Source organism: Scyliorhinus torazame, chromosome 10, assembly GCF_047496885.1.
Source record: "Scyliorhinus torazame isolate Kashiwa2021f chromosome 10, sScyTor2.1, whole genome shotgun sequence".
NCBI lineage: Eukaryota > Metazoa > Chordata > Chondrichthyes > Carcharhiniformes > Scyliorhinidae > Scyliorhinus > Scyliorhinus torazame.
The window spans coordinates 16,937,568-17,059,463 of record NC_092716.1 but is presented as its reverse complement, the minus strand read 5'-3'; the positions used below and the strand labels follow the sequence as shown (position 1 = coordinate 17,059,463).

The 121,896-nt window shown below is 48.2% G+C and overlaps 1 protein-coding gene across 2 annotated transcripts; it reads right to left on the bottom strand.

The window, feature by feature from the left end:
* Positions 1-1,423: 1,423 nt before the first annotated feature.
* hprt1l (hypoxanthine phosphoribosyltransferase 1, like) lies at positions 1,424-71,712 on the bottom strand. 2 transcript variants are annotated; one of them, XM_072517825.1, is made up of 9 exons: positions 71,525-71,712; positions 53,629-53,735; positions 43,427-43,610; positions 38,571-38,636; positions 28,860-28,877; positions 28,198-28,280; positions 16,495-16,541; positions 6,243-6,319; positions 1,424-3,353 (listed from the first exon to the last, which is right to left on the bottom strand). In XM_072517825.1, the coding sequence occupies exons 1-9, from the start codon at positions 71,540-71,542 to the stop codon at positions 3,306-3,308; spliced, it is 648 nt and encodes a 215-aa protein (XP_072373926.1). In that variant the 5' UTR covers positions 71,543-71,712; the 3' UTR covers positions 1,424-3,305. The 2 variants fall into 2 exon arrangements, with proteins under 2 accessions (XP_072373926.1, XP_072373927.1); XM_072517826.1 differs by having other exon boundaries at positions 43,427-43,605; positions 71,525-71,711.
* Positions 71,713-121,896: the final 50,184 nt, after the last annotated feature.

Sequence of the window (121,896 nt, the reverse complement as noted above, 5' to 3'; positions counted from 1 at the left end):
CATGAGTCGCAAAAAGTTGGTTTACAGGTGCAACAGGTGATTAAGAAGGCAAATGGAGTTTTGGCCTTCACTGCTAGAGGGATGGAGTTTAAGACTAGGGAGGTTATGCTGCAACTGTATAAGGTGTTAGTGCAGCCACACCTGGAGTAGTATGTTCAATTTTGGTCTCCTTACCCGAGAAAGGACGTACTGACACTGGAGGGTGTGCAGAGGAGATTCACTAGGTTAATCCCAGAGTTGAGGGGGTTGGATTACGAGGAGAGGTTGAGTAGACTGGGACTGTACTCGTTGGAATTTAGAAGGAAGCGGGGGGATCTTATCGATACATGTAAAATTATGAAGGGAATAGATAGGGTAGATGCGGGCAGATTGCTTCCACTGGTGAAAGCAGAACTAGGGGGTATAGCCTCAAAATAAGGGGAAGTAAATTGAGGACTGAGTTGAGGAGGAAGTTCTTCACCCAAAGGGTTGTGAATCTATGGAATTCCTTTCCCAATGAAGCAGTTGAGGCTCCTTCGTTAATTTTTTTCAAGATAAAGATAGATAGTTTTTTGAAGAATAAAGGAGTAAAGGGTTATGGTGTTCGGGCCGGAAAGTGGAGCTGAGTCCATAAAAGATCAGCCATGATCTCATTGAATGGAGGAGCAGGCTCGAGGGGCCAGAAGGCCTACTCCAGCTCCTAGCTCTTATACAACTGTTTTAACTATTATCTATTTCCTAATCCTCCCCCCTTTAACTCCCCCCCACCCGCTACTTACAACCACACAAACAAGACAGATAAACAAACACAGAGGGGAAAAGAGGGGTGCAAAAATAATTATGAAGGTAAAAAGGATAAGAGTCTTTCTTTGTTTCAGATAATTGTCTTCTTTTAGTTTAAGGTTTCAGCTCGAGGCTTCTGCTTTCAGCCTGTAATGGTTTTCACTGTAGATTGGTCCAGGTTCTCTGTCTGTTCAGAAATACAGCAGCTGTGAAGCTTTTCTGGATGAGTGAGACTGGCAGCTTCTTCTCAGGGCATCCTGGGCCTGACTGTCCTTTCCTTTGTTCTCTGAAAACCATCCCACTTGGGTGGGACCCAATCACTGCCTGTTACTGGGCAGAAGATGGCCTTTTGGGCAATTCATTGGCCATCAGCCAACCAATCGAACCGAGTCCCTCCGATCTCTCCAGAGCTAAAACGTCCCGAGTCCTGCTGTTCGGGAGCTAGCACGGTATACTATTTTGTAACTTGTGAGTTCCTCAGTGCCTCTGCTCGACTTCACGGTCTATGTCCATTAAACATCCATGGATCAAAAATGATAACGGCAAAATAAAAGAAATGGAAAATAAGAGAATCAACAGGAAAAGCCCTTGGTAGTGTTGGTCAATGTCTTGTTGAGAGTACCACGCATCAAATACTCAAAGACCCTTGTAGCCAGGAAGGTTAAATGCTCAGGAGAATTTATTCTGCCATGTTGTTTTACAGCAGATGCATATACATAACTGTACAGTCAAATAAATTTAAAGGATACCTTAATAACCAGTGAAATCTAGGCTGATGCTGAAAAGGCAAATGCACTGTCAAAAATAAATCCCACACCATGTACTCAGCCCTATTGCACTTCTGCTTGCAATGTTCATAAGTCAAAGCTCAACACAAACAGCTCATCCACTCGTGTTACCTCAACTAAAACTTGTGTGGGAATCCAACCTGGTGACGATACACAGAAATCATGCTAACGCAGCTTACAAGCTCATCAAACAGTAGCCACAGTAAAGCCACATAGAATTATTGAGAAAAAACATTCAAGACAGATGGGTAAAAAGGAACGGGTCGAATTTCTGCCACAGGAGGTTTGGTTTCTCTTGATTTGCCATGAGTCTGCCCCTCCATGGCTCCTATTTTCTGTCAAATGACAGCAAAAGTGCTGGAAAACTGCAAAGATTCCACCTCAATCTCTTGTACTGGAAGTTCTGCTCCCAGTTGTATTCACCTTGTCCCCAACTATTTTTTTAAAAATTTAGAGTACCCAATTTATTTTTTCCAATTATGGGGCAACTTAGTGTGGCCAATCCACCTAGCCTGCACACCTTTGTGTTGTGGGGGCGAAGCCCACGCAAACATGGGGAGAACATGCAAACTCCACACGGACAGTGACCCAGAGCCGGGATCGAACCTGGGACCTCAGCGCCGTGCGGCAGCAATGCTAACCACTGCGCCACCGTGCTGCCCGTGCCCAACTATTTAATCTGCACATTGTCGCCCTTTCACTACTGGGGGTCCCCAAGAGGGGCAGGCAACGGTATACATTAAGCTTGAATTGGTTGTTAGCAATACCTGTAGCCACAGCACAGGCGCTGGGGTCAGGATGAGAACCTTTGCATGGGGAACGGGTGATGAAGGAGCCAATGGGACGGCCACCTTACAGACTTCGAACTGGACAATCCCAAGTTTCTTTACAAAATAGACTGACCAGAGATGTATGGACTGGATATCATAACTGCTCAGTAGAGCAAAGTATAACCTCACAGCCAATCAGTGGCCGGTTGTACACTTGGCTCCGACTTATTCTCTTCTCAACTGATCGAAAGATATTCGCTATGAGCCCATTTCACCTCGCAGTCAATGATCTATTATACTCCTGAAAATACTAATCTTTGAACCCTTCCTGTGTTATGGAAGCATTAACTGTTGTTCTCAATTAAGCAATAGGCTAAACCAAGCCATTTGGGGTTTAGCAAGGAGGTGGTAACACTGAACGAGAAGTGACTCGTCCAAGGTAACACCCAACCCCCACCACCAATCTCATCCCCTCAAGCCTTGGAACAGATAGGACTGGCGGCTTGGCAATGGAAACTACCTCAAGGACACAGCAGCGCCTCCCTGCTGGGGGGACTGGGGCTGCCCTGTCAAAAGCCAATCATAGGAGATTAAACTGTTGCCTCTCCCTCGTGTTCACCAGTGCCCAGTGTGAACACAAGATTCAGACGCTGCCGAGTTGCACTCATTCTCACTTATTAACAAAACATCTGAATACAAAAATATTTTCTTTGCTCTCAAATGTTTCCAGGAGGGCAAATTAAAATTTTACAGCACATTTCAAATATAAAAATTTAAGCCATTTCCATCGGACATGATACAAAAATAGTAAATAATCTGACGTATTTGCAGCTATGTACATTTCAAGATGGAGCCTTTTACACACATTCCATTGCACATTGAGTATTTAAATAGGTTAATCGAGAGGACATGGAAGTTTCGGAATCTACAATGATCTGGTCCTAGCCAGAATCTTCAAGTTATTGCAAGAGAGTCCTTTGGGTCTTCATACTTTGTACTTCTGTCTGCCTTTCTCGCTGATCACACAAATATGCTTTGAAATAAAAGAGAAAAAAGGTTCAATGACAACAGCACAGTTTTGTTAGTTTAGCATGTTAAAACTAACTTTTAAGAAGTTTGGTTAACTCAATGTTTCCAATATTGGTGAACAATTGTAACTGTAAAAAGAGATGCATTTATATAGCGCCTTTCATGACCTCTGCCCAAAGTGCTTTACACACAATTCAGTACTTTATGATGTGCAATTGTTTTTGTAATGAACGCAGCCGTCAATCTGTGCGCAGGAAGATCCCACAAACAGCAACGTGACGAGTTTCAATGATCGAAGAACTCCTACAGTGCAGGAGGCCATTTGGCCCATCGGGTCTGCACAGGCCCCCGAAAGAGCACCCCACCTAGGCCCACTCCTCCGCCCTAGCGCTGCAACCCCACCTAACCTTCACATCCTTTGATACCAAGAGACAATTCAGCACAGTCAATCCAGTACCTTATAGGAGGATAGTGACCTTGAGAGAGTGAGAGGTGTAGGGAGGCTATTCCAGAGCTCTAGGGTTGAGGCAACTGAAAACATGGTCACACGTGTGGAATTGTGATTCTCAAGGAGGCCCAAGGGGAACGGAGATCTCAGCGGGGTTGGGGGCGATTACAGAGATAGGGAGGGATTGGAAAGCAAAAATGAGAACTTCAAAATCAAAAATGTGCTCGGTGTGGTGTTCTCTGTGTTGCTTATACTCAGGATAGATTTGTAGTGTACACAAAGACCACAAAAAGCTAAGTCAAATAAACAAAACTTCCCAGCGATGACTTGTGGGTTGAGAATTGGCCTGTTCAGCCACATGAGGAGCAGTGGCAGAAACCCAGCACCCCGAGTCGGTGTGATCCTTGAACCAAGGGACAGCCAATGACTCCCTCAGAACTGTAATGCAATATCAACCGAGATTCTGGCCCGTAAGCCGAGAGTAGGACTTAAACCCACAATCTTCTGCCTCTGAGGCATAAGTGCGAGCAACTGAGCAACAGAAAGTGAGGTGACAATTTTTTAAAAATTACTTCATGGGATGTGGGCATTTATTGTCCATCCCTAATTGCTCCACTGAGTAGCTTGCTCAGCCATCGCAGAGGGCAGCTATGAATCAGCAACATTACTGTGGGTCTGGAGTCACATGTGTAGCCATCTGGGGTGGCCACTTACAATAAGGAACATGGACGGTCGCAAAGCAGAACGGGAAAAATGGACAATGTCAGGTTCAGGCAGGCTCAGAGCCTGCATGTATATTTCTGAGCGAAGAATCCAAACAGCATCAAAACCCCCAACCGATTAGCATTTTGATGGCCCATCTCCGTAAGACAAAAGACTGATACTTGAGCAACCTTCGAACAAAGGCCACTGTTCCTCTGACCTAACCGGGTGCCTGAAGTCAAGTACAGGTTGTCATAGTTGATAGGTGTAGTTTAACTTGTAGTGTTTATGTTGTGTAATTGTGTGTGTAAATAAAGTACCCTTGATCTTGAACTAACTAACTGGTGTTTGGCTCTTTGATTGATATCCGGTTGAACCTTGTGGTGGTATCATTCGATACCTGGCGATTCTGAGCAATATAATATCGATATCTAAAGAAAGGGCAACCTTATTGATTGCCATATTTACAGCAGGTAAGAAAAGGCAACACATGCAAACCAGACCAGAAAGATAAGGGAGGCAGATTTCCTTCCCTAAAAAGCACACTAGTGACCCAGCGATCAAAGATAATTTCATGGTCGACTAGCTTTATAATTCCAGATTTATTGATCAACTTTAAATTCCACCAGCTGCTGTGGTGGGATTTGAACCCTTGCTTCTCAGCATTAGGCTAGGCCAACTGGATTACTAATCCACTGATTTTACCATTACGCCACCAGAAGCTGATCTTGAGCATTCACCTGGGGCTCTGGGTTCCTTGTCTAGTGACATTAGCATTCCACCGCCATCTCCTTTGGTTCATTCACTGGAAGGAGAATGAAAATGTGTTGAAGGATGGTGACTCATCATCCTACTGCAGGAACCAGATTCCATCAACCTCAGCCACACACCATGTGCCATTGAGGACTGCTGGCTATCGGTGATGCCCATTCCCCACCTCTACCCTTCAGCTTATACCCTTCTCATCTGGGACTCTCCGAATACTTGCTGCCCCACGGAGAGGCAGATTCAGGGAGAGTTAGATTAGAATACGCTCGGTCGCACCGAGCCAGAGTCAGTAGCAGGCAGCAGCAGACGTGTCTTCGGAGGGCGACTGCTGAATTGCAATGGTGGCCTTGCCCTGGGAGCTGCCTCAAACACATTTGCAACTTCCAGCCAGTTCCTTGAGGAGTGGTGGTGTGAGGTGGGGGGTGGTTTGCCCCCTTCCTTCCGGCCAACTGAATAGAGACCATTTATACTGGAACAGCCAACGACGAAAATAAAAATAGAAAGGTGAATTCTTTGCTCGGATGCAACAGAAGCCAGGTGCAGCTGTGTCAAACTCAACTTTAAAAGGAGCTTAGATTATAACAGCACCGAAAGCTTACATCCCTAAAATTCTTCCAGTGTAATAAAATGCTGCAAGATGCTTCAAGCCGTGTCCTGACGATCAAGGATGAACTTCATTGAGCATCTTGTGGCCCAAAGACATCACAAAGAACGACATAGCAAACCTCTGAACAGCAACTTACAGCAATGCGATAAACATCTCAATTATAATTTTTTGCGCGTGTGCGTAATAATACTGGGAACTTGACCCTTCTCGAAAAACATGGGATCTATAACTTCCGCATAAGGGGGCAGACGAGGCCTGAATAAAACACCAGGAGCAGAGTGGCAATCTGATTACCGCTCCGAAGAAGCTCAGGCCCCAACAATTCCCATTTTGCAAATAGAAGTTGTAGCATAGCATTGCATACTTACATTCAAGTCCCGGAAATACTCATTGTAATCCAGGGCATATCCCACCACAAACTTATCTGGGATTTCAAATCCTACAACTGCAAAAACAAGTAGATAAGTGTTAGCACCATCACCATTGTTATGTTTCACATCACAAGTGAGACTTTCTTCAACAGTACCGAGTCCATTTAATCTCATCTTTTCAGAATGTTTACTGAAACATTTCCCCATTACAGTACTCAATTGGTTGATAAAGCGAACTAATGTCTTAGCCTGAGCTGCTCTCTACAGAATCATGTAGGAAAAGGAGCCTATCCAACTCTTGATACCTTGCATTAGTCCATTGAGAGAGCCATCCAGTAAGTCCCACTTCCACATCCCTGCTCTTCCCTCATAGCCCAGCTTTAGTACATATATTTTTATCACTAGGCCAGCATTTATTGCCCATCCCCAATTGCGTGAGGAGGTGGTTATGAGCTGCCTTCTTGAACCACCTGTTGCAGGCACGGTGGCACAGTGGTTAGCACTGTTGCTTCACGGCGCCAGGGTCCCAGGTTCGATACCCGGCTTGGGTTACTGTCTGCGGAGTCTGCACATTCTCCCCGTGCCAGCATGAGTTTCCTCTGGGTGCTCCGGTTTCCTTCCACAGTCCAAGGATGTGCAGGTTAGGTGGATTGGCCATGCTAAATTGCCTTTTAGGTGTCCAAAACGGTTAGGTGGGGTTACTGGGATAGGGTGGAGGTGTGGGCTTAAGTAGGGAGCTCTTTCCAAGGGCAGATGCAGACTCGTTGGGCCGAATGGCCTCCTTCTGCACTGTAAATTCTATGATATGGTGTAGGTACACACGGTGCTGTTAGGAAGGCAGTTTCAGGATTTTGAACCAGCGACAGTGACGGAACGGTGATGTGTTTCCAAGTTAGGATTGCGAAAGACTCTCAGGTGGTGGTGTTTTCATGCCCTCGTCCTGCTGGGTGACAGAGGTCGCAGACTTGGGAGGTGCTGTCGAAGGAGCTTTGGTGAGTTGTTGCGGTGCATTTTGTAGATTGCACACACTGCTGCGACTATGCATCTGCCCTGCCAGTGTGACAGGGCATGCCCAGGGACAGTGATGGTGGTGTCTGGGTGGAAAGGAAAGGCGAGGAGAAAGTATTTTAAACAAGTTATGATCTGGAATGCACTGCCTGAAAGAATGTTGGAAGCTGATGCAATATTAACATTCAAAACAAAAATGATATAATGTCCCTAGGAAATCTGCCACCTTTGCCTGGTCTGGCCTACATGCGACTCCAGACCCACAACAATGTGGTTGACACTTAAATGCCCTCTGAAAAGATCTGAGCAAGGCTCTATCAATCTGCGACAAGGTTTAAAAGGAATGAAACTGGACAGACCACTTGGCATCGACTGAGGCACCTGAAACGACAAAGGCACAGCCATACCTGTTGACCCTGCAAAGTCCCACTTACTAGCATCTGGGGGTTTGTTACCACCCCATCAATCGACTGTCAATCAAAAAAAAAGTGATGGGAAGTGCCATCGGCGGCGTGGACAAGTGCCACCTACTCAGCAGTAACCTGGTCATTGACACTCAGTTTGGGTTCCACCAAGGTCATTCAGTCCTGACCTCATTGCAACCTGAGTTCAAACATGGAAAAAAAAAAGAGCTCACACAAAGGGCCAGGCGAGAGTGATTTCCCTTGACATCACGGCAACGTTTGTTTGAGTGTGGCATCAAAGAGCCTGAGCAAAACTGGAGTCAATGGGAATCAGGTGACTGAAATGATACCGGACTCAAAGGAAGATGGTTGTGGTGGTTGGAGGTCAATCATCTCAGTCCCGAGATATCACATCAGAAATTTCTCAGGGTAGTGCCCTCGGCCCAACCATCTTCAGCTGCTTCATCAATTACCTTCCCTCCATCATAAGGTCAGAAGTGGGGATGGTTGCCGATGTCGGCAAAATGTTCGGCACCATTCACGACTCCCCAGATACTGAAGCAGTCAGCGTCCATATGCAGCAAGACCTGGACAATATCCAGACTTGGGCTGATAAGTGGCAAGTTACATTCAAACCACAAGTGCCAGGCAATGGCCATCTCCAACAAAAGAAATCCAACCATTGCTCCTCGACATTACCATTGCTGAATCCCCCACTATCAACATCCTGAGGATTGCCATTGACCAGAAACTGAACTGGACTAGCCATTTAAATACTGTGGCTACAATAGCAGATCAGCGGCTGGGAATTCTATGGAGAGTAACTTCCTGACTGCGCAAAACCTGTCCACCATCTAAAACGCACAAGTCAGAGTGTGATACCCTCCACTTGCCTAGAGGAGTGCAGCTCCAGCAACACTTAAGAAGCTCGACAGCATCCAGGACAAATCAGCTCGCTTGATTGGGACCTCATCCACAAATGTGTACTCCTTTCACCACGACGCACAGTGGCAGCCGTGTGTACCATCTACAAGATACGCTGCAGCAACTCAACACGGCTCCTTCAATAGCACCTTCTAAACCTGCAACCTCTACCACCTAGAAGGTGCCAGGGCAGCAGATGCATGGGAACACCACCTGCTGCAAGTTCCCTTCCAAGTCACATGCCATCTTGAAATGGAACATCATTCTTCCTTCACTGTTAAAATCCTGGAACTCCCTCCCCAACAGCACGGTGGGTGTACCTACACCACAGGGACTGCAGCGGTTCAATAAGGCAGCTCACCACCACCTTCTGAAGGGCAACAAATGCTAGCCTAGCCAGTGACCCCCACATCACATGAACAAATAAATAATTTTTAAAAACAAACTCAGAATTCTGGAGGATTCTTCCAAATTCCTGATCACAGGACAAACCTTCCCCACGGATCATCTCCAGTTCAGAAAAACATTCTTCACCTCCCCTACTTCCATAGTTCAATTCTCAAAGTGAAATAAAATCATCTTGCATTCATATAGCACCTTTAAGGAAGCACACCTCCCCAAAGTGCTTCACTGCAGTTTTATCAAACAATTATCGACATCCAGCCAGAGAAGAAGACATCAGGATAGCTGAGAAAATTCTTGATCAAATAGATAGGTTTTAAAAAAACCTTGAAGTGACAGGAAGTGACAAGAGTCAAAGAGGTTTAAGGCGGGAACTCAAGGCTCAGGACCCAGATTACTAAAGGCACAGTTGCCAACGTCAAGCATCAAGGGTTTGCTACTGGCTTCCCTAATTACTTTCTGTACCTGCATACTAATCTTTTGTGATTTGTGCGCCGGAACACCCAGACCCTCCGAGCTCTGCAATCTCTCACCATTTATTATTTTTTATTCTTCCCGCCAAAATGAACAATTTCATATATCCGCACATTATATTCCATTTGCCAGATCTTTGCCCACTCAATTAACCTGTCGATATCCTTTTGTAGCCCCATTATGTCCTCTTCACAACTTACTTTATTACCTCCCTTTGTGTCATCAACAAACTTAGTAATCATACCTTTGGACTTTTCATCCAATTCATTTACATAAATTGTAAAAAGTTGAGGCCCCAGTCCCGATCCCTGTGGCACACCAATCATTACATTTCACCCACCATAAAAAGGCCCATTTCTGCCAATTCACTTATTCCTGTTAACGAGCCAATTACCAATCCTTGCCAATGTTATCCCCTCCACCATGAGCTTTTACTTTCCACAATAGCGTTTGATGTGACACCTTGGGCGGTATTCTCCCCCCACCCCCCCGCCGGGTGGGAGAATCGCCAGGGCGCCGCGCGAATCGCGCCACGCCACCCCGACCCCCGCACACGATTCTCCCACTCTCCCCCGCCCCCCCGAAACCAGCGGCGCGTGAATCGCACCGGGCTGCTCGGAGAATCGCCGCAATGGGCCGCGCGTAAACGGCCTAGTCCTGCCGGCGCCGTCCACACCTGGTCGCTGCCGGTGGGTACTCGTCGCAAAGGCTTGGGGGGGTGGCTTGTGGTGGGGGGGGGGGCTCCATTCCTGGGGGGGGGGGGCTTCCGGAGTGGCCCGGAATGCGATCGAGACCAACCGATCGGCGGGCCGGCCTCTGTCGGCGGGCCTCCTTTCCTCCGCCGGCGAGCTTGGAGCCATCCGCCATGTTTGTGCGGGGCGGCCTGGTGGAGGACGGCCACCGCGTATGCGCTAGTTGGCGCCAGCCCAACTGCGCATGCGCGGGACCCAAGGAGCCGCGTCTCTGACGCTGCGCCGCGTCTCTGACGCTGCGCCGCGTCTCTGACGCTGCGCCGAGGCCCCGCCCTCGTAAATCGCGCAACGGCCCTTCTAGCCCCATGGAGGGGGGGGGAATAGGGGTCTGGAAAAGGGCGCCGACGCTGCAGTAAAACACTCGCGTTTTTACTCCGGCGTCGGCACTTAGACTCCCGTTGGGAGAATCCCTCCCCTTATTTCTGTAAATCCACATACAGCAAGTACATCCCCTTTATCCACAGGGTAAATTACTTCTTAATTAAGCATTTTTTCCATCTCAGAAATGTTGACTGTGCCAAAACATATTTCATAATGGCTTCTAACATTTTCCTATGATAGACATTCGGCCAAATGGCCTGTAGTTTCCTGCTTTCTGTCTCCCTCCCTTTTTGCAATCCAGTCGAACAGGGCCACAGTTTAACACCTCACTCAAAAGTGTTTCAGATTAAGTTGGTTCAGTTTAAGGATTACTGAAAATGCAGTGCTGGTTTAATACTGCATATCAGGAGACTGATTTAAAGATAAGACAGCCAATTAGCACAAGAATTTCAGACAAAATGCAGATGTTTCTGCAAAATGCTAACCCAAATTCCAGCTTTCCAAAATCCCTTCCCCCACCCCATTCACCACAAAGTGACCCATTGATTGTTTGTACGTCTTGCTGGGACAGCCAAGGCATCAAACCCGACTGCACAATTAAATCCTTTAGAGTCCAGACGTTCTGTCCATTTGCCTCCATATCATGGAACATGAGGTGCAGAGAAGCAGACCTGTGAGGGAGTCTCTGGAGCAATTGCATCACAGCCAGCAGGTAAGTGATTGGCTTGTAACTGGTAAGTGATTTCTCTCTCTTTGACTTTCTCTTAGCTGTGTAGTGTAGTTCAAATTTAACTTCAGGTTTAAGTCATGGCAGGAGAGCTCAGACCCGTGTCATGCTCCTCTTGTGAGATGTGGCAAGTCAGGGACCCTTCTGGTGTCCCTGACTCCTTCATCTGCAAGAAGTGTGTCCAACTGCAGCTCCTGTTAGACCGCTTGACGGCTCTGGAGCTGCGGATGGACTCACTTTGGAGCATCCGCGATGCTGAGGAAGTTGTGGATAGCACATTCAGTGAGTTGGTCACACCGCAGATTAAAATTACTGAGGCAGATAGGGAAAGGGTGACCAACAGACAGAGGAAGAGTAGGAAGGCAGTGCAGGGATCCCCTGCGGTCATCTCCCTCCAAAACAGATTTACCGTTTTGGAAACTGTTGGGGGAGATGGCTCACCAGGGGAAGGTGGCAGCAGCCAGGTTCATGGCACCGTGGCTGGCTCTGCTGCACAGAAGGGCGGGAAAAAGAGTGGCAGAGCTATAGTGATAGGGGATTCAATTGTAAGGGGAATAGACAGGCGTTTCTGCGGACGCAAACGAGAATCCAGGTTGGTATGTTGCCTCCCTGGTGCAAGGGTCAAGGATGTCTCGGAGCGGCTGCAGGGCATTCTGGAGGGGGAGGGTGAACAGCCAGCTGTCGTGGTGCATATAGGCACCAACGATATAGGTAAAAAACGGGATGAGGTCCTACAAGCTGAATTTAGGGAGTTAGGAGTTAAACTAAAAAGTAGGACCTCAAAGGTAGTAATCTCAGGATTGCTACCAGTGCCACGTGATAGTCAGAGTAGGAATGACAGGATAGCTAGGATGAATACGTGGCTTGAGAGATGGTGCAAGAGGGAGGGTTTCAAATTCCTGGGACATTGGGACCGATTCTGGGGGAGGTGGGACCTGTACAAATCGGACGGTCTGCATCTGGGTGGGACCGGAACCAATGTTCTCGGGGGGGTGTTTGCTAGTGCAGTTGGGGAGGGTTTAAACGAATGTGCCAGGGGGATGGGAACCGATGTAGGAAGTCAGTGGGGACAGAAACAAAAGGCAGGAAGGGAGAGTGTGTAAAGCAGGGCAGAGAGCAAGGAAGGTCTACATTAAACTGCATTTATTTCAATGCAAGGGGCCTGACGGGCAAAGCGGATGAACTCAGGGCATGGACGGGCACATGGGACTGGGATATTATAGCTATGACTGAAACATGGCTAAGGGAGGGGCAGGACTGGCAGCTCAATGTTCCGGGGTACAGATGCTATAGAAAGGATAGAACAGGAGGTAAGAGAGGAGGGGGAGTGGCGTTTTTGATTAGGGAGAACATCACAGCAGTACTTAGAGGGGATATATCCGAGGGTTCGCCCACTGAGTCTATATGGGTGGAACTGAAAAATAAGAAGGGAGAGATCACCTTGGTAGGACTGTACTACAGGCCCCCAAATAGTCAGCGGGAAATTGAGGAGCAAATATGTAAGGAGATTACAGATAGCTGCAAGAATAATAGGGTGGTAGTAGTAGGGGACTTTAACTTTCCCAACATTGACTGGGACAGCCATAGCATTAGGGGTTTGGATGGAGGGAAATTTGTTGAGTGTATTCAGGAGGAATTTCTCATTCAGTATGTGGATGGACCGACTAGAGAGGGGGCAAAACTTGACCTCGTCTTGGGAAATAAGGAAGGGCAAGTGATAGAAGTGCTAGTGAGGGATCACTTTGGGACAAGTGACCATAATTCCATTAGTTTTAAGATAGCTATGGAGAATGATAGGTCTGGCCCAAGAGTTAAAATTCTTAATTGGGGCAAGGCCAATTTTGATGGTATCAGACAGGAACTTGCAGAGGTAGATTGGGGGAGACTATTGGCAGACAAAGGGACGGCTGGTAAATGGGAGGCTTTTAAAAATGTGTTAACCAGGGTGCAGGGTAAGCACATTCCCTTTAGAGTGAAGGGCAAGGCTGGTAGAAGTAGGGAACCCTGGATGACTCGAGATATTGAGACTCTGGTCAAAAAGAAGAAGGAGGCATATGACGTACATAAGCAACTGGGATCAAGTAGATCCCTTGAAGAGTATAGAGATTGTCGAAATAGAGTTAAGAGGGAAATCAGGAGGGCAAAAAGGGGACATGAAATTGCTTTGGCAAATAATGCAAGGGAGAATCCAAAGAGATTCTACAGATACATAAAGGGGAAAAGAGTAACTAGGGACAGAGTAGGGCCTCTTAAGGATCAACAAGGGCATCTATGTGCAGAGCCACAAGAGTTGGGTGAGATCCTGAATGAATATTTCTCATCGGTATTCACGGTGGAGAAAGGCATGGATGTTAGGAAACTAAGGGAAATAAATAGTGATGTCTTGAGAAGTGTGCATATTACAGAGGAGGTGGTGCTGGAAGTCTTAAAGCGCATCAAGGTAGATAAATCCCCGGGACCTGATGAAATGTATCCCAGGATGTTGTGGGAGGCTAGGGAGGAAATTGCGGGTCCCCTAACCGAGATATTTGAATCATCGGCAGCCACAGGTGAGGTGCCTGAAGATTGGAGAGTGGTGAATGTTGTGCCCTTGTTTAAGAAGGGCAGCAGGGAAAAGCCTGGGAACTACAGACCGGTGAGCCTAACGTCTGTAGTAGGTAAGTTGCTAGAAGGTATTCTGAGAGACAGGATCTACAAGCATTTAGAGAGGCAAGGACTGATTCGGGGCAGTCAGCATGGCTTTGTGCGTGGAAAATCATGTCTCACAAATTTGATTGAGTTTTTTGAGGGAGTGACCAAGAAGGTAGATGAGGGCAGTGCAGTAGACGTTGTCTACATGGACTTTAGCAAAGCCTTTGACAAGGTACCGCATGGTAGGTTGTTGCAGAAGGTTAAAGCTCACGGGATCCAGGGTGAGGTTGCCAATTGGATTCAAAATTGGCTGGACGACAGAAGGCAGAGGGTGGTTGTAGAGGGTTGTTTTTCAAAACTGGAGGCCTGTGACCAGTGGTGTGCCTCAGGGATCAGTGCTGGGTCCACTGTTATTTGTGATTTATATTAATGATTTGGATGAGAATTTAGGAGGCATGGTTAGTAAGTTTGCAGATGACACCAAGATTGGTGGCACAGTGGATAGTGAAGAAGGTTATCTAGGATTGCAACGGGATCTTGATCAATTAGGCCAGTGGGCCGACGAATGGCAGATGGAGTTTAATTTAGATAAATGTGAGGTGATGCATTTTGGCAGATCGAATCAGGCCAGGACCTACTCAGTTAATGGTATGGCGTTGGGGAGAGTTATAGAACAAAGAGATCTAGGAGTACAGGTTCATAGCTCCTTGAAGGTGGAGTCGCAGGTGGACAGGGTGGTGAAGAAGGCATTCGGCATGCTTGGTTTCATTGGTCAGAACATTGAATATAGGAGTTGGGACGTCTTGTTGAAGTTGTACAAGACATTGGTACGGCCACACTTGGAATACTGTGTGCAGTTCTGGTCACCCTATTATAGAAAGGATATTATTAAACTAGAAAGAGTGCAGAAAAGATTTACTAGGATGTTGCCGGGACTTGATGGTTTGAGTTATAAGGAGAGGCTGGATAGACTGGGACTTTTTTCCCTGGAGCGTAGGAGGCTTAGGGGTGATCTTATAGAGGTCTATAAAATAATGAGGGGCATAGATAAGGTAGATAGTCAACATCTTTTCCCAAAGGTAGGGGAGTCTAAAACTAGAGGGCATAGGTTTAAGGTGAGAGGGGAGAGATTCAGAAGGGCCCAGAGGGGCAATTTCTTCACTCAGAGGGTAGTGAGTGTCTGGAATGGGCTGCCAGAGGTAGTAGTAGAGGCGGGTACAATTGTGTCTTTCAAAAAGCATTTAGATGGTTACATGGGTAAGATGGGTATAGAGGGTTATGGGCCAAGTGCGGGCAACTGGGACTAGCTTAATGGTAAAAACTGGGTGGCATGGACTGGTTGGGCCGAAGGGCCTGTTTCCATGCTGTAAACTTCTATGATTCTATTATTCCTTATTTCCACATATAAAGATTTACAACAGAGGACACTGAATGCAGAAATGACATGTAAAAGCACTACCCCTGTCGCAGCCACGTTGCAGATTTGAATTCCATGTTGTGAATGAATTCACACAAACACATTGAGATCATTCCAATCAAAGCTGAAATGACAGACACTTTAAATCCAACATTGCTGTTCGAATGTCACCTCTCGACTCGACCATTCCGATCACATTTTCCACCCAACATACCCTGAAGCTCAGCTAAAGCTCTGCTATCAATATCCTAACTCGTACTCATCCCTGCTGTTTCTCGCTGACCTCCACTGGGTTCCCAAGCCTGGCAAATAAAAATCCACTTCCCCGTTTTCAAATCCCACCATGGCCTTGTCCATCCCCATCCCTGTGACGGCTTCCAGTTCCTCCTCGACGCTCTGATCTCTCTGCTTTCCTTGGATACTGGCATCTGACTATTTCATTGGTCACCGTGCCTTCAGCTGCTGAGGACCTATCCCCGGATGTTCCCTCCCCAATCTCTCTCTCTTTTTCTTTCTTTAAGATGCTTCTTGAAACCCACCTCACCTTTAATCATCTGCCTCAATATCTTTTTATGGGGTTCAAAGTCAAACTGTGTTTGATAATGCTCCTGTAAAGCATCAGAGCATGTTTTACTACTGTGGTAGTCACCACTGTTGTATTATATTGTATATATTGGTATTAATGTAAGGCCCCTGTACTAAAGGTATGGGGGTAGATACCTGCCTGCTGGCTCCGCCCAGCAGGCGGAGTATAAATGTGTGTGCTGTCCGAACAGCAGCCATTTCGCCAGCTGCTGTAGGAGGCCACACATCAGTGTAATAAAGCCTTGATTATTCTCTACTCTCGTCTCATCATAATTGATTGTGCATCAATTACATTAAACATCACTATAGAAATGCAAATAGTTCTTAGTTTGTTCTTCTCAAGACTGGGTAGAACAGAGAGTGAGAGGCCAGAAGGGTTTTGCAGATCATGGTTTTGAATACCTCCGCTCCAAAACTCATTTGTCCAAAATTGCCTTTCTCTGGTATAGTTATCACAGCAGTTGGCTGGGTTAGATACGGACAAGAGCCTTTACCCACTGGGTGTAACTAAAAACACACAAGTTTCTTTCAAACTTTGAAAAGAAGCACAATTCTAAATGTCCTTTCACGGACATCATTTAAACGATGGGAGTACAGTACTTACAGTCTGGCCGATATCCTGAACTCCTCGGGGTCCTTTTCAACAACAAGCTGTGAATAGAGTTATAAGAAAAACAAAGCCATTTAACTGCAAACCTGTATTGATTGATGAAAGCAGCACAGTTGAACATTGATAACCTACCATTTAGAGAGAAAACATTTTGAGGGGGCGGTGGGGGGAGAGCAGGGGGCGAAGTGCAGAATGTTCAAGGCCACCAATTATAATACAATGGAATGGAACATGCAGGTCTTGCATGATCTCTGGACACCTCAGCGTGTAATACAACTCAAAATCTACCTCATTAGTTCCAACATAAACAAGGCAGCAGCCATTTTTGCTCATGGAAAGCTCCCACAGATGTGACAATGACCAGCTGATCTGATTTTGTGACATTGGGTGAGGGAATAAACATTGACCTTGACACCGGCAGTGTGGTAAACACCACTGGTTACACACTACGTGCATTACGGTACTGCCACTGTACTACAGTTAATACAGTAAACCCCGGCCTGCTGGCTCCACCCAGCAGGCTCTGTATAAAAGTGTGCACTCTGCTGTGCTGCCTCCATTCTGGTTCCAGCTGCAGGAGGCTTAACATTCAGCGCAATAAAGCCTCAATTGTTCGCCATTTCGTCTCGTGGTTATTGATGGTACATCAATTTATTGCGCTAGAATTTTAAAGATGAACGTCTTAATCAAGTCGGATCGCAGCCAACGCCACTTTCGAGCACTGGCTATCCTGCTTCGAAGGATGTCTCGGAGCATCCACAGAAGCCCTCTCAGATCCGCAGAAGCTCCAGATCCTCTACGCACGGGTGAGCCAATAAGTTTTCCTCCTCATTCGGGATGCTCCCACTTACACAGAAGCGATGGCGCTACTAAAAGGACAGTACATCAGGACTGTGAATCAGGTGTTCGCCAGGCACCTCCTGGCCACGGGACGGCAACTCCCGGGGGAGTCTCAGGACGATTTTCTGCGTGCCTTGCGGATACTTGGTAGGAACTGTAATTGCCAGGCAGTATCGGCTGTCCAACACACGGAACTGCTGATCAGAGACGCCTATGTCACGGGCATTCAATCCAATTACGTCCGCCAGCGATCACTGAACGGGGGTAAACTCGACCTTACCGAGGCTGTACAGCTCAAGAACTCCTTAGAAGTGGCCTCCCGCGACTTCCGGTTGCGGCTATGCAGAGCTAAGCCGCACATTCGGCGGCTCCCGCTAAAACGGACTTTTGGGCTCTCGAGAGGAGCCCCAACGGCAATTTTCCGACGACTTCCAGTGTGGGAAGGTGATAGCAAGGTCCACCCCCCATAGTATACGGATTGGACCAGGAGCGGAGCGGTCAAAAAAGCGTTTGTGGAGCAGCGAAAAGTGCGAGGGAGAAAAAACAAGATGGCGGCGGGCGTAGCTCAAGTGGCATGGGGGCAGGAGCAGCAGGAGTTTCTCAGGCGCTGCTTTGAGGAGCTGAAGAAAGAGGTGCTGGCGCCAATGCTGACGGTGATCGAGAGGTGAGTGGAGACCCAGAAGGCCCAAAGGGCGGCGGTCCGGGAGGTGCGGGAAAAAGCCACGGAGAACGAGGATGAGATCTTGGGCCTGGCGGTGAAGATGGAGGCGCACGAGGCGCTGCACAAGAGGTGGGCGGAAAGATTCGAGGACCTGGAGAACAGGTCGAGGAGGAAGAATCTTCGGATTCTGGGGCTCCCTGAAGGGGTGGAGGGGGCCGATGCCGGGGCATATGTGAGCAAGATGCTCAACTCGCTGATGGGTGCGGGGGCCTCTCCGAGTCCCCTGGAGCTAGAAGGGGCACATCGGGTCCTGGCAAGGAGACCCAAGGCCAACGAGCCGCCAAGGGCGGTAGTGGTGAGGTTTCACCGTTTCGTGGATAGAGAGCGTGTCTTGAGATGGACCAAGAAAGAGCGGAGCAGCAGGTGGGAGAATACGGAGATCCGAATCTATCAGGACTGGAGTGCGGAGGTGGCAAAGAAGAGAGCTGGTTTTAATCAGGCCAAGGCGGTGCTCCATCGGAAGGGGGTGAGGTTCGGAATGCTGCAGCCAGCGCGATTGTGGGTCACGTTTCAGGATCGACACCACTACTTCGAAACGCCTGAGGAGGCTTGGACCTTTATACAAACTGAAAAGTTGGACTCAAACTGAGGATTTGTGGTTGTGGGGGGGATGTCGGTTGTATACAGGGTTTTAACTATGCGAAGGGAATGTTCCATGGGTAGGGTGATGGATGGGGATGGGGGAAGAGATCTGATGGGGAGACTGAGAGAGTGTGGGCGCCGGTGCTGGAGGGAGGGGAGGCCCGGGGATGGGGGAATTGGGATAAGGCCGCAACAAGAGCGGCGCCAGAGGGGGCGGGGCCAGCTCAGGAAAGCACGGGCTTCTTCCCGCACACTGATCGCTGGGGAGGGGGATTCCCACACGGGGGTGGGGGGGGGGGGTCAATGGGACGGCGGAGGAGGCCGGGATCAGCAGGAGTCAGCTGACGTACGGGGAGTGTTATGGGGGGAGCAAAAGAGCTAGATACGGATCTAGCGGGGGGCGGGGGAGGGGGAGGGGAAATAGGGTTGCTGCTGCATTGGCCGATGGGGAACTGGAAACAGAAGAGGTGGTCGGGGCGGGGGGCCCCCCGTCTGGGGGACTGGAGAGTGCGGGAGGCGCAGGCACGGGACTGGCCTAGAAAAGGAGATGGCTAGTTGGTGGGGGTGGGGGGGGGGGGGGGGGGGGGGGGGGCGGGGGGGGGGCCCCCAATCCGGCTGATAACCTGGAATGTGAGGGGCCTGAATGGGCCGGTTAAGAGGGCCCAAGTGTTCGCGCACTTAAAGGGACTGAAGGCAGACGTGGTCATGCTTCAGGAGACACATTTGAAGGTGGCAGACCAGGTCAGGTTAAGAAAGGTATGGGTAGGACCGGTATTCCATTCGGGGCTGGATGCGAAGAACAGAGGGGTGGCAATACTGGTAGGGAAGCGGGTATCGTTTGAGGACAAGATTATTGTAGTGGACAATGGAGGTCGATACGTGATGGTGAGCGGTAGGTTGCAGGGGGCGTGGGTGGTATTGGTAAACGTATACGCCCCGAACTGGGATGATGCTAGATTTATGAAGCGCATGTTGGGGCAGATTCCGGATCTTGAGGCAGGAAGCTTGATAATGGGGGGGGTTTTCAACACGGTGTTGGACCCAGCATTAGATCGCTCCAGATCTAGGACGGGGAAGAGGCCGGCTGCGGCCAAGGTGCTTAGGGGGTTTATGGACCAGATGGGGGGATTAGGTCCGTGGAGATTTGCTAGGCCCCTGGCCAGGGAATTTTCTTTTTTTTCTCAAGTACACAGAGCCTACTCCCGGATAGATTTTTTTGTTTTGAGTAGGGCGCTGATCCCGAAAGTGGAGGGAACGGAGTACTCGGCCATAGCTATCTCAGACCACGCCCCGCACTGGGTGGAGCTGGAGTTAGGAAAGGAGAGGGACCAACGCCCGCTGTGGCGTCTGGATGTGGGATTACTGGCGGATGAGGAGGTGTGCGGGAGGGTGCGGAGGTGCATTGAAAGGTATTTGGAGGCCAACGACAATGGGAAGTGCAGGTGGGGGTAGTATGGGAGGCGCTGAAGGTGGTGGTCAGGGGAGAGTTAATCTCCATCAGGGCTCACAGGGAGAAGAGAGAGGGCAGGGAAAGGGAGAGGTTAGTGGGGGAGATCGTAAGGGTAGACAGGAGATATGCAGAGGCCCCCCGAGGAGGGACTACTTAGGGAGCGGCGAAGTCTCCAGATGGAATTCGACCTGTTGACCACAGGGAAGGCAGAGGCACAGTGGAGGAAAGCACAGGGGGCGACGTACGACTCTGGGGAGAAGGCGAGCCGGATGCTGGCACATCAGCTCCGTAAGAGGATGGCAGCGAGGGAGATAGGTGGAGTTAAGGATAGCAGGGGAACTACGGTGCGGAGTGCGGTGAGAGTAAATGAGGCATTTAAGGACTTTTATGAGGAGCTGTACAGATCTCAGCCCCCAGCGGGGGGAAGAGGGGATGCGACGATTTCTAGATCAACTGAGTTTCCCGAGTGTGGAGGAGCAGGAGGTGGCTGGTTTGGGGGCGCCAATTGGGTTGGAGGAGCTGGTTAAAGGACTGGGGAGCATGCAGGCGGGGAAAGCCCCGGGGCCAGATGGATTCCCGGTTGAGTTTTACAGTAAGTATGCGGACCTGTTAGCCCCGTTGTTAGTGAGGACTTTCAATGAGGCAAGGGAGAGGGGGACCCTGCCCCCGACAATGTCCGGGGCGCTGATCTCTCTGATGTTGAAGCGGGACAAGGACCCACTGCAATGTGGGTCGTAGAGACCGATCTCGCTCCTCAATGTGGGTGCTAAGTTGCTGGCAAAAGTGCTGGCTACGAGAATTGAGGATTGTGTCCCGGGGGTGATTCATGAGGACCAGACGGGATTTGTAAAGGGCAGGCAGCTAAACACCAATGTGCGGAGGCTCCTCAATGTGATTATGATGCCCTCGGTGGAGGAAGAGGCAGAGATAGTGGCAGCTATGGACGCGGAGAACGCCTTTGACCGGGTGGAGTGGGAGTATATCTGGGAAGTGTTGCGGAGGTTTGGGTTTGGGGAGGGGTTTATCAGGTGGGTTAAGCTCCTATATAGAGCCCCGGTGGCGAGTGTGGCTACGAATCGGCGGAGGTCGGAGTATTTTCGGCTGTATCGAGGGACGAGGCAGGGGTGCCCCATGTCCCCCCTGTTGTTTGCAATAGCAATTGAGCCTTTGGCCATGGCATTAAGGGAGTCCAGGAAATGGAGGGGGGTGGTCCGAGGGGGAGAGGAGCATCGGATGTCGCTGTATGCGGACGACCTGTTGCTGTATGTGGCAGATCTAGTGGAGGGGATGGTGGAGGTCATGCAGATCCTAAGGGAGTTTGGGGACTTCTCGGGCTATAAGATCAATGTAGGGAAAAGTGAGCTCTTCGTGGTGCATCCAGGGGACCAGGGAAGAGGGATAGACGACCTACCGTTGAGGAGGGCGGAAAGGAGCTTTCGGTACTTGGGGATCCAGGTAGCTAGGAGCTGGAGGGCTCTGCACAAACTTAATTTAACGTGGCTGGTGGAGCAGATGGAGGAGGACTTCAAAAGATTGGATGTGTTGCCACTCTCGCTAGTGGGCAGGGTACAGTCGATTAAAATGATGGTCCTCCCGAGGTTTCTTTTTGTGTTCCAGTGCCTTCCTATTATGATTACCAAGGCCTTTTTTTAAGCGGGTAAGTAGGAACATCATGGGTTTTGTGTGGGCAAACAAGACCCCGAGGGTAAGGAGGGGGTTTCTGGAGCGTAGTAGGGACAGGGGAAGGCTGGCGTTGCCGAATCTGGGTGGCTATTATTGGGCAGCCAACGATGATCAGAAGTGGGTAATAGAGGGAGAGGGGGCGGCGTGGAAGAAGTTGAAGGTGGCGTCCTGCAAAGGAACGAGCCTCAGGACGCTGGTGACGGCACCGCTGCCGCTCTCGCCGACAAGGTACACCACGAGTCCGGTGGCGCTAAAGATCTGGGGGCAGTGGAGACGACATAGGGGTGAGATGGGAGCCTCGGTGTGGTCCCCGATCTGGGAGAACCATCGAAGGATGGACCGGGGGTTTCGGAGCTGGCATCAGGCAGGGATCAGAAGGATGGGGGACCTGTTTATAGACGGGACGTTTGCGAGCCTAGGGGCGCTGGAGGAGAAGTTTGGGTTACCCCGGGAAATGCATTCAGGTATTATGCAAGTGAGGGCGTTTGTGAGGCGGCAGGTGAGGGGATTCCCGTTGCTCCTGGAACAGGGGATTCAGGACAGGGTGATTTTGGGTGTATGGGTCGGAGAAGGCAAGGTTTCGGCGATATATCAGGAGATGAAAGAGGGGGAGGCTTCGGTAGAGGAGCTGAAGGGCAAGTGGGAGGAGGAGTTGGGGGAGGAGATTGAAGAGGGTATGTGGGCTGATGTCCTGAGTAGGGTTAATTCCTCTTCCTCATGTGCCAGGCTCAGCCTGATACAGTTTAAGGTCATTCACCGAGCGCATATGACAGGGGCGAGGCTGAGTAGGTTCTTTGGGATGGAGGACAGATGCGGGAGGTGCTCGGGAAGCCCGGCGAATCACGCCCACATGTTCTGGTTGTGCCCGGCACTGGATGGGTTCTGGAGGGGTTTCGCGAAGACTATGCCCAAGGTGGTGAAAGTCCAGGTCAAGCCAAGTTGGGGGCTGGCATTATTTGGGGTGGCGGACTAGCCGGGAGTGCAGGAGGCGAAAGAGGCCGGTATTCTGGCCTTTGCGTCCCTGGTAGCCCGGCGGAGGATCTTGCTCATGTGGAAGGACGTGAAGCCCCCCAGTGTGGAAGCCTGGATAAATAACATGGCAGGGTTCATTAAGCTGGAGGATAAAGTTTGCCTTCAGAGGGTCTGCGCAGGGGTTCTTCAGGCGGTGGCAACCGTTCCTAGACTATCTCGCGGAGCGTTAGAATGAGGTCGGTCAGCAGCAGCAGCAACCCAGGGAGTGGGGGGGGTCTCTTTCGGGGGGGGGGGGGGGGGTATTTGGGCGGGTGGGGGAGGGGTTTTTCCCTAGGGGTACTTGTAAAAAAGCATATGGGAGGGTTATTATGTGCGGGAGAAACCCATTGTATAAGTTCTGTAGTATGTTTGATTGAACATACGTATGTTTATGTTCTGTTCTGTTCTTTTCTTTTTCTCTTTTCTGTTACGGGGGTGGGGGGGGGTTTAATTGGTTGAACATTTTTGTTGGAAAAACTTTGAATAAACATATTTTTTTTTAAAAGTGGCCTCCCGCAATCTAGAATCCTACACCTCCGACCGCGCGGCACCGTCGTGGGCCCCACCATCGTCCGACCCGGGTACACCGCAAGCCTGCGCCGTGCGGCAGCCAGCTAACTCCGGAGGCCTCAAATGCTATTTTTGTGGCCAGAACAAGCACCCCAGACAACGCTGCCCAGCACGGTGTGCGACCTGCAACGGGTGCGGCAAGAAGGGCCACTTTGTCAGGCCCGATCGGTCGCTGCCGTTTCCAGGCCCAGCATCGCTACACCCCCCACGAGCGATCCAAGGGCGCCGCCATCTTCGCCGCCGCCCGCCACGTGCGGCCAGTGGGCGCCACCGTTTTGGATGTCGTCCGCCTTGTGCGCCCCGCGGGCGCCGCCATCTTAGAACGCATCCCAGGCCCTCTGCTGGCCTGGCTGTTCGCGGGCCACCGATACCTCCGCCACCGCCGATCAGCCCTCCCACCAACTTCCGCAGCTCGCCTCCATCACCCTCGATCAGTCTCGGACCCGTAACCTCGCGACCTCGCTACAACGACTGTACGGATCAACGGGCACGAGACGGCCTGCCTCTTTGACTCCGGGAGCACGGAGAGTTTCATCCTCCCTGCTACGGTAAGGTGCTGTTCCCTCCCGGTCCTCCCCGTCACCCAGAAAATCTCCCTGGCCTCCGGATCCCATTCCGTACAGATCCGGGGGTACTGCTTTGCGACCCTCTCCATACAGGGCGTAGAGTACAGTAACTTCAGACTCTACGGCCTCCCCCATCTCTGCGCTGCCCTGTTACTAGGTCTCGATTTTCAGTGCCACCTCCAGAGCTTTACCCTGAAGTTCGGCGGACCCCTGCCCCCCCCTTACCATATGTGGCCTCACGACCCTTAAGGTCGACATGCCCTCACTCTTTGTGAACCTCACCCCGGACTGTAAGCCCGTCGCCACGAGGAGCAGACGGTACAGTGCACAGGACAGGACCTTTATCAGGTCGGAAGTCCAACGGCTTCTGCGGGAGGGGGTCATTGAGGCCAGTAACAGCCCCTGGAGAGCTCAAGTGGTGGTAGTTAAGACTGGGTAGAAGCACCGGATGGTCATCGACTACAGTCAGACCATCAACCGGTACACGCAGCTCGACGCGTACCCCCTCCCACGCATATCTGACATGGTCAACCAGATTGCGCAGTATCGAGTCTTCTCCACAGTTGACTTGAAGTCTGCATACCACCAGCTCCCCATTCTCCCGGAGGACCACCAATACACTGCATTTGAAGCAGACGGCCACCTCTACCACTTCCTCAGGGTCCCCTTCGGCGTCACCAATGGGGTCTCGGTCTTCCAGCGAGAGATGGACCGAATGGTTGACCCGTACGGGCTGCGGGCCACCTTCCCGTATCTGGATAACGTCACCATCTGCGGCCACGACCAGCAGGACCACGACACCAACCTCCAGAAATTCCTCCACACCGCTAAACTCCTTAACCTTACCGATAATAAGGAGAAATGTGTTTTCCGCACAACCCGCCTAGCCATCCTTGGCTTCGTTGTGGAAAATGGAGTCCTCGGGCCCGACCCCGACCGCATGCGCCCCCTCCTGGAACTCCCTCTCCCCCACTGCCCCAAGGCCCTGAAACGATGCCTGGGGTTCTTCTCATATTACGCCCAGTGGGTCCCTTATTATGCGGACAAGGCCCGCCCACTCATCAAGTCTACAGTTTTCCCCCTGATGGCTGAGGCCCGCCGAGCCTTCAACCACATCAAGGCGGACATCGCCAAAGCCCCGATGCATGCAGTCGACGAGTCCCTCCCCTTTCAGGTGGAGAGCGACGCATTGGACGTGGCTCTGGCTGCTACCCTCAACCAGGCGGGCAAACCCGTCGCTTTCTTCTCCCGCACCCTCCATGCCTCCACAATTCGGCACTCCTCTGTCGAAAAGGAGGCCCAAGCCATTGCGGAAGCTGTGCAACATTGGCGGCATTACCTGGCCGGCAGGAGATTCACTCTCCTCACTGACCAATGGTCGGTTGCCTTCATGTTTAGTAATACACAGAGGGGCAAGATCGAGAACGACAAGATCTTGAGGTGGAGGATCGAACTCTCCACCGATAACTACGAGATCTTGTATCGCCCGGGGAAGCTCAATGAGCCCCCAGATGCCTTATCCCGCGGTACATGTGCCAGCGCACAAGTGGACCGACTTCGTGCTCTCCACAATGACCTCTGTCACCCGGGGGTCACCCTATTTTTTCATTTTGTCAAGGCCCGCAACCTGCCTTATTCCATCGAGGAGGTCAGGGCGGTGACCAGGGACTGCCAAGTCTGCGTGGAGCAAACCGCACTTCTACCGGCCGGACAGGGCGCACCTGGTGAAGGCAGCCCGCCCCTTTAAGAGCCTCAGCATCGACTTCAAAGGGCCCCTCCCCTCCACTGACCGCAATGTGTACTTTCTCAACATCATTGATGAGTACTCCCATTTCCCTTTCGCCATCCCATGCCCTGACATGACTTCTGCCACGGTCATCAAGGCCCTACACAGTATCTTCACCTTGTTCGGTTTCCCTACCTATATCCACAGTGATCGGGGATCCTCCTTCAGGAGTGATGAGCTGCGTCAGTTCCTGCTCAGTAAGGGCAATGCCTCGAGCAGGACGACCAGCTACAACCCCCGGGGAACGGGCAGGTGGAGAGGGAGAACGGGATAGTCTGGAAGGCCGTCCTGCTGGCCCTTCGGTCTAGGAGTCTCCCAGTCTCCCGTTGGCAGGAGAACCTCCCTGATGAGCTCCACTCCATTCGGACGCTCCTGTGTACTGCTACCAATGAGACCCCTCACGAACGTGTTTGCCTTCCTTAGGAAGTCCACCTCCGGGGTCTCGCTCCCAACCTGGCTGACAGTTCCTGGGCCAATCCTCCTCCGGAAGCATGCGAGGAGCCACAAATTGGATCCCCTCGTCAAAAAAGTCCACCTCCTCCATTCTAACCCACAGTACGCCTATGTCGCACACCATGACGGGCAGCAGGACACAGTCTCCCTCCGGGACCTGGCACCCGCTGGTTCCCCATCCACAATCACCACCAACCCTGACCTGGTACTGTCTCCTTCCCCTCCGGTTGCCACCCCCACCCCTGTGCGTTCGCCCCCCCACCAGTGACCCTCACCGAAACCCCCACCCCAGCAGCACCCGTCCCCCTGCCAGATCCACTACTGGGTGAAGAAGACAACACGCTTCCGGAGTCGCAGGTGCCCACATCGGCGTCCAAACCACAACCGGGACTGAAGCGATCGCGGCGGAGGGTCAAAGCCCCCGACAGGCTCGACCTGTAACTTTACTTCACCCCCGCTGGACTCTTTTTTAAAACAAGGGGTGAATGTGGTAAATACCACTGGTTATACACTACGTGTATTGCGGTAATGCCACTGTACTACAGTCAATACAGTAAAACCTGGCCTGCTGGCTCCACCCAGTAGGCTCTGTATAAAAGTGTGCACTCTCCTGTGCTGTCTCCATTCTGGTTCCAGCTGCAGGAGGCTTAACATTCAGCGCAATAAAGCTTCAATTGTTCACCATTTCATCTCGTGGTTATTGATGGTACATCACCAGCCGATCTGATTTTGTGACATTGGGAGAGGGAATAAACATTGACCTTGACACCGGCAGGAACTCCCCTACTCTGAAATAACACCGTGGGATATTTTAAATCCATCTGAGAGGACAGCTGAACCTCTGAGTGAACTATTTGCTCAGTAGTGCACTGGAATGTCAGCCTGGGTTTTAGTGCTTAAATCTTTGGAGTGTAACTTGAACCGAACAACTTCAAATTCAGAGGCAAGAGTGCAACTAACTGAGCGACAGCAGAGACTATGCACATCTCGTGGTTGTCCTCCCGGTGTGCCCTAGCTAATAATCCCCCCCCCCACCCCCCACCACCACCACCCCACCCCGAACCAGTTTAACTGGTTGTTTTCTGACAAGGGTGAATCTGCTGGTCATAGCAGGAGGGCGTCATATAGATAAAACATTTGTGGACTCTCGCCCGACATCCACAGAGACTCGTTATCTCCTCGACTGCAGGGGGCCGCAGGGCGAGAGATTGCATCAACTTCAAAAGGGTGGAGTTGCCACTTCAAAATGTGTGATTTGGGTTGGGAGTGCAGTACTTTGATGAGACTAAGGGAAAATGTGGTCTACTCATCTCAGTGGAAATTTGAAGTTATTAAACAATCAAGCCAGACATAATAGAATAATTGCCAAGTCAGATTCATGTTAGTGAATGTCCCACTGACACAGCGCAATGGGGCCAAACGTTTCCCTCGATATTGTAATTTCCATAACTCTGGGGTAAATCATACAGTTTCAACTATCAGCTGAAGAGCTTCACATGAAGCAGCACGGTAGCATTGTGGATAGCACAATTGCTTCACAGCTCCAGGGTCCTAGGTTCGATTCCGGCTTGGGTCCCTGTCTGTGCGGAGTGTGCTCATCCTCCCCGTGTGTGCGTGGGTTTCCTCCGGGTGCTCCGGTTTCCTCCCACAGTCCAAAGATGTGCAGGTTAGGTGGATTGGCCATGATAAATTGCCCTTAGTGTCCAAAATTGCCCTTAGTGTTGGGTGGGGTTTCTGGTTTATGGGGATAGGGTGGCGGTGTTGACCTTGGTCAGGGTGCTCTTTCCAAGAGCCGGTGCAGACTCGATGGGCCGAATGGCCTCCTTCTGCGCTGTAAATTCTATGATGATGATGAAGGCTGTGCAGATTGGGAAGTCAAGACATCAGTGTACAATTTCCGCCTATTGACTTAAATGGATGACAAACTGTGCTGGGCACAGGTGCACATGAATCTCCAACATTCACGTCCATCACCCAAAAGCTCGGAGTCGGGCAGGCTAAGTTGTAAATACGTCGGGGGTGAACCGTACCCTACCTTGCAACTTTGACCATTTGGGGCTTGTAGTTCTCCAGGAGTGTGAGAAGTTTCTTCATTGTTCTGCCAGTTTCTACAATATCCTGGAGAGGGAAGCCACACAAGGCACTGAATTATTACCAAACTCCCGAATTCAACGAATTGCGGGGGAGGGGAGGGGTGGGGAGCAGGAGGTTGGGGAGGAAATGGAAAACCTACAAAGTAGTTTGTAAAATTACGAGTAATGCATACCAGTACATAAAATGCCCAGATCAATCAAACTTACCATACTCACGGTCTCTCTCCATAATCTTCTGTGGGTGTCAACCGTCGTGGCTTAGTATATCGCACTCCGATATTTCAGGGTCTCAATCTCCTGTTTTACCTTTCCTGCCAACCCCACGCCAATAACAGTTTTTGCCCAAACGGTCCTAATCTATCAATACATAATTCTACCCTGCTCCATCATTACTTTGTATTTACTTGGAAAAAGGATGGATCGTAAAACTTAGCTCAGTCTGGCTGAGCTAAGACTGAGGGGACCAGGTCACGAAGGGATTCAAAAATCAAGGATGAGAACTTAAAAGTCTATTTCCCCAAAAAACTAGCAGTGCTACAGCATGTTAAGAATCTTGAACCATACTCCACGCAACATTTAAAAAATGAGAATATAATTGACTCACCTCAACAATTAGGACATTCTGCGTCGTGTGGCAGCAGGCGGGGGAACAAAATTTAAAAAAATTATTTTCATCAACTTTAGACTAAACAATCAATAACCAGCTGCTTGTGCGTTATTAGAAGATGACTAGATAAATGCACTGGCAAGTATAGCCATCTTTGTGAGGGGTGTGATAGCTTTGGCCTCACATGAGTGGTCTCCACTGTGGCCCATTTTCATCAATGAATCTTCTCAGTCTTACTACCATAGACAAAGGCAGATTGGTGGAATGGGAGGATAGGTGGCAGACAACTGCAGAGAAGGGCGAGGTGATATATTTTGTTAGAAAGGACATGGAGAGACAGCATAAAACGAAGTGTACTCTAAAGGAGAAGCAGGACGACTTGGCCTTTGCTTCCCTGGCAGCTCGGCGATGAATACTGTTGGCATGGGGGGACTCAAAGCCCTTGAAGACCGAAGCATGGCTATTGGACATGGCGAGCTTTCTCGGTCTAGAAAAGGTTAAGTTCGCCTTGAGAGGTTCACTGTCGGGATTTGCCCCGAGGTGGCAGTCATTCTTTGACTTCTTCGCGGAGAATTAATCGTCAGCAGCGGTAGGGGGGGGGTTAGGGAGGAGTGTAGAGTAGGGGTGGTTTAGGCAGGTCCTTGCGAGAACGGAATTGTGGTTTGTACTATGTGTTACCTGCTTTTCCTTTTGTACAGTACTATACAATGTCATTGTTTTATATGACAAAAATACCTCAATAAAATTGTCCTTAAAAAAAAAAGAGATGCAGGAGCAGAGAGGTCAGTTATTAAAGGTGCCAGGGCAGGTTGAGATAGAAGTTAAAATATCCTAGGTTTCATTGTTAGGGGCATCTAGTACAAGAGCAAGGAGGTGATGTTGAGCTTGTACAAGACCTCAGCTGGAGCATTGAGTCCAGTTCGTGTCACTGCATTTTCGGAAGGATATGAAGGGAGGATTAGAAAGGGAGTAGAAGGGGTTCACAAGAATTATTCCAGGGATGAGAAACTTCAGTTATGAAGATAGGTTGGGGAAGTTCGGACTCTTTTTCTTAGAGAAAAGGAGGCCGAGAGGAGATTTGATACAAATATGCAAAATCATGTGGGGCCTCAACAAAGTACATAGGAAGGAACAGTTCCCATTGGTGGAAGGATCAAGAACCAGAGGGTACCGCTTTCAGGTAAGTGGTAAAAGAAGAAAGAAGCAACACGGGAAAAACCTTCCATACAGCGAGTGGCAAGAGTCTGGAATGCATTGCCTGGGAATGTAGTGGAGGCAGGTTCAACTGAAGTGTTTGAGAGGGAATTAGATGATTATTTGAAAAGAAACAAGGTGCCGGGTTACAGGGACATGGCCGGAAAACGGCACGAGGTTAAATGTTCAATCAGAGAGTCAGTGCAGTGAAAATGGATCAAATGGCTTCCCTTCTGCGTTGTAAGAATTCTCTATACCGTTAGTCTGGCCTACAACACAACTTGCTCCATTTTCAAGGCTGCCTCCCTGTCACCCATCAGTGAATCAAACATCTTTCCCCTTCAACAACTTCCAACACTACGTATAGCCTAAGTCCTGAATACACTTCCCATGTCTTCGAGGCTTTGACATCTTTGTCTCACACCTTGGAGTAGGCAACCAATCTCTCTCTCTCCCTCTCACCACAATCTCTCTCACTTTCTTTCCATGCTGCAATCTTCCTTAGTGTTCTTTTAAATTCATATTATGGTTGAGAAAAAATAATGATACTTTGAATGTAGGAAGTCTGGATGATGGAGAATAGAAGAAGGTTTTAATAGATCAGGCTTATAATAATAATCTTTATTGTCACAAGTAGGCTCACATTAACACTGCAGTGAAGTTACTGTGAAAAGCCGCTAGTCGCCACATTTCAGCGCCTGTTCGGGTACACGGAGAATGTACAAATTCTCGGATACAAGAATTCAGAATGTTCAAATTACCTAATAGCACGTCTTTTGGGACTTGTGGGAGGAAACCGGAGCATCCGGAAGAAACCCACGCAGATACAGGGAGAACGTGCAGACTTTGCACAGATAATGGCTCAAGCCGGGAATCAAACCTGGGACCCTGGCGCTGTGAAGCCATAGTGCTAACCACTATGCTACCATGCTGCCCAGACAGGAGGTTGAATCTAACCAGCCTTTGATGATGGATTTGATGGCGGGAAATATTGGCAAAATGACACGGGAAGATGTGGGGGGGGGGGGCAGGTTCGCTTCCCTACATCATTCTGTCACCATGCTATTTGCCAATGGTGGGCAAGTTGGTAGATTGACCGCCCAGTGGGCAATCAAGTGAGTCCCTAAGTGACCAAATGAGGATCATTCACCACCTTCATGAGCATTTTTTTAGGACCACGTCGCTGTGTAGCGAGACTGCCCAGAGAAATCAAGATGACCCCGAATGGACTCCAAGGGTGGGAATCTCCATTAGGGCATTCGATGAAACACGGACGAGTAGGAACAACTCTCTTCCTGCGGCAATGGCACCATATGCACTCAGCACCCTCCCGTTTCCCACCCTTCCCCACCAAGGCCTGCTTGCCAGGCTCTGCCTATCCCCAACCCTACTTACCCCTTCTCAAGCATGACCGGCCATCGAGGTGCCCTCATCTTGCAGTCCCAGTAATGGCCATTGCTAGCCGTGGTGCTGCTGAGCTGCCGGTCTGCTGATCGAATTGCACCCCCAGTGGCAGTCACTGAACAGGCTGCTGTTGGCAAAATGTGGCCCTGGGTTCTGCAAACCGCTAAAAATAACACTGCCTCCCAGCCCCAGGACTTCTGCCATCTCAGAAAAATTCTGGCCACGAATTGGATAATTACTTTGTCAGCCGGCCAATAGCTGTTTAAAAAGTGGGTTTTATAGCAGGAGGTATAGACCGTAAAAGTTGAAAATTAAATCAAAGCGAGGAGCCTAAATGAGGGGATAGATGCCATCCACTGGCAGCAACTGAAAGAGTTGATTAAGGAAACGGGCTTGGGTTGAACTGGTCTTTGCTGTCCTTGGGCTCGGCTAATCCCTTTGTTGCAAGCTTATAAATTCAGGCGTTCTCTGTGAGACCAGCACGGGAGTGCAACTTCGGACAGTGTGCAGGTTTGGTAAGGAGGGGAGGAAGATACTTGTTTGCTTTTTCTAACTTTATTCCACTATGTAGGAATTGCTTTCATCTCTGCTGCAGAGGAGGAAGTGGGCTGCTGGTGAGTATCCAGTAAGTGGTCGAGGTCCATTTTCCAAAAGTTTAAAGTAGGATTGGAGTTTGTGATTAGGTGAGTAATATCTAAATGAAAATCAATAATTGAACAAGATGAATAAGTAGTTAATGAAGGTGTTCCGATCCCAGGTGATGTTGGAACTTGATGGGAAAATCCCAGAATGGAACCCTGGCTTAAAAGACCTTGGGCGGGATTCTCTGTCTCACCTGGTGTGGCGCTCCCCCGGGATTCTCCGTCTCGTCAGCCGGCCAATGGGGTTTCCTATTGTGGACAGCCCTCGCCATAGAATCATAGCATGTACAGTGCAGGAGGCCATTCGGCCCATCGGGTCTGCACAGGCTCTTGGAAAGAGCACCCTACCCAAGGTCAACACCTCTACCCTATCCCCATAATCCAGTAACCCCACCCAACAAAAGGGCAATTTTGGACACTAAGGGCAATTTATTATGGCCAATCCAACTAACCTGCACATCTTTGGACTGTGGGAGGAAACCGGAGCACACGGAGGAAACCCACGCTCAAACGGGGAGGATGTTGAGACTCCGCACAGCCAGTGACCCAAGCCGGAATCGAACCTGGGACCCTGGAGCTGTGAAGCAATTGAGCTATTCACAATGCTACTGTGCTTCCGGCGCAACAGAGAATCCTGACAGGAAAGATTTGCTGACCTTGGAAAGGGTCCAGTGGAGGTTCACAAGAATGATCTCTCGAATGAAGAACTTGTCGTATGAGGAACGGTCGAGGACTCTGGGTCTGTTAGAAGGGTGAGGGGGGATCCTATTGAAACTTACAGCGAGGCCTGGATAGAGTGGACGTGGAGAGGATGTTTCCACTTGTAGGAGAAACTAGAACCAGAGGACACAATCTCAGACTAAAGGGACGACCTTTAAAACAGAGATGAGGAGGAATTTCTTCAGCCAGAGGGTGGTGAATCTGTGGAACTCTTTGCCGCAGAAGGCTGTGGAGGCCAAATCACTAAGTGCCTTTAAGACAGAGATAGATAGGTTCTTCATTAATAAAGGGATCAGCGGTTATGGGGAGAAGGCAGGAGAATAGGGATGAGAAAAATATCAGCCATGACTGAATGGCGGAGCAGATTTGATGGGCCGAATGGCTTAATTCTGCTTCTATGTCTTATGGTCTATGGTCAGCGGAGAATCCAACCCCATTACTTTTACTTTGTTAGAATAAATTTACAGTACCCAATTATTTATTTTTCCAAATTAAGGGGCAATTTAGTGTGACCAATCCACCTATCCTGCACATCTTTGACTTGTGGTGTGAGAACCACGCAGACACAGGGAGAATGTTCGCACTCCGCACGGACAATGACCTGGGCCGGGATCGAACCCAGGTCCTCGGTACCATGAGGCAGCACTGCTAACCACTGTGCCACCCCAAATTTTACTTTTTTTTTATTAAACGTGGAGGAGCAGAGTCACAGGACCGCTAATTAGTTTTAACAACACGAAATAAACTTTATTAAACTTGAACAGTTGGATTATTTTACACTCCTCCTTTACTCACTCCTTATTTTAAAAATTACACAGGTTGTAGGATTAACAAGGATTACAAATTAATTCTTATATCACAATGGGCGCATAGCAAATAAAGTCCCTTTTCAGCAGACAAGATGACTGTGGGCAAATACACTCGAAATACCAAGTGGGTGTTTGTGATTGTCTCCTCAGGATTCCTCTCCAGATGATTGCCATGCGAGAGTTTCCAAACACCGCTCCCAAAAACACACTTTATAATTTTCTCTCATAATAATGCTTTCTTTTAGCGGCTTGCATTCTGAAATCCAGACCAGGTGTTCCAAAAAACACACATAAACAAAACTTCCACTCTATGCCAAACCCCGGCTGGGCCTCACAGCGAACCCCGATCAGGATTTTTGTTTTGATCTCTGTGCAAACTGCTCACGATTGCTTTAACTCTGCATTTCTGCTCACAATTGCTTTAACTCTGTATTTCTGGGCTGTATTAAAATGGCATCAGTTTGTTTTACCTTTGAAGACTATTGTCTTACTATAAATCTGGTTGCTGCAATTGTCTCTTTAACTCAGAACATTGGTTTATTCTTCCTTCAATTATTCTGAACAAATATTTTGGTCTATGTTCAATTAGCTTCAGGCTTTTTGGACACCCCTTCATTTCTCTGGTTTCCTTAACTAAATGCTGTTCAGATCTCTGCAATTACCACTCCTCCATAGTATGGCTTTTCTTCTAGCAAAGCTGAGATGTGCCCTCTCTAGCCTTCTAGGCCAACTGCTTCTAGCAGAGCTGTGCAAACTGCCTTCTCTCTCATTACAAATTTCCAACAAGCAAATTAGCTAACAAAAGCTGAAAAGCTTCTCTACCTTACAAGGCCCCAGCTGCTAAGTGACACCCACCTGCTTGTGCTTTTACTTATTCTTCACCCCGCTGCTCTAATCACAGTGGAAATACAGTTGCAACTTAACCAACCCCCACACATCCAACACCTTTGTACAACATGAATCTTCCAGGCACAGAAACATTAAATGAAACCCACTTAAAACTATACCTTACTTCTAATGTTTACCTATACAAATATAAATCACTTAAAACTACCTGTGTGTTCCAAACACAGGACAGGTTATGGATCAAAGCTGCAGCATGTGGGAGCTCATGGATACCAGTGCTATCCAGGGCAAGCACGTCTGCAGAAGGTATCTGTGGCTTGAGGAGCTTCAGCTCAGAGTAATTGAGCTGTGAACACTGCGATACATCAGGGAGGGTAAGAATTACCTGGACGCTTTGTTTCAGGAGGCAGACATACCTCATAGTATCATAGGATTGCAGATGATACAAAGATTTGTAGAGGGGCAGGTAGTATTGAGGAAGCAGGCGGGCTTCAGAAGGACTTGGACAAGCTAGGAGAGTGGGCAAAGAAGTAGCAGTGTGAGGTTATGCACTTTGGAAGGAGTGTGAGGCATAGACTATTTCCTAAATGGGAAGATGCTCAGGAAATCAGAAGCACAAAGGGACTTGGGAGTCCTTGTTCATGATTCTCTTAAGGTTGACGTAAAGGTTCAGTCGGCAGTTAGGAAGGCAAATGCAATGTTAGCATTCAGGTTGAGAGGGCGAGAATACAAGGCCAGGGATGTACTTCTGAGGCTGTAAAAGGCTCTGGTCAGACCCCATTTGGAGTATTGTGAGCAGTTTTGGGCCCCGTATCCAATTAAGGATGTGCTGGCCTTGGAAACGGTCCAGAGGAGGTTCACAAGAATGATCCCTGGAATGAAGAGCTTGTGGTATGAGGAACGGTTGAGGACTCTGGGTCTGTACTCGTTGGAGTTGAGAAGGATGAGGGGGGATCTTATTGAAACTTACAGGATACTGCGTGGCCTGGATAGAGTGGCCGTGGAGAGAATGTTTCCACTTGTAGGAATCTGTGGAACTCTTTGCCGCAGAGGGCTGTGGAGGCCAAATCACTGAGTGTCTTTCAAACAGAGATAGATAGGTTTTTGATCAATAAGGGGATCAGGGATTATGGAGAGAAGGCAGGAGAATGGGAATGAGAAAAATATCAGCCATGATTGATTGGCGGAGCACTCGATAGGCCGAGTGGCCTAATTCTGCTCCTATGGCTTATAGTCTTATGCCCCTCCGGATAGAATCTTCTGGTTTGGAAAGTGCACACAGATAGGAGGGTGTGACTGCAGCTGAGGCTGGCAAGGGGACTCTGAGGACAGGAGTGTCAGCCTCTTCAATTGTTCAAAAGGTCTGAGGTACTTTCAGCTGGTTTGGATGGGAGTGGGAACTGCATGGTGGATGACATGACTGACCATGGCAACGTGGCATAGGAAGCTATTCAAGTGGGAGGAGCACATAAGAATATAGTGGTAGATGGGGACGGGTATTTCGAGGGGGATTGGCACTGTTCTCTATCCAGGTGCTGTGTTACCTGTCTGGTGCCAGGGTTCAAGACATCTGCTCAGGGCCTCAAAGGGACTTGTATTAAGTTGGGGGCGCCGGGGGGGGGGGGGGAATTGTTGGATCTGCGGGTTGACAAATCCCCTCGTCCAGATGGACTTCACCCCAAGGTCTCGAAAGAAATGGTTAATAAGATAGATGATGCATTAGTTTTCGTTCACCAAGGCTCCATGAGATTGTAAGGTAGCAAATGTAGCTACTTTATGCAAAAAGGGAGGAAGACAGAAAGCAAGACACTATAAGCCAGTTAGCCTAACATCTGTCATAGGGAAGCCTGTAATAAAGATGCTGCACGGCGCTCTTGGAAAAAACATCAAGACGTGGTTCTGTGAAAGGGAAATCATGTTTAACTAATTTATTGGAGTTCTTTAAAGGAATCGCACGCGCTGTGGAAAAAAAGAACCAGCGGATGTACTGTACTTAGATTTCCAGAGACATTTGCTCAGGTGTCACATCAAAGGCTATTGTTGAAAATAAAAGTTCATCTTGTAAAGGGTAACATATTGACATGGATAGATGATTGGCTAGCTAACAGGAAACCGAGATTTGGCATAGATGGGTATTTTTCGGTTTGGCAGGATGTGACAAGTGGAGTGTCACAGGGATCAGCGCTGGGGCCTCTAATTTTTACAATTGATACAAAAGACTTGAGATTATGATGCCTAAGTTTGTTGACAGCGCAAATGTAGGCAGGAGAGTAAACTGTGACGTGGATGCAAGGAGGCTGCAAAAACAAAAAAAAAGGTAGGTTAAGTGAGTGGGCAAAACCTGGCAAATGGAGTAAAATGTGGGCAAATGCGAAATTGTCCAGTTTGACAGGAAGAACAAAAAAAGCTTATTGTCTGAACAGTGAGAGATTGCAGAGCTCTGGGATGTTGAGAGTGTCCGAGTGCATTAATCATAAAATGCTAGCGTACATTGAGTAATTTGGAAAACTAATAGAATGTGATTGTTTATTATGAGAGGTATTGATTATAAAAGTAAGGAGGTTTAGATTTAGTTGTATAGGGCATTGCTGAGGCCACATCTGGAGCATTGGTCTCCATATTTAAGGAAATGTGTAAATGTGTTAGAAGCAGTTCAGAGGATGTTTGCTGGACTAATACCAGGAATGAACGAGTTTGTCTTACAAGGAAAGGTTGTCGAGGTCGGGTTTCTACCTCCTGTTGTTTCAAAGAGTAAGAGGCGACTTGATCAAAACCTTTTGAGATCCTGAAAGGTATTGACAGGGTGGATATGCAGAAGATGTTTCCGCTTGTCGGAGAATCTAGAACTGGTGGTTACTTCTTTAAAATGTGCTGCTCATTTTTTTATTTTTTTTAAAATTTGAGTACCCAATTCATTTTTTCCAATAAAGGGTTAATTTAGCGTGGCCAATTCACCTACCCCGCACATCTTTGGGCTGTGCGGGCGAGACCCACGCAACACGGGGAGAATGTGCAAACTCCACATGGACAGTGACCCAGAGCCAGGATCGAACCTGGGACCTCGACGCTGTGAGGCGGTACTGCTAACCACTGTGCCATTGTGCTGCCCTCTGTATTGCTCATTTAAGACAGAGATGAGGAGAATTTTGTTTTTGCAAAGCATAGAGTCTCTTTTGAATTCTCGTCCTCAAAAAGGTAGGTTACGGCAGAGCTAGACAGATTCTCGATTAACAAAGGGGTGACAGGTTATTGGGGGAGGTGGGAATGTAGGGTTCAGGTTACAATCAGATTGGCATGATCTGATTGAATGTTGGAGCAGGATCGAGGGGCCAAGTGGCCTACTCCTGCTCCTAATTCGTATGTTCGTACATTCCTAATGGAAGTAGAAGCCAAAAATTACTCGTGTCTATTTGGGTTGGACATCTATAAACGTTCTGTGACACTGTGGTTGACCAGGGGGTAGAGTGTGCAGGAGGAGATGCCAGGCTGGAGAATTTAGCAGAAATAAGGCCACGCATAGTAGAATCAGCAGTCTGGAGAAAATAATTTCAATTTAACGTACTGGGAAATCGTGAGGCTGGAGGTAACAGGAGAGCAGGACAAGATGCTTCTAGGGGCTTTCGCAGTACCTTCATTGCAGTGTTAATGTAAGCCTACTTATGATAATAATAGATTATTGTTAATATGATTCTGGGAGTGCATTTGCCAGAATGCCATCAGTGAATTCCCTGCACAAATTGAATGATGTTGCAATGAGGTAGATGTACCTTTAAGGGTGCATTTCTTAACCTGCCGTCAATCACTACCACCTTGGAAGGATGTGCTGTATTATACTTAGCCTCTGAGTTAACATTAGTCTCATCTTCAAATAAGGAACCAATATTATTGTTTCACATGCTTGTCATGTGATTGGTATGTTTATGTTGAAGAGGAGAACGTATCAATCTGATGCATGATACTTGTTTAACTTCTCTGGTGCATTATAGCTACTCCAGGCCTCCCTGAAGTAAATGTAAGGCAGTTCTCTGTATGCGCCCGCGCCCTCAATACACTGGTTAAACCATTATGGGGCCAATGGAGAGTATTGTACCAACCTTTCCAGCCAACGTGCACAGGTCATCCCCTCCAATAACTTTCACCTCCTCCACGGTCTGGTCATTCTGTGTAAAAGACAAAGAAGTAGCGAGAGCCAACTTTGGTGCAATGACGTTGCAACAGAGGGAAGATCATCACAAATTTTTTATTCTTTCATGTGTTGTTGCTCATCCCGAATTGCCCCTCGAACGGAGTCCCTCCCTCAGCTGTTTTAGAGAGCAGTTAAAGTGTCAGCCACATTGCTGTGGGTCTGGAGTCACACGTAGGCCCAATCGGATAAGGATTGAGATTTCCTTCTCGAATGGACATTAGAAAACCAGGTGGGGTTTTACGACACTGGTTCATGGTCATAATTAGACTGTTTAATTACAGATATTTATTGAATTCAAATTCCACCATCACGGTGGGACTTGAGCCCGGTCCCCAGAACATTTCCCTGGGTCTCTGGATAACCATGCCAGTGACATCTAATACAAAAGCATTTGTTGGATATCACCTGGAATTAACACAGCTCTCATTTAAAAGTCATTCCAACTTATCCAGCCCATTGTGGACTTTCTGGTGCCCGCATTGTGATTTTCGCATTTACTGAATTGTTGCACCTGACATTTTTAGATTTCCTAAAGATATTTGCAGCTGGAGTCTGCGAGTTTCTCTGGTTTGTATATTGTGAAGCGAGCTTAGGGTGAAAGAGACAATATTAAATTCAGTGAGCTGAAAGTTGGCCATTATTAATCCTCTGGTATGCATCGTTGCTCGGTGTTTCAGTCCTGTGTCCTTGTGCAATGAAGCAAAACACAGCATGGCCCCGGTTCATTCCCTAGTCTGAATGGAGTAAACTGATCCTGCCGGAGGCAACTAAGAAGTAATACAATAGGCTCAAAGCGGCCCTGGGCGAGGAAAGCGGATGGCAAAAGAAAATCGGACATTGTGGTGGTGATCATTATCTATCGTGACCCCCTGCTGTCAAAAATATCTGAGCACATATGGACGAAGCACAGATACAAGCTCAGCTGTGACAGCTTCAAGGCCGAGCAGCCATCCAAACATTCCTAACCAAGCCTGCAGATGAAGACTGCGCCATCGAATGGGATATGGTTCCAGAGGATTCCTGTCTTCAGGGGATGTCCCGGAGGACTGGAGAATAGCCAATGTTGTTCCTCTGTTTAAGAAGGGTAGCAAGGATAATCCCGGGAACTACAGGCCGGTGAGCCTTACTTCAGTGGTAGGGAAATTACTGGAGAGAATTCTTCGAGACAGGATCTACTCCCATTTGGAAGCAAATGGACGTATTAGTGAGAGGCAGCACGGTTTTGTGAAGGGGAGGTCGTGTCTCACTAACTTGATAGAGTTTTTCGAGGAGGTCACTAAGGTGATTGATGCAGGTAGGGCAGTAGATGTTGTCTATATGGACTTCAGTAAGGCCTTTGACAAGGTCCCTCATGGTAGACTAGTACAAAAGGTGAAGTCACACGGGATCAGGGGTGAGCTGGCAAGGTGGATACAGAACTGGCTAGGCCATAGAAGGCAGAGAGTAGCAATGGAGGGATGCTTTTCTAATTGGAGGGCTGTGACCAGTGGTGTTCCACAGGGATCAGTGCTGGGACCTTTGCTCTTTGTAGTATATATAAATGATTTGGAGGAAAATGTAACTGGTCTGATTAGTAAGTTTGCAGACGACACAAAGGTTGGTGGAATTGCGGATAGCGATGAGGACTGTCGGAGGATACAGCAGGATTTAGATTGTCTGGAGACTTGGGCGGAGAGATGGCAGATGGAGTTTAATCCGGACAAATGTGAGGTAATGCATTTTGGAAGGTCTAATGCAGGTAGGGAATATACAGTGAATGGTAGAACCCTCAAGAGTATTGAAAGTCAAAGAGATCTAGGAGTACAGGTCCACAGGTCATTGAAAGGGGCAACACAGGTGGAGAAGGTAGTCAAGAAGGCATACGGCATGCTTGCCTTCATTGGCCGGGGCATTGAGTATAAGAATTGGCAAGTCATGTTGCAGCTGTATAGAACCTTAGTTAGGCCACACTTGGAGTATAGTGTTCAATTCTGGTCGCCACACTACCAGAAGGATGTGGAGGCTTTAGAGAGGGTGCAGAAGAGATTTACCAGAATGTTGCCTGGTATGGAGGGCATTAGCTATGAGGAGCGATTGAATAAACTCGGTTTGTTCTCACTGGAACGAAGGAGGTTGAGGGGAGACCTGATAGAGGTATATAAAATTATGAGGGGCATAGACAGAGTGGATAGTCAGAGGCTTTTCCCCAGGGTAGAGGGGTCAATTACTAGGGGGCATAGGTTTAAGGTGAGAGGGGCAAGGTTTAGAGTAGATGCACGAGGCAACTTTTTTACGCAGAGGGTAGTGAGTGCCTGGAACTCGCTACCGGATGAGGTAGTGGAAGCAGGGACGATAGGGACATTTAAGGGGCATCTTGACAAATATATGAATAGGATGGGAATAGAAGGATACGGACCCAGGAAGTGTAGAAGATTGTAGTTTAGTCGGGCCGCATGGTCGGCACGGGCTTGGAGGGCCGAAGGGCCTGTTCCTGTGCTGTACATTTCTTTGTTCTTTGTTCTTTGTTATTCCGACTCGAGAGGAATTTAAATGTAGTAATGCTCACAGGTGGCTTTGGGTTGGTTGAGCCCCACCTCCTTCTGGTATTAATGGAGGTGGACACCTAAAACTGATCCCATGGGAACAGTCAAGCATTTTATTCAGGCTATGTACTGCAATGTTACTTCCATTTTAATTTTAACACTGGCCAGTTAGGTTTCCAGGAGACTTGGGGAAACCCAGCTGCTAAAGAGGGGTAAGGACTGCACGGGCAGCACAGTGGTTAGCACTGCTGCCTCAGCGCCTGGGACCCGGGTTCAATTCTGGCCTCGGGTGACTGTCTGTGTGGAGTTTGTACGTTCTCCCCATGTCTACCTGGGTTTCCTCCCATAGTCCAAAGCTATGCAGCTTAGGTGGATTGGCCGTGCTAAATTGCCCCTTAGTGTCCAAAGATGTGCAGGTTAGATGGGGTTACGGGGCTAGGGCGTGGGAGTGGGTCTAGATAGAGTGCTCTTTCAGAGGGTTGATGTTGACACAATTGGCTGGATAGCCTGCTTCTGCACTGTAGGGACTCTACGAATGGAGAAGGCAAGCGCCTTGCCAGCATTGTTGGTGAGCAGGGAGAAAACCCCTGCTCATAAGCTAACCATTTCCCTTCCCATGATCTGAACACATTCTCACCCCCCCAACACCCAGATCAGTCTCCGAATTCCAGGATCACCCACAGTCCTCCAAACAATGCTGTATTCACCCCTACCGCCATCCAATTCCAGGTGGTCACTTGTTTATGGGGGGCAGCAGTCCTCACCCAGCAAGGAGCCGAGCCTGTCCATCACAGACACCCTGTTAAAGAAATTGAGAACGCACAGCATTTTGACATACCCTGTCCTGGCCAGAATTCTCCCCCCACACCCAACCACTCCACAACTTGGAAATCCTCTCCCAGTAGTCATTCATAGCAGACAATCTAGACCCTTGTTCTGGAACCATGATTCATTGTTTGAGCTTCCTTGTGTGCTCCACTTCAGTTTGCTGTGAATGTAGATTATTTGACTCCGCTTACCTATAACATGCAATTTAGAAGCAGGTCATTTGGACAATCTCCTATTTAAGATTGAGTTAGGTAGGCTTAGAATCGACAAGGGAGTCGGGGGTTATGGGAGCAGATAGTGTTAATGTTAAATATAGAAAATGCTGGACAATCTCAGCAGGTCTGACAGCATCTGGGCAGCACGGTAGCACAGTGGTTAGTACTATGGCTTCTCAGTGCGAGGGTCCCAGGTTCGATTCCCAGCTTGCGTCACTGTCACTGTGGAGTCTGCACGTTCTCCCCGTATCTGCATGAGTTTCCTCCGGGTGCTCCGGTTTCCTCCCACAAGTCCCGAAAGATGTTCCTGTTGGTTAATTTGGAAATTCTTAATTCTTCCTCAGTGTACGCAAACAGGCGACGGAGTGTGGTGACTAGGGGCTTGTCACAGTAACATCATTGCAGTGTTAATGTAAGCCTACTTGTGACAATAATAAAGATTATTATTATCTGAGCAGAGAAGGGAGCCAACGTTTTGAGTCTGGATGACTCTGTCAAAACTAGAGTGAACTGGAAATAGGATTAGATTTATACTGTTGTCGGGGCAAGGGGTGGGGCGTGGAGGGGTGGGATTGGACAGAGGGCCAGCGATAGGTGGAGATTGACAAAGATGTCGTGGAGAGAATGACAAAGGGAATGTAAATGGAGGTGATTAAGGCTAAGAAGGGTGCTGATAGTGGCACATAAAGAGATTTGAATGTGTTAATGGCAGAACAAATGGTAAACAATGTGTCAAAGGACAACATGGAACAGGGAACAGATGGCCCTTGGGGAGTTTGGGAGGGGGGGGGGGGGGTAGAAATTAAAATAAATTGATAGAAATAAAAATGTGGTGAAGGTGGAGGAGAGAGCTCACAGTCTGAAGTGTTCATGTTGAAATCGTGCTGCAATAGAATACATGTTTTCAGTTGGTGATTAAACACAGTTATCTCCCAATTGGGGAAGGATTAGGCAATAATTGGAAGCACAGATAAATCAATTCACACTGGGTGAGTCTGTGACTTTACTTTGCTGAATTGGAAGTAAACCGGTTTTCAGGTTCAGGCTCACTTCTTCCTCAACATACCACTATTGGAATTATCAGACATGAGAGTGGAGCTGAAACCACAGCCGTGAATGGCGGAGCAGACTCCGTGAGCCGAATGGCTTACATCTGCTCTTGGGTCCCATGTTCCTATGGTTGAAAAGGAAATACTTACACAGTAGCTCTTCAACCTGATGAAGTCGATGGTCATTGGGAGTGACTCATCCTGGTTCCTATTTAGAGCTTTGATGTAGTCTAAAAGGTCAGCAAAGAATTTGTAACCCCCCTTCAGCACGCAGAGGACGACAATGTGAGCACCTCCCATTTCCTTCGTTATATCTCTGGCCATGCGTTCTGTTCTGGGAAAACAAACATTAGACAATGTATCAACATATAGAACATGGCACTGAATCACAGAATAAGACCATAAGACGCAGGAGCTGAAGACGACCATTTGGCCCATTGACTCTTTTCGGTCATTCAATGAGATCATGGCTGATCTAATATGGTAATCCTGAGGTCCACTTCCCTTATCCCCTTAACCTTCGATTCCCTTACTGATTAAAAATCAGTCTGTACAGAGTCTATACAACAACGATCCAGCATATCCTTTGGAACAACTATCTAGTGAATTCCATTCCTCTACTCTTTCTCCATAACTTTGCCTATCCTCCGAGAAGTATTTGAAAGTTATTACTGAATCTGCTTCTACCACTCAGCAGTGCTCCTCAAACATCAGGTCAGAAGCATTAGATTTGCCCTCGATGTTGCTCCAGTTAATCTCAATTGGGACGTGAAAATTGGCTACAGTTTCCTTGACTGGGGAGTCAACAATCTGCCATTTCTGAAGCCTATTTGGTGATGCCTGCTGTAGAGTTAGAACATGAGAGCGAGAACATGAATTGGGGCAAGGGAGAAACTGACCCAATTGGGTCAATCTGTTAACTCGATCGGAGATTGCAGCGTTTGCAGTTTTGCCCTGTTCCTCTTTTGCTGTTTTTGCAACTTTACCAAAATAAGTTTATACGGTTGAAGAGTGATCTAATCTAAGGGTGGAATTTAATGCTGCCCCCACCGAGATGATTTTGATGGCTGAGGGCATTCAAATCGGGCAGTAGGGTGCTGCCCTCTGCCACAATTAAGTCCAGGGCGGGGAGGCTAGAGGGCAGCATTCCCTCCCTGCATCAATTGAGGCCCTTAGTTCTTTAAATGGGCATTAATTGCTCAGTTAAGGGCCTCATGTCCCACCACTCTTGGGTCATCAAGCAGCAGGTGAGCAGTCACCACGCGGGAAGCTCGAAAAGCAACACCCTTGTCAGAGGGATGAGGGGGCGCTCCTTCCTCAGGCACTCTTTTATCAAGGACCTGGCATCAGGAAGGGGGCATCCTCTCACAGCCAGACCCTCTCTCCCCACCCCACTATTTATTTTAACCTCATCCCATCCAGGCCCTCCCAAGCTATAAAGCTCCCAATGGCACTGCCTGCAATGGAGTACCTGCCAGTCTCTCATTGCCTAGCAAGCTCTTAGGGGGCAAGGGGGGGGGGTCTATGATCCCAGGATAGGCCTGTGACTGGCCACTGAGAGGCAACGAATAGGGAGAGGCTTTCCCCAAAAGTAATAAATGCAGCTCTCTTACCAGCCTGCAGGCGACACACTTGTTGTCTGCATTAAATTCCACCATTAAGTGTTAAAGATGCCAGGAAAAAAAAAGATTTGATGTGGTAAATCCATAGAATCTACTTGCTGTAAAAGGGAGAAAATCTCGAGCAAAATGCTGAAACTATAGAGCCCAAGGACTAAAACAGCAACTACATTTTCCACATGTGTACTGTGAGAAATCTGGTAAACTCTCCCTCAAAATGCTGGGATTTGGCAGCTTTCGAGACTATCATGAAATAATTTTTTAGTTGTGTTCGGGTATCAAAGACAGATAATTGAAGTGGAGTTATAGATTACCCATAATTAGAACTGACTTTTGGGTTTAAATGGCCTCCTCCTATGCTTAATGTTCCCACTGCTATATTTTAGGTCTGATGGACGGAAATAAACCAATTTGTTTTCCCCCTTTACAAATTATGACTAAATTGATGCATATTTCCAGCATTTTGTCTCGACTTCGAAATTCCAGCATTTGAAATTTGTCTCTTTTCTATCTCATATATGCCTATCTGGTTCTCATCTTCCAACCATTGCATTGATCGGCCAAGGAAGAGCTGTAATTTTCCGTCTCTAATATCACTCGTCGCCGTCTTTAATTCTAAAACCTCAGCACCATCTGCTCACCTGTGCACTCTGCCTTTATTTTAAAGAAAGCACAGACGTACAAACGTTTCCACTCCCTATACATGAAAGCAATCATTTTCCTTCTTTGAGAATGCACACGCTCATGCAGGTGGGGGACATCAGTGGTGAGAAATTAAACATCTTCATATTTCAGGAAGTGTCAAGCACCCCCAGCCCAGAAGCAGCACTCCCTGGATACAGAGCCACATTGGTCCTAATTTTAGAGCTGTTGTTATCAGGAGTGTTGTGTTATGCTGCTTCGGATAACACAGGCTGCTACTTGATACAATCTTAACTAAAGGATGCTCCAGACTCTGAAATGAGTTCAACGTGTTTTTGAACTATTAACACAGTTCTCAAATGAGTTCAACTCTCTGCTAATCTAACTGTAGTAACTCAGTCTAACTGTACCAGCTTGCTCTAAGCCACGTGCTGGGGGGTGATGCTGATCGACCCTGTCTAACTCTCTAGATGTCTGTCTGTGGAAAGAGGCAGGGTGTGAGTGCCTCATCCCTTTTATAGTGTTTATGTCATGCCCCCTTGTGGTGATGGCACCTCGGAGTGTCCTGACTGCCCATTGGTTGTGTCCTATTCTGAGTGTTCATTGGTTGCATGTTTGCATATCATGACAAGGAGCTGCACCGACATTCTCCAAATTCATTTTGTACACAGGACCCACAGACCCCGAGCAAAGAGGGTGGACATTCTGGCCATGGATCTGGACTGGATTCATATCCTTGCCTCCGCAAGTTGGCGAACTTCCACTTCTGCTCAGTAAATGGCCCAAAATAAATCAAATGGAATTTTCAAGCACAACCTCAGAGCTAAATAAAAACCAACACACATGCACACACACATGGATGTCGTCCAATTGGCTGTGCTAGAAACCAAGGAATTTGGTTGATCAAAATGGGTTCCCTTTGAGTACTCATTCAGAGATTTGAATGCAGGAGTCTCAATCATAGATCTTAAAGAAGATTCACGATTCAAACTTCACTCTCACCTTCCATTTCCGATTCTCTTCTCTCCCCTGATCTTAATTTGAACATTAAAACCAGAAGCATTCCAGCGGAACGGCAGATTCCATCAAACCAGAGTTATTATATTCTTATTCCCCAAGTACAGATCAGCAATTTTGTTTTTAAAAAAAACACAAGGCCCGAGGGAAGACAGAGTCAGAGCCAATATTGAGGTGATGTCTGATATTTTTCTCATTCAATGTTTTAACTTTCCGCCTATTTTATATATGAAATCACAAAGAGAGAGAATCAGAGGTGCACACGTCAAGTTCGTCTAACATAGTGCAAGGGGTTTATTTATAAGATGCAGTTCAAACAGGGCACAATGGTGAACTCCACGAAAGCCCGCAAAACGCTCCAATGCCGTTATTGCGTAACGGGTGACATGACATCAGCCAACGGTGTTGCTTTGATACATAACACTTTGACTGTTACAATCAGGTTGATTATAGGGGCTGGAGGGGCAATGAAACTCAAAATTCCAGTTCTGGAGAAGGAGGTGGTGAAATGAATAGATCACTTTTGGTCATCCAAAACTCAGGTAATAAATCACAGTCCACACAAAACTCATCACCTCAACATAGATGGGCTCCTTTTATAGCACACTCTACTTGGAATCACAGGGTTCTGGGTTCAAGTCCCACCCCAGGGCTTGAGCACCAAAATCAAAGGAGTGCAGTACTAAAAGAGCACCGTCAGAAGTGCCACCTTTCAGATAAGATGGTAACTGAAGCCCCATCTGCTTTGTTGCGTGTGAGGAAATCATCCCATGACACCATTTTGAAGAAGAACAGGGGAGTTTTCTCCAGGGCCCTGGCCGATTTTTATCCCTCAAATCGCTTCACAAAAAAAGATTCTTTGGTCGCTATCACAATGATGTTTGTGGAGTTTGCGGAGCATAAATTAGCAGCCACAGTTCCTACATTACACCAATGACGGCACTGCCAAAACGACACCAATGACGGCACTGCCAAAACGACACCAATTACGGCACTGCCAACACGACACCAATGACACCACTGCCAAAACGACACCAATGACGGCACTTCCAAAGCGACACCCATGGTGGCACTGCCAAAACGGCACCAATGACGGCACTGCCAAAATGACACCAATGGTGGCACTGCCAAAATGACACCAATGGTGGCACTGCCAAAACGACACCAATCATGGCACTGCCAAAACTACACCAATATGGCACTGCCAGAACTACACCAATGGCGGCACTGCCAAAACTACACCAATGACAGCAATGCCAAAACGGCACCAATCATGGCACTGCCAAAACTACACCAATATGGCACTGCCAAAACTACACCAATGACGGCAATGCCAAAACGGCACCAATGACGGCACTGCCAAAACTACACCAATAACGGCACTGCCAAAACTACACCAATGACGGCACTGCCAAAACTACACCAATGATGGCACTGCCAAAACTACACCAGTATGGAACTACCAAAACTACACCAATGACGGCACTGCCAAAACTACACCATTATGGCACTGCCAAAATGACACCAATGACGGCACTGCCAAAATGACACCAATGACGGCACTGCCAAAACGACAGCAATGACGGCACTGCCAAAACGACACCAATGACTACGCTGCCAGAAATTCAGTTTTCTTTCTTGGTTCTGTCATGGAAACCATAATGATTGAAATATTTTCAGGGCAATGAAAACACCAATATTCCCAACAGAAGCTCATACACTCGGATGAGTCAAACTGTTTCATTTGCCGAGATGAGATGAATTAATGTAATTTGCTACCAAGGACCTTTTATAGCATCGTGGGCAATAATGTACAGACAGATCATTTAACTCAGGTGTTCGGACTGGACTGAAATCATCTCATCAAATTTAATTTCCTTGCACATTCTCACTTTTCAAATATCTTTACAATTCCCATTAAAGTGACATATAGACTCTGCCTTAATTATCACTTGAGGAAAAGGTGTTTCTTTGCTCTAACAACCTTGCATGTGTAAACATGCCTTATAACGTTCTGCGATGGTAACCACAACATTATGCCTTTGTTACAGGTTCGCCAACAAAACATTCAACAATTGTCCTTTTGTCAAGAGATCCAAAACTTATCTCGGAATTGGGCAGAGATCAGGAACTACCGGGCCAAATAGGCCTCAGGAGTCTCCACATGAAGAAGTGGGCTGCACATGTTCAGTCCAACGTTTGAAGAGTTCTTTGGAGCATGGGAATATTTTCCGCGCAGCTGCTTAAATAAAGAAACAGCGCAAAAAGAGCTAGGGGGCTTCAGCCGAAGACATTTTCGGAGGTGGGGGCTAATGCTAACTTTTATTGATTGGTTGGGGGGGGGGGGGGGGGGGCGGGGGGTCATATTGTCCATGGGTGGGTGACTCTCAACCTCACTTTGAGATCGGGGCACTCTTTCAAAAAGGTGCCCTGTACTCGGATCTGGCTCCCCAGTGCGTAAAAACATTCTGAGTGAGGGATTGATCTGTGAGGAGCCCAAATCCCATTTACTAATCTAACCGAATTAGAGCGCTGGGTGTTACCCGATGGCCAATCCGGCGAGGCCGTCATCGGCCGCTACCGTTAATTAGGGCACTTAGATGATGCCCCATTGGCTCTACGCCGCACAGGACAGTCCCGCCAGCCGATCGGCAGTATCACACTCAGCAGCTCCCCGCTAATGAGGGGGAGCAGCACTTAAACCCATCCCACAGAACAAAGCCCAGACAGCAGGCAGCCAGGCCGCCGCACAGATCAGCTCCACAGAGATGCCCACCTGGCCAGGCTGATGGACGCGGTCAAGTCCAGACCGGATACCCTGTTCCCCCGAGGGGGGTCAGAAGGTCAGCCACAGGTCAGCCTGTGCCGCCTGGGAGGCAGTGGCTGCAGCCGTCAGCTCAGGGAGTGGGGACGGTTGGGGTCACGATTGTACACCCTGAATGAAAGTATCATCCGAGACATGTGAAGCCTCTTTCCCATTACTCCGTACTACAGGCTGGCCCTTCACCCTCCCCATGCCCCCCAGTACTATCGGAGCAGTTGAGGCATCGGAACCCCATTTTAAGTAGTCTGATGCACTGCTCAATGACACCCGGGTGGCCTCATGGACCGCGATATATCGGGTCTGCACATCAGTCACCGGCCTTCGCACTAGCATCATTAGCCAGGTCCTAAGCACATACCCCTGATCCCTCAAGAGCCAGCCAGTCACCCTGTGGTGTCCCTCAAAAAGGCCGGGGATTTCCGACTGTCCCAGGATATAGCTGTTGTTCACGTTGCCTGGGAAACGGGCACACACGTGCATAATCCTGAGGTGGTGGTCGCACCCAAGTTGAACGTTCAGGGAGTGGAATCCCTTCCTGTTAATGAAGGGCAATCCCGGACCTCCCGGTGTGAACAAGGCGACATGCGTGCCGTCCTTTACTCCCGGAATCAGGGGCATCCTGGCAATGGCGGAGCATCCTGCTGGCTGGGCATCTTGAGAGGCTTGTCAAGGTCAAAATTTATATAGTCAGCTTCCCAAGCAAACAGGGTGTCCATGGCTTCACAGATGCATTTGTGGGCTGTAGGTTGGGAAATGCCAGACAAGTCCTGGCTTGAGCCCTGGAATGATCCTGAAGTTTAACAGGTCAGGGCTGTGGTGACCTTGATGGCCACTGGGAGCGGGTATCTTCCTTCTCCACGTGGTGCCAAGTCCACAAGGTTAGATCACAGGAGGCCGGTCAATAGGAATGGGATGAAGATTAGTCTTATTTGGTGATTATTGGTTTCTCGCCATGCCACGGCAGGATCCGGACCTCACCAATGGGAGCTGGCCGGTTAGATCGGAAACCGATCGCCGCCCAGTGTGGTTCCTGATTTTGGCCTCCCCTGCGATCTAACCAGCCCGCTCTTGCTCACGCCCGACACAACATGGCCATTAGATCGCACACTGCTCGTTTTCACGCCCACAAGGCCAGTATATCGTGACCCAAGTGTGGGCGAATACCGGTCTGGATCTCACTCAAAAAGCACCCTGCTAAACTCGCCCAAAATCGTTTGGGTGAACTGCGCCCTATATCTGAAACTTTTTGCAGTTGAGGTTAGCTTGCTCTCTCGCTCTCTCTTTCCTTAGTTAGGGTTCTACAGTTATGCCGTTTCTTTCCTTTTGATGTCGTTTACCCTGAGGAGTTGGTTTTTGGCAGGTACGTGTACATTTCCTGAACTCTCCACTTTGAAGTCCCCACTCTATAGCCCCATTGGTTTCTCTAATCACATATGTAAAATACTTGTTTCCCACGGATAGGTGAATTCACACCCCATAATTTCTCCAGATGTCTGCCTCTAATCAACTTTCTGTTTTAGTTGTTTTTTATACATCTTAATATTCCTCAATTCTTAACTTCAATGCACTGTGGCATGACAGGTTTGATGTTAGGCGAGATGATTCCTAATCCAGCCCTTCGCACATCTAAAAGCCAGCTTCAGCTGGCAATCAAGTGGGAGAGCTGCCAATACTTCAAGTGCTATAAATGGCATGAGAAAGCAACAAAGACTCGAGGGAAAAGAGAGAAACAAACAGACACGCACTCGTCTTTCAGACAATTAAATATTCGCACCACACGTTCATGTAATCCAAATACAAGTCACAGGTTCAAAGAATGATACAGCACAGGAGGCCATTCAGCCCACCATGTTGGTGCCAGCTCTTTGAAAGCGTGATCTATTAATGCCATTTCCCACGTGCTTATGATGCCAGAGTCCTACCTGCCAAAGCAAATCATCTTCGCCCAGCTCAAGGAAGGCTCCCCAAACACGAGGAGGACAAAGGAAGTGCTCCAAAGACACCCTGAAGGCTTGCCCCAAGAAATGCAACATAGACGTCAGCACCTGAGAGACCCTTGCTCAGAAGAGACCTACTTGGAGGAACTTCCTGATCGAAGGGACACAATTCTTCCAGGACATCCTTCGGCGAGGAGGAGGACCAGAAAAGGAACCCGAGAAAGGTGTACCAGCAATCCAGAGTCCACAGGCCGATCCCACTTCCTGGAAACACCTGTCAAGTGTGCGGTTGAAGATGCGGCTCTACGATGGGGTGCATCAGCCACACAAGGACCCATAGAATCCATAGCCAGTGACACAAAGTTTCTTAGGTGGACAATCATACTCATTGGAGACTGATCGGCAAAGATGATAAACAAGACATTTTATCCTTTCCAATTATTTATCAAATTTACTTTTGTGATAGAACATTGAATCTGCTTCCAGAACCCGTTCAGGCAGTGGCTCATAACCACGGAGTAAAATTCTCTCTCATTTCACCTCTGGTTCTTTTGCCATTTAACATAACTCCGTGTCCTCTGGTTACCCACCTTTTTGCCACTGGAATCAATTTCTCCTTGCTTACTCTCATTTTCCAATAGTGAACACTTCTATCAAATCACCTCTTAATCTCTGCTGCGCTGCTCAAAGGGGAACAATTCCAGCTTCTGCAGTCACAGAATCGGAGTGGTGACAGCGCAGCCGGAGGTCTTTCAGCCCATGGTAACCATACTGGCTTCTTGTAGGCGCTGCTCTGCTGGTCCCGTCACCTGCCTTTTCCTGCCATTTTCTTTCGGCAAATAAATATCCAATTCTCTTCGAAGGTCACAGTTGAATCTGCCTCCACCAATCCTTCAGGCAGTGCATTCCGGATCCGAACCACTTCTTGCGTATAAATGTTTTTCCTCACGTGGCCTTTGGTTCTTTTGCCAATCAACTTAAATTAGCCGTGTCCTCTGATTCTCGACTCTTACCACCAATGGGAAGTTTTCCCCAATCTATTTTGTTCTAGATCCCTCAGGACTTTGAGCACCACTAGGGCTTCACCTTTTCTCTGCCCTCTTCTTTTCTGCAAGTAGCCCAGCTTCGCCAATCTATCCATGTAATTGAAGTCCTATAACTCCATACGAACAAATCTCTTTGGCACTCTCTCCAATGTTTACACATCCTTGTTGAAGCAGTAATTCTGACCACAATACTCCAGTTCAGCTCAACCCAGTGTTCTAAAATGGTCCACCATAACTTCCTTGCTTTGGAAATCTTTACCTCTATTTATCAAGCCCAGCGCACATTAGGTCTTGTTAACCACTTTCTCAACCTGCCCTGTCACGGTCATTGATTTAGGAACATAGGAAACTGATCAGCCATCGGCCATTCAGCCCCTCAAGCCTGCTTTGCCATTCAACTGGACATTGGCTGATCTTATACCTCAACATTTCCCTGCACTCTCCCCCACATCCCTGCCCCAACATCTCCACATACCTAGAAGATTTGTGCACATATATCCCCAGGTCCTTCTGTGACAATTTAAAAAATTTTTTTTATTTATTTATTTTTTTTAAATCGGCATTCCTCATTCTTCTGACCAAACGTATCGCTTCACACTTCTCTGCATTAAGATTAGTCTGTGATGCTATCGCTATCCTCCAACGTTTTGTGTCATCTGCAAATTTTGATGTTGCACCCAAGCCAAATCTTGAGTACAAGATCAAGAAAAGCAGTGGTTCTAATAATAATAATCTTTTATTGTCACAAGTATGAAGTTACTGTGAAAAGCCCCTAGTCGCCACATTCCGACGCCTGTTCGGGTAAGCTGGTATGGGAATTGAACCTGCGCTGCTGGCCTTGTTCTGCATTAAAAAGCAGCTGTCTAGCCCACTGAGCTAAACCAGCCCCTAATACCAGCCCCCCGCACATTATATGCCTTCCTCCAGTCTGTAAAACAACTGTTCACCATTATTCTATTTCCTGTCCACGCCTAAAGCTTAATTGAAGTCCTTCTCCTCGTGTCATTTTTGTAAATATTCTCTGCATCCTTTCCACAATATGGTGCCCAGAATTGGACCCAATACTTGAGCTGGGGCCAAACCTAGAATGACTTATTTTCATTATTTCCCTCGGTTTGTAGAGCAAAGATCCCATATATTTTGTGAACAACCTTGTTGAAAAGGATGTATTTTACTTCAAACCCCATTTTTGAAATTAAAATAAAAGACATCAGCTCAAAAACAATGGAAGGTATGAACACAAAAACATGGAGGACTCATCGCTTACCGATCCATAATAAGACCATGAGGAATGAAAACCCTTTCCAGATCTTCGACGTAGTGTTTCGGGATACAAAACAACTCTGGGTCGTAACCGCTTTCATTGTCACTGATCTGTGGAAATCAAAATAGTACAATTAATTCCCAAATTATTGCAAAGCAACTTGAATTGTATCTCAGTGATAACCCAAGAAGGGATCTGTAACATTTTGCAGCTTTGTTTCTCTTTGGAGTTATTGCTATGCTTTACAATGTCGCTGCTTCTGGAGATGGAAGCTGGTTAGGCCGAGATCCACATCATAGGGAAGGTGAGGCAATCTCAAGACATTCATCAAAGAAAGCGGGAACATTTACATAGAGCCTTTCTTGATCCCAGGAGATCCCAGAATGCTTTACTGCCACTGGAAGTACTTTTGGGTGGGGAAGTTGATGCAATGTCAGAAATACAGCAGCCAATGTTCAGAGAAGCTTCGCAAGGCTGATTCCTATGATGAAGGGGTTGTCTTATGAGGAAATGGTTGGGTCTACACTCATTAAATTTTCAAGTATGAGAGGTGATCTTGTGGAAACATTTAATATCCTGAGGGGGCCTGACAAGGTCGATGCCGAGAATTTTCTTTTACTGGAGGAATCTAGATCTGGGAGGCAAAGTTTAAAAACAAGGGGCGGGATTCTCCGTTGTCCGACGCCAATATTCTAATCTGCGATCGGGCGGAGAATCCCTTCCGATGCCCAAATAGGGGACGGCACCCATTTGACTCCGGATTTCTATTCTCTGCCCCCTGCGAAATGGTGTAATTGCGTCGTGTGCCGAACGCCATTGGAATGGCGTTGGCGCGGCATCAGAAGGCCCTCCCCTGATGCTCCACCCCCGATGGACCGAGTTCCTGACCGCATGGTTGACGTGTGGTCCCAGCGGTCGGGAACCTGGCGCGGCGGCGGTGGAGTGTGTCCAGCACCGCCCCAGTCGGCCGGGAGCAGTGCTCTTGGCCGGGAGGGTTAGGGGGAAGTATTTGGCGGGTCAGGTTTGCGCGCGGTCAACTCCATGTTGTGCAGCGCGATCGCCGCAGGTCGTCGCCGTGCGCATACGCGGCCACGGACCCCGGCCATTCTCCAGCCGCTTTTGGCGCAGGAGCCGGGAGTTTTACCCGGCACGGCTGCTAGCCCCTCACCGGTGCCAGGATCGGTGAGGAATCAGCACCAATTTTGGGTCGTAAAACGCCACAGTTTCCACGCCGGCGTCGGCACTTCGCCGCAAAGTCAGAGAATCCAGCCCAAGAAGTCGCCAGTTTCAGACAAAAATAAGAAGAAATTTCTTCCCTCAGAGGGTCATTAATCTTTTCAATTCTCTTCCCCTGCGAGCAGTGCAGTCTGGTTCACTGAATATATTTACGCTGAGGAGACAGATTTCTGACCGACAAGGGACTAGAGGGCTATTGATGGGGGTGGGGGGCCGATAGGAAAGTGGAGTTAAGACCAGGATCTTATTGAACAGTCGAGAAGTCCTGATGGGCCAAATGTCCCATTCCTGCTCCTTTGGCTTATGATCATATGACGTATGCTCAGTAACATCCCACAAACAGCGATTAAAAATAATGACCAGCTCACCGGCTTTACTTCTGTTGGTTGAGGTATAAACATTGCCATAGTGTCATAGACTCACAGCACAGAAAGGCTCTTCAGCCCATCGAATCTGTGCCAGTTAAAAACAACCACCTAACCAGTAGACTGTTGAGTAGACTGGGACTGTACTCGTTGGAATTTAGAAGGATGCGGGGGGGGATCTTATAGAAACATATAAAATTATAACGGGAATAGATAGGATAGATGCGGGCAGGTTGTTTCCACTGGCGTGTGAAAGCAGAACTAGGGGGCAGAGCCTCAAAATAAGGGGAAGTAGATTTAGGACTGAGTTTAAGAGGAACTTCTTCACCCAAAGGGTTGTGAATCTATGGAATTCCTTGCCCAGTGAAGCAGTTGAGGCTCCTTCATTAAATGTTTTTCAGATAAAGATAGATAGTTTTTTGAAGACTAAAGGGATTAAGGGTTATGGTGTTCGGGCCGGAAAGTGGAGCTGAGTCCACAAAAGATCAGCCATGATCTCATTGAATGGTGGAGCAGGCTCGAGGGGCCAGATGGCCGACTCCTGCTTCTAGTTCTTCTGTTCTTATGTTCAATCTAATCCCAATTTTCAGCATTTGGCCCATCGCCTTAAACGCCCAAGGATCGCAGGTGCTCATCTTAATACCTCTTCACTATTATGAGGGTCTCTTCCTCCACTGCCCTTTCAGGCAGCGAGTTCCAAACTCCCACCACCCTCTGGGTGAAAAAGCTTCTCCTCACATCCCCTCCAAACCTCTTTTAAAGCCAGCGATTTAACCCTGTGCTAAACCAGCCCCTATAATTTTGTACATCTCAATCATGTCTCCCCTCAATCTCCTCTGCTCCAATGAAAACAATCCAATTCTATTCAATCCCTCTTCATAACTAACACTCTCCAGCCCAGGCAACATTCTGGTAAATCTCCTCTGTACCCATTCCAGTGCTATCACATTCCTCCTATAATGTGGATTCCAGAACTGCACCCAATACTACTCTAGCTGTGGCCTAACCAACATGTTTATACAGTTCCAGCATAAGTTCCCTGCTCTTAAACTCTATGCTTTGGCTAATAAAGGCAAATATAGCATATGCCTTCTCAACCACTGTGTCCAGCTGCTCTGCTCCCTCAAGGGGACCGTTGTACATACACACGAAGGTCCCTCTGACGCTCGGGGCTTCCCAGGGTCCTGCTGTTTATCATATATTCCCTTGCCTTGTTTGCCAATAGGAGAACTTCCCTGCTCTCCTTCGAAATAGCACCCAGAGATCTTTCACAGCTCTGAGGCGACAGAATTAGCCTCAGCTTAATGTCGTCGCAAAGAGGGTACCTCAAATATTCCCCCCATTCTACGCCAATCCAGCAACGCAACCCAAAGCTCACTGCAGATGGCCAAACACTCACTGCTCATTGAAAACCCATCCATATAGTTCTCACATTAGGGCAGCACGGTAGCACAGAGGATAGCATTATGGCTTCTCAGCGCCAGGGTCCCAGGTTCGATTCCCCGCTGGGTCACTGTCTGTGCGGAGTCTGCACGTTCTCCCCATGTCTGCGTGGGCTTCCTCCGGGCGCTCCGGTTTCCTCCCACAGTCCAAAGACGTGCAGGTTAGGTGGTTTGGCCATGCTAATTTGCCCTTAGTATCCAAAACATTTAGAAGGGGTTATTGGGTTATGGGCATAGGGTGGAAGTGAGGGCTTAAGTGGGTCGGTACAGACTCGATGGGCCAAATGGCCTCCTTCTGCACTGTCTGTTCTATGTAATTGTTGAGCAGCACCATAATTTGTCCCAACATTTAGAAATAATGTACTGCTGCAAGCCTGTATACCTCAATTGCCAGTGTTGAGCAAGTGTCGAGGAAGGCACACCTGTTGGTTGCAATCATGTTCCCATTATGACCTTTATTCAGCTGGGCATTGGGATATCTTGTGCACAGTGCTGCTGTTAGTGTTCTGAAATGTTCCAGTTCCGCAATGATGAACAAATTAAGAGAACAAAAGAATTTTGTTTGCTTGTCAGAGGCCACAAGAAGAAAATCCCAATCAATTGGAGTTCAATTTGCCTTTGGGATGGCAGAATGACGCCCCAATAACAGCTTTTCTATTCTTTTCTCCACTGAACAATGAACATTTCTCTTAAAATCCTTTGGTCTATCACACTGTACTCATGAATTTACAATGTTTACTCTGCCAAGTTGTTCCTTGCCCTAACAATTATGAGAGTGGATAAATGCCTGCTCTCATTTTACAAGCTCCCTGTTTACAAAGGCCTTGATTGAATTCAGTTAATGTCTATGTTAAGAATCCTTATTGAGTGCAACTCATGCAGTTTAAAGTAACTAGTCTATTCTCAGAGGTCACCCAGAAATAGGGTGCTGCAGGAGGTGCACATTTGAGGGTGGGGCGAAGACACACTGAATAAATTACCTAGAATGAGAAAAGTAAGGGCTTCACCTTCATTGAACGGACAGACCTATATTTTGTTGGTTAGAAAAATTGCGATCCAGGTTTATCCTGAACTCAACCAGATTCTATCTTTTCCAGTACGGAGTCCCATTTCCACATTCAGAATCACATCACATTCCCACAGCCTCTTTAGCAATGCTGCAATGTGGGGACACCACAAGCGATAGTGCGTGTGAACAGGGCAGATCAAAACCACGTGCAGAGCTGCCATCAATACACGGGTTCTGGTGTAGGGCTTCAATCTCAAACCACCGAGCATGTTTCAATCTTCTCACTTCTCAAAAAAGGATAAAGAAGCTGATGTTACGACTCCCTGGGCTAGTGCGTGGTCAATTTCAGCCCCACTTGCCCCGGAGTCACAAAACAAGTGAATTAACCAATAATTCTTATAAAAATGCACAAAGTCTTTGGCCCTTGGCGGTCCAATGATTAACATCACCAGGTTTGTAAGTTTAAACATAATTACTGTGAATTTATAACAAGGACTATAATCAGATATACAGTAAATACAACTGCTTAACTATTATTTTAACCCCTGACTCCTACTTGAACTGCCCCTACCCTCTATCTACACACACGCGCGCGCACACACACACAAGACAGACAAAAACAGAGGGGGGAGACTGTGAAAAATAATAAGGATGAAGGTCAAACGATAAGAGTCTTTGCTTCAGCTGGTGGATCTTTAGCAGCTTAGCTTCAATCTCGGCCTTCAGTTCAAGGCTTTTACTGTGAGTTCATTCAGGTATCTGTGGTTTCAGTAATAAACACGCACAGTCTCTCTGTGGAAAAACTACCCCACCCCCAGTCTCAGCCCCCCAGGCACAGTCGTCCTGGATCTGCTCCCCCAACCCCCACACCCAGTTGCCGAGGCATACTAAGTGCAGGTGGTGGGTGTGAGCACCCGACCAGCAGTCAGACAGGAGTCAGACTATGGAATAGATAGAGAAGCACCAGAGCCCACCTCACATCGGTTATCATCACCCTCCTGCCCTTGTATATTGTCCAGCGGAGAGTCCAGCACAGGCCCATCCACCAGAGAGTGATGTCACACAGACCTTGGTGGGGGTGGGGGGAGAAACGGTGGAAGGGAAGGGGAAGAGGTGACAGACGATGCCACGTCCTAATGAAAGTGGGTGAGGATCAGGTCCTCTCTGGTGATCCGAGCATGTCGGATCCTTTCTCGAAGAATTCCAGTAGATTTGCCAAGCATGATTTCCCCTTTATAAATCCATGCTGACTCTGTCCGATCATGCCACTATTTTCTAAGTGCTCCGTTATAAAACCTTTGATAATGGATCCTATCATTTTTCCCAGTACTGATGCCAGGCCGACTGGTCTATGATTCCCTGTTTTCTCTCAAACTCCCTTTTCAAAATAGTGGAATTATATTAGCCACCTTCCAAAGGCATGTACAAAGGGGTGTTTTACTCTGCACTTTACCTGGAGGTTAACACGCTGTGTAGATCACATAGGTTGTTCCTCTGGCAGGTCAGAAGTCATTCTGGAAGTCTGCCCGGACCTCCTCTGCAGTTGGCGATTAAGAAGTTACCTACCTTGGACTTTACCAACTACAGGGGCATAGCATTGCCCAATGGCACATTTCGACTTGTCTCCTTTCTTGAGGATTGGCGTCTCTAAGGTGATGTGGAGCTTCATAAATAGGGCATGCACTGAGAGATCAGCAAGCTTTTTTCTGGTTTCACTGTTTCACAGGTTTGTCAGAATCAGGAACTTTGTTGTTTTTCCATCTGGTCGGCAGCACTTAGTCGAGTTTTGGATCGTCACCGTCCAGCTAAGTTATGATGGTGTGTTGAGGGAGATTCTCCAGCAGGTGCATGTCCACGGTGAGGTTCTGATTGAGAATTCTCGGAGGATCCCGCTGCCATGGGGGGGGGGGGGGGGGGGGGGGGGGCAGAATGGGCACAGCGGGACGGAGAATCCCATCCGCTACCTTTGGATGTTGTAAATTGGCCATGGATTCCCAAAAGGCTGCTCATGCTGCCTCAAAGATCCGACCTCACTTGTTTCTTCTTGCGAGTTTTGACCGCTGGATGGGTGATCCTGCTGGATGTGGTTTTCCAGCCCGGTTTGGCGACTGTTGAGGCACCTTTTCTAACCACTTCCTGTCAGCAGAACCAATCCAGAAGAGGGCCAGTCAAACACAGCTACAAACCTGTCTGCATTGGAGAAGGGTGGTGTGTTTAATTGGCATCCACTGTCTGGGTGTTAGGTTGTGACCAGCAATCTGACTTCACAATCCAGCCGCCATTACCACTGACCATCATGGGCTTGAGGAAATGAGCCATCTGTCGAAGGCCCCTGATGAGGTGTCTTTTAGAGCAGAAGGCCAGTTGCAAAGCAGGTCCCACGGTATTGGGTATTGCCTGGTTCCAATGACTGGATGAGTCTTCATAATTGAGGACAAGGCCTTCACAGCAAGGATCTCATTTACCACTGAAGGACTTTATTCCGCTAGGCTTTATTGAATGGTGGCCCTTGCGTGCCACGTAATAGGGGTGTTGAAAGGTAGCTTGATGGGGTTTTGAATTCTATAGGGTCACCACCCTCTACTTCACCCCACCCTGAACATCCTGTCGCTAATGTCCCCAGCTGCCTACTGGTTAGAAAAGTCCAGCTCATTTTGCAGCTAGCCTCCATATCTGGAGGTTTATCGGTCTTTCTGTTACCCATCGTCATGTGGATAGCTACAGCTTTCCCCCAAAATGCCCTGTGTTCCTTGGTGTACAAATGTACAAAATAGGAGTAGGCCACTCCCCCTTCGAGCCTGCTCCACCATTCGATCAGGGCATGGCTGATTGGACTGTAACCTCAAATCTTATATTCCCACTTACCCCCATTAACCTTTTACTCCCTTGCTGATCAAGAATCTATGTATCTCTGCTTTAAAAATATTCAGATTCTGCCTCCATCGCCTTTTGAGGAAGAGATTTCTAAAGACTCACAATCCTCAAGAAACAAATCTCACCTCGTCTTAAATGGGCGACCCATGATTTTTAAACAGTGACCCCTAGGTCTAGATTCTCCCAAAAGAGGAAACATCCTCTCCATATCCATCCTATCAAGGCCCCTTGGGGTCTTCTATGTTTAATCAAGTCACCTCTTACTCTTCTAAACGCCAACGGACACTTGACTGGCCTATCCTTTAAGTCAATCCAATCCACCCATTATTCAATTCCCCTTGCAAAAAATGATAACTTTCCATTAGCTTTGCTAATTATTTGCTGTACCTGCACACTAACCTTTTGCAATTCATGCACTAGGATAGCAGATCCAGATGCATTCCAGAGCTCTGCAAACTGGCACCATTTTAGATAACATGCTTATTTTTATTCTTCCTGTAAAGATGTATAATTTCACATTTTCCCTCATTATACTCGGTTTGCCAGATCTTTGCCCACTCACCTAACCTACTCCTATCCTTTTGCATCCCCTTATGTCCTCTTCACAACTTTCTTTCCTCGCTTACAGGCTTGGAGGGCCTAAGGGCCCAATTCTATGCTGGATTGTTCTTTGTTCTATCTTTGTGTCATCAGCAAATTTAGTGACCAAATCTTCGAACCCTTCACCCAGGTCATTTTTAATAAAGATTTTTAATAAAGGTTGAGGCCCTAGCATTGTGTCCTGTGGCACACCAATTTTTACATCTTGCCAATCCTGAAAATTACCAATTCATGCCGACTCTCAAGTTTCTTGATAGCTAGCTAATCTTTTACCCATGTTACCGCCCGCCGCCCCCCCCCCATAAACCTTAATGTTCCACAATAATTTTTGATGTGGTACCTCATCACTGTTTATCAAAATTCTTTTTGAGTGACCCACATTTACAAAATGGCCGACTGTCGCGACCCTCGCCACATTCACAAAAGATTCTCCATAATTACTGTTAAAAAGTCACAAGTCATTTGTTGACACTTCTGCATTATTGAATGTAAATTTGCAAACTGAGCTGCTGTTTCATCGTAAACGACAGCTCCACTTTGACACATTGCTTAAGGGAGTAACTCAGGATTATTTGATTATTTTACTCCTTCACACCCATTTTTAGCATTTGGAAAATTGCGTACAAACACTGGAAAGATTAACAGGCTCAATATTGCACAGTTTAACAACGTCACGTTCACACTTTAAAAACCTAACAAGACCTCGGATAGGAATTTACACACAGATCTTCAACTTCAGAAACAGGAGCCCTAAGTGTTGAACGAAAAACACGGTCAGACAGAAAGTCACTGGACGCCGGTCAGTGCCGTTTCCAGGTAATTATGTAACAGACTGAAAACATGCTTTAAAAAAAAGGCAATGCTGGGTACAGCTCAGCTGACCAACATGCAAAACGTGCAGACACATTCCATACACCTGCAGCATTTTACCGGCTCCTGTATACATGTGTAGTTTGGTCGCCAGCTGTCATCTTTGGCGAACAATTGAAGCCCCGATAAAGGTGCAAAAGCCCTTGCTGTAGAGGAACCGATTCAGTTGGTGGAGTCTGATGCGACCATCAATTCACTCAAAGACACAAGGAGAAGTAAACCGTGGTTTTAATCAGCTTAGAACAGTGCCTGCCTGCGACTGGCACAATACTGGGAACTGCCTGCAGGTCAGCTGCTCTTTATACTTCCTCTTAAGGGGAGAAGACATGGGCGGAGCCCGTACATGTCCCAACATATCCCCCCGTGGGTGAAGCCACACAATGGCCCCCTGGTGGAGCCCACAGGGTTAACAGCATAACACAACAGCAGAACATGATACAAATGCACTGGTGAATTATTAGCACTATACATTCACCACAGAGTCCATGTAGCCACATGGCAGAGATGGATGTTTGGGTATGAGTACCTGGGAAGAGGGGGTGAAAAGCGTCGGGGGTGATGTGTTATCTACTCTGGGATAACACAGGCTGCCACTGGATGCAGCTTTAACCAAATGACACTCCAGACCTTGAAGTTAGTTCAGTCTGATTTAGTGAACCAGTGGCACATTTCTCTATGAGTTCGACTCACTGCTAACCTAAGTGTGGTTACTCTGTCTGACTGAACCAGACTAGCTCTTAGCCACGTGCTGGAGGTGTGAAGTGGTACATACACTCTGACTCACTCTGTAGATGTTCATCAGTGGAAAGAGGCGCAGTGAGAGTGCCTCGTGCCTTTTATAGTGAGATACCACCCCTGAGTATCCTGCCTGCTCATGGGTCATGTCCTGTTCTCTGTGTTCATTAGCTGCCTGTCTGTATATCATTATCTGCATGTCTGCATATCATGACAGGGGGTGTGATGAAAAGAAGCGTCCTTGATGGACAAAAGCCCCGGTGTGTAGAGACAATTCGGAAGTGGAAGAAGTGCACATAGAGGCTTGTAGGGCTGGAGGAGGCAGTACGTCCAGTTTAACGGAGAGAATGTTAAAAGACGCACGAGGTTTATTCGTGACACACTGAACTCAAGAAATAATACAGATCCTGATGCTGAACACAGCAGCAGAGGGTTTTACAGGGCTCTGACTACAATCTGCCCAACTATATGGCCCAGAGAGGCAAGGGAGTCCACAGCACCAGCTTCTACATCAGTCTTACACGGTCACACATTGTACTGCAGTGAGACTTTACCTCGAGAGAAAACGGTAAACATGGTCAGGCGATATTTGGGGATCATTTTGGTGATCTTTTGACGACCCATTGTACACCATCCGCTGACCCATTCGTGGGTCGTGACCCCCACATTGAAAATCACTGCTTTATCAAATGCCTTCTGGAAGTCTGAGTGCACCTTTATCCATAGTGCATGTTCCTTCTTCAAAGAATTCCAATAAATTGGTTAAACAGGATTTCCATTTTACAAAACATGTTGACTGCCTGATTACATTGAATTTATCGACGTTTCCCCCATTCTGTCCCCCCCCCCCCCAACCCTTTTTGAATACTTATGCAGTTTCCCAATCGAATGGAACTTTCCCTGAATCTAATTAATTTTGGAAAATTATAACTAATGTCATCTATTTCACGAGCCACTTATCTTAAGACCCTCGCATAAAATCCATCAGGACCCAGGGCTTTCCAATCCGCAGTTCCACCAACAAGTTGCCCAGTACCACTCCAGCACCCACGCCCGGGGCTTTCCCAACTGCGTGGGGTGGCCCCAATGGGAAACCCCATTGGCCGGCTGCAGGAACGGAGAATCCTGCGGCTGGCAGAGGCACGCCACACCAGAAAACGGGGCTGGGGGGACGGAGAATCCCACCCCTGATCGATTGCTATTTCTGGAATGTTACTTGTATCCTCTGTAACGAAGACTGATGCAAAATTACTGTTCAATTCATCAGTCATCACTTTATTTTCCATTATTAATGCCCCACACTCACTTTCTACCGGACTAATGCTCACTTTAACTCTTTTGTAAATATTGATAGAAACTTTCTATCTGTCTTTATATTTCTCACTCTATTTTTTCTACCTTTAATTTTTTCAGTTAACCAGGGATGGTAGATCCACATTTTGGAATTTTTCTTTTTTATTGGAATGCACCTATTCTGAAGCATCCCCTTAAAGGCCCACCTGTGCACCTCTGTTAGTTGATTCTCGTGGTTAGGATCTGGCACTCTCACCCACACGGCCTGGGTTTGAATCCCAGTCAAGGAATAAGGACACCAAAATCCCTAGCCATCTGTCACTTGGTGCTGAAATCAACACGCAGACAATCGTACAAACTTCAGCTGTCATGCCAAACTGAATAAGAGACTGTGAGACAAGACAAACAGAGGATCCACTGAGCCAGTGTCCTCGGTGCAGTTTTCTACAGTCGTGACACCTGGACTATATATGCTCAACAGGAGAAAACGCTGAACATGTTCTATTTTTGGAGGCTCAGACATATATTTGGTATTTCTTGGCAGGACAAGGTCAGCAGCTCCAAGGGCCTGGAACATGCTACTTCTACCAGCATAGACTCATTCAGCCAACAGTGCCTGCGCGGGATCGGCCGAGCTCATCAGATAGATGACGTCCGTATGCAGAATTACATTCTGCATGGTGAACTGGCCACGGGCACATGACCCGCTGGGCGTCCATACCTCCCCTACAAGTATACTTGCAAGCGAGAGATGAAGAATGGTGGACATTGGCACTGACAACTGGGAGGTAGTCATTGATGGCCGAGACCTCTGGTGGTTGAGTGTCGGGGGGGGGGGCAGGGACATGAGAAGAGGCGAGGTGAAACAGAAAGCTCAGGTGGCCGGGAAGAGGGCCCAGAGAAAATAGGGGCCAGTAATTTGTGCAGCTTCTCAGCCTATTGACTTCCTCTACAGGAACTAGGGCAGAGACTGCAATGCCAGAGTGGGCACTCCTGAGCCACGCCAAAGCGATGCACAACACAGTTGACCACTATGGCACAAACCAAGGCAGAGAGCTGTCAAAGATATGCCCGAACAATGTGATGTGGCCTGGGATTTTCAGGCATTATCAGGATACCTGAAGCAAGATTGAGGGATTTATTAGCCAGTTATCGAAGGATAGGGGGGGATGACAGATATTTGGTCACAGATCAGCCATGGTCTGTTTGAAATGTAGAACGGGGTAAGGAGATAAATGGTCTACGTCTGATCTTATGTTTCATTGTTCACTCAGGGAGCTTACACCGAAGTTACCCTGGGACAAAAGATCCAGTTTCAATTCAGTGGTTGGGAAAATTGGCACTTTGAAGTGAGGGAAAAAAGCCTCTCTGGAAGATAGGTCATGATCACTAACATCCTCATGGGGCTGGATTCTCCAACATTGGGGATATGTCCGGAGGATCCGTGGCGTTTTATGTGGGAAAGATCGGCGAGGCCCCAGCTCCGATCCTACAAACGGTGAGGGGCTAGCATCTACTCCACATAAAATGCAGGGCCTTCCCGATATAAACGGTCAGAGAATTGCCGGGTCCGTGGCGGCGCATGCGCATGGCGAGAACCTGGAGGGGTCACACCATACAACATGGCGCCGGCCGCGCTTGGACCTTACTTGCCAAATACGGCCCCCCCTGGACACCCCCTCGCCACTCCCAGGCCACACCCCACCAGTTCCCCCAGCCCTCGCCAAAGCACCCCCCCCCACCCGCGGCACTGCTCCCGCCCGACAATGGCGGTGCTGGACACAGCCGCCACGCCGGGTACCCGACCTCTGAGGCCGCACGCGGTCGGGAACGCGGCCCGTCGGGGGCGGAGCATCGGTGGAGGGCCTTCAGGTAAGGTCCTGAGGAAGTCTCAACGGCGTGCGGCATACTCCTCGATGGAGGGGGTAGAACATCCGAAAACAGGCGATGCCCCCCATTCGGTTCTAAAAAGGGATTCTTTGCCGGATCGCCGATTACGAAATCGGCGTCGGCAAACGGAGAATCCCGCCCATGGTATCTGGATAGAGAGAGACGTTTGGAAGAGGCCTGAACCCTAATACTAATGTGTCACCTCGATGTTATCCACCAGTGCTCAGATCCCGTACTTTAAATCAGCAGAATATGTATCGAATAAAAACAAGAAAAAATAAAAAGAAGACGTGATAGATAGCATAAATGAATTACAATTCTAGGATCTCATTTTGTTTCAAGTGGACAACTGTTTTGTTTTTTAAAAATGGAACATTACATTCACAGTTCTATTCTCGGCTCTGAGTGTATATTTATGAAAATAACAGAGGTGGAATATACAGAGTGCTAAAATATCACAGTTGCCATTGATCTGTTCATAGTGACGAGGGGGGTGGGTGAGGGGGTGGGGAGCAGGCCATTCTGCCCCTTGAGCCGAGGGGTGGGTGGGGGGCCATTTTGCTCCTTGAGCCGGAGGGGTTGTGGGGGGGGGGGGGGGGGGGGAGAGGGAGCAGGCCATTCTGCCCCTTGAGTCGGGGGGTGGGGGGGGGGGTGGGGGTAGGGGGTGGGCGGGGGGGAGGCCATTCTGCCCCTTGAGCCGGAGGGTGGGTGGGGGAGCAGGCCATTCTGCCCCTTGAGCCTGCTCCACCATTCAGGCCATCACGATCAATCTTCATTCTATTTTTCAGTCTTCGCTCCATATTTTGTGGAATTTCTTAGAACCCCTATAGTGCATTCGGCCCATTAAGTCTGCATCGCCCCACCGAAAGAGCACCCTATCCAGGTCTACTCCCCGAAAATCCAACCTAACCTGCACGTCCCTGTGTACTGAGGGGAAATTTAGCGCGGCCAATCCACCTAACCTGCACACCTTTGGACTGTGGGAGGAAACCGGAGCACCCGGAGGAAACCCACGCAGACACGGGGAGAATTTGCAAACTTCACACAGTCATCCAAGGCCCGAATTGAATCCGGGTGCCTGATGCTGTGAGGCAGAAGTGCTAAGCACTGTGCTACTGAAATATATTCCTGCTACCTCAAGTCTTGAAAGCTCCAACTGTCCCCAAACATACAGAGTCTTATGGCAAGGGAATTATAGATTACTGCTGTGCTTTGTGTTCAAAACTGCTTTGCGACGTCCGTCCTAAATGGCGAGCTAAGATTATGACCACCGATTCTACAATCCCCACCTCTACCTGCCCCATCAAATCCGTTTCATATTTCTAAACTGAATGTTCCTGAGGAACCGTCAATGATTACTGCATTGAAACCTGCCTTTCCAAGACTTGTTAAGAACGTATTTTATTGAAATTTCCAAGTTTCTATAAATATGGTGCCACAGTGGTTGGCTCTGCTGCCTCACAGCGTCAGGGATCCAGGTTCAATTCCGACCTTGGGTGACTGTGTGGAGTTTGCACTTTCTCCCTGTGTCTGGGTGCGTTTCCTCCCACAGTCCAAAATGCGCAGGTTGGCTGGATAGGCCATATCTTTTTCTTAAAACAGTAAAAAAGATATATCAAGATATACACACAAGGTAAAATGGTACAAACACTAATTGTGTTGGAGAAACAGGGTACCCTCCCCTCAGTACCAATGTATGGGGAAGGGGAGTGGATACTCTGATTATGAAAACAGTTCACAACACATTCCTACAAGAAACAAATGGTACAAGCACTAAACTTTGCGTTGGAGAGACCAGATATGTTCGCCTCTGTACTAACAGAAGGGAAAAGAAGGGGGTTGGTGGGGAGAGAGGGGAAAGGAGGGTGGTGGGGAAGAAGGGAGTCAGGGTGTTGGTGGAGGGGGGCCCAATAGGGAACTGCCTGAACTATCTACGGAGGCAGTAAAAACAAAAGAACCTTCAATTATGATGTGCCAGATTCCGGGAGTCCCCCAGAGGGGGTGAGGAGCGACACAGTGTCAGGCACAAGTGAGCCCTGCACCCCACTGCAGAGAGCCTCATACGCACCCTCCGCTCCCAACACTGGGCGGCTGACAACCTTCGGACAGTCGCCCTCCGGGCCCGAATCCTTCATCACGCTGAGTACGGCGGGCGACACGGGCCCACCAACCAACCCATGATCTGCCTTGATCCCACCACCGGGATCATCGACAGGCGGGATCTCCTCAGGCTCCACCTGGGGTCCCAGGCCAGTGGGAGGCAGTGGTGCAGTGCTAAATTGCCCTTAGGTGTCCAAAGATCTGCAGTTGAACGGGATTGGTCAGGCTAAATTGCCCCTTAGTGTCCAAATATTATGGGGATGGGGCAGGGGCCTCGGTAGGGCGCTCTTTCAGAAAATCAGTACAGGCTTGATGGGCCGAATGGCCTCCTTCTGCACTGTCGGGTTCATGATTCTATGATCACAACGAAACAAAAGAGAAACAAAACCCACTGAGACCCCCCCATCTATACATACGGCAAAACTAAACTTCACCTCACACAGCTCAGGGGAAAACCAAGTCAAAAGTAAGGGTCACAATGGGAGCGTCTGCCTTGGGGTCTCTCAGAAGAAATAAAGATCAAGAACCATCAGAACTAATTGCTCGGATAACAAGACCTCTCAAGCAATCATTCGATGCCCTCCAAAGTGGGGAGCCAGCCCTCTACAGGTTCAGTTAGGGAGCTCGAGAGTTACAAGTTAGCTAGGAAGGACCTAAAGAGAGAGCTAAGAAGAGCCAGGAGGGGACATGAGAAGTCTTTGGCAGGTAGGATCAACAATAACCCTAAAGCTTTCTATAGATATGTCAGGAATAAAAGAATGACTAGGGTAAGAGTAGGGCCAGTCAAGGACAGTTGTGGGAAGTTGTGCTTGGAGTCTGAGGAGATAGGAGGTGCTAAATGAATATTTTTCGTCAGTATTCACACAGGAAAAAGACTATGTTGTCGAGGAGAATACTGAGATTCGGGCTACTAGACTAGAAGGGCTTGAGGTTCATAAGGAGGAGGTGTTAGCAATTCTGGAAAGTGTGAAAATAGATAAGTCCCCTGGGCCGGATGGGATTTATCCAAGGATTCTCTGGGAAGCTAGGGTGGAGATTGCTGAGCCTTTGGCTTTGATCTTTAAGTCATCTTTGTCTACAGGAATAGTACTAGAAGACTGGAGGATAGCAAGTGTTGTCCCCTTGTTCAAGAAGGGGACAAGAGACAACCCCGGTAACTATAGTCCAGTGAGCCTTACATCTGTTGTGGGCAAAATCTTGGAAAGGTTTATAAGAGATAGGATGTATAATCATCTGGAAAGGAATAATTTGATTAGAGATAGTCAACACGGTTTTAGATCGTGCCTCACAAGCCTTGAGGTCTTTGAGAAGGTGACCAAACAGGTGGATGAGGGTAAAGCAGTTGATGTGGTGTATATGGATTTCAGTAAAGCATTTGATAAGGTTCCCCACGGTAGGCTACTGCAGAAAATACGGAGGCATGGGATTCAGGATGATTTAGCAGTTTGGATCAGAAATTGGCTAGCTGTTGGAAGACAAAGGGTGGTGGTTGATGGGAAATGTTCAGATTGGAGTCCAGTTACTAGTGGTGTACCACAAGGATCTGTTTTGGGGCAACTGCTGTTTGTCATTTTTATAAATGACCTGGAGGAGGGCGTAGAAGGATGGGTGAGTAAATTTGCAGATTACACTAAAGTTGGTGGAGTTGTGGACAGTGCGGAAGGATGTTACAAGTTACAGAGGGACATAGATAAGCTGCAGCGCTGGGCTGAGGTGGCAACTGGAGTTTAATGCAGAAAAGTGTGAGGAGATTCATTTGGAAGGAATAACAGGAAGACAAAGTACTGGGCTAATGGTAAGATTCTTGGCAGTGTGGATGAGCAGAAAGATCTCGGTGTCCATGTACATAGATCCCTGAAAGTTGCCACCCAGGTTGAGAAGGTTGTTAAGAAGGTGTACGGTGTGTTAGCTTTTATTGGTAGAGGGATTAAGTTTCGGAGCCATGAGTTCATGTTGCAGCTGTACAAAACTCAGGTGCAGCCGCATTTGGAGTATTGCGTGCAATTCTGGTCGCCGCATTATAGGAAGGATGTGGAAGCATTGGAAAGGGTGCAGAGGAGATTTACCAGATTGTTGCCTGCTACGGAGGGAAGATCTTATGAGGAAAGGCTGAGGGACTTGAGGCTGTTTTTGTTAGAGAGAAGAAGGTTAAGAGGTGACTTAATTGAGGCATACAAGATGATCAGAGGATTGGATAGAGTGGACAGTGAGAGCCTTTTTCCTCGGATAGTGATGTCTAGCATGAGGGGACATAGCTTTAAAGTGAGGGGAGATAGATATAGGACAGGTGTCAGAGGTAGGTTCTTTACTCAGAGAGTAGTAAGGGCGTGGAATGCCCTGCCTGCAACAGTAGTGGACTCGCCAACACTAAGGGCATTCAAATGGTCATTGGATAGACATATGGAGTGGTTTCACAGGTCGGCGCAACATCGAGGGCCGAAGGGCCTGTTCTGCGCTGTAATGTTCTATAAAACAGTTCGGCAGCGCCCAGTTCCATCCCAAAATCATCACTGCCAAATCCAATTTCACCAGGCGCCCCCCCACACCAAATCCATGGGGACAAGACAATGCCAACCTCGGCGTCAGGCCTGGCCTGGCCCAGCAGTGTCCCAAAGGAGTACAACCCCAGGGTCTTCCCCACAACCCCGATACCCAATCCCAACTAGGACAAGGCACCTACACCAAAATGAAGGATACAAACTCTGGCCCTAGCCAAGAGGAGGCCCCTGTCCCGAGGAAGAACCAACTGTTAGGATACCCACAAAGTGGATGCCCTGGAAGGGAGAGCCAGTCACTCCTCCCCACCCCCAACAATCCACCCCACCAGGCCAGGACCAATGATTTTGAAATGTCTGAATCATTAGACAGCAAGGCAACAGGATTTCCCCCAACCCAACTCACTCGGGGCACAAGAGTCAAATTTACCGAATGTGGCCAACCTGCTGATGCAAATCAACCTCGCTCTCCCGTGAAATTCAGAGCTGACCCAGGGGGCAGACAGCTGCTCAGACAGGTTGTCCCAGGATTTAGTGTTGGAATAACAATTGGAGCCCGGGAGGGAAGCGGAACTTTGCATTGAAGTCGCCAAACCGAGAACTGAACAATTCCAACAGATGACTCGCCCGGCAGCAGCGGGTTGGCTGCAGATTTGTGCTGGTGGTGAATCTGCCGCGGAATAAACCACTCCTGACATTTGTCAGGAATATGTCAGGAATATCGTTAATTCCCCCCCCCCCCCCCCCCCAAAAAGGCCATTTGGCCAACGCAAGATATTTCAAACAAGCGCACCTCCAATAAACTTGCAGCGCATCAAGGACGCCAGTGCATCAAAATACAAACAACTGCAGCGCACACAGACGTGTGGTCAGCAGCAGACCTGCGATGGCGTTGCAAAGCAGCCGGTGCCTGTGGAGCACCTTCAGCAAATGGAACCATCAGGTTGGGCTGGGGGAGCAATGCGCAATTTTTGGGTGAAAGGTGCTCACCAGCAATCCTGAAGCCATTGCAAATGGTGTTGACTCACTCACTCGCCGCAGCTGCTGCCGAGATTCTGAATGGCTGATGGATTGGAAAGAGCAGCGTCAGCTGGAGCCTGCCCTGCCTGCCCTCCGCTGCCAGCCCCGAGCACTGCGATCAGCTGAGCGGCTGCAGCGTCCTCACTGCGGCTGGCCAGGCGGGGATACCCACTGACGTCACTGCGGCCCGATGGTTACATCCAGCGCGCGCCGCCTGCTCACCTGTCAATCACTGAGCCCCGTCACCCCGGCAACGCCGGCCGCCCTCCGCAGCATCACACCGCCCCCCCCCCCCCCCCGCACTTGCCCCTGTCAATCAGCAGCGGCGTCGCCCCGGCAACCGCGCATGTCCTCCCCGCCCTCCCTCCCTCACCTGTCAATCACTGTCAGCAAATCGCAAAGCGCTGCAGAAGGGCCAGCCTGGCTCTGCCCACGTTTTGTCCAATTCTTCATCTGCCCATCCTTGTGTTCATACATCATAGAATCACCACAGTGCAGAAGGAGGCCATTCGGTCCATCGACCCTCTGAAACAGCATCCCCTCCCCCCTTTAGATGCATAGGAGCAGGAGGATGCCTTTTGGCCCTTCCAGCCTGCTCCCGCCATTCATCACGATCATGGCTGATCATCCAACTCAATAGACTTATCTTTCCCTTATCTAACCTTTTGGAAACTCAGGGACAATTTATCATGCCCAATCCACCTAACCTGCACATCTCTGGGCTGTGGCAGGAAACCGGAGCACCCAGAGTTAACCAGCGCAGATGGGAGAAAGTGCAAACTCCACACAATCATCTGATGTCGGAATCGAACCTGGGTCCCTGGCGCTGTGAGGCAGCAGTGCTAACCACTGTGCCACCCTCCCTCCCTCGTGTGTAGAATCACTTTGCACGCCCAGCTTCCCCCAAAGTTGCAAGTTCCACATTCCCACCACACTGGACTCATCAGAGAATATTTCATATTCACGGCACGGTGGCTCGGTGGTTAGCACCACTGCCTCACGGAGCCTGGGTTCCCCCCCCCCCCCCCCCCCCCCCTAGGGTTCGATTCCGGACTTGCATGACTGTATGGAGTTTGTGCTTTCTCCCTGTTCCTGTGTAGGTTTCCTCCAAGTACTCTGGTTTCCTCCCACAGTCCAAAGATGTGCAGGTTAGGTGGGGTTGCAGGGTTAGGGCAGGAGAATGGGCCTAGGATAGGGTGCTTTTGTGGAGGGTGCTTGCAGACTCGATGGGTCAAATGGCCTTCTCCTGAATTGTAGGGATTCAATGCACTTCTAGTTTTGGTCTATCCTCCATGAGTGGAACTATCTTTTGTCCATTAACCCATGATCAAGAGCTCTATCAGGTCACCTCCCAATCTTCTCTCTTCTGGACGAAAGAGCTCCAACCTGTTCAGCTTCCCTTGAAACAATTTTTTTGCTCTGGCTAAATATGGCCTTCTCCCTGCCTAATATTAGGAGCCGTTCATCTACTTAAAAAGATAATTGTGTGACCCTCTCCAAAGGCCTCAGTGTTGAAATGCCCTGTGAATGAGGGACTCAAGAGTGTGACAAAACCTGTTATCAACTATCCCCCAACCATTGGAAACTGATTAGTGTTTAACTTGCTCTGTGTATTATTTTAGGTGCCCTGATTATGATGATCAGGTTAAATCCTCCCTGCTCTAGTTTAACAATGTTGCTGTGATCCAATTTCGAGGTTATAGGAACTGGGTTAGGCAATTAATGTTAATTGCATCTTACTAATTTTCAGCACAATGTTTACAAACAACAGGACTATGAGGGGAAAGACTGCCCATTGTCTTTTAGATTGTGTGTAGATATTAGTTTGAGGAATTGTAGCGTTCAATTGTTATTATCTTCTGACAGTAGAAAATTTCACTGACCTGTTTGCTCAAGTTGCTCACATATCACACGCGCCATCAGAGATAGGAGACAGGTGAGGAAGGAAAGCAGGATGACTTGTATTCATATACCACCTTTCACAACCTCAGGACTCCCCAAAGCATTTAACAGCCATTTAAGTATATGTGAAATACCCTCACTGTTATTAATGTAGGCTTACGCCATAAACAAAGACAACAGAAGAGTCAATGATAATCTTTTGCCTTGTTATTAATTGCATGCGATATTTATTTTTAATCATTCTTGGGATGTGGGCGTCACTGGCGAGGCGAGCATTTATTGCCCATCCCTACTTAGCCCATGAGACAGGCGCCGGAGTGTGGTGACTCGGGGATTTTCACAATAACTTCAATGCAGTGTTAATGTAAGCCTACTTGTGACACTAATAAAGATTATTATTACCTGGAGAAAGGTTTTCACTCAGAGTGTGAAAATGTGGAATTCGCTACGAGATGGAAAGGTTGAGGTGAATAACACAGATACCTGTAAGAAAAGCTAGATAGACGTATAATTAAGGGAGAAAGGAATAGAAGGACATTTCAACATTGTTGAAAAGAGAGGCATGTGGCTGAAGCTTTTCATTCTGCACTCATCAGGACACATGCAAGAATGCCAAATTTCAAATGATCACAACAAGTTATGCTCCAAGAGAAAAGAATGCTGATTGGTTCGCAAGCCGACTCTGATTGGCAGAGGGATTGCCATGGAAAAAGCAACAGGCTCCCCAAGCTCCAGAGTAACTCAAAAAAAGGCGCAAGGCTTGAATGTATTCATTTCATTTGTAGAGAATGAGTTCCTCTGTATGAATGTATGTCATTACTAGCAAGCGCAGGTGAACCACTTTACAAGGTTAGCTGATTATCTTAAAATTAGTTACAAAAACAGAAAGTGCAGATAAATATACTGCAGATAAAAGCAAATTACCGCAGATGCTGGAATCTGAAACAAAAACAGAACATGCTGGTCAATCCCAGCAGGTCTAATGGCATCTGTGGACAGAGAAGGGAGCTAATGTTTCGAGTCTGGGTGACCCTTTGTCAAACTACCCCAAACTTTGACAAAGAGTCATCCAGACACAAAATGTTCTCTCTCCAGAGATGCTGTCAAACCTGTTGAGATTGTACAGCATTTTCTGTCTGTGTAAATACACAGCGGGTCTAGTAACATCTGTGAAGTGAGAAACAGAGACAGAACTAATATTCAGAGTTGAATATGACTCTTCTTCAGAACTTTTGGTCTGAAATTAGTTGTTAGTGCAGCGATTAGCACACTCAGGACTGTTCTGCTAGTGTTGCCCAATTGCGGGATCACACCTAACATAGTTGTTTTATTTTGTGTTTGCAAGGGTGGGTTGTTGAATTCTGTCTATGTTCCTGGCATTGCACCAGCACTGAAATTCATACATGATATTGCTCAATTATGTGGCAGGCAGGATGTACTTTTGAACTGCCCACATGTCTGTCCTTGGCCTGCTGTAATGTTCCAGTGAAACTCAACGCAAACTGGAGGAACAACATCTCATCTTCCGGTTAGGCAGCGCTACAGCCTTCCGGTCTCAACATCGAATTCAACAACTTCAGAAGATTAGCTCGACCCCACCTCAACCCATTTCATTTTAACTGTCTTTTATCATTTCTTTATTTCTTGTCTTTCTTTATATATATTTAACCCCCCCCCCATCTTAACTACCTTTCCTTACCCTTTCTCCCCTTTGCTTTCCCCTTCCCCTCCCCCCACACCAAATCTGTCACAGTTTACCTTCTAATGTTAGTTTATCTGCTTAAAAGCAAATTACTGCGGATGCTGGAATCTGAAACGAAAGAGAAAATGCCGGAAAATCTCAGCAGGTTTGGCAGCATCTGTAGGGAGAGAAAAGAGCTAACGGTTCGAGTCCGATGACTCTTTGTCAAAGCTAATAGACAGAGAAAGTGGGAAATATTTATACTCCAGCATTTTCTCTTCGGTTTCAGATTCGAGCATCCGCAGTAATTTGCCTTTATCCTTGTCTCTTATCGTACAAATTGTTGTGGTTGTTTGAAATTTGGTGTTCTGGTATTTGTCCTTTGAGTGCAAGACAAAACGTTTCGGAAACATGTCTTTATATCAATAGGGAGAAATGAAGAGAGGAGTGAGGAAGCTGTTGTGAATCTTGTTCCTATGCTGTAAATTATATGTGATATTGTGAGTTTCAATGGTCTCTTGTTTTTATGATGGAGAAAGATAGGCTGTTTCTGAAACACATGACCACTTAGTGAATAGCAACAGCTGACCCGCAGCTGCAAAGTAACCAATGGACTAATACACAAACTGACAGCTCACACAGTCTTGAATATAGGTCAGGGACTGACCAAAACATAAATTGGAAGTCAATGCAAAATTCCATTTCACTGCAATTTGTAATCGTGTTGAATTAAAAAATTATTGGAGGTGGTCAGAATGCCGTGGAAGTGAGATTTACTTTGTACTTGGATGTGGGGCACAATTTTGTTACATTTTAGATTTTGTTAACATAGAGCATACAGTGCAGAAGGAGGCCATTCGGCCCATCAAGTCTGCACCGACCCACTTAAGCCCTCACTTCCACCCTATCCCCGTAACCCAATAACCCCTCCTTACCTTTTTGGTCACTAAGGGCAATTTATCATGGCTATTTCACCTAACAACACGTCTTTGGACTGTGGGAGGAAACCAGATCACCCGGAGGAAACTCACGCAGACACGGGGAGAACGTGCAGATCCACACAGACAGCGACCCAGCAGAGAATCGAACCTGGGACCCTGGCGCTGCCCCAAAACATTAAAAAACATTATTTTCTCCATTTTTAATTAACTCCATGAGTTCAGTCTTGGGAAAGGACTGGGGAACATCTTCCACATATGAAATAAATGATGAGGCTCTGGAGTCGTCAATGAGACAGCAAATGCTGGATGCATGGAGAGATCTGGCAGAGATCCCTGAAGGTCTGCATGCTGTGGTCCCTGTCATGGAGGAGTCCCTGCAGAGCACGAGCACTGTGTTGACCCTCAGCTCTGAGTGCACAGCCTTGCCTATTGAGAGATTGACGACTCTCCTGGACTGGCAGCTCCAGGAACGGAATGAGGGCTTTATGGGGCTGCCCTTCGACATGCAAGCCCTCACACAGGCACTGACCACAGGAGGTTACTGACAGCTTTGAAGAAGGATGGGGCAGCCTGTCTCTCAGATGGGTTCCCATCCTTCATTGGCGAGCAAGGGGGCGAGCAGACAACTCACAATGGCGGATACACGGGTGTCATGACTGGGGCCTTCTCTCACGGCACCTCGGACAAGGGCAACAGATCCTCCGCCTCTCTGCCAGTCACTGTGATATTCTCTGAGTCCGTGGTGACTGTGGACGTCCAGCTATTTCGCTGAGCGTACCCTCCCTTGTGGTGCTTGCACAGACCCCGACAGCCAGAGATCAACCGCCAATGTCATCCATGCCAATAGGGCACCACAGTCAGCAACCTGCTGCTCATGCCCCTGTCAGTGAGGCAGGGCCACCCGGAAATGTAAGCTTACGGTTTAGTGCGCACAGCCAAGCGGTTGCACTGGGTGCTTATGTTTCTTCTTCATGTCACGAGTTTATAAATGCTCCAACTGAATGTTTTTGCTTTGTTTAATGTTCGCGTTATCACAATAAATTACTACTTGCTCACATGCCATGAGTGTTCTGTGCATTCGATTAGTGTTAGCCTCATAAACACCTGGTGAGATATATTTGGGGCATCAAAATGTTTTCCTAAGTCAGTGATGCCACACTTAGTTTCTGGAATGGTCAAGTGTGACATGTTTGGGATGGAGGTGGTGCCCATTGGCACGATTTGCCAACTTAGCTGGAAAAACGTCAAATCACGACGTGTCAGAATACAGGAGGGAGATAGAGAACCTAGTGGAATGGTTCAGCGACAACAATCTATCCCTCAATGCCAGCAAAACTAAAGAGCTGGTCATTGACTTCAGGAAGCAAAGTACTGTACACACCCCTGTCAGCATCAACGGGGCCGAGGTGGAGATGGTTAGCAGTTTCAAATTCCTAGGGGTACACGTCATCAAAAATCTGTCCTGGTCCACCCACGTCGACGCTGACCACCAAGAAAGCTCAACCGTGCCTATACTTCCTTAGAAAACTAAGGAAATTCAGCATGTCTACATTATCTCTTACAAACTTTTACAGATGCACCATAGAAATCATCCAACTGGCTGCATCACAGCCTGGTATGGCAACTGCTCGGCCCAAGACTGCAAGAAACTTTCGAGAGCCGTGAACATAGCCCAGTCCATCACACAAACCTGCCTCCCATCCATTGACTCCATCCAAACCTCCCGCTGCCTGGGGAAAGCGGGCAGCAAAATCAAAGACCCCTCCCACCCGGCTTACTCACTCTTCCAACTTCTTCCATCGGCAGGAGATACAAAAGTCTGAGAACATGCACAAACAGACTCAAAAACAGCTTCTTCCCCACTGTTACCAGACTCCTAAACGACCCTCTTAATGGCTGACCTGATTAACACCACATCCCTGTATGCTTCACCCGATGCCGGTGTTATGTAGTTACATTGTGTACCTTGTGTTGCCCTATTATGTATTTTCTTTTCTTTTCTTTTCACGTACTTAATGATCTGTTGAGCTGCTCGCAGGAAAATACTTTTCACTGTACCTTGGTACACGTGACAATAAACACAATCCAATCCAATAAACACAATTGGAGATTTTGACCATGCCAAGCAGTGGGGTATGTTTGCCCCAACGACCTGTTGCACGGAATCACCAACTTTCGGCTGCCCTCTCAGACCTTCAGAACTTCTTTTGAGCCCTCAGAGGGCTTTTCCTGAGTCCATTTCACTTAAAGTTTGCTCCCCACAGCTCTTCCTTTAATTTTGAGCCTGTTTCTCGGTTTCTTTCTTTAACTTACCTGGGACTTGTTTCTGCCCCCTGTCTTTGTCCCTTAACTCGGACCTTTTTGGAACTCTCCACGGGACACTTCATAGAATTTACAGTGTAGAAGGAGGCCATTCGGGCCATCGAGTCTGCACCGGCCCCTGGAAAGAGCACCCCACCTAAGCCCATACCTCCACCCTATCCCCACACCTCCACCCTATCCCCATAATCCCACCTAACCGTTTTTGGACACTAAGGGCAATTTAGCATAGCCAATCCACCTGACCTGCACATCTTTGGATTGTGGGAGGAAACTGGAGCACCCAGAGGAAATCCACGCAGAAGCGAGGAGAACGTGCACAGACAGTGACCTAAGCCGGGAATCGAACCTGGGACCCTGGAGCTGTGAAGCAACTGTGCTAACCATTGTGCTACCTTGCTGCCCACTTCTTTTCATTTTAAAACTGACTGACCAACTAAAAATTGACTCCCCAAGAAGTGCTGTTCACTGGCTTGTGAACTGATCTGATGACCGATCATAACACTCCAAGAGGGTACCACCCTTGTTACTGGGTGGTAACAAATGGAACAAGCAGTGGAACATCTTGCACTTTGAATGTTACAATCTCTGCAGATTAGGGCGGGATTCCCCGCTGACAGGGTGCTCCATTGCGCTGGCAGTACATCCATGCCCACGGGTTTCCCGGTGGTGTGCTGCTGGCCAAAATGGGAAATCCCATTGGCAGATGGCGAGAATAGAGAATCCCGCTGCTTGCGAGGGTGCGCCGTCGAGGAATACGCGTGACTGGAGGGCCAGAGAATCCTGCTCTACAAGTTTATATTGCACACAGGGACAGAGACTAATATAATGCAATATAATATAATATAATGTAATGTAATATAATATAATCTTTATTATTGTCACAAGTAGGCTTACATTAACATTGCAATGAAGTTACTGTGAAAATCCCCGAGTTGCCACCTTCCAACGCCTGTTCGGGTACACTGAGGGAGAATTCAGAATGTCCAATTCACCTAACAAACAAGTCTTTCGGGACTTGTGGGAGGAAACCGGAGCACCCGGAGGAAACCCACGCAGACACAGGGAGAAAGTGCTGACTCCGCACAGACAGTGACCCAAGCCGGGAATCGAACCCGGGTCGCTGGCGCCGTGAAGCAACAGTGCTAACTACTGTGCTACCGCCAGATTGTTTGTTAGACATCCAGAACTGGATGAGCAGAAGTTTCCTCCAATTAAATAGCGGGAAGACTGATGCCATTGTTTTCAGTCCCCCGCTCCAAATTCCATTCCGCAACCACCAACTCCATCCTTTTCACGAGCAATATTCTGAGATTAAACAGGTCTGTTTGGGATCTGGGCACAGGTTTCATTTTGAGATGAGCTTCCGACATGATATCCATGCCATTACTGAGACCGCCCATTTGCTTCCTCAGCTTATTTGCTGCTGATAACCTTACTCGTGCCTTCATTACATCTGGACTCAAACTATTCCAATGCACTCCTGACTAGCCTCCCAAGTTCTACATCCAAAACTGTATTGACCACGTTTTAATTCACAGAAAGTCCTGTTCTCCCATCACTCCATTGATCACTGACCCACATTGGCTCCCAGTCAAGCAAATTGTTTTTGAAAATAATTGTTTTCAAATTATAATACTCCCGTGAAACACTTTGGGATGTTTCATTGTGTTAAAGATGCTGGGCGGGATTCTCCACTCCCGCGCCTAAGTGGCTGCACCGTCGTGAACGCTGTCGAGGTTCACGACGGCGCGAAATGGCCCCGATCCTGACCGATTCAGGCCTTGACAATGGGCCAGGATCGGGGCCGCGTCATCTACACGCGCCAGGCCTTGTCGCCCGCGTAAAGGCGGCGCCGCACAGATGACACGGCCGGCGCCGCATAACGGGCATCATCCGCGCATGCGCGGGTTGGCCGGCGCCAACCCGCGCATGCGTGGTTGCCGTCCTCTCTAAGTCCGCCCCGCAAGACGATGGCGGACGGATCTTGCGAGGCCGCGGAAGGAAGGAGGTCCTCCTTCAGAGAGGACGGCCCGATGATTGGTGGGCACCGATCGCGGGCCACCCCACATTTGAGGTACCCCCCGGTGCAGGATCCCCCCTCGCCCCCCCGCAGGCCGCCCCCCCAGCGTTCATGCACCGTTCACGACGGCAGCGACCAGGTGTGGACTGCGCCGGGGGAACCCGCCGTTTTGGCTTTGCCTCTCGGCCCATCCTGGCCTGAGAATAGCGGGGGTGCTGGAGAATCGCCATTTTGGGTATCTCCGGCAATTCTCCGGCCTACGGCCCGCAGAACTCGACCGGGCCATTCCGGCCGCTTGGGAGAATCACGGGAGGGCGTCGGACCGGCGTCCCGGGAAATTTTGGCGGCCCAGGCGATTCTCCCAACCGGCGCGGGAGTGGAGAATCTCGCCCACTACTGTGATTGCGTGTCAGAGCAGGCTCGAGGGACCTTATGGTCTACTCCTGCCCCTATTATTTATGTCCTTATGCTACATGCCCTGTTACCATTACTATTGATAATGTACTCTTAAAATTTAAACACTTCTGTTCCGCACTTTTATTTGTCATTTGAGAAGTGCGACTGTCATTTTCCACTGTGAAGAATCTCTCGGACAAAACAGAAAATTCTGGAAAGACTCAGTGGGTCTGGCAGCATCTGTGGAGAGAGAAACAGAGTTAACGTTTTGTGTTTGTATGACTCTTCTCAGGGAGAGAGCTTGAAACGTTAACCCTATTTACAGCGGTGGTGGTGATGAATTGCGTTGTTAGGGGAGGGGGGCTGAGTTGCATTGCAAGGGGTAGGGGGCACAGCATTTTCTGTTGATCTTTCAATAAGTGATCTTCTGGATTTGTTTCCATGGTTTAAAGGGGGTCAGAGAGGAGTTTTCACAGACCTTCGTCTTCACTTGAACTGGGACTGGGCATCTCATTTGTTTTTTTGCCTGTCCCAGGAGAGCAAATAGTTTTGCATCGTGTGGACAGATGTAGGGCTGGATTCTCTGGTCCTCCAGCCGCTTGTTTCTCGGTGACGTGCCGTTCCCAGGTGGCGGGATTACCTGTTCCCATCGCTTGTCAAAGGAATTTCCAATTAAAGACACCACACGCCGCCTGGAGGTCTATGGGTGGGGGTGCGTTGCTGGCGGAAATAGAGAATCCACCAGCCAGAGAATGACGGTCATACATTTACCAGTCCAACATTGTGGTCTGGATTCCGCTGCCCGCCGCTGGTCATTGAATTCCCGATGCAGCGGAGAATCCAGCGTCGGGCACAAACCGGGTTCGGCGCGCTGTCTTATGCTCTGGTTCCCCGCTGGCGTCAGGATCAAGGTTCGTAACCCGCGCCAGCAGGAGGATGCAGATCATTAAGACCCATTAACGGGCTGACCACCATATTCCCTGGGCCCGTGTGATTCTCCAGTCCTCTGAGGCAGGAATCACAGGGGCAAGCATTGGTGCAGGTCTTTATAAGCATGTACCGAACGTGGTGGATCTCACGGTGGGCCAAGGGGGTAATTTTTTAAGGGAGTTGTTCCCAAAGTCCATCAAAGAGGCAACCCTCCTACAATGCAAGACCTGCCCAACCCACCCGCACCAGACACACCCACCACCCCACCAGAGACCTCCAATTGGAGTGACCCCCACCAGAGACCCCTAATTATAAAATCCCTCCACCAGAGAACCCCTAATGAGAGAGACCCCCACTGGAGACCCCCCAATAATAGAGACCCCCACCTGGAAGCCTCCCATAAGACAGACCCCTGTCTGGACGTCCCCCATTAGAATGACTCCTTCCTGGAAGCTCGAAAGCAGTCCAGGCCGAGGCAGTGATAAAATATCACTGTTTTAAAACTCACCTGTGTAATACACCTGTTGGCTCAGACGATGAAGCCGCACCTGTACATTCCAAGAAAGAAAAAAAATTCTCCAGGTTTAAACCACCTTAGATCTTTGGTTTGCAAGCCATTCATTCATTTCTCTGTGAAATTGCTTTCACTGGGCGGCATGGTGGTGCAGTGGTTAGCACTGCTGCCTACGGCGCTGAGTACCCGGGTTCGATCCCGGCTCCTGGTTACTGTCTGTGTGGAGTTTGCACATCCTCCCCGTGACTGTGTGGGTTTCACCCCCACAATACAGAGATGTGCAGGGTTGGTGGATTGGCCACGCTAAATTGGCCCTTAATTGGAAAAGAATTATTGGGTACTCTAAATTTAAACAAAAGAAGTTGCTTTCATCTGGCTGTGATTGACAGCTTCCACACACACCTGGCTGTCTGCATTGTGTCATCCATCTCCCTTCACGCTTGAGTGGCTTTGACAAAGTACCCAGCTGTGAAACTAACAGAAAGCACTCAACTGGCTTTGATGTGGTCCAGGAGCTCTCCTGTTTATAAACATTGTGGTTAGTTTCATAGCTGGGTACTTCAAAGCCAGTCAAGGGAGATGATTGGGGGGTAGGGGTCTCTTGTCGGAGTCTCTCTCATTATCGGCCTCTGGGGGGGGTCAGGCCAACCTTGTACTGTGGGGGGGGGTGACCCAGAAAATCCTGAGGCGGGGGCTGAATTGCATTGTGGTGGGGGGGGGGATGATGAATTGTATTGCGGGGGTGGGTGGCTGAGTTGCGTTGTGGGGGAGGGGGGTTGAATTTTGTTGCGGGTGAAGGGGGCACAGCCGTAGGACCTTGCTATTGTGCCACCCGCTCAAAATGGCAGCCCTAGTTCCTTCGCAATCCTCGCCATGCATAAATTTGCATGGCAAAGGACTGGGACTCGCTCCCTGATTTTCCGCTCCCAGCCTGAGCACAAATCAGGTGCGATTCAGCTCCGGTGGGAGAACAACGGTCTCCCAAATGGACAATCCTCCCCTGTGTGGTTGTAAGTACAGCCACACCACTGATTGGAATAAGATGCAACTGGGGAGACGTACCTGTTCCACTTTAGAAGTGGATCGGTGTCGGAGATAGACCTTCACTATCGAATCTATCTATGTTGGCCAGCAAGCCAACATAATTAAATATAATATCACAAATGTGTCAAGCATTGTCTGTGATTCAGAGTCTGGCTTGGATGCAGAGGCTGTGGGAGGAACTTGGACAGAGGATAGCTGAAATCACCAGCACAACATCAAACACCATTAAGAGACGTGTGCTACCGTCTGAAATCCCTTCACTGTGACACATATAGGAGGATATGGGCACACTGCAAAATAATTACAGAGCAGGGAAATAACTAGACATAAACCTTGTTTTATTTTCAGAAGGAATGTGTGAGAATGACTGCTGTGGTATATATTTAAGGATATGAATATGAATCTACATTAATCTCTGGAAGTGAGATGATACATTGTGTCTTGTGATTCATCTTAGTCTCAATCTCTCCTTGCAACGAACAGTAAACACTCAGATCTGTTTCCAAGCTCTGCAACAATATAAGTTATCATCTCTGTGACCTTTCATAAATTAACCTGCAATTACACAGAATCATTGAATTGTTGCAACGCCGAAGGAAGCCACTTGGCCCATCCTATCTGTACCAGCTCTGCAAACAAGCCTCGTGGCTTAGTGCCATTCTTCTATCTTTTCCCTGCACTCTGGTGGTACGGTGGCACAGTGGTTAGCGCTGCTGTCTCACGGCGCTGAGGTCCCAGGTTCGATCCCGGCTCTGGGTCACTGTCCGTGTGGAGTTTGCACATTCTCGCCGTGTTTGCGTGAGTTTCGCCCCCACAACACCAAGATGTGCAGGCTCGGCTGATTGGCCGTAATAAATTGTCCCTTATTGTCCAGGAATGTGCAAGTTAAGTTACCGGGATAGATCGGGGGTGTGGGAAAGCGTAGAATGCTCATTCAAGGGGTCAGTCCAGACTTGATGGGCTGAACTTTACTCCTTATTTTATTTTCTTGATATATGTTCTTCCTATCAGCTCACACTTTTCCGTGTTTAACTTTGTCTGCAACCTAACAGCCCACTCCACCAACTTGTCCATGTCCCTTTGAAGTTCCACACTGTCCTCTTCGCAGTCCACAATGCTTCCAAGTTTTGTATCATCCGTAAACTTTGTAATTGTCCCCTGCATATCTCGCCATCAGATTTGGAGAATTTTGCAGAGGCACCGCTCATGGTACTTCTCCAATGCTGCGGGATGCCTGATATTGGTTACACAAGTCTCTGAAACATGGAGGCACACTGCTGCTCAATAAACCATGGCCTCAGGTGCTAACCAATCCCTAATGCATGGTTGATGCCTTGATGCTCACGTGGCAAATAAGCTCAGGGACCTTGCCAGGGACGGGAGGAGGTCAATTTAAACTGCCCTATCACCACTCTCTACCCACCCCGAAACAGAAAGGTGTTTTTTATTCTGATTTCCCCCTTGATAAATGATGGTGTTTTCCACAACCCTTAAAGTTGGAACATTTAAGGGCAGCACGGTGGCACAGTGGTTAGCACGGCTGCCTCACGGCGCTGATGTCCCAGGTTCGATCCCAGCTCTGGGTCACTGTCCGTGTGGAGTTTGCACATTCTCGCCGTGTTTGCGTGAGTTTCGCCCCCACAACGCAAAGATCTGCAGGGTAGGTGGATTGGCCGCGCTCAATTGCCCCTTAATTGGAAAAAATTAATTGGGTACTCTAAATTTATAAACAAAAAAGTTGGAACATCCCAATCCTCTAGCAATATCTTGCACAGCAAACCCGAGGTCAGGTGAAATACAAAGGGTTGGCTTATTTTTACACACATTCACGCGCAAGAGGGGTTTTGTAACGTCCACCCCTTTCGCACTCGCCCGACAAATGCGGGATAGGGAAGAAGGAAGAGGGCTCAGGGCCTGACCACAATAAAATACAAATTGGGGTTTACATGCATTCAGAGTCCAGACTCAGCCGTCAACTGGGATGTTCCTTCCGAGGGGTGAATGACTGATTGCACAGTGCTCCGTCTTTCCCGAGCGAGACCTCCACATGGGAGAAGGCATATGGAGTGAGTTAGACAGGAGGCATTAGCTCCAGGGTTCCAGCTATTGGTAGGTTTGTTGTGGGCCAGAGTTCTTTCTGCTGTCTCCAGCTTGATGGTGGACAGCGCAGGCTGTTGCCTTGAGTTCTGTTCATGTTGGTGGTCAAACAGTAACTGCCTGAGATAAATTTCACAGGACAATGTTACCGTGCAGCTTGCGGGATGGTCTTATGACATAACTCCATGATGTTCATAGAATCATAGAATCTACAGTGCAAAAAGAGGCCATTCGGCCCATCAAGTCTGCACCGGCCCTTGGAAAGAGCACCCTTCTTAAACCCACGCCTCCACCCTATCTCCATAACCCAGTACCCCCATCCAACCTTTTTGGACACTAAGGGGCAATTTAGCATGGCCAGTCCACCTAACCTGCACATCTTTGGACTGTGGGTGGAAACCGGAGCACCCGGAGGAAACCCACGTAGACACGGGGAGAACATGCAGACTCCGCACAGACAGTGACCCAAGCCAGGAATCGAACCTGGGACGCTGGAGCTGCGAAGCAACTGTGCTGACCACAATGCTACCGTGCTGCCCATGTTGGACAAAGTATGGCTTGAATCTTAATTGGAGGCCGGATTCCCTTTTGTTCTTGGAGAAGCTGGTTTTGGGTTAACTAAATGAGGCCCTTTTAGCAAAACAATGGGCAGTAATTTCCTCAGCGTGGAAGTCTCTGGCGGTTGCCACTCTCGACGGACTTACCAAAGCTGGGATTCGGTAGCCCCTGTCCTGTCCAATCTTCCTCACTCAGACTGGGTGAGACAGGAACAGTGAAACGGACCCCGGCTGTATTGGTGCCGAGTAACCGGAGCGCACCGAGGAAAGACATGCTCCCTTTTTACAACACGTGGAGGAGCGAGGGTGGGTGGGTGGGGGGTTGGTGGGGGGGGGGACGACGACACTGGGAAGGGGAGGAGTGGGGAGACCAGGGAGGATGTGGGATAGGGGAAACAGTGAAAGTGGGTGGTGGAAACCAGCAAGAAGAGGGGAGGGGGGAGTCCGGGAGGAGACTGGGAAGGAGAGAGGGTGGGGTCAGACCTTAGGGTGGCGAGAGGTTGGACGGGGGGGGTGGGGGGTTTGGACCACAGAGGGTAGGATCAGTCTAAGGGGAGGGGTTGGACTGGGAGTGGGTGGACCGGGGGGGATTGTTGGACGAGGGAGTGGGGGGGGGGTTGGACTGGGCGTGGGGTGGGCGGGGGATCAGGCAGGACTGGGGTCTGGGGTTCAGGCAATGGGGAGGGGTTGGGCCGGGAATGGGATGTCAGACCGGAGGTGGGGGAGGGGTGTTTTGACACTGGGGGTTGGGGGGAGGGAGATGAACAGAGGTGGGGTAAGCGGCGGACCAACGGGAGGAGTGTCAGTACGAGAGGGCAGGGGTCAGACTGGAGGGAGGAGTTGGATCGGGGAGGGGATTAGACAAGGAAGGGGTGGTGTGGCCGGACTGGGAGGTGGGGCTGGATTGGGGAGGATCAAACTGGGTTGTGGGTTCAGCATGGGCGGGGGGGAGGGGGGGGGGGATCGGTTTGGACCAGGAGACAGAGTCAGACTGGGAGGATGGGGTTAAGTGGAGTCAGGTCTAATTGGGAGGGGGCACGGTCGGACAGGAATGGAGGTGTCAGACCAGGGTGGTGAGGGTGGGTGGTTTCAGGCCAGACAGTGGGAGATGATGCTGGGAGCCTGCAGGGTAGGGGTCATGTGTTTGTGGGGGTTTCCCATGAGAGGCTGGGTTAGGGTTGTTTCAATAGTTACCCAGGTGTTAGAACTGATCATTTTCCTTCTAACTCTTTCAGAGTAACTATTGGGTTAAACCGGCAGAACCATCTGAAGTTAGCGATTTAAATTGCTCCCTGCCCAGCGCAATTGTCCAGAGGAAGTTAACACTTCTGGGCAGTACAAGGATTGATACCTTCCAGCAATAACAGCGACCACGCTGTGTCCCCGAAGAAACACATACCTATGGTGGTTGATGAACCACACAATGATGATGATGCAAAGCACAGTGCGTGTACATTTCACACCATCAATCTCAAGAACACATGGATATCATCAACCGTCAGAAGTATTTGCCAAGATTCAGCCCACCTGTTCTCAGAAGAAAGTCAGTAACTATTTGCTATTGGCAAGGCAAGACATAGAGGCAAGTGCCAACATACAGCCTCTGTGAGGCAGCAGTGCTAACCACCGTGACACCATGCTGCCCATAAAACATGATGCCAAACATAGTTATTGGTCAGTACATCTAGCGGAGAAGTCCTTGAAACTGACTACACTTCCATATTCCATTGAGATAATATTGCTTCTTACGACTTCCTTTTGGGCTATCTGTTAGCCAGAACCCCTTTCAAGTCTATGTGGACAGCATTACATGCAATGTTTCATAGAATCGACAGTGCAGAAGGAGGCACTTTGGCCCATCGAGTTGGCACCGTCCCTTGGAAAGAGCACCCTACCGAAGCCCACACCTCCACCCTTTCCCCATAACCTCAGTAAACTCACCTAACCTTCTTGGATACTAAAGGCAATTTGTATTTTTAGCATGACCAATACACCTAACCTGCACATCTTTGGACTGTGGGAGGAAACCGGAGCACCCGGAGGAAACCCACGCAGACACGGGGAGAAAGTGCAGACTCCGCACGGACAGTGACCCAAGCCGGGGTTGAACCAGGGACCCCAGAGTGTGAAGCAACTGTGGCTCACAGCTCCGGGTTCCCACGCTCATTTCCAACCCTGCTAGGTTGGAAATCGACAGCGCTACCCAGGGCCTTGGATTGGCTCTCAGACCTGGCCAAATTCCTGAGGCGAGAAAAAAATTAAATTTGCAATCAGGGTCCGAGGAGAGATTCAACACACGTGGACTAATTCACATGCCTCTTCACAGATCTGTACGCAACCAGCAGCTGACCAGGGTGGGGTTTGGGGTGGGGGTGGTGGATAGTTAGGGAAGGGGGGGTAGGAAGCGAGAGGGGGTAGAATGTGGGGGGGGGGGGTGCGGCAGGGAACACTGCCTGGTCGGAAGGGAGCTTGCGAGAAACAGAGAAGGAGTGGGGAGGAAGACCACCCACCCGGAGGGAACACAAACCCCTCCCACATGGGCTGAACCGGGGGACAAAAACTGGCCCACCCTCCATTGAAAACTCAAACTCAAGGGGCGAACGGGAACCCCGCCCCCCCCCCACACCAGCACAATGAAGACAATCGGTAAGCGAGGGGAAGGATCCCAGCAATATTTGTAAATATGTGGGTAAAGCTGGGGGCACTCCTGCCGCCAAGCGAAACGCTGTAAAAACGAACCCTAGTGCAGAAAATATAAAACAGTACTGAGCCCTCAGTCAAGGACATGGTGACAGCTTAGGGCTCATGTTTCGTCGTTTTTATTTTGTTACTTACCATTGCTGGTGTTGTCCTGTCTGCAAACCTCTGTTTGCCAATAAAAATATTTTAAAAAAAGATATCAAATGGTGTTGGCAGGACCAGGCCATACCGTTGCGTTTAAGAAGTTCAAGCAGGCACTCTCAGCGCCTCTGGTTCTACAATATTTCGACGTTTGAGCCCCTGTACCCTTACCAGCAGACACGTCCCAATACGGACTTGGCACAGTCTGCATCAAGAATGGCAGATCAGCAGCCGTTGCTTCAAGTGCCCTCACTGACACTGCGACCCGTTATGTCCAGGTCGAGAAGGAACTCCTTTACTCTCCTTCGTATGCCAGGAATTTCACGAGTCCGCACATGGTCATCATGTAAGTGTTGAAACTGATCATCAGCCACCCATCGTTATTCTTAAAAAAGCCTCTTCACACTACGTCTGCACGACTACAGCGCACAATGCTAAAGCTACAGCGCTACAACCTCAGTGTGACCTAGACACATGATAAGAAGCTGCCCCTTGCTGATGCTCTTTCCAAAGCCTTCCTACCCGTCCTCATCGACGGAATTGAGAAACTGAAGGATCACCTGTTGGTGCATCTCATTGCAGGCAGCTCTGCGATATCATTATGAAAGGCTGACCTGAGTCCTCAATGGAGCTTCCCCATGAGCTCCGCGCATTCTTCTCTATGAAAAAGGAACTAACCGTACAAGATGGACTGATATTGCATGGTCAGCGATTCTTCATCCCAACCTCTTTGCAGAGGTACTACACCCAGCAACTCCACCAAGTGCACCCAGTGTTGGTAGAAACCAGATACAGCGCAAAGGGATCCCTGTACTGACCCTCGATGTATGCGGATATGGAAAGGGAAGTATCCAGGTGCACACCATACAACGCACTCAAGCCGCATCAAGCCAATGAACCACTGCACCTACATGAGATCCGAGATCTCCCATGGTTGTTCCCGGCGGCTGATATCTCTGAATGGAATGATAAAGGCATTCGGTCATAGTTGACATGTACTCTAGTTGGCTTGATATCGACCACCTGTCACACATGAGAGGAACCACGATCAGAGGCAAGCTCAAGAGACACTTTGCAAGACACACGGAATGCCGCAAAAGATAATGACAGACAATGCTTGTGTCAGTACATTTTCAGAGAGTTCGGAGACTTTGCACATACCTGGGACTTTGAGCACAATACGGCCAATCCCGATATCCACCGTCCAAAGACTGGCAGAATGAGTGGTACCCTCAGCCTTGCACCTACTTGAGAAATGTACCCGAGACCACACAGATTTCTATGCTGCACTCCTCAGTCTGCGAAATATGTTGAGACAGAGTATTCGCTCATCAGCACGGCACATATTCTCCAGGCACACCAGGACCATGTTGGGGAGGGTTTAAACTAATGTGGCAGGTGGATGGGAACCAAATGAGGAGGTTAGTGGACAGTAAGGAGGTAGTAACGAAAGCCTGCAAGGAATTAGATCATGAAGGCAGCGTGACTAAGGGGAAGAGTAGGCAGGGAGAAGATGATGAACGCAAAGGGACTGGTGGTCTGAGGTGCATTTGTTTTAATGCAAGAAGTGTAGTAGGTAAGGCAGATGAACTTAGGGTTTGGATTAGTACCTGGGAGTATGATGTTATTGCTATTACTGAGACTTGGTTGAGGGAAGGGCATGATTGGCAACTAAATATCCCAGGATATCGATGCTTCAGGCGGGATAGAGAGGGAGGTAAAAGGGGTGGAGGAATTGCATTACTGGTCAGAGAGGATGTCACAGCTGTGCTGAAGGAGGGCACTATGGAGGACTCGAGCAGTGAGGCGATATGGGCAGAGCTCAGCAATAGGAAGGGTGCGGTAGCAATGTTGGGGCTGTACTACAGACCTCCCAACAGCGAGCGTGAGATAGAAGTACAAATATGTAAACAGATTATGGAAAGATGTAGGAGCAACAGGGTGGTGGTGATAGGAGATTTTAATTTTCCCAACATTGACTGGGATACACTTAGTGCTGGAGGTCTAGATGGAGCAGAATTTGTAAGGGGCATCCAGGAGGGTTTTCTAGAGCAGTATGTAAATAGTCCAACTCGGGAAGGGGCCATACTGGACCTGGTGTTGGGGAATGAGCCCGGCCAGGTGGTTGAAGTTTCAGTAGGGGATTACTTTGGGAAAAGTGATCACAATTCTGTAAGTTTTAGAATACTCATGGACAAAGACGAGAGTGGTCCTCAAGGAAGTGTGCTAAATTGGGGGAAGACCAACTATACCAAAATTCGGCAGAAGCTGGGGAATGTGGATTGGGAGCAGCTGTTTGAAGGTAAATCCACATTTGATATGGGAGGCTTTTAAAGAGAGGTTGATTAGAGTGCAGGACAGACATGTCCCTGTGAAAATGAGGGATAGAAATGGCAAGATTAGGGAACCATGGATGACAGGTGAAATTGTGAGACCAGCTAAGAGGAAAAAGGAAGCATACATAAGGTCTAGGCGACTGAAGACAGACAAAGCTTTGGAAGAATATCGGGAATGTAGGACCAATCTGAAACGAGGAATCAAGAGGGCTAAAAGGGGTCATGAAATATCTTTAGCAAACAGGGTTAAGGAAAATCCCAAAGCCTTTTATTCATATATAAGGAGCAAGAGGGTAACTAGAAAAAGGGTTGGCCCACTCAAGGACAAAGGAGGAAAGTTATGCGTGGAGTCAGAGAAAATGGGTGAGATTCTTAACGAGTACTTTGCATCGGTATTCACCGAGGAGAGGGACATGACGGATGTTGAGATTAGGGATAGATGTTTGATTACTCTAGGTCAAGTCGGCATAAGGAGGGAGGATGTGTTGGGTATTCTAAAAGGCATTAAGATGGACAAGTCCCCAGGTCCGGATGGGATCCCAGGTTACTGAGGGAAGTGAGCGAGGAAATAGCTGGGGCCTTAACAGATACCTTTGCAGCATCCTTGAACACGGGTGAGGTACCGGAGGACTGGAGAATTGATAATGTTGTCCCCTTGTTTAAGAAGGGTAGCAGGGATAATCCAGGTAATTATAGGCTGGTGAGCCTGACGTCAGTTGTAGGGAAGCTGCTGGAGAAGATACTGAGGGATAGGATCTATTCCCATTTGGAAGAAAATGGGCTTATATTTTGTGCAGGGAAGGTCATGTCTTACCAACTTAATAAAATTATTTGAGGAAGTGACAAAGTTGATTGATGAGGAAAGGGCTGTAGATGTCATATACATGGACTTCAGTAAGGCGTTTGATAAGGTTCCCCATGGTAGGCTGATGGAGAAAGTGAAGTCTCATGGGGTCCAGGGTGTACTAGCTAGATGGATAAAGAACTGGCTGGGCAACAGGAGACAGAGAGTAGTAGTGGAAGGGAGTTTCTCAAAATGGAGAACTGTGACCAGTGGTGTTCCACAGGGATCCGTGCTGGGACCATTGTTGTTTGTGATATACATAAATGATCTGGAGGAAGGTATAGGTGGCTGATTAACAAGTTTGCAGATGACACTAAGATTGGTGGAGTAGCAGATAGTGAAGGGGACTGTCAGAGAATACAGCAGAATATAGATAGATTGGAGAGTTGGGCGGAGAAATGGCAGATGGAGTTCAATCTGGGAAAATGCGAGATGATGCATTTTGGAAGATCCAATTCAAGAGCGAACTATACAGTAAATGAAAAAGCCCCGGGGAAAATTGATGTACAGAGAGATTTGGGAGTTCAGGTCCATTGGACCCTGAAGGTGGCAACGTACGTCGATAGAGTGGTCAAGAAGGCATACGGCATGCTTTCCTTCATCGGGAGGGGTAGAGAGTACAAGAGTTGACAGGTCATGTTACAATTGTATAAGACTTTGGTTCGGCCACATTTGGAATACTGCGCACAGTTCTGGTCACCACATTACCAAAAGGATGTGGATGCTTTGGAGAAGGTGCAGAGGAGGTTCACCAGGATGTTGCCTGGTATGGAGGGCGCTAGCTATGAAGAGAGGTTGAGTAGATTAGGATTATTTTCATTAGAAAGACGGAGGTTGAGGGGGGACCTCATTGAGGTCTAAAAAATCATGAAAGGTACAGACAGAGTGGATAGCAAGAAGCTTTTTCCCAAAGTGGGGGACTCAGTTATGAGGGGTCACGAGTTCAAGGTGAGAGGGGAAAAGTTTCAGGGAGATATACATGGAAAGTTCTTTACGCAGAGGGTGGTGGGTGCCTGGAACGCATTGCCGACAAAGGTGGTAGAGGCGGGTACGATAGCGTCATTTAAGATGTATCTGGACAGATACATGAATGGGCAGGAAGCAGAGGGATACAGATCCTTAGAAAATAGGCGGCAGTTTTAGATAGAGGATCTGGATCAGCGCAGGCTTGGAGGGCCGAAGGGCCTCTTCCTGTGCTGTAATTTTTCTTTGAAAAAAAAAAGGTCCCCATTGCCAAGTCCCTCTTGCAACCGAAGGTCCAAACCAACGAGAGTGGCGCCCTTATGAAGCGGCGACAAAGGGGAAAGCGGTATTATGATCAAAATGATTGCACACTCTGCCCTTTAGAAACTGGTAAAACAGTCAGGATCCAGACAATGCGCGGCCATGCCCCACAGCCAAACAGTGATGTGGTTACCTGGGACGGTGTGCAATACAAATGAAACTAGCTTCACCTACTGCAGGTATCTGAACCAGCACCATCAACTGCCACAGTACCCCATACATCTGGCTTGCAATCCAGGCCCCCTACACCACTGGAAATGGAGGCTCCTCCATAGGCTAATGCAGAAAACTCTGCAGCCACTGGGTAACCGCATGGACACCTAATGCCATCCTCACTGAGGACATCATCCCGTGGGTATCTCAAACACAGCCAACTTGCACCATCACACACCCAGGGTGCAATGATTAAACCAAATATCAGATTCAAGGACTATGTGATGGATTGGTCTACAAATTTACTTCTTAAAAAAAGTGTGTGAGGGCAGGAGGTGGGGAAGACACGATGGTCCATGTGCCGGCTGTAGCAGCCGAATCAGTGTTTCGTACAATGTAAATACTTATGTGATACCAGCCCTGTTTAACGTTGTATGTTGTGAATAGTTTACACATGATAACTCGATAACTCTTCCCTTACACTGATCATCGTCAGTTGTCCCAACTTAAACGGGGGAAGATGTACACCGGGTGATCATGTGAAGACTGGGATGATGCGGGTACAAAAGAGGTCATGTTTCGGGAAGACGGGAGTTCTCCCCGGAGCGCGGGAAGACACACAGCATGCAAGAGCTGCTCAGTGTTATCAACAAACCTCTATTGTTGTTAGTCCCTGATCAGCAATTGTTGCAAACCAATACTTTAACAACAAACAAAGAACAAAGAAATGTACAGCACAGGAACAGGCCCTTCGGCCCTCCAAGCCCGTGCCGACCATACTGCCCGACTAAACTACAATCTTCTACACTTCCTGGGTCCGTATCCTTCTATTCCCATCCTATTCATATATTTGTCAAGATGCCCCTTAAATGTCCCTATCGTCCCTGCCTCCACTACCTCCTCCGGTAGTGAGTTCCAGGCACCCACTACCCTCTGCGTAAAAAACTTGCCTCGTACATCTACTCTAAACTTTGCCCCTCTCACCTTAAACCTATGCCCCCTAGTAATTGACCCCTCTACCCTGGGGAAAAGCCTCTGACTATCCACTCTGTCTATGCCCCTCATAATTTTGTATACCTCTATCAGGTCGCCCCTCAACCTCCTTCGTTCCAGTGAGAACAAACCGAGTTTATTCAATCGCTCCTCATAGCTTATGCCCTCCATACCAGGCAACATTCTGGTAAATCTCTTCTGCACCCTCTCTAAAGCCTCCACATCCTTCTGGTAGTGTGGCGACCAGAATTGAACACTATACTCCAAGTGTGGCCTAACTAAGGTTCTATACAGCTGCAACATGACTTGCCAATTCTTATACTCAATGCCCCGGCCAATGAAGGCAAGCATGCCGTATGCCTTCTTGACTACCTTCTCCACCTGTGTTGCCCCTTTCAATGACCTGTGGACCTGTACTCCTAGATCTCTTTGACTTTGACTTTACAAATGCTGATGTGTTAAACCTGTTGTCTGCTCTTACTGTTATGGAGTTTGTTCATTTATTTATGTTTCTTTTCTTTCGAGGGATATTAATACTGATGAATTAAACATTTCCCATTTCGAGCACCCATTGTCAGACGTCAGCTTGTGACACTCTTAGCTCAGCTGCTGGCTGGCTCTTCCTAAGACTTGAGCCCAGAGTCCAGGCTGATATAATAATAATCTTTATTAGTGTCACAGTAGGTTTACATTCACACTGCAATGAAGTTACAGTGAAAATCCCTTTGTTGCTACACTCCGGCACCTGTTCGGATACACTGAGGGAGAATTCAGAATGTCCAATTCACCTAACAGGCATGGGCGGCATTCTACACAGCCCGACGGCGAAATCGAGAATGGCGATCGGGTGGAGAATGGCTTCCGATGCTGGATTCGGGGCAGGCGCTGGTTTGACAGTGGTTCACGATGCTCCGCCCCCTCCAAGTCGGCTTCATCGGGATGCGTGTCGATCGTAGCCGCAACGGCGTTGGTGCGTCATCAGCCGGCCTACCCGCAATGCTCTGCCTCCAATGGGCCGAGTTCCCAACGGCGCGGGCCGCGTGTAGTCCCAGGGGTCGTGTGCCTGGCCAGCCAATGGCGGACAGTGTCCAGCCGCCAAACTCAGCCGAGATCCGTGCAGCTGGCCGGGGGCGGTTGGGGGGGTTCTGCTAGGGCTGGGGGAGTGGTGGGTGTGGACAGGGGGTGGGCTGTGGGGCTGGGGTGGATGGGTACGCGGTCCAGCACGGCGCCATGCTTTCTGGCACGATGGGTAGGGGTGTAGGTGTGCGCGGCTGCAGCTTGTCAGCCTTGCGCATGCGCGGCCTGGGATCCGGCGATTCTCCAGCCGTTCTACATAAGAACATAAGAACTAGGAGCAGGAGTAGGCCATCTGGCCACTCGAGCCTGCTCCGCCATTCAATGAGATCATGGCTGATCTTTTGTGGAATCAGCTCCACTTTCCGGCCCGAACACCATAACCCTTAATCCCTTTATTCTTCAAAAATTATCTATCTTTATCTTAAAAACATTTAATGAAGGAGCCTCTACTGCTTCACTGGGCAAGGAATTCCATAGATTCACAACCCTTTGGGTGAAGAAGATCCTCCTAAACTCAGTCCTAAATCTACTTTCCCTTATTTTGAGGCTATGCCCCCTAGCTCTGCTTTCACCCGCCAGTGGAAACAACCTGCCCGCATCTATCCTATCTATTCCCTTCATAATTTTATATGTTTCTGTAAGATCCCCCCCTCATCATTCTAAATTCCAACGAGTACAGTCCCAGTCTTCTCAACCTCTCCTCGTAATCCAACCCCTTCAGCTCTGGGATTAACCTAGTGAATCTCCTCTGCACACCCTCCAGTGCCAGTACATCCTTTCTCAAGTAAGGAGACCAAAACTGAACACAATACTCCAGGTGTGGCCTCACTAACACCTTATACAATTGCAGCATAACCTCCTTAGGGCAGCACGGTAGCATTGTGGATAGCACAATTGCTTCACAGCTCCAGGGTCCCAGGTTCGATTCCGGCTTGGGCCACTGTCTGTGCGGAGTCTGCACATCCTCCCCGTGTGTGCATGGGTTTCCTCTGGGTGCTCCGGTTTCCTCCCACAGTCCAAAGATGTGCAGGTCAGGTGGATTGGCCATGATAAAATTGCCCTTAGTGTCCAAAATTGCCCTTAGTGTTGGGTGGGGTTACTGGGTTATGGGGATAGGGTGGAGGTGTTGACCTTGGGTATGGTGCTCTTTCCAAGAGCTGGTGCAGACTCGATGGGCCGAATGGCCTCCTTCTGCACTGTAAATTCTATGATTCTAGTCTTAAACTCCATCCCTCTAGCAATGAAGGACAAAATTCCATTTGCCTTCTTAATCACTTGTAAACCAACTTTTTGCGACTCATGCAGTAGTACACCCAGGTCTCTCTGCACAGCAGCATGTTTTAATATTTTATAATTTAAATAATCATCCCTTTTGCTGTCATTCCTACCAAAATGGATAACCTCACATTTGTCAACATTGTATTCCATCTGCCAGACCCTAGCCCATTCACTTAACCTATCCAAATCCCTCTGCAGACTTCCGGTATCCTCTGCACATTTTGCTTTACCACTCATCTTAGTGTCGTCTGCAAACGTGGACACATTGCCCTTGGCCCCAAACTCCAAATCATCTATGTAAATTGTGAACAATTGTGGGCCCAACACTGATCCCTGAGGGACACAACTAGCTACTGATTGCCAACCAGAGAAACACCCATTAATCCCCACTCTTTGCTTTCTATTAATTAACCAATCCTCTATCCATGCTACTACTTTCCCCTTAATGCCATGCATCTTTATCTTATGCAGCAACCTTCCTTTTGTGTGGCACCTTGTCAAAGGCTTTCTGGAAACCCAGATATACCACATCCATTGGCTCCCCGTTATCTACCGCACTGGTAATGTCCTCAAACAATTCCACTAAATTAGTTAGGCACGACCAGCCCTTTATGAACCCATGCTGCGTCTGCCCAATGGGACAATTTCCATCCTGATGCCTCGCTATTTCTTCCTTGATGATAGATTCCAGCATCTTCCCTACTACTGAAGTTAAGCTCACTGGCCTATAATTACCCGCTTTCTGCCTACCTCCTTTTTTAAACAGTGGTGTCACGTTTGCTAATTTCCAATCCGCCGGGACCACCTCAGAGTCTAATGAATTTTGGTAAATTATCACTAGTGTATTTGCAATTTCCCTATCCATCTCTTTTAGTACTCTGGGATGCATTCCATCAGGGCCAGGAGACTTGTCTACCTTTAGCCCCATTAGCTTGCCCATCACTACCTCCTTAGTGATAACAATCCTCTCAAGGTCCTCACCTGTCATAGCCTCATTTCTATCAGTCACTAGCATGTTATTTGTGTCCTCCACTGTGAAGACTGACCCCAAAAAACCTGTTCAGTTCCTCAGCCATTTCCTCATCTCCCATTATTAAATCTCCCTTCTCATCCTCTAAAGGACCAATATTTACCTTAGCCACTCTTTTTTGTTTTATATATTTGTAGAAACTTTTACTATCTGTTTTTATATTCTGAGCAAGTTTACTCTCATAATCTATCTTACTCTTCTTTATAGCTTTTTTAGTAGCTTTCAGTTGCCCCCTAAAGATTTTCCAGTCCTATAGTCTCCCACTAATCCTTGCTACTTTGTATGCTTTTTCCTTCAATTTGATACTCTCCCTTATTTCCTCAGATATCCATGGCCGATTTTCCCTCTTTCTACCGTCCTTCCTTTTTGTTGGTATAAATCTTTGCTGAGCACTGTGAAAAATCGCTTGGAAGGTTCTCCACTGTTCCTTAACTGTTTCACCATAAAGTCTTTGCTCCCAGTCTACCTTAGCTAGTTCTTCTCTCATCCCATTGTAATCTCCTTTGTTTAAGCACAAAACACTAGTGTTTGATTTTACCTTCTCACCCTCCATCTGTATTTTAAATTCCACATATTGTGATCGCTCCTTCCGAGAGGATCCCTAACTATGCGATCATGAATCAATCCTGTCTCATTACACAGGACCAGATCTAGGACCGCTTGTTCCCTCATAGGTTCCATTACATACTGTTCTAGGAAACTATCGCAGATACACCCAATAAACTCCTCCTCAAGGCTGCCTTGACCAACCTGGTTAAACCAATCGACATGTAGATTAAAATCCCCCATGATAACTGCTGTACCATTTCTACATGCATCAGTTATTTCTTTGTTTATTGCCTGCCCCACCATAATGTTACTATTTGGTGGCCTATATACTACTCCTATCAGTGACTTTTTCGCCTTACTATTCCTGATTTCCACCCAAATGGATTCAACCTTATCCTCCATAGCACCGATGTCATCCCTTACCATTGCCCGGATGTCATCCTTAAATAACAAAGCTTCACCACCTCCCTTACCATCCACTCTGTCCTTCCGAATAGTTTGATACCCTTGGATATTTAACTCCCAGTCGTGACCATCCTTTAACCATGTTTCAGTTATGGGCACTAAATCATAGTCATTCACGATGATTTGTGCCATCAACTCATTTACCTTATTCCGAATACTACGAGCATTCAGGTAAAGTACACTTATGTTGGCTTTTTTACCTTTGTTCTGAATCTTAACACCTCGATCAGTAACCTCTCCTAAGTTATATTTCCTCTTAACCTTTCTCCTAATTTTCCTTGTCGTCAAACCCATATCTTCCTGTAACAACCTGCCGCGTCGCTTACCATTAATGTTTTCACTTCCCGTTTTATTCCTTTTAGTATTCCTGGTTCTATTCACTGAGCTCCCCTCAGTCACTGTACCTTGTACTGTCGCCCTTTTTGATTTTTGACTATGGCTTCTCTGCCTTACACTTTCCCCCTTACTGCCTTTTGTTTCTGTCCCTGTTTTACTACCTTCCAACTTCCTGCATCGGTTTCCATCCCACTGCCACATTAGTTTAAACTCTCCCCAACAGCTCTAGCAAACACCCCCCCAGGACATCGGTTCCAGTCCTGCCCAGGTGCAGACCGTCCGGTTTGTACTGGTCCCACCTCCCCCAGGAATTTGAATCCCTCCCTCTTGCACCATCTCTCGAGCCACGCATTCATCCTATCTATCCTGACATTCCTACTCTGACTAGCTTGTGGCACTGGTAGCAATCCTGAGATTACTACCTTAGAGGTCCTACTTTTTAGTTTAACTCCTAACTCCCTGAATTCAGTTTGTAGAACCTTGTCCCGTTTTGTATCTATATTGTTGGTGCCTATGTGCACCATGACAGCTGGCTGCCCCCCCCCCCCCCCCCTCCCCAGAATGTCCTGCAGCCGCTCCGAGACCTCCTTGACCCTTGTACCAGGGAGGCAACATACCATCCTGGAGTCTCGATTGCATCCGCAGAACTGCCTGTCTATTCCCCTTACGATTGAGTCCCCTATCACTACAGCCCTGCCATTCTTCTTCCTGCCTAGCTGCGCAGCAGAGCCAGCCACGGTGCCATGAACCTGGCTGCTGCCTTCCCCTGGTGAGCCATCTCCCTCAACAGTATCCAAAGCGGTATATCTGTTTTGCAGGGAGATGACGGCAGGGGACACCTGCACTGCCTTCCCACTCTTGTTCTGTCTTTTGGTCACCCATTTTCTATCTCCCTCAGTACCTTTCACCTGCGGTGTGACAAACTCACTGAACGTGCTATCCACGACGTCCTCAGCATCGCGGACGCTCCAAAGTGAGTCCATCCGCAGCTCCAGAGCCGTCAAGCGGTCGAACAGGAGCTCCAACTGGACACACTTCTTGCACGTGAAGGAGCCAGGGACAGTGGACGTGTCCCTGAACTCCCACATCGCACACGAGGAGCATGACACGGGTCTGAGATCTCCTGCCATGTCTTAAACCTTCGATTAACTTCAACAACTACAATTTCAAAAAACAAAAAACAACCAAGAAAAATTAAATAAATATACCAATGAAAAGAAAAATAAAACAGAAAAACTACTCACCAGTCACTTACCAGGGATAAAAAGCACCTTCTCCCCACCCAGCTTCGAATTCCCACCTAGATTCAAATTCCCAAACTCACTCTTTGCTGAGTCTCACTCTGGCTGTGTCTTCTCTGACTCACCGGGAGAACTCACTGGGAGTGAGTTACAAGTTGTTCTTTTTAAATTGGCCTGAGTTGTCTCCCCTCCCCTACCTGCCTTTAGATCAACGTAGATTAAAGTGACTGACACTTCACTGCCAACCAGTTATGTGAGCCTCAAAATTGCCCTTAGTGTTGGGTGGAGGTGTTCATCTTTGGTAGAGTGCTCTTTCCAAGAGCCGGTGCAGACTCGATGGGCCGAATGGCCTCCTTCTGTACTGTACTGTAAATTCTATGATAACCCACGCTGCACAATTCTAGATTAATTTAAATTAATTTAAACTCCTGAAATTTAAAAGGAGCTGCCTTACCGATTTGATTGCATTCAATTCCCACCTAGATTAAAATTCACAAACTCACTCTTTGCTGAGTCTCACTCTGGCTGTGTCTTCTCTGGCTCACTGGGAGAATTCACTGGGAGTGAGTTTCAAGTTGCTCTTGCTCTTGGTGTGATCCGCGGGTGTTTCACGCGGCGCCGGTACTGGCCCCTCCAGTACCGGTACCGGAATCGGTGAGGAGTTCACGCCCGAGTCCTCTGTTGCCATCAGCATTTAGCTGCAGGAACGGAGAATCCAGCCCCACGTCTTTCGAGCTTTGTGGGAGGAAACTGGAGCACCCGGAGGAAACCCACACAGACACGGGGGGAACGTGCAGACTCCGCACAGACAGTGACCCAAGCTGGGAATTCCAGTGCAGTACTGACTGCCCAGCTGGGTAGATGTACGAGATTCTCTGCACCTTTTCAAATAAGGGTCGAAAAGCCCTTCCCAGCGTTCCGGTCATGATCTATTCCTCGACCGACATCACAATGAGCGGACTATTTGGCCGTTACCATGCTTGCTGTTTGTGGGAGTTTGTTGTGCATGGATTTCACACACCTCGACAGTGACTACCCTTGGAAAACACCTTATTGGCTGTAAAACATTTGGGATATCCTGAGTCATGCAAGTTGTTATTTACATCTAGGTCTCAGCAGCGCTGGAAGTTACGGGAGAACAATAGGCCCGGAGTAACGTTCACGGTTGAGATGAATTTACACAGCAAGAGGGCAGGCGTCAGCAGAGTTACATGATTCCCTCACATAAAATAAATAGGCAGCATGATAGCACAGTGGTTAGCACTGTGGCTTCACAGCGCCAGGGTCCCAGGTTTGATCCCCGGCTGGGTCACTGTCTATGCGGAGTCTGCACGTTCTCCCCATTTCCTCCCACAAGTCCCGAAAGACGTGCTGTACGGTAATTTGGACATTCTGAATTCTCCCTCGAACAGGCGCTGGAATATGGCGACTAGGGGCTTTTCACAGTAACTTCATTGCAATGTAAGCCTACTTGTGACAATAAAGATTATCATTATTATTGTTCTTCCAGTTCTAGGGGAAAGGGAAATAGCTTTATTTAAATTATCGCGATCGAATTTTGCTTTAAATCAGAAATGTTCAAAGTAAGCCCCACAAAGTTTCACCACCCTATCTACAATAATCATGGATTTGTTTTTTTAGGCCTTGCATACTTAGTGACAGCCAGCAAACTCCAGAAATTAGCGCAGCATGTGAACCCCTTCGAGATGTTTGGACAATGTGATAAAATGCTATGAAAACACGAGTATTTCTGTCATTGATTTTCAACACTAGAGGGCAGCATTCCCCCAAACTCCTGCCATTTGCAACGCATCGCATTACAATAATCTTAATAAAACTAACGATATTTAACGCTCCTTCATTCACATTCATTGATTAGATTTGGCAAAAACACAATGGTCTACAGTGTTTAACTGGAGTGTTACCCCTATTTCAAATCCCACAAAGGCCTCAAGCTGTTACGTGTGTTGTGTTATGTTACTTTGTGTAACATAAGCTGCTACTTGCTGTAGGCTTTGCTGAAGGATGCTCCAGACTCCGAGATAAATTCAACCTATTTATTGAGCGATGAACAATGCTCCTAAATGAGTTCAACACTCTGCTAATCTGACTCTAGTAACTCAGTATACTCTGCTAACTATACAAACTTGCTCTAGACCACGTGCTAGGGTGTGATGTTGCTGTTAATCAACCCTGCCTTGCTCTCTAGGTTTCTGCCGGTGGTAGAGGCAGAGCATGTGTGCCTTGTCCTTTTTATAGTGGTCGTGTAGTGCCCCCTTGTGGTAATGCCACCTCTGGGTGTCCTGATTACCCATTGGTTGTGTCCTGTTCTGATGACCCATTGGTTGCGTGCCTGCATATCGTGACACCTCCGCATTAAAAACTATATATATACATGTGTATGTGCCTGTCTAATGTGGGAGCTACGGCTGACAGTCTTAAGAATGACTGGTATATACATGGACATAAAAAAAACAAATGTTCATAAGGCCAGTCTCTGGGGTTTCCGTCCGATCCTCGATGACTGCTGGAGAGGTGGCAGAGGGGATGCCGGTGTCTTGATAGGTGTGTGGGAGGCACGACTGATGGACACGTGGTTTGTGGTGTCTGGAGGTGGCACTTCAGCAGGTGGAAGTGGAGGGGGAATGGGTTGTGGGCGTATGATTTTCCGCAGTGCCCTTCGATTTCTGCGAACAATGGTGCCGTCAGACATGTTTAGCACATATGATCTGGGCACGGCCTGCCGAACGATGACAGCCAGGGCAAACCACCCACCATCAGGTGTCTTGATTCTGACAGTGTCTGCTGGGGATAGCACGTCCAGATCAGTGGCATGTGCGTCATAGTACTGTTTCTGACAGTTGCGCAGCTGTTGCATCTTTTGCAGTACCGGTAGGTGATCTGGCTTGGGCAGGTGTAGGGCTGGAAGTGTTGTTCGCAGGTCCCTGTTCATCAGTAATTGAGCAGGTGACATGCCAGTTGATAAGGGAGTCGCCTGGTATGCTAGTCGTGCAAGGTATATGTCGGAGGCGGTGTCCGATGCCTTGTGGATGAGTTGCTTGACGATGTGCACCCCCTTTTTTACTTTGCCATTGGACTGCGGATAGTGCGGACTGGAGGTGACGTGTCTGAATTTGTAGCTCTTAGCAAACGTGGACCATTCTCGACTGTTGAAACACGGGCCATTGTCGCTCATGACGGTATTCGGGATGCTATGCCACGAGAATGTCTCTTTGCACGCTTTGATGACGGTCCTTGAGGTGAAGTCGGACAGCTTCAGCACCTCCGGATAGTTTGAAAAGTAATCAATGAGAAGGATGTAGCCGCGACCATTCGCGTGGAATAGGTCAATGCCGACCTTGGACCATGGAGAGGTTTCCAGGTCGTGTTGTTGGAGCGTCTCCTTGCTCTATGCTGGTTGGAAACTCTGACAGGTTTTGCAGTCCAGGACCATATCCGCGATGTCCTGGTTGATGCCAGGCCAGTAGACGGCTTGTCGGGCCCTGCGTCTGCACTTTACTATGCCCAGGTGTCCCTCATGAATCTACCGCAGCACCATGCACTGGAGACGCAGCCGGATCACTATTCTGTCCATCTTCAGCAGGATGCCGTTGATCAGCGTTAGGTCATCCTTGACGTTTGTTGTTGAAAACTCACCACTATTCTCAGAAGTCCCCCTGTACCAAAAAGGGCCGACATTCTAAATGGTGAACAGGGATTCTCACTCCCTGACTCCAATGCAGGCTTCAGTGGGTGCTATTCAGGTCAAACTACGTTTTCAAGTTATCCCCCGGTATAACCCATACCTTCACCGAAGATTTCATCTACTTACCACTTAGTAGCATCGATCCTGGGTCCCGCATTGCTAAGTAAGTAAAGTAGACTTTGGAATAACTACTGTTTCAGGTTAAATTAAGTTATTTTATTATTATATTTTTTCTTTTAAAAGCTACAATTACTTTCTTTACAGAAAGGAAAAAGATCTTGCTTCTGGATCCTTCTGATTGGTTGAAGGGGCCTTCAGGCCCAACTTGACAATCAATCTTTTTTTAAATCTGGTCTTCTTTAGATGTATTCGCTGATGAGCTCGGTTTCTATGTCTTATCTTTCCCATGTACCGAGCTGTGAGAGCTGACTCTGCTGGCTGTCTCTGAGCTGTCTCTGAGCTGACTCTGCCTACTCTTTAAATTCTAGTCTTCCTTAGATGTATTAGCTATTTTAGCTCGGCTGCTCTGCCTTGTCTCTTTCCCATGGCCGAGCTGACTGTAATCTGACTCTGAGCTGCTTGTTCCTTCTCTGCTTCTCCGCCTCTCTCTGAGTTCTGGTTCTGGCTGCTGTTCCCTTTCTTCGGGTTTATATATTTTTCCAACAGTTATCTAGTTTTTATGACTTTATTGTAAAGTAACTCTTATTTAACTTTGATTATAAAAAGTTTCTTTGATCTAACCTTTCTAAACCAACTAAATATTCATTTTGACATAACCTCATCTCATAGATCTGATTACATTGTGTCCTTTGAGATATTCAAAGTTCCTTTGTGATATTCAAAAATGCTTTCGGTTCAAGAGGTGTTACTTTTAATTCCTGTCATTTCTATAGTTTTATTTTCCATTTGTGTCCTCAGCTCATAATTTTAACTTTGATTTTGGCTTTAAATTATGTTTCTCGTAGACTGATAGTCTCCAGTTTTCTTTAATTTACCTGGTATTAGCAAAATTTCACACCTAGAATTGTCACCAAATTCAACTGAACCTCATCCTTTCCTTTCCAGCTGCTTACTAAGATAGTTAATTTCAACGAAGGTGTGAGCCATTGTTTTTACCTTCAAACGAAAATCCTGTTTGTCTTGTTTGCTAAGCCTGCTTGACCAAGGATATCTGCATTTTACAATCCTGCTCTTTGCAGCTGCTGTTAACCCTTTGTGGGATCTTTCCCTGTCTCCTCTCATGTTTCTCTCAGACCAGATATTGCCAGACTTCCATGTTTCAAATGACACGTCTTTCCATATAATCAATTACACATTGTAGAATTGAGGGCATTGCCCTTTCGTCCATCCATTATTGAGGTTGTGGATGACTCGCTGCAACAGGGGGTCTTTGGCCATCTCTTCTCTGATGAGAACGAGCTTTTTGTCTGTTGCAGGGATGTTGCTTGTGCACATTTGTACCTGCGATTCAATGTGCTGGATGATCTCCAGTGGCTCACTCGGTGAGGTGACGGAGCGGGACAATGCATCGGCAATGACGAGCTCCTTGCCAGGCGTGTTTACCAGGCGTGTTTGAGCAGAATCCTCTGCAATCGGGGCGTCATGTCGTTCAGGTCCTTTTGGATGATGTGGACCAGAGGCCTGTGATCCGTCTCAACGGTAAATGTCGACAGGCCGTAGACGTAGTCATGGAATTTGAGGATGCCGGTGAGAAGACCTAAACACTCCTTTTCAATCTGCGCGTACCTGGTCTCAGTCGGTGTCATTGCCCGTGACGCGTATGCTACTGGGACCCATGATGATGTGTCTTTTTTTGTAGCAGCACCGCTTCAATGCCATCCTGATTCACATCGGTCGATATCTTAGTTTCCCGGTCTGGGTCAAAGAATGCAGAGACGGGTGCAGTGGTGAGCTTGGCCTTCAGCTCCAACCACTCTGTCTGGTGTTCCATCTTCCACTCGAAGGCGGTTGATTTCTTGATCAGTTGTGTGTGTGGCCAAATTCGGGATGAATTTGCCAAGGAAGATGACCACTCCAAGGAAGCACAGTACTGCTTACTTGTCCTCTGGGACTTTCATTGCCTCGATGGCTTTTATTTTGTCCGTGTCCGGGCGTACACCTTTATTCGATATCTGATCAACCCGGAACTTCAGTGTGGATATCCCAAAACAGCACTTGGCTTTGTTTTGTTTGAGGCCATGTTCATGTATGCGTCGGAATACCCTCTTTAGTCGCGACACATGTCCCTCCGGAGTTGAAGACCAGATTATGATATCGTCAACGTAGACACAAACCCCTTCTATTCTCTCCATCATCTGTTCCATGATGCGATGGAAAATCTCTGATGCCGAGATGATGCCAAATGGCATTCGGTTGTAGCAGAATCTGCCAAAAGGCGTGTTGAAGGTGCAGAGCCTTCTGCTGGATTCCTCAAGTTGGATTTGCCAAAATCCTTGGGATGCGTCCAGTTTTGTGAAGAAGCGCGCGTGTGCCATCTCACTCGTAATTTCTTCCCTTTTTGGGATTGGGTAATGTTCCTGCATAATGTTTTTGTTTAGATCCTTGGAGTTGATGCAGATGCGTAGGTCCCCCAAAGGGTTTTTTATGCACACCATCAAGCTGACCCAGTCGGTTGGTTCAGTGACCTTAGAGATGATGCCTTTCTTTTGTAGGCTTGTGAGCTCTGTATTCAGTCGCTCCCTCAGTGGAGCAGGGACTCTTTGTGGTGCGTGGACCACTGGTTTGGCGTCAGGCCACAGTAGAATCTTGTACTTGTACGGATGTGTGCCAATCCTGCTGAAGACATCGGGTACTGGGTCAGGATGTCGTCGATGCTGGGCTGAAGATCCAGATGAGACGTCGTCATGGTGTCGACCCTTTGGATGAGGTTCAGTTGCTTGCAGGCTTGCGCAAGTAGCAGGGACGCCTTGTCTGGTTGAACAATCTTGAATCTCAGGCTTGTCTCTATGTGTCGGTTGGACACTGGCAGGTGGCAGGACCCCAGTGCCTTAATTGTGTTGCCATTGTAGTCCTGGAGTTTGCAGGCAGCTGGAAGAATTTTGGGAGCCTTCTTGATTCTCGTGAAGTCCAACTGCGAGGTCAAGTTGGCGGAGGCACCTGTGTCCAGATTGAACTGGATGGGGCAGTGGGTGAAAATGAAATGAAATCAAATCAAAATCGCTTATTGTCACAAGTAGGCTTCAAATGAAGTTACTTTGAAAAGCCCCTAGTCGCCACATTCCGGCGCCTGTTTGGGGAGGCTGGTTTGGGAGTTGAACCGTGCTGCTGGCCTACCCTGGTCTGCTAAACCAGCCCTATCCATCACTGACATCCATCACTGCGTTCCATTCGTCCTCAGGATCCACAGCAAGGATTGACCGGACTTGCGATATGCCCGGTGTGGCGTGTTCACACTTTGTGATGATGCCTACTGGGGTTTGCGGACGTCATGTCCACGGTGTGAAAAACAAGGGTGGCGCCGAGTCCAGAGGTGGCGATTTTCGGGATGTCGGAAGACCCGGGAATCCAGGAGGAGAATGAGGCAGACGTTCCGGCCTTTGCTTCCCTGATAGCCTGGAGACGGATACTATTCGCTTGGAGGGACTCAACGCCCCCGAAGTCAGAGATCTGGCTATCGGACAAGTTTGCCCTGAGAGGGTCACTGTTAGAGTTCGCCCGGAGGTGGCAACCGTTCGTCAACTTCTTCGCAGAAAATTAATCGTCAGCAGAAGTGGGGGGGGGGGGGGTGGCGGGTGGGGGGGGGGTAGATTAGGGGTTTAATGAAGGTGGGACCTGTAAGGGAGGGAGATGGCTTTTGCACTATGTTTATAGTTTCATGTACGTTGTTTAGGTCTAACTAGTTTCTTGTGTAAGTTCAGCACAATCTCCATGTTTCTGTGCCCTGTGCCCCTATTAATAAAGCCCAGAAAACTATATACTTTATTACCTGCTCTCTCCACCTGCCCTGTTACCTTCAATGATCTATGCACATATCCACCCAGGTTTCTCTGCTTCTGCACCCCCTTAAGAATTTTGCCCCTTATTTTATATTGCCCCTACAAAATGCATCACCTCACACTTCTCCACATTGAACTGCAGCTGCTATCTACCTGCCCACTCCACCAACTTGTCTATGTCCTTTTGAGGTTTCTACACAGTCCTCTTCACAGTTTCCAATACTTCCAAATTTTGTGTCATCTGAAAACTCTGAAATTGTGCCTTGCACAACAAGATCCAGTTCATTAATACATATCAGGAAATGAAAGGGTCTCGATACCGACTCCTGATGAACACCACTACAAACCTTCCTCCAGCACGAGAAGTATCCATCGACCATTCCTGTTTGCTTCCTATTTTTCAACCAGTTTGTGTCCACGTTGCTACTGTCCCGTTTATTCCATGAGTTATGGCTTTTCTCACAAGTCTGTCGTATGGCACTGTGTCGAATGCCTTCTGAAAGTCAATGCACACCACATCAGCAGCATTACCCTCAGCAACCCTTTCTGTTACCTCGTCAAAAAACTCCAGCAAGTTCTTTAGCAAGGTAGTGGCGGCAGCTCAGCAGCTTCAGAACGGAAACCCAGTTGGGAGTCAGCAGTTTCTAAAAGAAAGACTGAATGGTAAAACCTTTCTCAAAATTGAGAGATCTCAAAGCATTTCACCATGAATGAAGTCCTTTTTTTTTTCAAGTTTAACCTGAAGGGTTCTGCTTTTGACAGTGAAAAGGACGAGTCGACATGAAAATAATTTAAACGACACAGGGACAATTAGATAACTAATCAGAAGGTCACTCAACTTTCCAATACGTTTTGCATCAAACTGCCTCTCATTCACACCTCTTTGGGAAAGAAGTCCAGGACCATGCAGATGAGATTCATGAGAGTGATCCGACTAATGAAGAACTTCAGCTGTGTGTAAAGATGAGAGAAGGTGGCATTGTTTTCTCTCGAGAAGGTTCTGGGAAGATTCAACAATTATGAAGGATTTTAATAGAGTACTTCAGGAGATTCTTTTCTCAAGGGCAGGAGGGTTGGTAATCAGTGAACACAGATTTAAGATAATTGCCACACAAAAGAAGCAGAGAGAAGGGGAGACTTTATTTAATGCAGCAAGTTGTTATGTTCCTGAATGTGTTGCCTTTTCTGCTGTCTGTTCCAGTCCAACATGAGTGGCTACATTTTGAAAGCAGACTTGTATTTGGTCCGGAGCTGTCTTTCGGTTGGCTTTTGAACATATTCATACTCTGGGAGGCAGTTCCTTTCTCTCTGGGTCTTGCTGCGCAGGTCACAGCTCAGGTATATGATTTATCCTTCCCAAAGAGACCTGATCCAAGTGTGGGTGTTGCTGATGGTCACACCCCAAGATGCACCAGACACATGGAGACTCCCTTGGTATCCATTCCCCAGCTGGACCTCTTCTCTCATTACAGAGCTACTTGCTCCTATCCAACTCTTTATTCTCTGGAACTCCTTCTTTTCCTCTCTAAACATAAAGAATTGAATTCTCTGATTAAATACAACAGACTGGGCGGCTGCAGCCTCCACTTCGGCATCTCTTCCACATAATTTCTTCCAAAAGAAAAACCCACCAGTTTTCCTTTTCCAGCACAGCTCCACCCTCAACGATTTTCCCAAAGAAACTTGAGGGGCGGGATTCTCTGTCCCGCCACACCAGATTTCTGTCTGCGGCGGGATTCCCCGCCTCGTCAGCCGGCCAAAGGGGTTTCCCATTGTGGGCGGCCCCACGCCATCGGGAAATCCCCGGGCGTGGGTGCGCTGCCGGCGCAACGGAGAATCCTGACAGCGGAGAATCCAACCCCAGGTCTGTCTTTCTTCGAGAGGCCCCCCAGCTGGGTCAAAGGTCAGGAATGGTTTGTGAACATACACAGACATAATATACCAAACCGGGAGTTCACAATCCCTAATTCACCTTCAACTGAAACCAAAACTCCACATTTTTTACTCTTAAATTAACCTTAACATAACCCACAATAGAGACTGTTGTGTACATGTTTGTTGCTAATTGGAATAAGTCCACTTTAAGAGTTCGATGATGTGATGTATTGCTGACACGGGCAAGCGGACAGTCTATCCTATCAGCGTGTAGAGGAAACACCTTTCCAATAAAGCTCTTGTTTGTTTGTACCTTGTAAGCCTATCCTTGAAAAATACCACAAAGAAAACTGGGGACGAGGAGGTCAGAACCACAGGGAAAAAAGAACTACAGAAAAATTGTTGATCTGTGCACAGACATCCGAAAATGATTAAGAAGCTGACAACAGGGCAGCACGGTGGCACAGTCGTTAGCACTGCTGTCTCACGGTGCTGAGGTCCCAGGTTCGATCCCGGCTCTGGGTCACTGTCCGTGTGGAGTTGCACATTCTCCCCGTGTTTACGTAGGTTTTGCCCCCGTGTAGCGTACGTGGATTGGATATGCTTAATTGCCCCTTAATTGAAAAAAATTAATTGGGCACTCTGAATTTATTTTTTAATAAAGCTGAAAACTTCGCAACACTGAAACTGGAGGCGGAGGGTTGCCAAATATCAGTAGCAGCCATCGAACGAACCAAAATTTAAACATAGATTGCAGATTTCAGAGGAAGCAATATCGAAAAGAAGCTCGCCACGTGCTCTTCCCGGAAAAATCTGGAACAATACAAGGAGCACTGTGAGTAGTATGTACCCGGCAGCAATAGTTTTGAGCTGGGCATGGCCCAAAATTCAGAAGCTAATAGGCTGAGCTGAGGGGTATCTTGTTTGAAAAAAGAAGTGCAAAAAATCCTATGGCACATTGAGTTTACACAAATCCTATCCATTGTAAAAATGGCAGGACGTTTTGGTACCATATGAAGAGAGCACAATGCAGTGGAGTTCATGTACTGAAAGATTTGATTATTTTGTCCAAGCAAATAAAATTGTGGCAGATATTATCGTCCCAACTTTCCTGAGTACAATGGTGGGGAAAACATTCAACCTCCTGTGATGTCTGGTGCAGGCAGACACACTAAGCTTGAAAGTCCATGATGAGATTGTGGAGCTATTGTGGAGCCACATCTCACCTAAAACTTTGGTCTTCTGCAAGAGGTTCAGGTTCCATAAACGTAACCAAAAGAAGGTGAATCCTTCCCACAATTCATAGCTACTTTAAATACTGTGAATTTGGAGGTGGCTTGAATGACACCATTAGAGATAGATTAGTGAGTGGGTCGGGTGGCATGGTAGCACAGTGGTTAGCACTGTTGCTTCACAGCGCAGGGTCTCAGGTTCGATTCCCAGCTTAGGTCACTGTCTGTGCGCAGCCTGCACGTTCTCCCCGTGTCTGCGTGGGTTTCCTCCGGGTGCTCCGGTTTCCCCCCGCAAGTACCGAAAGACATGCAGTTAGGTGAATTGGACATTCTGAATTCTCCCTCCTTGTACCCGAACAGGTGCTGGAATATAGCGATGAGGGGATTTTCACAGTAATTTCATTGCAATGTTAATGTAAGCCTACTTGTGACAATAATAAAGATTATTTTAAAAAACTGTCACCACTGATGCCATTACCATGAGAATGGCCAGAAATGCCATGGCAAAGAGTTCTTAGAGATTATGCCAGATCATTTGAAGGATGAATGCTTTCCATTGTGCTAGACGGGCACTCAAGATGACCTGAAGTCGCTATTATGAAGACTGTGCCCTCGGAGAGAACCATAGAAGATTGGATGAGATTTTTGCAAGATTCAGATACCTTGAACAACTTGTTAGCGACAATGGGCAGTAGTTCATTTTGCAAGAGTTTGCAAATTATGTAAAGGAGAATGGAATCCAACACATCCGATCTGCTCCTTATCATCCTGCCACAGATGGGACAGCTGAAAGGTTTGTTCAGACAATGAAGGTAACTTGTGAGCAAGGATCATTGTCTGAATGACTAAGTCAATTCCTGATGACCTACAGGAATACAACACATTTAAAAAACTTAAGGTTCTCCGGCGTTACTCACAGTAAAACGTCAGTTACGCAAAGCATTTGATTTGCTGTAGCTGCCTAAGACAAGAGAAATTGTTGAGAGGAAACAGCAAAGTCAGGTTTTGCGACGTGAGAACACGGCTAAACGCTGTGTTTTTCAGAAAGGTCAGGAAGTATTGGCCAGTGAGAAGTGGGGATCTGCCGTCGTATTAACACAGACAGGAACGGTCTCCTATACTGTTCAAACTCAGGATGATGTAGTGTGGAGAAGATACGCTGATCAACTTTTAGCAACTGGGTCTAGATTGCCAGAGACAGAGTCAACAAAGAGTCCGCAACACGCTGTGCCAAGTGAAGACCTAAGTGGGAAGTCACGGTGGCACAGTAGTTAGCACTGCTGCCTCACAGCTCCAAGGTCCCAGATTCACTTCCGACCTCGGGTGACTGTGCGGAGTTAACAGTTTCTCCCCATGTCTGCGTGAGTTTCTTCCGGGTGCTCCGATTTCCTCCCACAGTCCAAAGATGTGCAGGTTGGGTGGATTGGCTACCTTAAATTGCCCTACTGTCCAAAAGGTTCGGTGGGGTTACTGGGTTACAGGGATAAGGTGGAGGTGTGGGCTAGGGTAGGGCGCTCTTTTCAAGGGCCGGTGCAGACTCGATGGGCCAAATGGCCTCCTTCTGCACTGTAAATTCTATGATTCTATGAAACATTCCTGGGAACCTGACAATACCAGAAACAACTGTGGGAGACAGTACCTCAGTTGAGGATACTTCAGCTCAATCAATCTCCGGACACTACGTCGATTCTGGTGAGACAAATGTGGACAACGTCCCAAATAAATCAAAAACACCAGACTTTGCAGTCAACACGAAAAAGCGACGCCTGAGGTCCGATGGCAACCATACAGAAATCAATGTCCTCTGAAATGTCTAACTTATTGACTGTTGTATGTGTTAATTGTTCATATTGTAAATTTGGATTGTCGATGTTGTACTGTGATTCATTGCAGGAACCTTTGATGTAAAGGGGAGGAAAGTGTTGTGTACTCATCCTTTGTTCCCAGTTGGAACAAGGTCACTTAAGAGTTCGATCATTTGATGTATTGATGACATCATCAGCCATTTGAGCGGGCAAACAGGCAGTGTATCCAGCCAGTCTGTTGAGTAAACAATTTTCCAATAAACCTCTTGTTTGTACCTTCATGGTCTGCAAGCCTATCCTTTAAAAATATCAGAGACAGTTAAAGCGGTGGTGATATCTGACATAGTGTACCGTAGTGGGATCATACAGTTCCAGCAGAACAAGAATACAAATCCTGAAATAAAAATGGGAAGTTTTGGAAAAAACTCAGCAGGTCCGCGAAACTGAGTTAACGGACAACGTTTTTTTATTCTTTGATGGACTTGGGGATCGTTATTGAGGCCAACATTGTTGTCCATCCCTGATTTCCCTTGAACTGAATGGATTACCAGGCCATTTCAGAGGATAGTTAACAGTCACCCACATGGCAGCTGTTGGGGCAGGCACTTTCCATGATTAACGGGGACGTTGCTGCTGCACTGTCCTCCTCGGGGAGCACCTGGAAATGCCAGACTGTCCTTGAAACCAGGTGGTATCAGTGCAAGTTGTGCAGAGGATGATCAAAGAAGGGAGGGAGGGGCGGCGGAAGGGGGGGGGGTGGCTGGGGAAAGGTGGAAGGGAAAGTGCAGGATGTCCAGGGAGAGAGAATATATAAACAAGCAAATATACAAATTGGGAGCAGCGGTACGCCCCTCGCGCCTGCTCCACCTTTCAGTACGATCATGGCTGTTCTGATTGTCACCTCAACTCCACATTCCCGCCTACTTCTTTCACCCCCCCCCCCTCCCCACCCCCCCCACCCCCCCCCGCTTGCTCACCCAGAATCTATTTGGCTATGCCTTAAAAATTTCAAAGCTTCTGCTCTCACCGCGTTTCCACCAAGAGAGTTAACGCCACTCACAACATTCTTAGAGTGACAAATTCCCCTTATTGATGTACGGAATGGGTGACCCATTATTTTTAAGCAGTGGCCCCGAGTGCTAGGTTCTCCTACAGGAGGAGACATCCTCTTCACACTATTATCTCGGCTGTTTCTTGCAGTGGCTGGATTCCTTGGAGCTATCAAACCCCCAGCCACATTACTTCCCTGAGATCTGGTGCTAGTCAGGCGAGGGACCATAAAATTGGTTCCTCCTGTTAGATGAGCTGCTTCGGGAGGTGTGGCTCACTCCAGAAACTGCCCCCTCCCCCCGTTTGTAGGTGATGTTCTGAGAACCAAATGTTTGAGAGCCACTGCTCAGAAGGATCGTATTATAATACACTCTCAAGCATGTAATCTCTGTTCATTAAGCCTTTCATTCACAAACTAAAGACAGCAAAGGTTTCCCCGGGTTTTATCAAATTTGTTTGATTATACACACGTATCTGTAACATTTCCCCCCCCAGAATTTTAACCTTGACATTGCAAGACTTGAGTAATACATCAATGTGTCATTGCTTAATCTCACAGACAAAAAATGAAACTTTATCTTGTTCTTTTTCCTCATATAATGATCTCTGACTCTTCGCACTCAGTAATCTTTCTGGGCTAACTCAGAGCTTGGGACTCAGGTGGTTTCTAAGGGCCTGGGTAGTTTCTAAAGAGAAACGCTGTTATATTGCAGAGGAGTGCGACCATCAAAGAACCACCAGCAGAGGGCCCATGAAAAGGTTGTTCTTCAAAATATGCCACTGGTTTAAATAATAATAATCTTTATTGTCACAAGTAGGCTTACATTAACACTGCAATGAAGATACTGCAAAAAGCCCCTCGTCACCACATTCCGGTGCCTGTTCGGGTACTCAGAGGGAGAATTTAGAATGTCCAAATTATCTAACAGCATATCTTTTGGGACTTGTGGGAGAAAACCGGAGCACCCGGAGGAAACCCACGCAGACACGGGGAGAACGTGCAGACTCCGCACAGACAGTGACCCAGCCGGGAATCGCACCTGGGACCCTGGCGCTGTGAAGCCACAGTGCTTTGGGATGTGGGGTAGGTACTCAATGGGTAAGAGTTGAATCTCCCTGATTACTCATATCGACTGACAACCCCCCCCCCCCCCCCCCCCTCCTCCACACCTACCCTCACCCCCAGTCCCATCTCCAACATCCTTCCTCTTCCCCCAATGCCGCCAGGCACGGCAACCAGAAAATCAGCTCAAGAGGAGAAAAGTTATCCAAAAATTTACTTGGATGTTAACCACATTCTACATGTGTTAAAAAAACAAACCCAGGTGCAGACATTTGGAAGAAATTATAGAGTTAGAAGGATTATGTGTAAAAGTTTGAATGTCAGCAATAATGCTGTTCTTTGTAAGGTGGTCTTTTCAAGTCCAGACAATCACTTTTATAATACATGAACAAATTGCATCTGTGAAGCAGCCTGTTTTCATTGATTGTTAAAGTGTCATTCCGTTTCTAATAGAAAAAAGAAATTCTGCTGAACCTGATGTCTCACACCTTATGATGTTTCTTTCAGATGAAATCATCACAATCAGATAATGTTTTGTTATGAATTGCGCCCTTGGAGTTTAGCGACATTTATTAACAAGGAGAGGTTGGAGTAGATTGCCCCTTTCCCCCTCTCTCCCGAACCTTGCCATATCTGCCCCTGTTACCCTGATTTTGATCGCAGTGAGGCGGAGGACACATTAACTGTGTCCTGACTGATACCTTCCGAGTCTGCCTGCATTTCTGGGTTCAGGTCGGTTGACTGGAGGAATGTTCCTTTGGTGCTGCCCGACCTCCACTCAGTCTGCAGCTTGGGTGGCCAGTGCCGGTCATCTAAACCGGTCACCTCCGTGGCACACACGGCAATGCCATCACACATGGCTGTGCCATCATGAGATTTCTAAATTCTTGGAAGTGCAGGGTCGGATTAGGACAAGTCAGCATGGATTTAGTAAAGGGAGGTCGTGCCTGACAAACCTGTTAGAGTTCTTTGAAGAGATAACAAATAGGTTAGACCAAGGAGAGCCAATGGATGTTATCTATCTTGACTTCCAAAAGGCCTTTGATAAGGTGCCTCACGGGAGACTGCTGAGTAAAGTAAGGGCCCATGGTATTCGAGGCAAAGTACTAACATGGATTGACGACTGGCTGTCAGGCAGAAGGCAGAGAGTTGGGATAAAAGGTTCTTTTTCGGAATGGCAACCGGTGACGAGTGGTGTCCCGCAGGGTTCAGTGTTGGGGCCACAGCTGTTCTCTTTATATATTAACGATCTAGATGACGGGACTGGGGGCATTCTGGCTAAGTTTGCCGATGATACAAAGATAGGTGGATGGGCAGGTAGTATGGAGGAGGTGGGGAGGCTGTAGAAAGATTTAGACAGTTTCGGAGAGTGGTCCAAGAAATGGCTGATGAAATTCAACGTGGGCAAGTGCGAGGTCTTGCACTTTGGAAAAAAGAACAGAGGCATGGACTATTTTCTAAACGGTGACAAAATTCATAATGCTGAAGTGCAAAGGGACTTGGGAGTCCTAGTCCAGGATTTCCTAAAGGTAAACTTGCAGGTTGAGTCCGTAATTAAGAAAGCAAATGCAATGTTGTCATTTATCTCAAGAGGCTTGGAATATGAAAGCAGGGATGTACTTCTGAAGCTTTATAAAGCATTAGTTCGGCCCCATTTAGAATACTGTGACCAATTTTGGGCCCCACACCTCAGGAAGGACGTACTGGCACTGGAGCGGGTCCAGCGGAGATTCACACGGATGATCCCAGGAATGGTCGGCCTAACATACGATGAACGTCTGAGGATCCTGGGATTATATTCATTGGAGTTTAGGAGGTTGAGGGGAGATCTAATATAAACTTACAAGATAATGAATGGCTTAGGTAGGGTGGACATAGGGAAGTTGTTTCCATTAGCAGGGGAGACTAGGACCCGGGGGCACAGCCTTAGAATAAAAGGGAGTCACTTTGGAACAGAGATGAGGAGAAATGTCTTCAGCCAGAGAGTGGTGGGTCTGTGGAATTCATTGCCACAGAGGGCGGTGGAGGCCGGGACATTGAGTGTCTTTAAGACAGAAGTTGATAAATTCTTGATTTCTCGAGGAATTAAGGGCTATGGAGAGAGAGCGGGTAAATGGAGTTGAAATCAGCCATGATTGAATGGTGGAGTGGACTCGATGGGCCGAATGGCCTTACTACCGCTCCTATGTCTTATGGTCTTATCATGACGTATGCCTTGATGTCACAGAAGTCCTGGACGGCTGGGAGAAACCATGGATGGGATTTTCCGCCCACCTGGCGATGTGCTTTGTGGTGGCAAGGGGGGGCCAGTGACGGGGTCTTCTAGTCCCGTCATCGGCAACCAGGTTTCCCATTGTTCGCACCTTCCGCCGTTGGCGAACACGCAGCGGGGGCTCGCCGTCTTTGGGACTGGACAATCCCACTGGTGGGAACGACCGGAAAATCCCAGTACAAATAAGGGAGTAGGCGGGAGCATGAAGAAAGTATAAACTGGCATTCAAGCCTACCTGATTCTTGCTAGCCTATCTTATAGAGCTGTCATATTCTGTAGACTGGCCGAAGTGAATGATGAATTACAGAACATTTAGTTTAAATAAGTTATTATAGAACAACTGCATGATAAGATAACTAGGATAAATAAACAACTAACACTAATGAACTATTGTAAAGCTACTGCAAAATCATCACGACCTACTCCCAACTCCCCTGCCACAGGGTCACTTGATGGGTTTTACCCTGCCACCTAGTTGTCGGAGGTCATGCTCAACATCATGTACAAACTTGCTTTATGCATATCATCACAACAGCCTGTGAAACTAGGAGAGGAACAAGCCCAGGTCCCTGCTGGTGCCTCACTATGGTAAATATATAATTTATATTACAAATATAATATTCGGAAATCAGGAAAATCTCTCAGTCGGTTGTTAGTCGGTGGAATCTGCTTCCACAGAAAGTAGTGGGCGCTGCGTGTTTGAGTTTATCCACGGCAGAGTAAGGCCGATTTTTGAGTCAAGGATTAATGGATCAGAGAGGAAAGTGGAGTTGAGACCAGAACTAGATCATATTTCATTGAATAGCTGCAAAACAATGATAATGTCACGGAATCTGTAATCCAGAGGCTCAGGAAACACAGGTTAAAATCCCACCAAGGCAGCAGGTGGAATTTAAATTCAATCAATATGTCAAAAATGAAAAGCTAGTCTCAGTAATAGTGACCATGAAACTATTGTCCATTGTCCTCAAAACCCCATCTGGTTCACTAACGTCCTTCTGGGAAGGAAATCTGCCATCCTTACCTGGTCTGACCGACATGTGACTCCAGATCCATAGCAATGTGGTTAACTCTGAAGTTACCTAGCAAGCCACTCAGCTCAAGGACCATTACTGGTGGGCAGCCATTGCTGGCTTTGTCAATGATGCCCACGTCCTCCTAAAGAACAAATACATTTTTTAAAAACTGGTTGTGATGCCTTCTGATATCAATAGCCAGAGCAGCTAAACACTGGACTGTCCGGTACCAAATTAGACTGATCTATCTGCAGCAGTGATCATTAGACCATAAGATCATAAGACATAGGAGCAGAATTAGGCCACTCGGCCCATCGAGTCTGCTCCACCATTCAATCATGGCTGATATTTTCTCAATCCCATTCTCCTGCCTTCTCCCCATAACCCCTGATCCCCTTATTAATCAAGAACCTATCTATCTATGCCTAAAAGACACTCAGTGATTTGGCCTCCATAGCCTTCTGCGACAAAGCGTTCCACAGATTCACCACCCTCTGGCTGAAGAAATTCCTCCTCATCTCAGTTTTAAAGGATCGTCCCTTTAGTCTGAGATGGTGTCCTCTGGTTCGAGTTCCTCCGACAAGTGGAAACATCCTCTCCACGTCCACTCTATCCAGGCCTCGCAGCATCCTGCAAGTTTCAATAAGATCCCCCCCCTCATCTTTCTAAACTCCAACGAGTTCAGGCCCAGAGTCCTCAACCGTTCCTCGCTTCAGAATCTTCTGTCTGCTGATTGTGGACCATAAGCCATCAAGAATTTGTCCGATAATAGGAGAAAAAAGAAAGTTCTTCTTTGTTCTCCAGGTATCCAAGCCCTCAGTGACTGCCCTCTGAAACCCTTCGAGATTCTGGCTGAATCCAAGTGGACTTTTACTCAGCAACCAAACAAGAGGTCAAAGCGGCAACAAGGCAAAATACAAATCCTCCCGCTAATCTACTGTTACTTTGCTCCTTTGCTTTGTGTTTGGAATCTGAGAGTGCCTGCTTACTGGGGGACTTGATTCTTATGCCCCAATCCTACGTTTTACGCCAGTTTGGCTCAGTTGGACAGAACAGTGGCAAATGGAATTTAATCCTGAAGAGTGTGAGGTGATGCATTTTTGGGAAGACTAACAAGGCAAAGGGAATACAAAAGAACAGTGGGATGCTAGAAAGTACAGAAGACCAGAGAGACCTTGGAGTGCATGCCCACAGGTCCCTGAAGGCAGCAGGACAGGTAGATAAGGTGGTTAAGAAGACATATGGGATTCTCGCCTTTATTAACCAAGGCATTGAATATAAGAGCAGAGAGGCTGTGATTGAGCTGTACAAAATGCTGGTTAGGCCACAGCTGGAGTACTGTGCGCAGTTCTGGTCACCTCATTATAGGAAGGAAGTGATTGCACTGGAGAGGATGCAGACTATGGTAAACCACTGTTCACCTTTATTAGGTGATGCATGGTAGGACCTGTACTACAGGTTCATTAATAGTCCCTGCCTTCTGGCTCCGCCCATTAGACAGAGTATAAATATGTATGTCCTCCATGCTGCAGCCATTTCACCAGCTGCTGTGGGAGGCCACACATCTTAGAGCAATAAAGCCTCAGTTGTACCCAACTCAAGTCTTTGTGCAATTGATCGTGCATCAATTTATTGCTCTAAGATTTTCAAAAGATGGACCTCCGTATCAAACCGGATCGCCTGCAGCTGGATCCGCATTCAAGCGACGCCAAAAAGGACTTTCAACACTGGCTAGCTTGCTTCGAGGTGCACATCAACTCGGCGTCCACCCCTGTCTCGGAGGCTCAGAAGGTACAGATCCTGTTCTCGAGGTTGAGCTCCAGCGTCTTTCCGCTAATCCAGGACGCGCCGAACTACGCCGAAGCCATGACGCTTCTCAAGGAGAATTACGCTCAGAAGACGAACACGCTCTTCGCCAGGCACGTACTTGCCACTCGCCCTCAACTCCCTGGTGAGTCTTCTGGTGGGCCCTAATCCCACTTGTCCGGCACTGTGACTGTCAGGCCGTTACGGCCACTGAAGTTCCAACCTCCTTATGCAGGATGCGTTTGTTACGGGGATTGCGTCAGATCTCATACACCAGCGACTGTTAGAGGGGGCCATGCTCGACCTAGCGGAGACAAAGAAACTAGCCTCTCCATGACGGTCGCCTCGCGCAACGTTCAGGCCTACACCCCCAGCCGTGCGGCCCACCCCTCCTACGCATCATGGACCCCACAGACGGCCGCCCCAGTGGGGCCTTACCCAGCCAATACGCCTCCGCCACGCGGCAGCCAGCAAACCCCGGGGGTCCCCGATGTTATTTCTGCGGCCAGCAGAAACACCCCCGCCAATGCTGCCCGGCCCGCGCTGCCCTTTGTAAGGCTTGCGGCAAGAAGGGGCACTTTGCCATGGTGTGCCAGGCCCGTGCAGTCGCCACTATCGTCCCCACCCCCCTCGTTTACGGACAATGGGCGCCGCCACCTTCTCTCCCTCAGACCAAGCGCAGCCAGTGGGTGCCGCCATCTTCCCCGCCGAGCAACACGTGCGGCCCATGGGCACCGCCATCTTGTTCAATCCCCGCCACGTGTGGCCCATGGGCGCCGCCATTTTGTACTCCTCTAGATCTTCAGCCGCTATTTTGTCCTCCTCGAGATCTTCAGGCGCTGCCAACTTGTCTCCCCCACGGCACATGGGCACCGCTAGCATTCCAGGACCAGGGCCCCCCGGGCTCCCCGTCATCCTACACCAGTGACGACCGAACACGATTCGCCTCAGTGACCATCGACCAGTCTCGTCCGCACAACCTGGCCACCGCATCGACCAGCGTGAAAGTCAACAGACACATGACCGCTTGCCTGTTGGACTCCGGGAGCACCGAGAGCTTCATCCACCTGGATACGGTAAGGCGCTACTCCCTCACGGTACACCCCGCCAATCAAAGAATCTCCCTGGCCTCTGGATCCCATTCCGTGATGATCCGGGTGTACTGTACGGTCACACTCACAGTCCAGGGCATAGAATTCAGCGGCTTCCACCTCTACGTCCTCCCTAACCTCTGCGCTGCCCTACTGCTCGGCCTGGATTTCCAGTGTAACATCCAGAGCCTAACCCTGAAATGCGGCGGGCCTCTCACTGTGTGCGGCCTCGCGGCCCTAAAGGTCGACCCACCCTCCCTCTTTGCAAATCTAACCTCGGATTGCAAACCCGTCGCCACCAGGAGCAGACGGTACAGCACCCAGAACAGGACCTTCATCAGGTCCGAGGTCCAGCGACTGCTTCGGGAAGGCATCATCGAGGCCAGCAACAGCCCCTGGAGAGCCCAAGTGGTAGTAGTTAAAACTGGGGAGAAACACAGAATGGTCGTGGACTACAGCCAGATCATCAATCGGTATACGCAGCTCGATGCGTACCCCCTCCCACGCATATCTGATATAGTCAATCAAATTGCACAGTACCGGGTCTTCTCAACTGTAGACCTCAAATTCGCCTATCACCGGCTCCCCATTCGTAAATCGGACCGTCCATACACTGCCTTTGAGGCAGACGGCCGCCTC

What these genes read in the sequence shown, in the direction of transcription:
- hprt1l (XM_072517825.1), bottom strand. An exon ending in TTCAGGATATCGGCCAGACT is followed by an intron (nt 6,320 to 16,494) that starts GTAAGTACTGTA and finishes TTGTTTTTGCAG; the next exon opens with TTGTAGGATTTGAAATCCCA. An exon ending in AGTATTTCCGGGACTTGAAT is followed by an intron (nt 3,354 to 6,242) that starts GTAAGTATGCAA and finishes TTTATTTCAAAG; the next exon opens with CATATTTGTGTGATCAGCGA.